Genomic DNA, 144,179 nt, shown 5'->3' with positions numbered 1-144,179 from the left:
GTGCTCTGTACAAAATTCTACTAGGCGGCTTCCTCTTTCATTTCTTAGCCCCAATCCATATTCACCTACTATGTTTCCTTCTCTCCCTTTTCCTACACTCGAATTCAGTCACCCATTACTATTAAATTTTCGTCTCCCTTCACTATCTGAATAATTTCTTTTATTTCATCGTACATTTCTTCAATTTCTTCGTCATCTGCAGAGCTAGTTGGCATATAAACTTGTACTACTGTAGTAGGTGTGGGCTTCGTATCTATCTTGGCCACAATAATGCGTTCACTATGCTGTTTGTAGTAGCTTACCCGCATTCCTATTTTCCTGTTCATTATTAAACATACTCCTGCACTACCCCTATTTGATTTTGTGTTTATAACCCTGTAGTCACCTGACCAGAAGTCTTGTTCCTCCTGCCACCGAACTTCACTAATTCCAACTATATCTAACTTTAACCTATCCATTTCCCTTTTTAAATTTTCTAACCTACCTACCCGATTAAGGGATCTGACATTCCACGCTCCGATCCGTAGAACGCCAGTTTTCTTTCTCCTGATAACGACATTCTCCTGAGTAGTCCCCGCCCGGAGATCCGAATGGGGGACTATTTTACCTCCGGAATATTTTACCCAAGAGGATGCCATCATCATTTAATCATACAGTAAAGCTGCATGTCCTCGGGAAAAATTACGGCTGTAGTTTCCCCTTGCTTTCAGCCGTTCGCAGTACCAGCACAGCAAGGCCGTTTTGGTTAATGTTGCAAGGCCAGATCAGTCAATCATCCAGACTGTTGCCCCTGCAACTACTGAAAAGGCTGCTGCCCCTCTTCAGGAACCACACTTTTGTCTGGCCTCTCAACAGATACTCCTCCGTTGTGGTTGCACCTACGGTACGGCCATCTGTATCGCTGAGGCACGCAAGCCTCCCCACCAACGGCAAGGTCCATGGTTCATGGGGGGATCCTAATGGTACTGTTCCTAAAAAGGAAAAAGGTTATCGGTTTCATGAAGAGGTGAATGGTTTACCGATTGTAGAGTTTGTGGGACTGAGGTCTAAAATGTATGCATATCGTACAATAGATGGGGTACCCACAGGCAGGCAAAGGGTGTCGACGTGCGGCATGTCGCGCCCTCACAGTGGAAGACCATTTGCAGTGCCTATACAGTCGCAACGTTCAAGGCACTCCTCCGCACATCGTTTGGCGAACTAGTATTCGATAGTGAGGACACAAGGTGCACGCTGTACTGCAGTCTAAAGTCAGATTGTTTCCTCATGACGATAGAAGAGTCATTTGTGAGGATGGGGTGGAAACCCTCCCATACTCACACTATTTAATACAATCGAAAGTAGGGGTGAGAGATTCTGATTGAGAGTTAGAGAGGGAATGAGTGTGTGAATGGGATGGGGGTTGGGGGGGGGGGGGGTATGTATCAAATAGTATGGTTATCTTATCATAGTGTAATTATTGCTTGTGTGTGTGATGTGTGGTTTGAGCGTATGTGAATATGTATGAATGTGTGTGCATATGTGAGAAGTGTAAAATATGTATGAATGTGTAAATACACTCCTGGAAATGGAAAAAAGAACACATTGACACCAGTGTGTCAGACCCACCATACTTGCTCCGGACACTGCGAGAGGGCTGTACAAGCAATGATCACACGCACGGCACAGCGGACACACCAGGAACCGCGGTGTTGGCCGTCGAATGGCGCTAGCTGCGTAGCATTTGTGCACCGCCGCCGTCAGTGTCAGCCAGTTTGCCGTGGCATACGGAGCTCCATCGCAGTCTTTAACACTGGTAGCATGCCGCGACAGTGTGGACGTGAACCGTATGTGCAGTTGACGGACTTTGAGCGAGGGCGTATAGTGGGCATGCGGGAGGCCGGGTGGACGTACCGCCGAATTGCTCAACACGTGGGGCGTGAGGTCTCCACAGTACATCGATGTTGTCGCCAGTGGTCGGCGGAAGGTGCAAGTGCCCATCGACCTGGGACCGGACCGCAGCGACGCACGGATGCACGCCAAGACCGTAGGATCCTACGCAGTGCCGTAGGGGACCGCACCGCCACTTCCCAGCAAATTAGGGACACTGTTGCTCCTGGGGTATCGGCGAGGACCATTCGCAACCGTCTCCATGAAGCTGGGCTACGGTCCCGCACACTGTTAGGCCGTCTTCCGCTCACGCCCCAACATCGTGCAGCCCGCCTCCAGTGGTGTCGCGACAGGCGTGAATGGAGGGACGAATGGAGACGTGTCGTCTTCAGCGATGAGAGTTGCTTCTGCCTTGGTGCCAATGATGGTCGTATGCGTGTTTGGCGCCGTGCAGGTGAGCGCCACAATCAGGACTGCATACAACCGAGGCACACAGGGCCAACACCCGGCATCATGGTGTGGGGAGCGATCTCCTACACTGGCCGTACACCTCTGGTGATCGTCGAGGGGACACTGAATAGTGCACGGTACATCCAAACCGTCATCGAACCCATCGTTCTACCATTCCTAGACCGGCAAGGGAACTTGCTGTTCCAACAGGACAATGCACGTCCGCATGTATCCCGTGCCACCCAACGTGCTCTAGAAGGTGTAAGTCAACTACCCTGGCCAGCAAGATCTCCGGATCTGTCCCCCATTGAGCATGTTTGGGACTGGATGAAGCGTCGTCTCACGCGGTCTGCACGTCCAGCACGAACGCTGGTCCAACTGAGGCGCCAGGTGGAAATGGCATGGCAAGCCGTTCCACAGGACTAGATCCAGCATCTCTACGATCGTCTCCATGGGAGAATAGCAGCCTGCATTGCTGCGAAAGGTGGATATACACTGTACTAGTGCCGACATTGTGCATGCTCTGTTGCCTGTGTCTATGTGCCTGTGGTTCTGTCAGTGTGATCATGTGATGTATCTGACCACAGGAATGTGTCAATGAAGTTTCCCCTTCCTGCGACTATGAATTCACGGTGTTCTTATTTCAGTTTCCAGGAGTGTACATCTAGTTTTTTTAAATATACAGGGTGGTCCATCTGAAGTTTCAGATGAGATTATTTCGAAAACTATACATTGGGTAAAATAGTGGGTAAGACAAGTTCGTAAGCTCAAAGGGAGACACCACATGATACTACACGTGATCCCCAGCCCCCCGGCCCCTTGGGTGGGGCGGGGGGACAAAAATGTGCACCAATTCTTTCGTTAAACCAAATTAAACTATTTTTGTACAAACTGTACTGTATCCTACTTTTAGCGTTACCAAGGAACAACGACATGGACTTAGTAGAATGATGTTCCCATCGGGTACTTCATTGGTGTGACTCCCCTTGCCTCTCACATGTTGGGGTGCTTCATTAGAGTGAGTCTCCTTGCCTCTCACATGTTAAGGTGCTTCATTAGTGTGAGTCCCCCTTGCCTCTCACAATTTGTGGTATGGTGTGGTATTAAAATCTAGTTAGGGAACTCTTCACAACTGCATTACTCACCCGCCTGTGGCGCTACCGTGGCCAAACTGCAAACTATGGCTCAGTATATAGGTCGGTGCAAAGCGATCAGTCGTCACTTCACTTTCAGACTGTGAACCGTAAACATCAAGTAAATTATTCTTTAGTGAAACATGGCTCATTATCCTAGAGAGATTAAAAACTGAGCGAGGTGGCGCAGTGCTAACACACTGGACTCGCATTCGGGAGGACCACGGTTCAATCCCGCGTCCAGCCATCCTGATTTAGGTTTTCCGTGATTTCCCTAAATCTCTCCAGGCAAATGCTGGGATGGTCCCTTCGAAAGGGCACGGCCGACGTCCTTCCCCAATCGTCCCTAATACGATGAGACCGATGACCTCGCTGTTTGGTCTCTTCTCCCAAAACAATCCAATCCTAGAGAGATTGTTGATATGATGTTAATTTTATGTGAATGCCATAACATTTACGCTGCAAATGTGCAGTTGTATGCAGATCATTTCCCAAACAGACGACATCCAAGCGAAAACATCATTCGAAATTGCACTCAACGAGCTCGAAATGGATACATGCACCGTCCACCTCATCATCGCGAATACAATGAAAATGATGCTCGTACCCTTACTGTTCTCACATGTGTTCAAATGGATCATGAAATGAGTAGTCGTGAGATTCAGAGACAAACTGGAATACTGAAATCAACTGTTCTGAGGATTTTGAAGGTACATAAATGTAATACGTATCATATCACACTGACACAGTCATTAACGCCGAAAGATATGCAAATACACATGCATTTCTGCCAATGGGCCTTCGAATGATAAGAGGTGACAAAGATTTTTTTAGATACATTATGTTCACCAGTGAAGCAACATTCAAAAACAATGCCGAATTAAATCGCCATGATTGTCATTATTGGTCCCCTGTCAAGTCACACAGGCACAGACCCATTGATAAGCAACACAAATGCTCGTTAATAGTCTGGTGTGGAATTTTAAATGGTTACTTCATGGGACCATATTTTTTGACCAAAATGTTACTGGGGAATCTTATTTACAACTTCTCTGCCATGATCTGTTGGAGTAATGGACGATGTTGATTTAGAAAGTATAAAACGAAAGTATAAAACGTATAAAACGAATGTGGTTCCAACAGGATGGAGCATTATGCTAAAAACGTGCTGCACGTTTTAAATTTACTGTACCCTGGTCGGTGGATAGGACGCGGCGGGTCAGTTCAGTGGCCTCCACATTCACAAAACCTAACATCACCTGATTTTTTTATTGTGGGTTATTTAAAAAATATTGTTTATGAAAGACAGCCCACAACCCGAAACGATATGGAGCAACGCATTCGAAGAGTGTGTGCAGCCATACCATGGGATGTGCTCTCAAAACTGTGGGCAACTTTTGCAGACGATTGACTTTGTGCATTGAAGCAAATGGGAATAATTTTGAACAATTTCTTTGTGGCTAATTTCATTAATTAAGCACCTCAAATTCTGAGAGGCAAGGGGACTCACGCTAATAAGCACCCCAACATGTAAGAGGCAAGGGGACTCACACTAATGAAGCTCACCATTCTACTACGTCCATGTCGTTGTTCCTGGGTAACACTAAAAGTAGGATACAGTACAGTTTGTACAAAAATAGCTTAGCTTGGCGTAACGAAAGAATTGGTGCACATTTTTTTATCGATTTGATGCGTCTTTATTGGATGATTCTAAATAAATCAGAGTTCTTCCCCAATTTTACTTTTTACTCGATTTCAATGCCATCTGCCAATGGTTTAAAAAATGTTTCAGACAAAACTTTATTACTTTTTTATGGGACATCAGAATCTACAATATGAAAGAAGGTTTCCATTTAAGATTAAAAAGTTGCCCTCACCCCACTCAATGGGGCGGGAGCTGAAGGTCACGTGTAGTATCATTTGATGTTCCCCTTTGAGCTTACGAACTTGTCTTAGCCACTATTCTTATCCGATGTATAATTTTCGAGATAACCTCATCCAAAACTTCAGATGGACCACCCAGTATACAGCACATCTGTGGTACCCCAATATTGTTCAAATGCATGTGAATTCCTAAGGAACCAAAGTGCTGAGGTCATCGGTCCCTAGACTTACGCACTACTTCAACTAACTTATGCTAAGAACAACATACACACCCATGTCCGAGGGAGGACTCAAACCTCTACAGGGAGGAGTATCTCAATAATCTTTTGTTTCTAAAGGACAATCATTATGGCATGTGACACTCGATAATTGTAAATCCTTCGTTCTCTTTGAGTTAATTTTTGACGAAGGGCTTCATGAAGTTTTTAACCAACGGAAAAGCCTCATCTCCAACAAAAATAATACGGTAGTGTGTACCCATTCACCTTAAATGGTGAAGGCAGTTTCAAAGTGCCAATCAAAAGTTTCTTGTAGAAGTCTGTATTCTTCAGTACACCAACGCAGATACGCTCCCATTTGTGACATGATTTTATTAAATTAGTTCATAATTTGCATCGGCAATGGCAAAAAGTACCTGACTACTTATAGTTGAAGAACTAAGATCCTCCAGCAGGTGCCAGAATACACTACTGGCCATTAAAATTGCTACACCAAGAAGAAATGCAGATGATAAACGGGTATTCATTGGACAAATATATTATACTAGAACTGACATGTGATTACATTTCCACGCAATTTGGATGCATAGATCCAGAGAAATCAGTACCCAGAGCAACCACATCTGGCTGTAATAACGGCCTTGGACATTGAGCTTGGATGGCGTGCACAGGTACAGCTGCCCATGCAGCTTCAACACGATACCACAGTTCATCAAGAGTAGTGACTGGCGTATTGTGACAAGCCAGTTGCTCGGCCACCATTGACCAGACGTTTTCAATTGGTGAAACATCTGGAGAATGTGTTGGCCAGGGCAGCAGTCGAACATTTTCTATATCCAGAAAGGCCACTACAGGACCTGCAACATGCGGTCGTGCATTATCCTGCTGAATGTAGGGTTTCGCAAGGATCGAATGAAGGATAGAGCCACGGGTCGTAACACATCTGAAATGCAACGTCCACTGTTCAAATTGTCGTCAATGCGAAGAAGAGGCGATCGAGACGTGTAACCAATGGCACCCCAGCCATGGTCTCCGAGCGATAGTCCATGCTGCTGTAAACGTCATCGAACTGTTCGTGCACATGGTTGTTGTCTTGCAAACGTCCTCATCTGTTGACTCAGTGATCGAGACGTGGCTGCACAATCCGTTACAGCCATGCGGATAAGATGCCTGTCACCTATACTGCTAGTGATACGAGGCCGTTGGGATCCAGCACGGCGTTCCGTATAACCCTCCTGAACCCACCGATTCCATATTCTGCTAACAGCCATTGGATCTCGACCAACGCGAGCAACAGTGTCGCGATACGATAAACCGCAATCGCGATAGGCTACAATCTGACCTTTATCGTAGTCGGAAACGTGATGGTACGCATTTCTCCTCCTTACACGAGGCATCACAACGTTTCACCAGGCAATGCTGGTCAACTGCTGTTTGTCTATGAGAAATCGGTTGGAAACTTTCCTCATGTCAGCACGTTGTAGGTGTCGCCACCGGCGCCAACCTTGTGTGAATGCTCTGAAAAGCTAATCATTTGCACATGACAGCACCTTCTTCCTGTCGATTAAATTTTGCGTCTGTAGCAAGTCATCTTCGTGATGTAGCAATTTTATTGGCCAGTGGTGTAACTGAGATATGTTTACCGTCAACTGCTCCCTGACAGTTAGGAAAATTCCATTTTATTTCAAATTTGTTCCTGATTTCTTACCAGTCTTGATCTGTCGATGGAAACTGAATTAGGTAGAATACATCTCCGTTAATGTATGATTCAGGAAACAGCTCGCGTCAGGAGGAGGAGTAGGAAGAGGCTGCGGTGGAGACGATAGGGAGGGTAGAACAAGAGCAAGAAGAAAACAATGCTCAGGCTACTTGAAGTCAGGGAAGCAACCGTCGCTTGAACAGAAAGAGAGAAGAGCCCTTGAGGCTATAACACAGACATTCAAGAAGATATTCAAAGAAGATGCAGCGGATATTTTTGCAAAAAAGTGACATGTTAACTAAGGTTCGTGTCAAGCACGCAAAGGTTGTTTGCTGTAATAATTATAAACGATATTTTATTTGCAGGGGAAATAGGAAACTTGAGTTGCTATTTCACACTTTTGACACAAAATACTGCAGCAATATGTAATAGCACAGCTACCGATATTGCTCTAAATTCGAAGATTTTAGGTACAATTTTGAGTCTACAACGTAATGTTTAATTTTTTGAATTGTGCATTTTAAAAATAAATAGTGAGCAAACCGAAAATTTCTTATACATGTTAACTTGAAGTATTCCTTTGAGTTTTGTGCATGGTTACACATGTTTCTGGAATAATCTTCCCGAAAGACTGTGGCAATATCATTGCCGAAAATTTAATATCATCATAAGATCTCCCAATTTCAAGGAACCTTAACGTTGCTGTGAGGCGCTAGTGAGCTGATACTGTTTGCCTCATATTTGTGTCTCTTTTGTATTTCTGGTGTAACAATCTTAATAACTCCAGATAAGTGCTTTCCGTCGTACGCATGTAATTCTGCCAGTCTTTCGGTTAAATCGTGATTCTTTAAGTAACGGAGTTGAATGAGATAACTTTTCTCTCTTTATAAGCCTTTTTTTTTTTGTCCAGGTCTTTCTTCTCCGAGTATTAACTGTCGCACGCAGCACAACTACGGTAGCCGCTAGACAAAGCAGTTCATCTTCTATTTTATAACTTAACCACATTTCGGCGCTAGTAACAAAATCGTTCAAATGGCTCTGAGCACTGTGGGACTTAACATCTGACGTCATCAGTCCCCTAGAACTTAGAACTACTTAAACCTAACTAACCTAAGGTCATCACACACATCCATACCCGAGGAAGGATTCGAATCTGCGACCGTAGCGGTCGCAGGGTTCCAGATTGAAGCGCCTAGGAACGCTCGGCCGCTACGGCCGGCTGCTAGTAACATTTTTGGCTCACATATTAGTTTTTTCCACAGATTCGGAAAAGTCAACATTTGTAAAACTTTAATTCCTCTCTCTCAGACCCCACCCTATGAAGAGAGAGGAGGAGTTATAGTTTTAGCGAATCAAAATTTATGAAGTAAATAAGTGTTTTTTATCAGGTTACCCTCCATGAGGTGGGTGCACGCAACGACTGTGGTTATATTGGGTAAGATATAGCAGCAATCAGTCGTGGAATTAAGTTGCTTTAATATGACATTTAGAGTCAGGTCGAAATCTGATCTGCGTTGTGAGTATAAATGTCATATTAAAGCAACTTAATTCCACGACTGATTGCTGCTCTATCTAACCCATGTATTTTTTATTTATCCGTAACCATTTTCCGCACAAAAATTAGAACATGGATTTTCTTGAATTACAGAGCCAACTACCAAGAATCAAAACAAATGTTTAAGACAAAATGTACGTGGGTTTTTATGTAGAATCTGATTCTGCAATAAAAAATGGGGATTCCGATTTGAAATTTTCAAGTTGCCTCCCGCTCCATCCCCAGGGGGCTGGGGTGGCGGGCTAATCTTAGCACCAGCAGATGTCCCCCCCCGAAAATATTCAACTTTGGATTCTAGAAGTTTTTTCGTGTGAAGCTTATTTTTCGAGTTATTCTGGTTTGTTAACTTAAAATTTACACCCTGTATAACAGACCGCGCCTGTCCCTGTCTCTGCTGTGTTAACGCTTGAAACCAACATCTAAGCTGAGTGATTCGGGGCAGAAAGCCAAATTCCTGTCTGTGTGAAGTGGAGCTCACAGTTACAGCTTCTCCCATTTATAGCTGAAATCAAGCATTGATTCTGACAGTTCTACGAACTGTAGTACAGTTCTAACATATGTAGTAGTGCAGCTAACCTAGTTTCTCCGAAATTCCTTATAACAAAACAGGGGATACCGATTTTACATATAGTAAAGTTGAAACGTATTGACAGTTCTTTTAACAAGCGATAGAATGATTGCTCTTTAGTGAATACATGTTTTTTTCTTTTCTGTTTCTTCCGTGGGAGTGGAAGAAAAAGTACCAATTTCGAAAGCAGCCTAAGTTTTCTAACGATTCCACAAGAATATGTGCGAAGTGCTTTAGTAAGCTTTTATAAGAAAGGAAATTCGTTAATGTGCAAAAGTCAGGTATTTACACAAAATAAGCACGTACGTTTTCTGACTTTTGCTTAACCCAGTACAGATACCGAAACGATATCGAGATAGGAAACGTAATATGTTACAAGACGTTAATTATGCTAGTGTAGTGAGCTAGATATTAACGATGTGTCGTCTCAAAATCTTAGTCATTTATCAAGTTTTACACCCAAAGACCAACATCCACCCTAATATTCAACTTATGGAAATACCTCTGCAAGTAATTTAAACTTACACAACTGAGATTTTCGTCATTTTATCTGATCTGCAGGATACAAAATAAGACTAATCTGACCTTATGTGAAGGTCTTTACTACTGTATTTGGTAAAAAGCACAACATTTGATCTGTAACAAAAAGTCATAATTTGTGCACCTTAATTGCGTTATGACATGCTCGGCTTCGTACCCCGAGACACGCGACTTATATTTTGGTTGCAGTTAAATGACGTCATGCGCAGTCTATGTTATCTATGGTCTCTGGTAACTCGAGCTCTCTGATCGGCTTCTAACAGCTGAATGAGAATCTTATTCTCGTCTTCTACTAGCTCGCTTGTTTGAGCTTTAATGTTGCGAATTCTGTCGGCAAGCTGCTCTGTAGATTGGTCCTGTCGTATCCGCAGACTACGAAGTTGCTCTCTGTAGGATCTGATAGCATTTTTGCGTTTGAATCTCTGAACAGCTGTCACTTTGAATTCGTTCTAATATCTGATTACACGCAAGTGGACTCCTCGCTAATGAAATCTTGTGCGGCTCCCTGAATTCTTAATTTATGCGTGGCAACCGCTAATCTATGTGAATCACTCCATGAGATTACAGAAGAATACTTTTACGGCTTCCTCAGGTTTCCCGCTAAACGCAGACACTGATGACAAATGTGAGAAATTCTTTATGGGACCAGTGCTGCAAGACCTATCGTTTGACAAGTCATTTTGGAAGTGACTCTCACTTTTATCTGTTTTTAACCACTGAATTTCGTTCCGCATATCGTTTATAAACCGTAGTTTACACGACGACATTGGGTTGCGGAATTCGTTGTGTGGAATGAGTTGCACGCAAGTGGTTTCTTACATGACTGTAGACACAGCGACACCAGTATACACTTCAGTTTCGTCGTTTTGTGGGTCGCTGAGGCGTGTCTCAAATGAAAGGTTTGGCAGCTGCACATCGCACGAGTTGTGATGGAGTTAAAGCTTGTTCCATGGAATCGCTGCATAAGAAAAAAATAAGAAACGTGTTTCGATTCGTGACTGGGTGAAGAAAAGACGTCAGCTCGGTTGCTCAGAATCCTTGCTGAAATAATTTATAACGGAAGATCCAAGAAGTTCTTTTAATTATCTTAGAATGTCACCAGAACTGTTCACGTTTCTTCTAAATAAAGGTAATTACGCGATAAGGAATAAAGGTACTGTAATGCATGAAGCACTGTCGCCAGAACTTAAATTACATATCATATTGCGTGCATTAGAATCGAGACCACTCAGCGTGGTATAAGATAGGGTTTTAGTTGATGATGACGCTTTTTCATTAACAGCAGTAACGTTAACAGTAATAATTACTAACATTAGCAACAGTAATTATTTGGAGCAGGTCGCATTAAGAAGAGAATGGTTTGCAAACTACTCCCTTGAAGATAGCTCTGTACAGTGGCAATATTTCAAAATTCTAACTTATGTGGATGGGGAGCACTGCAACGACGTTTTAAATAGATTAATATAGATTAAAGAATGCAGCTTCTTGAATTTGTATAGCCTTCCCTCCTGTCAACAATATTCCTTAACAAAGAGTTGGCCAACTCGAACGATGTGATTTTAGTCTTGCAGACGAGAGCATTGCCATAGCTAGAATTGCACTGGCTTGTATTTTTCTTAATTCAGTTGTATATGTGTTCCTAAATCAATAAATTTTGCCTGCAGCTTAGATATTGTCAAACCATCTATGTTATGATCGCACATAATGGTCTCAGCGGCAGCAATATGTTGCTTATTTTTGTAACAGCGTCACTAAAATCCCACAAACGCCTCTGCAAAGCATGTTGTTGTTGTTGTGGTGTTCAGTCCTTAGACTGGTTTGATGAAAAGCATAGATATCCAAAAAGCGAACATTATTTTCCATTCCCCACTTCACATTTTAGTTTGTCTACACTCTATGAACACACATAACCTCAAAACTCATGCAACTAGTGTCGCCAAAGTAGGAACGCGCCGAAAGTGTTAAGTTTCACCAACGAGTTGCGCTAACGCGCGGCGCGCTAGCGCAGTGGCCGGTACCGCAGTTGCCTGCAACCTAGTGTCGTGTAAACTAGGCTTAAAGGTTTGGATATCGGCCATGTTACTTGGATTTTATTCTGCCATACAGATTTATGCACACCAACAGTAACACTTTAGTACAGAAAAAGTCAACAATAACACTGTAATACAAATACTGCCTTTTGTATTATAGCCAAAATTTGAGTAGACTAACTTGAATTCCGGCATTAAATGACCCTGTGTTCTCGGATGACGTCCACACTGCTGCCGTTTCTGATGGCGATTCGCCATAGAGATTTGGCAGAAACTTAGAAATTCTCGGAAATTCACACATCGCTGCACCTTCTCAGGACTGTAGGATTCCCCAAGCTGACACCTTTTTTTTTTTAATATTGCGGTTACCGATTTTGTGTCCTTGGCTGAGCGCTTCCCTTGCTATTTGCCAGGATTATGCAGGCATTGGGTCCATGAATACGGGAACATCGAGTTATTAACCATCACCACTTTATGCTGTAGTAACGTGCTCGTTTCGCCGGCATCTCATTCAAGATGTGGAGGCGGCCTTGCCTGCGGCTATCGAGCGTGCAGGGCGCAGTCATCTGCAAGGTGTGGCTGACGTGGACTCCGACGACGCCTGCCGCATGGCTCCCGAGGGTGATCTCAGTTCAAACAGGCAGCTGGAGGAGGTGATCAAGATTGCTAGCCTCGCACAGGGGGTGCAACCAGAGCTCGCAATTTGCAGCATTGTTCCCAGAGTTGATAGCACTCCTCAGCCAAAGGCTTCATTGACTCTGATGGCCTTATCTGAAGGTTTCTAGACCTGCATTATCGAGTGGGGATTCTTAGCAATCTCCTTGATAGGTCAGGGGTGCACTACACAAAGGAAGCGGCTGTTTGAACAGCAGAGTACTTGCTGAATGTACATGAGGTTTTTTAAGGCTAGATAGTAGTTTGAGGCGCTCTGACGAACACTCGCCAGTCGATACAGAGCAAGGGTGGTGAGACCACGTTCAGTGTAAAGACACTTCGACTGTCAAAATTTTGTCAGTAAACTCTAGAAGATTCGCAATAAAATTCCCGAATTTACTGCCCTCTAGGAACGTTCTCGCGCTCAAATTATTCTTGGGACCGAGAGCTAGCTGAAACCTGAGGTGGAGAGCTCTGAGATAGTTAGCGAGTCATGGAAAGTGTGTCGGAACGACAGATTAGAGGCCAAAGGAGGAGGAGTGTTCACTGTAGTTGACAAAAATATTGCCTCTGTTGTGGTCGAAGTTGAGAGTGACAGTGAAGTTATCTGGTCGCGTATAACGGGTGTAGGCGAACCCAAGTTAATTGTCGGATGTTTCTGCTGTGATAGAATCATTCGAAAAAGGCCTACGGCCAGTAGCGCGTAAATACTCAGATCGTGCAATGCTAGTTGAAGTAAATACCGTATATAGATTAGAAATTGTAGCTACAAGTAGGCCGGACCCTATCGACAATGTCAGTATATAAACAAGGATCGGCGATCATGATGTCATCACAGCAATTGTGATTATGAAAGTTAAGAAAATTAGTAAAGAAGACTGGGGAGATTGTTTCTGCCAGATAATGCAAAATGCTTGTTAGCATCTGACTTAGTAAACTGACATCACTTAGTTCCTGGAGGATGGATGTAGAATTAAGGGCAAAAGTTAAGCAGACTGTAAATCGTGGTCTGGAGAGTTTTGTGCCTAGTAAGTGGATAAAGGATGGGACAGACCTTCCACGGTTTAATAACGAAATTCGAAACATGCTGAGGAAGAAGCGGCTGTTGCACTCTCTGTTAAAAAGAGAATGCATAAATGACGACAAGCGAAGGTTAGTAGAGATTCGTGCGTCTGTGGAAAGATCTACACGCGAAGCATATAACAATTACCACTGTCACACCTTAGCAAAATATCTGGCAGAGAACCCGAGAAAGTTCTGATCCTATGTAAAATCGCTAAGCGGGTTTAAAGCTTTCATTCGGTCCCTTGTTGACCAGTCTGGTGTGGCTGTTGAAGATAGCAAAACGAAACCCGAATTTTTAAATTTCACATTCAAGAAACCGTTCATACCGGAGAATCGTGCAAACACACAGTCATTTTTCAATCGGATGGACTCCCGTAGAACGACCTAGTAATAAGCATCCATGGCATAGAGCAACAGCTGAAAGGTTTGAAAGCAAATAAATCACCAGGTCCTGGTGGAATCCCAATTCAGTTTTGTAAGAGTACTCTACAGCATTGGCCTCTTACCTAACCTGCATTTATCGTGAATCTCTCGCCCAGTACACATTCCCAAGTGACTGGAAAAAAGCGCACGTAACTCCAGTACATGAGAAGGGTAAAAGAACAGACCAGCAGAATTACAGACAATATCCCTAATTTCGGTTTTCTGCACAATCCTTGAACATATTCTCAGTTCGGATATATTAAATTTTCTTGAGACTGAGAAGTTTATGCCCATGAATCGGCATCACTCGTGCGAAACTCAGCTTGCCCTTTTCTCACATGGTATACTGCAAATTTTATTTGTAGGGCAATAGCCAGATTCCATGTTTCTGGATTTCCGCAGGCTGTTAATGAAGGTATGCGCATATGAAATAAGTTCACAGATAAATGAGTAGCTCAAAGACTTTTGAAGTATAGAACCTAGTATGTTGTCCTCGACAGCGAGTGTTCATCAGAGACAAGGGTATCAACAGGAGTACCCCAGGCAAGTGTGACAGGACCGCTGTTGTTGTGGTCTTCAGTCCTGAGACTGGTTTGATGCGGCTCTCCATGCTACCCTATTCTGTGCAAGCTTCATCATCTCCCAGTACTTACTGCAACCTACATCCTTCAGAATCTGTTTAGTGTATTCATCTCTTTGTCTCCCTTTACGATTTTTACCCTCCACGCTGCCCTCCAATACAAAATTGGTGACCCCGCCATGTCTCAGAACATGTCCTACCAACCGATCCCTTCTTCTAGTCAAGTTGTGCCACAAACTCCTCTTCTCCCCAATTCTATTCAATACCTCCTCATTAGTTATGTGATCTACCCATCTAATCTTCAGCATTCTTCTGTAGCGCCACATTTCGAAAGCTTCTATTCTCTTCTTGTCCAAACTGTTTATCGTCCATGTTTCACTTCCATACATGGCTACACTCCATACAAATACTTTCGGAAACGACTTCCTGACACTTAAATCTGTACTCGATGTTAACGAATTTCTCTTCTTCAGAAACGCTTTCCTTGCCATTGCCAGCCTACATTTTATATCTTGTCTACTTCGACCATCATCAGTTATTTTGCTCCCCAAATAGCAAAACTCATTTACTACTTTAAGTGTCTCATTTCCTAATTTAATTCCCTCAGTATCGCCAGGTTTGATTAGACTACATTCGTTTTGCTTTTGTTGATGTTCATCTTATATCTCCCTTTCAAGACTGTGCCCTTCCCATTCAACTGCTCCTTTAAGTCCTTTTCTGTCTCTGATAAAATTACAACGTCATCGGCAAACCTCAAGGTTTTAATTTCCTCTCCATGGATTTTAATACCTACTCCGAAATTTTCTTTGGTTTCATTTACTGCTTGCTCAGTATACAGATTGAATAACATCAGGCAGAGGCTACAACCCTGTCTCACTCCCTTCCCAACGACTGCTTCCCTTTCATGCACCTCGACTCTTATAACTGCCATCTGGTTTATGTACAATTTGTATATAACCTTTCGCTCCCTGTATTTTACCCCTGCCACTGTTAGAATTTGAAAGAGAGTATTCCAGTCAACATTGTCAAAAGCTTTCTCCAAGTCTACAAATGCTGAAACGTAGGGCTGCCTTTCCTTAATCTTTCTTCTAAGATAATTCGTAAGGTCAGTATTTCCTCACGTGTTCCCGTATTTCTACGGAATCCAAACTGATCTTCCCCGAGGTCGGCTTCTACCAGTTTTTCTATTCCTCTGTAAAGAATTCGTGTTAGCATTTTGCAGCTGTGACTTGAATTTAATTGATGAAAGCAGAAAATATAAAAATGTATTAAATGAAGTAGGCAGAAAGGAAAACAAACGTCTCAAAAATGAGATCGTCAGGAAGTGCAAAATGGCTAAGCAGGGATGGCTAGAGGACAAACGTAAGGATGTAGAGGCTTATCTCACTAGGGGTAAGATAGGTACTGCCTACAGGAAAATTGAAGAGACCTTTGAAGAAAGGAGAACCACTTGCATGAATATCAAGAGCTTCCATTGGAACTTCTGACGGTCTTGGGAGAGCCAATTCTGACAAAACTCTACCATCTGATGAGCAAGATGTATGAGGCAGGCGAAATACCCTCAGACTTCAAGAAGAATATAATAGTTCCAATTCCAAAGAAAGCAAGTGTTTGCAGATGCGAAAACTACCGAACTATCAGTTTAATAAGCCACGGCTGCAAAATACTAACGCGAATTCTTTACAGACGAATGGAAAAACTGGTAGATGCAGACCTCGGGGAGGATCAGTTTGGATTCCGTCGAAATGTTGGAACACGTGAGGCAATACTGACCTTACGACTTATCTTAGAAGAAAGATTAAGAAAAGGCAAACCTACGTTTCTAGCATTTGTAGACTTAGAGAAAGCTTTTGACAATGTTGACTGGAATACTCTTTTTCAAATTCTAAAGGTGGCAGGGGTAAAATACAGGGAGCGAAAGGCTATTTATAATTTGTACAGAAACCAGATGGCAGTCATAAGAGTCGAGGGGCATGAAAGGGAAGCAGTGGTTGGGAAAGGAGTGAGACAGGGTTGTAGCCTCTCCCCGATGTTATTCAATCTGTATATTGAGCAAGCAGTAAAGGAAACGAAAGAAAAATTTGGAGTAGGTATTAAAATTCATGGAGACGAAGTAAAAACTTTGAGGTTCGCCGATGACATTGTAATTCTGTCAGAGACGGCAAAGGACTTGGAAGAGCAGTTGAATGGATTGGACAGTGTCTTGAAAGGAGGATATAAGATGAACATTAACAAAAGCAAAAAGAGAATAATGGAATGTAGTCAAATTAAATCGGGTGATGCTGAGGGAATTAGATTAGGAAATGAGACACTTAAGTAGTAAAGGAGTTTTGCTATTTAGGAAGTAAAATAACTGATGATGGTCGAAGTAGAGAGGATATAAAATGTAGACTGGCAATGGCAAGGAAAGCGTTTCTGAAGAAGAGAAATTTGTTAACATCGAATATCGATTTATGTATCAGGAAGTCGTTTCTGAAAGTATTTGTGGCACAACTTGACTAGAAGAAGGGATCGGTTGGTAGGACATGTTTTGAGGCATCAAGGGATCACAAATTTAGCGTTGGAGGGCAGTGTGGAGGGTAAAAATCGTAGAGGGAGACCGAGAGATGAGTACACTAAGCAGATTCAGAAGGATGTAGGTTGCAGTAGGTACTGGGAGATGAAGCAGTTTGCACAGGATAGAGTAGCATGGAGAGCTGCATCAAACCAGTCTCAGGACTGAAGACAACAACAACATTAGTAGTGTCCCGCTTGACACAGCCAAGTACCCCGTATCAGGACTAATAAGCGTTATGCCATATGTTACATTTCGATAAACGATACTGGTGTAGCGACCAAGGTCGTCAGTTCTCATCGGTTGTTGTGTTTGCGCGTGCTGTCGAACAGCTCGGGCTTCAGCCGCCAGTGGAAAAGCGACATCCCATGAATCGAACATAGAACGGGTAACACTGGTAACGCTCGTTTCACCCTGCATCCCTCAAACATGATGTCATTTTGACGTCATACTCACTATCGACAACTGCATGATCGGCTATCGACATCGTTAGCATTCGATACCGGAGTACTGGAGAATTACAAATATAAGTCATTCTTAGGATGATTTATTATAATTATAGCTATAATAAAATGTTATATAATGATTTATCGACGGTTAATGCCTTCATAAGAGAGTGCTCTCTCAGGAGTGAATTATTATCGTCAATAATTTGCAAATTAAGCATGTAACACTCTTGTTTTATTATTTGCTGTAAGCCGTTTCAACCGAACGGAGCACTGAAAATTTATCGCAGACACGTCACAATTATCATTAAACGTCACTTAATAAAGCAACAAAGATATGGACCTTCAAGAATATGATAATCAAGAAGGAGACAACTATCAAACCGAAATGAAATGGCTCGTGTGTGTGATGTGCTCGATGTTTCTCCAAACGCAACTGCAACCGTTGAAAGTGAAAAAATGCCATGTACTAAATGTGTAGCTGATACTGAATATTTAAAAGAGTGCATCGTAAATACGCAAACAGCGATTCGTACTTTAAAGAGTGATCTAACGAAACATCTAAATGAAAATAGTGAACTGTTAGGTAATCTGTTAAATGAGTGCACCATTACAAATGAAACCTTCAAAAACTCTAAACAGAGTGAAAGAAAAACAATGAATTGATCAGAAGCAAAAATACTACAGTGACGGGCTCAGGTGTTGGTGTTATGAAGTGCCCTGATAAAGCATCAGTATATATAAAAACGAAAACTGTAAAAAAAGCGATCGACCAGTAACCCGAAAAATGATACAGAGTGAAATCACGAGTCAGAACGTATTAATTCTTTCTGACAGTCATGGTCGTCACTGAGCTAAAATTATGGACATTTTTCAATACCCAGAACACTATGTCTCTTCTGTCTTAAACCTAACTCTTAGTTAAGGGCGTTATTTGTAACACAGAAGGAAAGACGAAACAAAATACATAAAAAGACAGTGCGTCATTGTAGGTGGCGCAAACGACGTCACAAAGAAATTTACGGCTTTCAAATGCGTCCTACTGATTCGCTACAGAAGACAGTCCACAAGAAAGTTCCATACATATACGAAGTGCATAAATCCATGCTGCAAACAAATTCTCAATGAGCACTACGAAAAATTACGCATGTAATGGTAATGGATTTCAATATATTTCTCAGTAGAAGGGATTATAAAAAGCAGAGACTTCATTTACGAATGGAAGGCAAACAGAAATTATGTAATATTTACAGCTAGCAGTAGAGACCAATATACAACGTGAAGACATTTCAGCAAATATGGAAATGAAAACACAAGAAAAATCCACAGCAAAACGAACTTATCGAAATCGACAGTAATGACAGAAAAACGAGCAGCCACAAGAAGGAACCATGCAACACCATCATCGCTCTGAGAAGACACAGCAAAACAAAACTATCACAGACCAAACCAGGAAGTGATACCAGCAACAGAATCTAGCCCTAAAATAGCAACTCAACGAAGTTACACACCTGAAGATGTTCTAGATACAACAGCAAGATATGTGTAACTGCACTCTGGATCAGCATCATTGCAAGCAATGACAAGATCTTTCAGATGACAATGCAGGGTTCTAACCTACAACCAGGATTTGCCATGGGCAGGAACAACAACAGTTCCCAGGTAGCAGCCCATCAAAATACAGTGGGTGCAGAAAGTAAACTCCATAAACCTACATTAGAGGAAAACTTGGTGAGTGGTACCCCAAAACTTTGTCTGCACTCTAAAGCACACAAAAATCCATCTGTCCCAATGGAAAACAGACAATAGTACCTCTTCAAATATTACACCATAATGTGCAGTTAATGTTTAGTAAATTATTAGAAACAAAACTATTCCTGAAAGCTAATTTACTATTAGATGTTTTTCTGTAACACTATGCGTTGGCTAACAAAAGATAAAACTGGAAATAAAACGCCTGTTGTAAAATATAATCTAGCTAGAATGAGATTTTCACTCTGCAGCGGAGTGTGTGCTGATATGAAACTTCCTGGCAGAGACTCAAACTCAGGACCTTTGCCTTTCACAGGCAAGTGCTCTACCACTGAGCTACCGAAGCACGACTCACACCCTTCCTCACAGCTTTACTTCTGCCAGTATCTCGTCTCCTACCTTCCAAACTTTACAGACGCTCTCCTACGAACCTTGCAGAACTAGCACTCCTGAAAGAAAGGATATAGCGGAGACATGGCTTAGCCACAGCCTGGGGGATGTTTCCAGAATGAGATTTTCACTCTGCAGCGGAGTGTCTGCTGATACGAAACTTCGGTAGCTCAGATGGTAGAGCACTTGCTGGCGAAAAGCAAAGGTCCCGAGTTCGAGTCTCGGTCGGGAACACAGTTTTAATCTGCCAGGAAGTTTCATAATCTAGCTAGTTACTATAGTCAAAATGAAAGTAAGGGAGGTGGCACAGCTACCTGTGTTAAAAAGAATGTGAAATACAAACGACTCCACAATGCATAATAATATACTATTAGAAAAAGACTTTGAATTTTCTTTAATTATCTTGACAGACTCTGATATACTGCTACAGAGTGGGTATAGATCTCCCACTGGAAATATCGAGACTTTCAACAACTCCCACGAAGCACTACTAAATAAATTTTATGCAATCAATAAAATTTTACTAATATATGGAGATTTTAATATCAACTTCCTAAAATCTGGAAAAAGCAAGGATGAATTGCTAAATATAACTAATTCATTCCATTTACCCCCAAGTGTGGAAACCCCAACCAGGATCACTGACAACTCGAAATCAGCTCTTGGCCAGATCTTTATTAACACAGATAAACAATACTGTTCAACTGAAACCATTAACATAGGTTACAGTAACCATGACGTCCAGAAAGTGAATTTAAACTGCAAAAAGCAGTGTCCTACAAAAACTACAGTGCAAAGGCACTTTAATGAAGGAAACATAAGGTTTTTTAATTATCTTGTAAAGACTGAGAATGGGTCAGATGTATATAAAAAATGATGATACAGCTTGTTTAATTCCTTACATAAAATATTTCTTCATTATTTTAATATGGAATTTCCATTAAAGTCAAGGAGCATTCTAAACAAATGCACAAATTCAAGGATAACAAAAGGGATAAAAAATTTTAGCCAAAAAAACGATACCTTTAGGACTTCATGAAACACCATGAGGTTGACGATAAATTTAGAACATACTGTAAGTCTTACAGTACTGTCGACAAAAAGTACTTCAGCAGGCAAAAAGTTTTATAACGATAAATTAATAAGAGAACCGAAAAATAAAATGAAAGGTATTTGGTAAGTTATGAAAAATGAAACTAACAACAAGCGCAGTGCTATAAACAAAGCTTTGAAACTGAATCTAAATGATGACTTAATATCAGAACCAGAAAAAATCGTAAATACTATCAATGACTATTTCAGTATAAGGACTGAAAACCTGATAAAGAAGAACTGCCATAGAGCCAGTGCTCAACACCCAACACATGTGAAAACCATAAAAGATAGATGTTTCTCCACATAGCCTCAAACACTGATGTGCTAATGGTTGTAAAAAGACTAAAAAACAAATACTCTAGTGGCTATTACAACATACCAGATTTTATTGTAATTAATTGTGAGGTATACATTGTAGAACCATTAAGTTTTATCATTAATGCATCCTTTTGCTTTTCCCTGACCTCCTAAAATCTGCTTAAATTACCACTCAGCATAAAGGTACAAGAAAATTATGTAGCTAATTACAGGCCAGTAGCATGTCAAAAATATTTGAGACATTGCTTTACACCAGATTAGAAACTTTTATTAACAGATTCTCTGTGATATGAAAGCACTAGGATGGATATAGAAAAGGTAAAACAAGAACCATGGCAGTGTATAAGTGTCGCAGCACAGCCGTACAATCATTAGATAATAAAGAAATTACTACTGGTATTTTTTTAGATTTTCCCCAAGCTTTTGACATTATTGATCACATCATACCCATTAGAAAGTTACTAATAATGGTGTGAGAGGTACCACAAACCAATGGTTAGGATCATATCGATCAAACAGAGTGCAAAAATCTCAAATAAAATCTGAAAAAAGGAATACTAATGTTCATCAAGGTATGTGTACTCCTCTGAGAAACTGCCTGTAACATATGGTTGTGGCGATATACCACATAATGTGATTAAAATGATACTGAATAACTTTGCAAATATAGCAAACCTGATGTCATGACAAATCATAAACACTATCTCAGAAAAGTAACAAAAACTCTGCAATCAAATAATATCATCTGCAGATGTAATTGCAATCTATGTTTTTTTTGGAAAAAGATCATTCGTCCTTCCCTTTTGTTTCTTTGTAGTGTAAGAAGCGATTTTGTGATGAGGCATGATGTGTAAGTTTCATGTAATATTTAGCCAGAATATAATCAAATATTACTTAAAAGTGTTGCTAATGTTTATCTGTACCAGTTCCTATATTCATGATATGGTAGATTTAAATTCTTGATGCAAATTTTATAGGGGAACATTGGTGCAGAGGTCAGCGCCATTAATCTAAATGAAAACGGCCAGAGTCATAATAAATATCTTAGTATTTGCCAATTTTGACAAGTAAAACTACATGTAAACGTAGGATATTTCGTTTGATTAGCGGTTGTTCCTTTGAAAAAGTAAAAGTAATAAATATTTCCAATATTGAATCATATTTGAGTAAACTGAGTTCAGAAATTTTTTTTCGATCCCCACTTAACGAAATCTCAAAAACCTCCTTAGCCTTGCACTTTCATAAAAGCAAAAATAGCAAACCAAAATCAATTTAAATAATAAATACAGTTGAATATCTGGAATTTTGTTTGTTGGCGGTGTCTTTTAATGTAAAAACATTCTGTCAGGCAAACTAACAGTGAGAAGTACCACAACTGAGGGACTGACATAAATAATTTTCCAGTTGTGAAGCAGGCACTGTAACATTAAGTTCAACTTTTCATAATATATAAATACCAGTACATAAAGAACCACCACATGGTGTTCAGCAAGGCTCAATTCTGGGACCCATACTGCTTTTGCTGTATACTGATGACACGAACGTGAAGCTTACCTCAGGGCATACTACCTATTTGCAGATAACACAAGTGTTCTGGAAACAGACACAGACAAAGCTGACCCTTATCAAAAATTAAACCACTTATGTTATTACTGAGTGAATGATTCAATGAGAAGAATCTCATCATAAACATGCAAAAAAACAACCTACATAAGTTTCAGCCTCTCATCTAAAAAACCTTAAATCTCTGACTTTCTCCTAAACAACCAAGCACTCTCCAGTGCTAGCTCTGTTACTTTTCTTGGTATATGGCTTGAAGAAAATATTAAATGGAACACACAAGTCAGTTATATCTCAAATAACCTGTCAACTGTGTGTTATGTTCTAAGGGTACTCAGCAAATCAGTCACCAAATTAGTTCTTCTGTAAGTACATTATTCTTGCTTTCATTCCATACTACAGTATAGGATCATATTCTGGGAGAACTCACTATGCAGCAGAGATATCTTAAAAATGCAAAAAAATACAATTCACATAATATGCAATGTGAGATGTAATGACTCAAGCACGCAACATTTCAGAAATGTGGCATTACACCACTACCATCTGTTTACATTTATAGTATTATATCTTTTGTTAAAATCTACCTTATTAAGCAAAGACAGCCTATTAATATTAAATGAACGCACTTGTAGCTACGAAACAATGCAGCAGTCTGACGTGTCCAGTCAAGAACAGCTTATTACCAAAAAAGTGTCCTACATGCTGGGCTACAGATGCATAATAACCTATCAGCTGGAAAAATAGTTTTCACATATAAAATAAAAAAATTCTTTTGGAGACAAACTTTTACACAGTAAATGATTTTTTTTGAAAAAGATAGTAAATGTTAACAAATTTCTTAATAACTGATCACTTAGGCCTGATTATAGTGCATCTTTCCTTCAAGTATGGACAAATGAAGGATAATGTAATAGCTGTTACCTTCATGAAACATTTAAAATAGTAAAAACATAAATGTTAAAATTACTTGTAAATGTATACTGACTTGTCCAATATTAAATGTGCAAATTGTACAATATTATGGGCCAATGAAATACATGCAATTTTATGTGCTAGTGTAATGGATAACGTTGTGGCTTTTGAAGTCGAAAGTTCTGAATTTGCATCTCATCACATGCAATTTGTTTCATGTTAGTGCTGTTAACACATTCTGGGACTTTCTTATAATGTTATATAAGTATGTTCTGCAATATTCTATGTTATTTACATTCTATCTCATTTGAGAATAAAAGTTGAAATAAATATTTAGCGATTTCCAAGTCTATGGTTGGGCAGGAACCTAAGAGGACACCTTAAACTGCTGAGATTGGAACGAGAAACACTAAAACTCGTGTTCTTCCTTCTCACAAATATTTGGCTCTTAATTTCCAATTGTGAGGTTAGGCAGTGGCAGGAACCTAAGAGTACTGCTGCAAGTGTAACAAGGAGCATTGACATTCATATTCTTCCTTGTGACAAATATTTCGCTGTTTATTTATGAATGTATGACGATTTCCGAATGTGTGGTTCGACAGGAACTTAAAGGGCGGTTGTACAATCTCAGGATCAATCGAAGGATAGCTAACTGAGGAATAGGCTAACCACAGGTTAACTTGGAGTGCATCTTGTGTGACAGCATTTTATTCCCCAGTTAGTTAATACCAGAATAGCGTTAATGTCCAGTTAAGCTGGCAACAACTCAAGAGCATTTTGGATATTTTCGCCTACGTCATTTCAAATTTACTTAATCGTCATCTGCAGGAATAGCATGTCTAACATGACACAAAAACATTCGCTGGAGGATACTTTGAGGTCGGGTTACACTGTGAGTTCAAGACTGCAGGAGAAAACACGAAAACTGCTGCAGTATCATTCAATGAAAATATAAGTGAAAAAATTATATAACTTGGTATGGTATTTATATGTAAAACAATATAATGATCTACCTTGAAATTTGAGAAAGGATCACATATTTGTTGTTTGGCCAGTGAGAGATCTTTCTAGATTCCGGAATAAAGTATGGGAAAAAATATGCAAAAATTCACATAGATTGACAGAGCAGCTACAACAGACGTTCGATTTTTTTGTTTTAGAAAGAAACACGTAAATATTATGCCCAGAAAAGGTAGCAGAGGCTACAGATTGGTGGCGCCCCATGTGTGGAATGTGAGTTCCAAACTGTGTACAGTGAAATACATGATTTGATAAAATTGTCAGCAGAAGGACAGCACAGTCACTTCGACACAGATGCAACATTTCGATAAATGATAGTATCCATCAAGTTTTGTGTATGGTAGATGTTGAATTATAAGTAGGCACATACATTGAAGAGCCAAAGAAACAGGTACACCTGCCTAATACCATATAATGCTCCTGTGAGCTCACAGAAGTACCACAGCACACCGTGGAATCGACTCGACTAATGTCTGAAGTAATGGTGGAGGGAGCTGACACCATGAATCCTGCAGGGATGTCCATAAATCAGTAAGAATACGAGGGGATGGGGATCTCTTCTGAACAGTATGTTGCAAGACATCACAGATATGTTCAATAATGTTCATGTCTGGCGAGTTTGGTACCAGCACAAGTGTTTCAACTCAGAAGGCACTCTGTAGCAATTCTGGACGTGTGGGGTGTCGCATTGTCCTGATGGGTTTGCCCCATGTCCGTTGTAATGCACAATGGACATGAATGGATGCAGGTGATCAGACAGGATGCTTATGAACATGTCATCTGTCAGAATCGTATCTAGACGTATCAGGAGTCCCATAGAGCTCCAGCTGAACAAGTCCCAGGGCCTCCACTAGCTTGAACAGTCTCCTGCTGACATGCTGTGTCCATGGATTCATGACATGGTCTCCATACCCGTACAATTTGATACGAGAATCGTTCGATCAGGCAACATGTTTCCAGTCATCAACAGTCCAATGTCAGTGTTGACAGCCCAGATGAGGCATAAAGCTTTGTTTTGTGCTGTCATCAAGGGTACACGATTGGGCCTTCATCTCCAAAAGTCCATATCGATGATGTTTCGTTGAATGGTTCACATGCTGACATTTATTGATGGCCCATTATTGATATATGTAGCAGTTTGCGGAAGTGTTGCACTTCTGTTACCATGAACGATTATTTTCAGTCGTCGTTGGTCCTTTTTTTTGCATGATCTTTTTCTGGCCGCAGAGATGTCGGAGATTTGATGTTTTACAGGGTTCCTGATATTCATGCTACACTCGTGAAATGGTCGTACGGAAAATTCCACTCTTCATCGCTACCTCAGAGATATTGTGTCCCATCGATCGTGTGCCGACTATAAGACTACGTTAGAACTCGCTTAAATCTTGATAATCTGCCATTGTAACAGCAGTAACCGATCTAGGAACTGCAGTAGGCACTTTTGTCTTATGTAGGTGTTGCCGACGGCAGTGCCATATTCTGACTGTTCACATATTTGAATACACATGCCAGTTTCTTTGGCTCTTCAGTGTAGTATAGAAGCAGCTGCGAAAAGCGGTCTACTTTGTGAAACAGTTATTCCTTTCAGTCTCTCCTAGAAACTGTGACAATACAGACATCATAGAGATTGATTTGATGAAAAATTCTGAGAGGTATTACTGACTAGCTTGCTGTTGTATATACATCTTAGAATGATTAATTCATTACAGCAGCTATGTGTGTTCTGCAGAAAATAACCTTACTGAATGACTGAGCACTATTTCATCCTCCACTTTTTCAGTTCTTAGGCATATATCAATTCTGTTTCTATGATGTGGTGATTATTAATTACTATGTGCCTTAGGTTCATTTTTACCCCAGGATTATAAAGAAGAAATGTTGAAATCTTATTCATCATATGTACCCTCAGTACATGTTGTTGTTGTCTCAGGACTGAAGACAACAACAACATGTACTGAGGGTACATATCATGAATAAGATTTCAACATTTCTTCTTTACAATCCTGGGGTAAAAATGAACCTGAGGCACATATCAAACTGAAGGTTGGTGTTGCATCATACCCTAAATGTTTCAGGAACAGGAACTAATTCATACATAGTTTTGACTTGTGCAATCATCTCTAGGAGCTATATGTAATCTGGGAGGGAAGGAGAAGTAACCAAAGGCTACACCTTCACTATGTTCTTCCTTTTTTTACAGCCATCTCAGCCTAGAACTGTCAGTTTTGTTTTCAGAATAAAAATATCTGTTCTCACATGTGAAGAATTAGCATGGTTGCAGATGGTGCTACTTCAAAAATAGCCTGACAAGAATCAGAGAAGAGAAGAAGAGCTGTAGTAATTAAAAAAGATTATAAAGCTCAAAATTAGGATGCAAAAATATCAATTAGAGCAAATGATTTCAGAATACAAATATATTCATCCACGCACATTTGTTTATTTTATTTTCATTTAACTACACCAAAGAACTAAAGTACTTAAAAAACACTGTCTCTAGTGCATTACTTCCCGAGTCATACACATCCTTTTAATATACCCCCTGGAAATCCCCTTGCCAATACCAATGAAGCCTCCAATAATCAGAAGGAATACACCAGAGGCAAAGTATTTGAGTGTTCTTAGTAACTGACTCATCGGTGGAACAGTCATTTCCGAAAGAAAGAAAAAAATGGCATGAGACATTTCAAGAGAAATTTAAAAAACATAACTTGCTAGCTACTCCATCCACTGTTATGATTAAGTAGATTTAAGAGCAATATAATCTTGTTAGCTGAATAGCAAGTACCTGTGTTCTTCTAGCACAAAGATAACAGATACTTTGTGATAAATATGGCTGTCGTTATGTGGATAATACTAATAACTGAGAAATACAAATATTTGCTATAGTTTTCTTTTAAAAAACTGACTTTTCTCTTTTTTCTACTGTGTTATACTTACATGGAAGAGGCTCAAAAATGTACCAAGTTTACGAGAATAATGCTAGGTGATGGATAATTCCGTTTCTGTGAAGCATTCACAAAAAATAGGAAGTTGTTTTCCCAAATGGAGAAAAGAGTGAACAACATTTCTTGCTATGGATGTGGCCGAGTGAACTTGAGACATTAGTGTACTTGCAAACTTTTTGTTAGATTAAACATTCATAATAACCCATCAGTTACAAATAAATTACATATTACAAAGTTCAGTTTAAGTTACCTTGAACTAGTTACAACTTGACAAAAAGCTGGATGCTGAAAATAACTTGATGTTCAAGGAAAGTTAAACAATAGCATTCCAGGCACTTCTTCCACATGCTACAATTATGCAGATTCAGTAACTAGATTTCTGTTCTGCTCTTTCAACACACACACACACACACACACACACACACACACACACACACACACATATATATATATATATATATATATATATATATATATATATTATTTTACGCTAAATATAGATGGGCTTATGTCTGTACTACTAATAATTAAGAAATATAACAGCTAATTTCTATAGCTGTGGAAGCAGCACCCTTTTTTTAAAAAAAAGAAAAAGAGAGAATGCTAACTTCCATCTTACTGTGTTAAACTTAGCCTGTCAAGTACAAATAGATCACAGGCTTCAGGGAATAACGATAGGTGAGAGGCAACTTTGTTGCTCTGAAGCATTAATGGGCCTGTGATCCTAATATTTTCAGCAAAAGGCGGAAAGTTGTTCTGACCCCGCTGTCGTATTTAGAAAACTGGGCATTCCCAATAAAAAACGGAGTAGAAGAATATTTTCTGCTGTTAATGTAACATGGTTGAGTGAAATGGACACAACTGTTTCATCAAAACGTTTAAACAAAAATAATTGATGCTTTGTCTAAAACAGAAAAAGCGGTTTATACAAACAGTACACATAAGTGATGTAGTTTATCGATTTGGTTAAGTCTCTTATGGCACTGTCTGCTAAATAAAACGAAGCAATCCAATCCACTTCTGTAGTAGTTGTAACACATGCCAGATAAACGAGACTATTTTGCATGAATCGTCATTTACATAAATAACATGACGGAATTCACGAAGTACTGAAATCAAATTCATATTACTAAAACTGAACAATATTATTTAAGAAAACAGAGAAATAGTCTCATCTATCCGTCATATGCTCGAGTCTCTCAAGTACAAGATTGAAAAGAAGATGTATGACTTCCTTTGATAAGCGAAATCCAGATATAAATTCAGAATCCTGCGTTGTCTCACTTTCTTCTCCTTCCTTACTCTCGTGAGCAGCCAAAATCTCGTCATCGCTGTCTGCATCTGTCATTATTCCTGCCATCTCGAAAACTTATTCCCCGAGTTAAGCAAGCGGACCGGGCGGAAATCACTGATAAAGTTATCCCTAGTTTATTTTCCAGTTGCTAGGTGTTATTTCGGGTTCATCCAACTTATTATTTGCGCTTTTCCGAGAACAGAACTAAACCAGCTACTAACTGGAAGTTGTACAACCAGCCCTAACACTACAGCTCTAATACGTGCACCTGCAGTAGCAGTAACATTTACATTCTTCCTTGTCACAGGGTCGACAGCCAATCATGCGGTCATTGATACTGTGCATGACGACCAAATGATGCCGCATCCAGTATCAACGACTGCATGATTGGCTATTGACTTCCGTTAGCGTCACAAGTCTTTATGCGTGTGTACCAAGGATCTACAAAAACATCATTCATGCAATGATTTATAAATATTGCCATCATTGAATATCACATAATGATTTATTTCCAATTAATGCATTCATATAAGAGTGTTCTCTCATGAATAAATTATTACCGTCAATAATTCACAAATTAAGCATTATGGCGAATTCACACTGCCCATCAAGTCACGTAACGACCCGTCCCGTCAAAATATTCTGCAATGCATTTCAATGGCAACATCCACATTGGCCGTCCCGTCATGTCAGAGTATGACAGAAGTGCAAAATAGCATAAAGAAAGTGCGTAGGTGCGAAAAAAAAGTCATTATGTGGTACAGAAGGGGCATTTCCACATTATACAAGGAGCTGGAGAGAGAGAAATCTGCACTTTATATTTTCGAAAGCGGAAGCATCCGTCTTTTCGTTTGCTACGTCAAACTGCACCCAGAATTAGTAAAAGGAACAGTGTTACGAGTTGCCATCATGTTAGTTACTAGCCCAGTGCAAATTTCTGTGTATTAGTCACATCTCCTTTAATACTTTACCCTTCAAGATAGGTGGATTTTCTTTAAATGTTGTGTTTGACTTTTAGTAGTTCATGTGCCTTACTTGTACTCGGGTTATCTAGTGAAACCACTGATACCTGCGCCGGCCGTTGTGGTCGAGCGGCTCTAGGCGCTTCAGTCTGGAACTGCGTGACCGCTACGGTCGCAGGTGCGAATCCTGTCTCGGGCATGGATTTGTGTGATGTCCTTAGGTATGTTAGATTTAAGTAGTTCCACGTTCTAGGGGACTGATGGCCTCAGCTGTGTCCGCCCCCGGTAGCCGAGTGGTCAGCGCGACAGGCTGTTAATGCTAAGGGCCCGGGTTTATAAGTATTGCCATAATTGAATATCACATAATGATTTATTTACAATTAATGCATTCATATAAGTGTGTTCTCTCATGAGTAAATTATTATCGTCAATAATTCACAATTAAGCATTATGGCCAATTCGCACTGCCCGTTAAGTCATGTAACGTACCGTCCCGTCAAAACATTCTGCATATATTTCAATGGCAGCATCCACATTGGCCGTCCGGTCATGTCAGAATATGTCAGAAGTGCAAAATAGTTCAAAGAAAGTGCGTGGGTGCGAAAAAAATGTCATTATGTGCTACAGAAGGGGCATTTCCACATTATACAAGGAGCTGGAGAGAGAGAAATCTGCTCTTTATATTTTCGAAAGCGGAAACATCCGTTTTTTCGTTTGCTACGTCAAACTGCACCCAGAATTACTAAAAGAAGGAGTGTAACAATCTGCCATCATGTTAGTTACTAGCCCAGTGCAAATTTCTGTGTATTAGTCACATCACCTTTAATACTTTACCCTCCAAGATAGGTGGATTTTCTTTAAATGTTGTGTTTGACTTTTAGTAGTTCATGTGCCTTATTTGTACTGGGGTTATCTAGTGAAACCACTGGTACCTGCGCCGGCCGTTGTGGTCGAGCGGCTCTAGGCGCTTCAGTCTGGAACTGCGTGACCGCTACGGTCGCAGGTGCGAATCCAGTCTCGGGCATGGATTTGTGTGATGTCCTTAGGTATGTTAGATTTAAGTAGATCTACATTCTAGGGGACTGATGGCCTCAGCTGTGTCCGCCCCCGGTAGCTGAGTGGCCAGCGCGACAGGCTGTTAATCCTAAGAGCCTGGGTTTTTAAGTAGTGCCATAATTGAATATCACATAATGATTTATTTACAATTAATGCATTCATATAAGTGTGTTCTCTCATGAGTAAATTATTATCGTCAATAATTCACTAATTAAGCATTATGGCCGCTTCACACTGCCCATCAAGTCACGTAACGTCCCGTCAAAACATTCTGCAGTGCATTTCAATGGCAGCATCCACATAGGCCGTTCCGTCATGTAAGAGTATGGGGACAGAGGTGCAAAATAGCACAAAGAAAGTGCGTGGGTGCGAAAAAAATGTCATTATGTGCTACAGAAGGGGCAATTCCACATTATACAAGGAGCTGGAGAAAGAGAAATCTGCACTTTATATTTTCGAAAGCGGAAACATCCGTTTTTACGTTTGCTACGTACAACTGCACCCAGAAAAAGGAACAGTGTAACGATTTGCCATCATGTTCCTTGAAAATTTGGTTTACGATTAAGTTTAGTTACTAGCCCAGTGCAAATTTCTGTGTATTAGTCACATCACCTTTAATACTTTACCCTTCAAGTTAGGTAGATTTTCTTTAAATGTTGTGTTTGACTTTTAGTAGTTCAAGTGCCTTATTTGTACTAGTGAAACCACTGGTACCTGCGCCGGCCGTTGTGGTCGAGCGGTTCTAGGCGCTTCAGTCTGGAACTCCGTGACCGCTACGGTCGCAGGTGCGAATCCTGTCTCGGGCATGGATTTGTGTGATGTCCTTAGGTATGTTAGATTTAAGTAGTTCTCCGTTCTAGGGGACTGATGGCCTCAGCTGTGTCCGCCCCCGGTAACTGAGTGGACAGCGGGACAGGCTGTTAATCCTAAGGGCCCGGGTGCGATTCCCGGCTGGTTGGAGATTTTCTCCCCTCAGGGACTGGGTGTTGTGTTGTCCTTATCGTCATCATTTCATCCCCATCGACGCGCAAGTCGCCGACGTGGTGTCAAATCGTAAGACTTGCACCAAGCGAGAGCGGTCTACCTGACGGGAGGCCCTCGTCACACGACAATTCCATTCTACCTCAGACGTAAAGTCCCATAGTGCTCATAGCCATTTGAACCATTTTTGAACTGGTGCCTGCAAAACAAAATTCAGAGAGCTGCTTAACAATAAACAGGCATTTCATAAATAATGTTTAAACAAACAACATGCAGTGTCTGGAGGTTTCAGTGAATGTCTTTGTGTAACAATAAAAATGCCTGGCAACACAAATAAAAAATGTCTTGTGGCTAGGGCCTCCCGTCAGGTAGACCGTTCGCTTGGTGCAAGTCTTTCGAGTTGACGCCACTTCGGCGACTAGCGCGCGACGGGGATGAAATGACGATGATTAGGACAACACAACACCCAGTCCCTGAGTGGAGAAACTCTCAGACCCAGCCGGGGATCGAACCCGGGCCCTTTTTTTTTCATTTTGTTCGTTGTTGATCGTTGTGTTTGGTAGTTGCGGACGCCACGAGACATCCGTTGAAGGTCGATTGTTGATCATTCCACTCAGTTTTTTTATTACAGAGGCTAACCAGCTCTCTGACCGAACACGCTAAGCTACCGTGCCGGCTAGGCCCTTAGGACTGACATTCTGTTGCGCTGACCACTCAGATACCGGGGACAGACAACACACAAATAAATTCCACCTACTAATCAATCTGATTCTACTCACAGTACTTTTTTTCACTTCAAGTTGCAGCCAAGCTGCTATCCATTTCATTGTAAAATATTAAATATGGTACACGTATCTATTAAAATCAAGTTTGTAAATGTTGTAGAGGGCAGGGGGCAAATTTGTCCCCAAAAATCTCACACTCATGTCGTACATTTCAGTCTTCTGTCTCACTGCTTCAATTAATCTGTCGACATTTATTATAACTTTAACAAAAGAAATAACAAAACGAAACAATTTATAGCAAATAACGAACAACAAACAACTGATATCAACCACGAAAACCATGACGAAACGAAATATGGTGACCTGCCCATGGCCGTGTTTGGAGAGAAAATGAGCTCGTGGATCACGTGATCAGCAATAACTGGACGACATCAGCCTTCAAAACTTTGCTCCAGAGAAACCTTGACAGTCAAGAGCTCACGTTTTGCGTTGGCATAAAATGTTTATTGAAGGCAGAACGAATGTTGAAGATGAAGTCCGCAGTGGACGACCATCAACCTCACGGATGTCAACTTGGCCAGGGTGCGTGAACTCGTGCTATCTGATCGAAGATTATCCGTGAAAATGATTGCAGAAGTTGTTGAGTTGTTGTTGAGTTGTTTTTGGGGAAGGAGACCAGACAGCGCGGTCATCGGTCTAATCGGATTAGGGAAGGAAGTCGGCCGTGCCTTTTCAGAGGAACCATTCCGGCATTTGCCTGGAGTGATTTAGGGAAATCACGGAAAACCTGAATCAGGATGGCCGGACGCGGGATTGAACCGCCGTCCTCCCGAATGCGAGTCCAGTGTCTAACCACTGCGCCACCTCGCTCGGTGATTTGCAGAAGAACTGAACATCAATCGAGAAACGGCTCGTCTAATAATAACTGAAGATCTTGGTATGAGAAAGATTTGGGCAAATTTGTCCCCAAAAATCTCACACCACAACAGCGAAAAACACGCAAAAATGTGGGAGCCGATCTGTTAGAGCAAACGGAAATCAATCCAGAATTGTTGAACCGTGTTATCACTAGTGATGAAAGTTGGTTTTTTCAGTACGGTCCAGAGTCAAAACTCCAAAGATCGCAATGGTGCTCAAAGGGATCACCCAGACCAAAAAAAGCTCGCAATTCAAAGTCAAAAGTGAAATGCTTGCTTGTGTGCTCCTTTTATTCCAAGGGAATTGTTCATAAAGAGTGGGTGCCTCCTGGACAAACAGTTAATCAATATTACTACAAAGAAATTTTAGAAAGACTTGGTAAGAGTTCTTCGTGTCTGTGCCAACATTGCTGATAATTGGATTCTGCATCACGATAATGCGCCATCCCATATTGCTCTGTCAGCACAGCAATTTTTAACCTCAAAACAAATTTCGCTACTATCACAGCCACCTTATTCACCAAATATCGCTCCTTGCGATTTTTTTTCTTTTTCCAAGAGTCAAAACGGCGGTCAAGGGACACCATTTTCAAAAAACACAAGATGTCCAAAAAGCTGTGACGAGGGTCTTGGAGGATATTACAGATGAGTTCCAGAAATGTTACCATCAATGGCAGAAGCGCTGGAAAAAGTGTGTGCAATCAGAAGGGAACTACTTTGAAGGAGACAACACTATACTTGACTAAAACGGTAAACAACATTTTTTTTCCACGTCAGTCTCATTACTTTATTGTCGCACCTCGTACAAATGCGGACTCCGGCATCCACACATAGAAGCTACCGCGTTTGTTTATATGTGCGCTTCACGAGTAAAAACAGTTGAAAATCATCTTGCGAACATCGAATTCCCGCGAAAAGAACAGTCGAGGACAGCAATGCGAGTTGAGATCACGTGATTTGAATTGATTTGTGCCATGACGTGACGGACGTGTGAATACACCTCGACGTGATGGTGCCGTAATGTGACAGTGCTGTGTCAGACAGTGTGAACTGGCCTTGGAACAAGCTTGTTTTCGAATTTACAGTACGACGTTTCAAGATAATGGAGCACTGAAAGTTTATCGCAAACATGCCACTGCATTATCATTAAATACCAGTTAATAACACATCAATGATATAAGCCTTCAAGAGACAATATGATAACCAAGATGGGAGACAACTACCAAAAATTTAAGTGCTGGTGTAATATGTGGTGTCATCGCCAGACACCACACTTGCTAGGTGGTAGCCTTTACATCGGCCGCGGTCCGTTAGTATACGTCGGACCCGCGTGTCGCCACTATCAGTGATTGAAGACCGAGCGCCGCCACACGGCAGGTCTAGAGAGACTTCCTAGCACTCGCCCCAGTTGCACAGCCGACTTTGCTAGCGATGGTTCACTGCCTACTTACGTTCTCAATTGCCGAGAAGGTAGTTTAGCATAGCCTTCAGCTACGTCATTTGCTACGACCTAGCAAGGCGCCATTATCAGTTACTATTGATATTGTGAACTATGTACCGTCAAGAGCGACATTCATCATTAATGGATTAAAGTTAATTATTCCCCCAGCTACGTCCGTTGTTTCTAAATTCTAATTTCCTTGTCCTGTTCCAGACCTCACGCCAGCCAGCGTGAGCTAAATCGCGTGCCTTTCGGCCTCCTCTAGTAACACCGTGTTGGCTCTCCTGCCAACCACAAAATAATATGTAATGGTTTCTGGAGTTGAAATTTATAGCTTCGCATCCTGACACATGCATATATTCGTTTTTCATGGTAGCGTTGTTAACACGTTCTGAAACTTTCGTAAGAATGTAATACAAGTATGTTATGCGATATTCGATGTTATTTACAATCTGTCTTATTTGAGAACAAAGGATGAAATAAATGTTTACCGATTTCCGAGCGTGTAGTTAGGCAGAAATCTAAGACGAGAGTTTAAACTGCTGCGAGTGAAACGAGCAGCAATAACATTCACATTCTTACTTGTCATAAATACTTCGCTGTTTATTTACGAATATCTGGCGATTTCTGAGTGTGGGGTTTGGCAGGAACCTAAGTGTGCAGCTCTAAATGCTGCCATTACAACGAGCTGCAATAAAATATGTATCCTTTCTTCTCGCAAATATTTGGCTCTTTAGTTCCGAACATGTGGCGACTTCCAAGTGTGCGGTTAGTTAGGAACCTAAGGGCACAGCTTAAATAGCTGTGAGTGAAGCAAGGAGCAATAACACTCATATTGTTCCTTGTCGCAAAGTCGATAGCTGATCGTGCGGTCGTTGACATTGTGTGTGACGTCAAAATAACGTCACGTTCGCGGAAAGATGTGTGAAACGAGCGTTATCCACATAGGATGGCGATTTCTTGGCAATTATAGACAGTCTTGTCATGCGTTAACTAGTCTCAAGTATTATCAACTATCTTTTCTATTTTTATTTGTTAATAAATGTTATTTATCCTGTTGCCATTTCGTACAAGTGGCTGAGTATCTCAAACGCCCTGTTTTACTCGATTGGATGGCTAACACCTACATACGCCGACATTGGTGACCCGATGTGATTTCAGCCTACGTGATCAGTCTACTGAACCAAAAGAAACAGGACTAACTTTCAAGATTGAGAACGAAGATTGTTCACAAAATGTAAGAACAGCCCCAGAAAGATATCCAGTGACCCTGTCAAGAGTTATAACTATGCTCTGTGTGGTGCGACAACATTTAGTACACTAGACTGCACAAAGACCTTCGTGCAGATTCCTGTGGCACATAAGCACATCCCAAAAACACACCATAATCATGTCATTCAGCTTTCTCAAGTGTCTCTTTATGACATTTGGCCTATGAAATGCCGCACAATCTTGGAAAAGGTTTATTGACTCTGTAGTGAAAGCATCGTCATTCTGTTTTGCCTACGAAGATGATGACATCCTTGTCTTTTCGGGCACTGCACTTCAGCACCATCAACTCTCGGTGGAGGTCTTTAAACGACAAGATCAACATTGTATGGTGTCAAATGCTACCAGTGTGTTTCTGGCCAATGATATATCTTCATGGGCCATCTGATTTCATCAGCAGGGTCATAACCGCTTCCTGAGATAGTAGGAGCCATAAAGAAAGTTCCACAGTCTGAAACAATATAAAAGAACTACACGATTTTTAGGAGTGCTTAGTTTTTCTGGCATCATCTGCCATACTCAGCTGAGTTGCAAGAACTAATGACTGCAGCCCTTTCCGGACTTAAAACTAAGGGAAGTTCTCCAATCCAATGGAAAGAGGCAAAGAGTCATGTGTTAGCAAAGCAAAGCATAGCTAATGTTGGACTCCTGGCACACATAGCATTGGATGCACCTCTTGCATTGGTATAGACGCTAGTCAGACGGCTAGTCAGTCGTGCTTGGCAACCATTCGCCTCCTTTTTACACTATCTCTCCACTTCACAGCAAAAATGGGATGCTTACGATTTGGAATCGGTCGAATACTTTTGCCCCCAACTGGAACCCAGAGAGCTTGCAGTTTTTACCGATCACAAGTGGCTTGTCTTCACTTTTACACAGATAACAACAACAAATACTCACCACATCAGAACAATCATTTAGATTTCGTTGCTCAACTAAACAGTAACATCTGACATATTTTAGCAATTGACAACATGGAGGTTAACTGTCTGCCTTGAGTCAGCAATGTAACAAATGCTACTGAAATTGCACAATTTGCAAAGACTCTTGAATCTGACTAGGAACTCCAGAAACTATTGAAAGACTCATCGTTCACTTTACAACTGTTGGACATTCCTGGCGCATACGTGAAGCTATACTGCGATATTTCTCGTGGAAGGCCTCCCCCTTTTCTGCCACCCGCGTTCCACAGGTGCTTTTGACAGCACTAAGCATGTCACCCTGGCGTTAGATCAGCAACTTGTCTGGTTTCAAAACGTTTTTATGGCCTGGTATGTTAAAAGATTGTTGCGAGTGGACTCGTCGCATTCAGTGACAGCGCAGAAATATGCCCCATCAAAGTCATTTACCAGTAGGAGATTTTCCAGATACTACAACATATTTTGCACATGTGCACATCAACGCAATACATCTGCTACTTCCGTCAAACAGTTAGCGCTATTTGTTAATTGCAGACGATCCTTTCACTCATTGGCCACAACCATTACCAGTTAACAACACTTTGGCAAAAACAGTGGTCTTCGTCTTTGTGTCGAAACGGATTTCGGTCTTCAGTTGTCTGCTGCACATCGTCACAGACATTAGCTGATGGTTTGAATCAGAGCTATTTAATCAGTTTAGTAGCTGCAGCGCTACTCGTCATAGAGCAACAAGGTATCACCCAGCGAGCAACTGCATGATTGAGTGTTGGCATCATTCTTTTAATCCTGCACTGTTGTGTCATGGCTCTTACTGGACAACACCCTTACCTGTAGTCCTGCTTTGTCTTTGTAACAGATATAAATCAAAATTGGATTCTTCATCAGCAGAACTCGCGTGCAATGAACCCTGCGACTCCCTGGCGAATTGATCGACCCAAGTTCCGTGGAGTTTCCTGACGACGACCAAACAGACTTCATTTAGTGCCTGATAGAACATATTGCTCGAATTCGTCTTCATCAAACGTCGAGACGTGACAGGAGACCAGCCTATGTGCATCGTGATTGACGAACATGCTCACATGTGATGCTACACACAAATGGTGTCAGACCACGCGCTACATCCGCGTTACATGGGCCTGCACCAGGTCTGAACATTCTAGTGAATGGTAAAATTACCGCATCTTCGATTGACAGGGTGAAATCAGGTTATGTGTTCTCATAAGTACCACCAACAGACGTACCACAGAACCAGCCTGAACATCTTCCTCAAGCACAACCGTATCCACCCAAAGCAAGTCCGCTACCTGAACGGCGAACACCCTCCAGACGTCGAGTGCACTTACTGGCATGATTCTTGGACGACGCTCTGCTTCTCTCAGGGGGCTGATGCAGTGACCAAGATCGCCAGTTACAGTCGGCTGCTGTGTTTATGAGAACTATCAAAGAGATCGCACTCCAGCCGCCAGAGACACTGGGTTTTGGTTTGTTCTCTGTGCACAGAGCGAAATCCCTTGAATGTTACATATAACGATGATTTCTTGTCAGTTATAGACAATATCGTCGAACGCTTCTCTAGTGCAAAGTAGTCTCAAGTATTATCAAATATCTTTTCTGTGTACATTAGTTAATAAGTATTATTCGTTTCTGGTACACTGGAGTTCGGTTTCTTACAACTAGTTGAGTGTCTCGAAAGTGCAGTTACAGTTGTTTGGACAGCTAAAACCTAGTTGTGCTGAAATAGAGGCGTGGGAAGGGCAGTGACAGCATGGGTGGGAAACTACTGACTTCCAGCTGCAAAGGGCATTGTGGAAATGCGATGGTGAAAGTCCAAAATTTGTGCCAGACTGGAACTCGAACCTGGATTTAACACTTCTCATGAGTGATTGCATTAACTGCTTCAGCCAACCGGAAACAGTCTGCAGCCGACCCAAATTTCCAACTTATTGCACACTGCAATGCAGGATTCCACTTCCATTAACCCCATAGTCACAAATTATTGACTCCTGTAGGAGTTCAGACGATATTAGTGCATCTGCACTGAAGGAGATGTCATGGAGCCATTCGACGGAACATACACTACTTGTGTATATGTATATGATGATGAAGCCCCATGCTCCTTGACACAGCATAAGGGAATGACGTGAGAGAACTGCACTGTCGTACTGGGCAAGGTCCTAATGGAAGTGGTTTGCCGTTGCCTTCCTCCGACCGTAATGATGAAGACAATGCAACAACACCCAGTCATCTCGGGGCAGGCGAAAATCCCTCACCCCACCGGGAATCGAACCTGGACCTCGTGCTCGGGAAGCGAGAACGCTACTGTGAGACCACGAGCGGCGGAATATATAGTGTACACCTGTCCTTTTTTCCCCCTAAGGGAAGTCTTTCCGCTCCCGGGGTTGGAATGACTCCTTACCCTCTCCCTTAAAACCCACATCGTTCCGTCTTTCCCTCTCCTTCCCTCTTTCCTGAAGAAGCAACCGTCGGTTGCGAAAGCTACAAATTCTGTGTGTGTATTTTTGTGTTTTATTTATTGTGCCTATCTACAGGCGCTTTCCCTCTTGGTAAGTCTTGGAATCTTTGTCTTTCTTTACATTGAAACTCAAGACAGGAAATGTGATCAATAAAGGTCGGTGACTAGTCCATTAAAAAGTCAAAAATGATTTGAATATAGCAAAGGTAAACAGACACTATTCCCTGCAAGATCCCAAAGAAAATTTAAATATAGATGTTGGGCCCTAGTCCCTACAAACATTAAAGAAATTTCGATATGTGAGAGATAAAGTCAAGGCAGCACCGGACGCCGTCGCGCACGCATATCCACGCCGCTCCGCTCCGCTCTATAGCTATGGCCCGGGCAAAGCAAAAGGGCCCGCAAGTCCACCGGCGGAAAGGCGCCGCGCAAACAGCTCGCCACCAAGGCGGCGAGGAAGAGCGCGCCCGCCACCGGCGGCGTCAAGAAGCCCCGCCGCTACAGGCCGGGCACCGTCGCCCTGCTAGAAATCAGGCGCTACCAGAAGAGCACAGAGCTGCTCATCCGCAAGCTGCCATTCCAGCGCCTAGTGCTCGAGATCGCCATGGACTTCAAGACCGACCTGCGCTTCCAGAGCTCCGCAGTCATGGCCCTGCAGGAGGCCAGCGAGGCCTCCCTCGTCGGCCTCTTCGAAGACACCAACCTGTGCGCAATCCACGCCAAGCGCGTCACCATCATGCCCAAGCACATCCAGCTCGCGCGCCGCATCCGCGGCGAGCGCGCCTAAACCGCGCGCAGAAATTGAAACACACACACTATATATTAATGCTCAAAGTCTATTGCAGTTCACTTACTTAAATGACACAGCGATAACAATGAGATTACCTAAGCCAATTTATGGCCATTAGTCTTTCTTTAGATTGAAACTCAAGACAGTAAAATGTGATCAATAAAGGTCGGTGACTAGTCCATTAAAAAGTCAAAAATGATTTGAATATAGCAAAGGTAAACAGACACTATTCCCTGCAAGATCCCAAAGAAAATTTAAATATAGATGTTGGGCCCTAGTCCCTACAAACATTAAAGAAATTTCGATATGTGAGAGATAAAGTGAGTATTAGCCTTTTCAATGATTAAAAAAAACTAATGCAGAAAAAAAAGCATTAAACTGTTGTCAAGCGCTAGTTCGTTCAAATACTAAATAAATTTCAGTATAAAAAAGACAAAGTGGGCCTAGCCCTTTGCAATGTTTAGTGACTAAATACAATTAACACAGAAAAATTAGCAAATACATGCTGTGCACTAACTTGTTCAAATATTATAGAAATTTCGGTATAGGAAATATAAGACGGATGATAGCCCTTATTTGATCTGATATAATTTTAAAACAATTAACTGGTCTATAGACTATCACTTGTAATAAAATGGCTAGAAGACCAGCAGACATTTGCATCATTTTCGCCTTAACAACACAGCGCCTGGAGGATTTTACTCAACAAAACCATTAAGCAAATCGTAACTACCACAAGTGCAATTCCACAATTATCGAGCTGATTAACTGTCGTCCAAAACACTGGCATTAGAATGATCGCTACTGCCTGCAGCGAAATATCACACAAATACAACTTGCTGCGTATTTGGTGGACAACAACGCAATACATTGCAACAGCATAAGATTACACATTTCAAAAGAATGAGGGAGCACAAAGCCTTCTTAATGTAAATTTTTTTTAAAAAAAAAGGTAAACTGGCTAATCACTTGGTGCTGCTCAGCGCAGGCAGAAGTGTTAAATAAGAACAGCGCCCAGCTCAACCAGAATGGGAGTGCTGGAACACTTGGAAGTCCAAGAATAATAGCACTCATCAAAGAGTTTTTGCCTTTGAGAATGTAGCTTCAGGAAACGAATTGTCAGTTATTGTGCACTCTCACTTAATAGTGATCGAAAATACTACTTTGTCACAGGAATAAGTTCACTGTGTAATACAATGGTCCTCACCACAATTTCGTCCAGTGCAGTCATTGACATGTTTCATGAGCCACAACTAATTGCTGGGTGCAGCATTGTGGTGTGTGCTCTCACAGACCAGCAGACACCTTGGCTCCATTTCCCCCCCCCCTTCCCCCCTCCCCCCCCCCCTCAACTTGAACTCTGTCCTGACTGCACAGCTGGCCACTGTGGCCGAGCAGTTCAAGGCGCTTCAGTCGGGAACTACGTGCCTGCTATGGTCGCAGGTTCGAATCCTGCCTCGGCTATGGATGTGTGTGATGTCCTTAGGTTAGTTAGGTCTAAGTAGCTCTAAGTCTAGAGGACTGATGACCTCAGATGTTAAGTCCCGTAGTGCTTAGAGCCATTTGAACCTGGCTGCACTGTCGACCTGGACCTGTCTCACTCCACCCGTGGCTCCCTCTAATAAGTGCCGTGCTCACCCACTGGTGAGCCACCTGCGTTTGCCCTTACACTGCTTAGAAAAGGCCTTTAATGCATCTGTGCCTCCAACTTGACAACACACCATGCAAGCTTTGGCCACAACCATGGAAAAAATCCCTACCTCATGCCAGATGTATTGGAAATAATACAATCTACTGCGAAAAGTAATCTGTTTCACTCCTTAAAAAAATATTATTAGTATTAACATTTTCAGTATTAGACAACGACATTTTGATTTTTCATGTAGCAGAACGTTTGACGAAGTGTGATGAGGTAACAGATTCTTTCGCAGAAAGAAAAGAACGCCTTGTAAAACAGTAGCATGATTAGAGAGAAAAAATGCTGGAACTTAAGGAATGAAGAAATGTGTACTGCCTTGCTTGTGTCTTGTCCATACTGGTTTATGTTCTTTTATTTAATTTTATAGTGCAAATTTTCTGAAGAGATCTTGTTCTCTCTGCCACAGATAAACCCGCCTAGTATTACTTGTGAATTTTTTTGAGGACGGTAGGATGTCAAACCGGCCCGCTTGGAGTAGGAGAGGCAGCAAAGGGGAGTTTCATTTGCACTGTCCTGAATATAGGTTTGATGGCTTCCATTACAAAATATACACGTTTGAATTCCACAGAGCGAAATACAGTGATGTGTGATAGAAGAATGCCGTGTGAAGAGGCATGGCACACTTGAGACAAAGTAACAAGTCTTACTTTTCCTCGAACGTATATGTTTTATATATCAAACCCTTCAGAAAGGTGTGCGCTACAAAATCGACGTATTTTTGAAAAATCAATTTTTTTTTAATTTTTGACTTCCCATGTCAGATTATCGGGTGGCCGGCTGGGGGGGGGGGGGGGGGGCGGCGGCGGCGTCGCCACTATTATGTTTTTTTTGGCCCAGGTTCGGAAATATCGTAAATCCGGGGCTGCTGTATGATCACATATAGTTTTTATAAGATACTTAAATGGCTGTTGTATTCGTTATATGACAATATACTGAAACGCTTATGTGTACTATTTTAATTACTGTTGTATTCGTTGTACGACAGTATCCCAAAATATTTTATGCTATGACCATATTTCAGTCCATTCACCTTCAAACGGTTCTTCCGCGAAACTAGGGAATCAGACGAAGCTGTCTCTTTTTTTTCATTTTGAAAATTAAAAAAAAAACAGGAAAACTATATTTGTGCTCATTCAGGGATCATCTTGATTCCTGGAAAATTTGGTAATCTTAGCAGTACTTGTATTGTGCGCTTTGAACACTGTTTACATCATAGGTATCATGTTTTCTAATAGGTGGTGCTGTGAGTAAACGTCATACCGAGTGAGGTGTAACATGGTGCTCAAGGAGGCTGGACGATAAAAAGTTAATAAGATATTCGTAGTAAGTTCCATAAAATTAGTAGCAGCAGTTCTGTTACTGTGAATCGTCTTTATACGTATCTCTTCCAGGATTTGAAGTAATCGTTGAGCAAATAAAAGCAGTCACTTGTTTCAGTCATACGTTTTTCGGGTTCAGCGAAATCAGCGAGTGATTAAAAGAGAACTAAATTACAACTTGGCCGATAATGCAGACTAAACGTTCCAATAATGAAAATGGATTATCAAAATGTTTACGCGGCGCCCTTTAATTCTTGCAGTTCATAAAATCTGTGGACCAAAACAGCTGTTCAGAAGGAGGTTATGACAGCTCTACGGCGTAAAGACATACTGACAGCAGCACAGTTTACTCTTTCGTCGTCATTAATTTGGAGATGGCACTTCAGACAGCCCCCATGTGTAAGGTAAGAGAGAATGTAGAATTATGCTTTCGATCTTTCCTACTTGATTATATAATTCCTTACTGTTTTGAAAGTTTTTAATTTCGTACGTAGGTGCCAACGACCTTGAAGCAGTATTAAAAAACCCATAGTGTGGATATCATAAAGTTAACAACACGCCAATACCAAACAGACGTGAACGTACATAATTTTGTATGTATGTGTGATCCTGTACACATTGTCATTGTGGTTAAGCTATTCCGAATCAGTTTGAACTTATTGGTGTTGTGCACAGTGTTTCTTGCGATATTTTACATGGACTATCTTACAACATTTGTTGGTATTGAACAGCCAGTATCGACATATCTCTTATGAAGTTGTGGCACAATATGCTACTTCTTGTTCTATATATATTTGTAGGTTTACTCACTATGGACGGTACCTATCATAGTAAGAAATCTTGTGAATATCCTAACTATACTGAAAAGTAAAGTCTTTCGTTGATTTTTGTCACTTATGATGTGTCTGCTTTGCTATTGGTGTCACATTTTGTTTTTTGGGGGAGACAGCTGCCAAAGGCATAAACAGATTGGCTAGAAACCCATTACTTTTTGATGTAGTGCCAAATCCTTCCCATGTTGCATACATCACAGCAATTGATATTGTGTGCGCTGTCTCTGCAGAAATAGCTAGAAACTTTTGTTATCTGTGGCTAAGTTAGGGTGGTGTGCGCGGGGAGAGTCCCCGATGGAGTAGGTGGCATCATGGTGGATGACTTGTGTATTAATCTTTCTCTGGCTAGTGGTCATATAGCCCCAGCTGACTCTTCACAAGGAAAGAAATCATTCAACACAAAGGGAGATGACCACAAAATGTTTCTTTCCTTGGGTACACTGTATGAGGAATGGAGGACTAAGTGACCAGCAGAGAAGCAGAGAAATACTCCCCAGTACATGGTTTACACAAAGGCAAGTGGAGAATCTTTTCTGTCCACAAAGCCCTTATTCTTTGTAGAGAATGTAGAGGACAAGTTTGGGGAAGTTGTAGCCATCTCTAGAACGAAGAGGGGGTCAGTTTTGATTAAAGCAGTATCCCCTGCCCAATCATGAGCATTGTAAGCTTGCGACAGTCTGGGTGACATTCTGGTGACTATCACTCCCCATAATAGACTAAATATGGTTCAAGGCATCGTTTTTCATCTAGACCTTCTCTTGCAGCCTAATGATGAGCTACATGCCAACTTGGAGCAATGAGGTGTACACTTCGTCCATCGTATCCATAGGGCACCAGAGGACAGTAGGATTGCTACTGGGGCCTTTGTCATGGCCTTTGAGGGCAATTTGATGTCTGAAAAGGTCAAGTTGGCGGTATACCGATGTGTGACGGAAAACCGTGTATTCCCTCCGTCTGCTTCAAATGCATGAAATTGGAGCACATGTATTTGTGTTGAAAAGCCAGCCCAATCTGTAGGCGTTGCGTATGACCATTTCATGCAAAGTTCCTTGTGCGCCTCCCCCCTTCTCCTCTGTGTCGACTGTGGACAGCAGAATTCTCCCTGCTCACCAGATTGCCCAGTCTGAGATGAGAGAGGCTGTGTGATCTTCCTCAGTCCCTGAAAGAAATTCAGAAAAGCCCACACATTCATCGAAACCATCTAAGGAAAAGAAAGTTAAAAAGAAGTCGTCCGAGACAAAGAAGGTTCCGGTGGCTCTCATTGCACTGAATATCACATGTTCTGCTTCAGTGGCTGAGATGGAGATCCCAGTAGCCCCTGAGGCTCCAGATTGCAGCACACAACATGTCTTGGAACCTAGTTGTTGTGATACTGTAACCTCTCAAACCAGTGGCAGCAGGCGATCTTGGGGGCGTAACTGCCCTCCTTGCACCCTTCACACCCACACAGTATACCAACGGCATGATTCTCCAGTGGAATTGTAACAGCTTTTTCCACCAACTGGCTGAGCTGAGACACATCTTAATAAACCCCCTTGCTGCTTTCTGCATTGCCCTTCAAAAAACTTGGTTTCCAGCATCACGGACTCCTGCTCTTCATGGCTACCGGATGTATTTTAAGAATCATGCTGATGTGCTCAGTGGTCTGAACTGGCGCCTATCCTTCCCATCTTTTTATTCTCCTTATTGTCTTGCACTTGCTGTTTTTATTGTTTAATGTTTTGTAAAATGTTATAGTCTTGTATGTACTTCTCACTGGCCTGTGGTTACAGAGTGCTGGTCAGATGCAGAGGGTGCATCTCCCTGCTCAGGGAACCTCAAACTGTATTCTGGACAGAGTGCATCACCCACCTTACTCCCTCTCACTCCTCTCCTACTTCTCCTTGCTTTCATCTCTGTATTTTTGTCTCTTGGTTACCTTCAGCCTTCCCAGGATTTGCCTTTTGTATGCTTTTTCTGAAGATTATTCCTGGTTCAATACATGTAGTATGAAGAGACTGATGACCTTGCAATTTGGTCCCTTTAACTTAAAAACCCAATAAGTTCGGACCTGCTGTCCAATGATTTTTTCCTACCCCTTCCATCTGACCATATCCTCCTACCCTCTCTCTTTTTATCTTCATGTCCCCCTCTTCCTTTTCCACCTGCGCAATACCCCGCTACATCTTCAACCTGCCTCATGCATCTCCTCCTCCACCCTCTCTCTCTGTCCAATTTCTCCCCCTTCTTCATCCATCTCAACTTATCCCCAGCCAGGCTCATTGGCACATGTAGGCCTGACAATACAGTTCAATAACGCAGGCTGATTCTACTACACAGCAACATGCCTGTCATGAAGGGTAGCTTACATACAGCAGCCCGGAAAACTGTTGCTTGCCCCCAACATGTAGACTACCCTGCAAAACAGGCTGATTTGGCAGATACTGTTCCCACACAATATGCCTATCATGCCATATGCTGGAGAATAACACATCTTGCCAGTATCTCCGCTCTTATATGGTTAGAAACCCCACTGTGCTGATACTTGTGAGGGCTGCTGTTTATGTGCCCAGTTCAGTTGAAATTGATCCAGAGGTTTGGAAATAGGTTAACAAAAGCTCAAAACCTAATAAATATCAAACATTACAAGATCTGTTCAAAAAATTCCAGAACTTTATCGTCAAAACTTTTCTATGCTTACCTTTTACTTATTGTGCATGGTCTCCTTTGAAATACTCACCTCCAAAATTGATACACTGCTCCAAATGCCATGTCAGCTTCTGGAAACAGTCTTGGTACACCTCTTGCTGGATTGTGTGAAGTGCTATCTGCAAATTTGCTTTTATCTCGCCTGTCATTGCAAATATTCGTCCTTTCCATGGGGGTTTTCAACTTTGGAAATTAAAAAAAAAGTTCAAAGAAGCCAGGACTTGAGAGTACAGAGGATGAAGCAGCACAGTGATTTTGTTTCTTGTACAATAGTCATGCAACAATAGGGATGAATGTTTGGGTGTGTTATTGTGATGCAAGAGCTGTGAATTGTCTCGCCACATTTCAGCCGGTTTCCTTCTCACATTTTTTTGCACGTGTCACACCATATCCCACTAGTACCATCAATTAACAGTTTGTTCCTGTTGTATGAATTAATGATGAACTAATCCTTCAAAGTCAAAGAAAACTATCAGCATGGCCTTGACATTTGACCCAACGTAATGAGCTCATTTTGGCCGTATAGAACCTTCCCCGACCCATTGTGAATATTGAACCTTGGTCTCAACGTCATAACCATAGACCCATGTCTCATCACCACTTATGATTTTCTTAAGGAACGCCTTGTTCGCATTTGAGCAATCCAAAATCTCTTCACAGATTGCGAGGTGCAGGTCTGTCCAGTCTTGACTCGTGAGCCGTGGGGCGAACTTGCCAGCAACATAATGCATTCGAAGTTGGGTTTCGTGGCATGATCCAGCTGAAGTGTTACATACTTCTGAAATCTCTTAGACAATCAGTCTTTGATTGGCATGCACAATTTTGATGACATTCTTGACATGATCGTCGTCAGTAGATGTTGAAGAGCATCCTGGACAAGAGTCTTCATAAGTCCCATCCGGCCAGTACAAACCATGTAAATAAAATAATTCATAACACCAAGTATGGCTTAAGCACTTATCATCGTAGGCTTTCTGCATCATTTGGTGTGTCTCTTTAAAGGTTTTCCGAGTTTCACACAAAATTTAACGCAGACACATTGCTCCTTTAACTCTGTCATCCCAAAATTTGCAAACTGTGTGACACAACATTCTAGTCAATACAGTGACAAACAGACATATAGTAATTAAACTTCCAACAGTTACACATTAAACACAGGTGTGTGCAGGAATACTTGCATTTCACTCCAACACACCACTGGCATGAAATGACGAATAATCTAGAATTTTTTAACAGACCTCATACTTAAGGTACCTATCTATATCCGAATCCCGCTCCAGCTACTGCCGGGTCTGGGTGCTGACGACTCCTCTCCATTTGGCTCGGTCCTCCCACCACTTTTCTTCCTCCACTTGCTGCCAGATCACACCTCTCCATTCAACAGATATTCTCACTCCCATTTTCCACCGTGTTCTAGGGCGCCCTCTAGGTCTTTTCCCATCCATCTTTAGTTCTTCCATAATTTTGGGGAGTCTCTGCCCATGCATCCTCTTAACATGCCCATACCATCTTAATCTCTTTCTTTCAATTTCTTCTCTCATACTTTCTTGTTTGACGTCCTTTCTAATCTCTACATTCCTTACTCTGTCCATTCTTGTTTTTCCCTTAACTGCTTTGAGAAATTCATTTCCCCTGCTTGCAGTCTGCTCCAGTCCCTTTCTGTCATTATCTATGTTTCTCCACCATAGGTGACAATAGGGATGTAATAATTCTTATACATAAGGAGTTTTGCTCTTTCTGAAAATACATTTTTTACAAACTTGTGCCTTTCCATTAAAGCCCAAAAGACACGTTTATGAAAGAAAATGTGTCTTTTGAGATTTAATGGAAAGGTGCAAGTTTGTAAAAAATGTATTTGAACGCTACAATTTTCATTGCTTATATATGGATATGATTTTACCAAGTATTTCTTATTTATAATACAGGCTTACATTGAAAATATTATTAGAATTTTTTAAATTAATAGGAGTATGGTAAGAGAAGTTCTAGTAGAATGTAAATAATTTAGGAGTAATGCAGATAACTCACACTGTAGTTAAAGTGTTGTCATTGACAGGCACACACAAAAGAATTGAAATTTGCTAGCATTCAGGCAACCAGCAGAACACACAGTGCCATGATTGTAGTTCGGCAGGAGGATTGAGTCAGGTGAAAGCATGGATTGGGAGTGTGTGGCAGGGCAGAGGAGAGAAGACTGTTGGGTAGAGGGTGTGGGTGCAGTGGGTTAGCAGAGATTGAGGTCAAGAGAATTACAGAAGCAAAGAATGTTGGAGGGATATGTCCCATCTGCATATTCCAGAAAAGCAGATGGTGGCTGAAAGGTCCAGGTGGCACAGGTTGTCAGTCAGCCTTTTAACTTGAAAATGAGCTCAGTGGCGTATTATGCTCGAACCCATAAACCAGCAACAGTACCTGCATCTTGACAACTGTCACCTCTTCCACACCAAAACCTTGCTCTCATTTAGCCACACCCTCCGTGGAAGATAAACGTACAGAGACAAGGAGTCACTTAAACTTTTTGGCAGGTTAAAACTGTGCGCCGGACCGAGACTTGAACTTGGGACCTTTGCCTTTTGTGGGCAAGTGCTCTACTAGGAGATGAGGTACTGGCAGAAGTAAAGCTGTAAGGATGGGGTGTGAGTCGTGCTTGGGTGGCTCAGTTGGTAGAGCACTTGCCCGCGAAAGGCAAAGGTCCCGAGTCTCGGTCCGGCACACAGTTTTAATCTGCCAGGAAGTTTCATATCAGCGCACACTCCGCTGCAGAGTGAAAATCTCATTCTGGAAGGAGTCACTTACCCAGTACGCTGAAGGTATCTCGAAGGCCTTTATAGATATATACTACTCCCAAACCTAGGTCTCATAGGGATTATTCTGTGCAATGTCCTCATACTCCTAATCATCCCACCATCCCCAAGAATGAACAGCAAATATCACTCCAGACCGTTGCAACTGTACCATGTTTTTTTTCCATCTACCATAATGCTCGGAAATGATGGATATTCTACACACATTTATTCCCACCCCTCCTTAAAGTGGTACTCTGCTGCCCACCCCTCTGCTGCTGCATCTTGGTGTAACCCTATGCCACTGTCACACCCGACCCCTTGCCACAGGGACATATCCCTATGGAAGAGTAAGATGAAAGACCTGCCTGATTCATCTACCGAGCATGTCCTCTTCCAATCTTGTCTCAGGCTTATCATGTACCATCACAAGCAGGAACACCTGTGAAAGGAGTCATGTCATATTCTATCTGTGATGCAATTTTTGCACAGCATTTTAAGTGAATATGACCACCAACTAGCTGTCTACAAGAATGAATGGCCACTGCCAATCTGTGCCCAAGAATGGAGTGAAACACCCAGTTGCAGAACACATTGTTGCACAACATGCTAGAAGTCAGTGGCTGCTTCACAACACATGCCAACTGGATCCTTGCCCTCCAGCACCAGCTTTCCTGAAACACACAGATGGGAGTTATCCTTACTCCTGTAGTCCTTACGGCCTCATTCTCTACTAACCTAAAGCAATCACACTCTGAACCCATCAGATTTCCCCTCTTCCACACCGTCATGTGCCTCCACCTCCCACATTCTTATATCACATACCAGCAACCTCCTCCTAAGCCATTAGCTGCCACTCCCCAACCACTCCTCTGCCCATCTGATCCAACACAACCCCTTATCCCAATCCACCTGCTAACCTAGTGTTGTATATACAGCCAGAACACTATATCTGTGTGTGTGTGTGTGTGTGTGTGTGTGTGTGTGTGTGTGTGTGTGTGTAATAATGTAAACTACTTATATTGCTTTGAAGGAATGGGACAGCAAAACTTGCATTTTTTACTTTATTGAAAGATGTGTGTGTGTTACAGTGAAATAGTTACTTTGACTACGAAGTCTTTCACGACGGAGTCCTAGCATAAATAGTTCTCGGTTTACTTCCCTCCCACATTCTTATATCACATACCAGCACCTCCTCCTAAGCCATTAGCTATCACTCTCCAACCCTTCCTCTGCCCATCCAATCTGACACAACCCCTTATCCCAGTCCACCTGCTAACGTGGTGTTGTATATATGTATGTAAAATACTGTCAGTTTTACCTCTGACGAAGATGATGGAGGTAGTCATCAAAAGCTCGGGATTTTATCCAAATTTGACCCGGCAAGTAAACCGAGAACTATTTACGCAAACAGTTACTTTTTTCATATTAGTAATAGAAGTACTAAAGAATTTATAAAAGCACAAACACAGAAAATTTATCACAGCATACATCAGTCTTGCCATCTGAATTAGTTCTTCAAGAACTTACTTTCTTGTTAGTAAATATTTAGCTTTGCATCCACAATTATGAAGAAATTACAGTGTTACTATGTGTATTTTACATCGTGTAGAGCACTTTGAGCTGCAGTGCAATAATGGAAGTGCAATAATGAAAGATCAAACATTTTTTTAATGTGATTTTGGTTTCATTTTTGGTGGAATGACCCAGGCAGTAGTATCATCACTAAGCGCTATCAAAACTTTGTCTCATTTTAGTTTGCTAATGTTTTCATGTTGTTAGTGACATAAGCCATTTCCTGATCATTTTTTAAGGCTCGTGTGTCTACCATGTTAATTGTTTTAGTAGTTATTGGTATATTATCACATTGTTAACTAATACTACTTCCCTGCTATGTTTTCCGATGTCTTTTACCCCCCTGTACCATTAGGATATCTCTGACTTTTCTTACCTCTTGGAATCTATAAAAGAACTTGCTTGATACATTTACCATTCATTTACAATTCATTATTGTGGGTATATTTCTTGCAGTGCAGCTTAAAGTGTCCTACACCATATAAAATACACATAGTAACGCTGTAATTTTTTCATAATTGTGGATGGAAATCTAAGTATTTACTAATAAGAAAGTAAGTTCTTGAAGAACTAATTCAGATGGCAGGACTGATGTATGTTGTGATAAATTTTCTGTATTTGTGATTTTATAAATTCTTTAGTACATCTATCATTGATACATAAAATTTAACTATTGTGTTGTAGTGCAAACATACCTTTTAATACAATAAAAAATGCAAGTTTTATTATCCTGTTCCATCAAAGTAAAGCAAATATGTTTATATTATCATTTTCACACACATACACACACACACACATCGTGCCAGCTGTACACACAACACTGGGTTAGCAGGTGGCAGGTGGACTGGGGAGTGGTAGCTGATGGCTCAGAGGGAGGTAGCTGTTGTGTGGTATAAGAACATGGGAGATGGAGACACAGGATGTGAAAGAGTGGAAGACTGATGGGTTAAGAGTGTGAGTGTTTTGGGTTAGTAGGGAATTTTTGGTTTAGTAGAGATGAGGTGGTAAGGATTACAGGAGTGAAGGATAACTCCCACCTGTGTGTGTCTCAGGAAAACTGGTGCTGAGGCAAAGATCCAGATGGCTTGGGTTGTGAAGCAGCCTTTGACCATTAGCATGTTCTGTTCTGCAATTGGGTGTTCCATTCTGTTCTTGGGCACAGTTTGGCAGGGGCCATTCATTCATGCAGACAGCTGGGTGGTGGTCATGCTTACATAAAATGCTGCTCAGAAATTGCATCACAGATCGTATATGACATGGGCTTCTTTCACAGGTGTCCCTGCTTCTGATGGTACACAATAAGCCTGTGACAAGACTGGAGGTGGATGTGCTGGGTAGGTGATTCAGGCAGGTCTTTCATCTTACTCTTCCTCAGGAATATGTCCCTGTGGCAAGGGATCGGGAGTGGGAGTGGCGTAGGGATATGCTAGGATGCTGTGTTTGGTGGGCAGCAGAATATGACTTTAAGGAGGGGTTGGAAGGAACATGTGTAGAATATCCCTCATTTCTGGGAATTATGGTAGATTGTCGGAGCCCTGGCCAAAGACATGGTGCAGTTGCTACAGTTTGGAGTGATTTTTGCTGCTCGTTCTTGGAGATGATGGGATGGTTAGGAGTGCGAGGACATGGCACAGAATAATCCCTATGATGTCTATGTTTGGAGGGTGTTACCTATCTATGAAGGCCTTTGAGAGACCTTGAGCATACTGGGTAAGGGACTTCTTGTCACTGTACATATGCCATCCATGGATGGCCTGGCTAAAAGACAGAAAGTTTTTGGTGTGGAAGGGGTGACAACTGACAAAATGCAGGTGTTGTTGGTGGTTGATGGGTTTGAGCAAAATACACCACTGAGAAAAACATGTTCAAGTTAAAGGACTGATTGACAACCTGTGCCATCTGGATCTTTTACACAGCACCAGCTTTCCTGTAATACTCAGAATGGACTTATCCTTCCAACATCCTTTGCTTCTGTAATTCTCCTGGCCTCAATCTCTGCTAACCCACTGCACCCACACCCTCTATCCAACAGTCTCCCTCTCCTCTGGATGGGGTGATACTGTTCTCCTCCCAGAATCGTTATTGCTACAATATTACCTATACTATGCAGGAGCTTCGATCATTCTCTCACTTCATCCCAATCTTCCACCACAGGGCTGGATGATATTCACATTCAGATGTTGCAGCACCTTTTTCTTACAGGACAAGTGCTTTCTCCTTCATACATACAAATGAATTTGAGTATATTGTATGTTTCCCAGATGCAGCCATGAAGCCATTGCCATACCCATACCTAAGCCCAGTGAAGAAAAACTTTCCTTCTAGCTACCCTGCCTCATTTTTCTCACCAGCTGTGTTTGCAAGGTGGTGGAATGTGAGATTCATGCCCAGCTGATATGGAGGCTTGAGTCTTACAAAAGTGGGTTTCGGGCATGCTGTACTGCACTTGACCATCTTGTCACTTTGTAAACCTATGTCATGAACAGTTTTCTGCCAAAATACCAGACTGTAACCCTGTTTTTTGATTTGGAGAAAGCCTGAGACACCTGCTGGAAGACTGGTATCCTCCATGCTCTCTACATTTGTGGCCTCTGAGGCCACCTGCCCAGTTTCCTTCAGGAGTTTTTAAAGGACAGAGTTTTCAAGTTATGTGTGGGTTCTACCGTGTCAGACACCTTTATCCTAGAAAATGGTGTGCCTCAGGCTCGTCCTGAGCGTTGTCCTCTTTGCTATCAGCTTTAACCCTGTCACCCGCCGGGCATCTCTGGCTACCTTCTGGTTGTGATTTTGTGATTAATTGCAGTTCTCCACAGACTTGTGTCCTTGAGTGGCATCTTTAGTGATGTCTTGATTGCCTTTACTCGTGGATCATTGACACTGGCTTTTGCTCTTCTGTCAACAAACCTGTTTGTGCGAATTTCTGGTGGTGCAATGGGGTTTTTCCACCATCTGTGCATCTTGGGCTTGTTGCTCTTCTGCACTGAAACTATAAAAGTCCTGGACCTCATACTTGATAGCAAACTTGCTTGGCCCTCCCACTTGTCTTACCCGGCCCCCTACTATACCTGGTCCCTCAGTGTTCTAAGCAGCACTTCCTAGGGAGTAGATTGGACAACCTTTCTCTGTTTGTACTTATCCCTTGTCTGTTCAAAAGTAGACTATGGGTGTTTTGTTTATGCAGCTGCATGCCATCCGTCTTATGCCATCTAAGTACAATCCACCATTGTGGCATTCGTTTGGCTACTGGTGCCTTTTACATGAGCCCGGTTGAGAGTCTGTGCAAAAGCTGCTGAACTACCACTGACATAAGGATGTGATGTTGTCCTCAGCGGATACACATGCTGTTTTTCTGCTATGCTTGGCCATCCATGTTATGCCTCGTTCTTCATGACGGCCCATATGGGGCGTCTCTCTCTTCTCTGTTACCTCTTGGAGTTCGCTTTCAGCTATTGCTCCAGCAGCTTAACTTCACACTACCTGCCATGTTCCTGATAGATGTGAACCCTTCACCACATTGGCTTTGTGTGGCAGCCCATGTTCACTTGGACTTCATTTACTTCCTAAGGAGACTGCTCCAGATTCAATCTTTACGTGAAACATAGTAATAGTACATCTGTGTACACTGATGACTCTTGGACTGACTGTTTGTCGGGTATGCCTTCACCATTGGCCCCATCCATTTGTAGTATTGGCTTCCGGAACACAGCTCAGTATTTACAGCAGACCTCTTTGCCCTGTATCAGGCCACACAGTACATCTGTCAACACAGGCTTTTGAGTTGTGTTATCTGTTCCAATTCTCTCAGTGCACTTCAGTCTCTGTATGCTGTAAACAGTCCATTCCTTAGTGCAGCGAGTACAAGAATGCTTCCACTTGCTCACTCTTGAGGGAGTCACTGTAACGTTTATAAAGGTCCCGGGTCACATTCATCTGATGTGAAACAAGGTTGCTGATGCTGCTGCCAAGGCTGCAGTCCTCTTACCTTGGCCTGCTAGTTCTTCCATGCCTTCCAATGATCTCTCTGTTGTCATTAGTCAGCAGGTGGTGTCACTTTGGCATCACCACTGGTGTCATCTTCATGGGAACAAGCTCCGTGGAATTAAACCTCTCCCAGCTGCTGGGCCGACTTACTCGTGAGCCTCTCACTGTGAGGAGATTATTTTAACTAGGTTGTGTATTGAGTACGGTCGTTTTAGCCATTGCCGTGTGTTAAGTGATGTTCCCCCATCACTTCGTGCTCATTGTCACCATTGTTTGATGGTTTGCCATTTCCGGACCAAATGCTCTTTTTTATCCACTTATGTTCTAACGTATGTTTGCTGTCTGAGTTATTGGCTGTTTTAGTGAAAGATGTGCAGGCTGTCAACTGCATTTTACTTTTTATCTGTCACGGCAACATGGCAAAGGACACTTACTCTTTAGTTCGGGACCTCCGCTGCCTCTATGGCGTATTTTGTAGACCTTTCTCCAATTTGTTATTCTTAGCTCTTTTCTTCCAGTGATCAGGCTTAATGTGTAGTATTTTTTATCCTTTTTTGTCCTAGTGTTCTGAGGTTCTCATATGAGTGCATATGACGTTAGTCGTTTTTGCACCCTAAAAAGCAAGTTCCATGCTAACCAGCATGGATTTTGAAAACATTGATCATGTGAAACCTAATGAGCACTTGACATACTCAAAGCTTTAGAAAAAGGCAGTCACATAGATGCAATATTTCTTGATTTCCAAAAAGTGGTGCTATGGGTATCAAGTGAAATTTTTGACTGGCTTGAGGACTATTTGGTAGGGAGGACATAGCATGTTATAATAGGTGGAGAGTTATCATGAGATGTAGAAGTAACTTCGGGTGTGCCCCTTGCAGTCTTTGTTGTTATCAATGATCTGGCAAACAATATTAATAGTAACCTCAGACTTTTTGTAGGTGAACATTTATCTGTAATGAAGTACTGTCTGAAAGAAGCTGCACAAATATTCAGTCAAATCTTGATAAGATTTCAAAGTTTTGCAAAGATTGACAACTTGCTTTAGGTGTTCAGAAATGGAAAATTTTGCACTTCAGAAAATAAAAGAAAAAAACATAGTAGCCTGTGACGATAATATCAGTGAGCCACAGTTGGAATCCACCAAGTCATATAAATACTTAGATTAACACTTTGTAGGCATATGAAATGGAATGATCAGATGAAATCAGTTGTGGGTAAAGCAGGTATATTGGTAGAACACTGGGGAAGTGCAATTAGTCTGCACAGGAGATTGCTTGAAAATCACTCATGCGACCTGTTAGATTAGATTCAGTTTTCGTTCCATACTCAAAACTGAGAAGATTCTTGTGGGTGTGGAACAAGTCAAAAGTATAACATAAGAAACCTAAAGCATTTGAATATAATACTCACTACCCTTATCATTTGTAGGGAGATTGTCAAAATAGCTGAATGCATACAGTAAACTGGAACTGTCAATATTTACAGAATTATTACAGCATCAGAATCAAATGTACGCTTTAATAAATTTATGATACACAAAATACCTAATTTTGCGTGTTGTGACCAAGTCTGCTAAAACTGAAATCTATCAGACAATTTTACTTAAGCTGGTCTAACATCCCATTAAGATATTCATCTATGGAGTAGGATGATTTGGCCTACCAAAAAATCTTTTAGACTATGTTTAAACTGTGATTTATCTTAAACTAAGGTTTTAATGGTTGCTGGCAATTTATTGAAAATGTATATTCCTGAACATTGGACCTCTTTTTGAACCACTAGAATATTGCACTCGTACCAGATAGAACTAACAGATGATATTGAATGTATACAGAGAAGGGCAGCATGAATGGCCACATGTTTGATTGACCTATAGGAGAGAGTCATAGTGATGATGAAGAAAATGATCTGGCATACTCTTGAAGATAGACGTACCTATTCTGAGAATATCTACTAACAAAGTTTCAAGAATTGCCATTAAAACGATGAGTCTAGGAATACTCCACAACCTCTTATGTATCACTCACATAGGGATCTCGTGAACAAGATTAGAATAATTACTGCAAGAACAGAGGCATTTCAGCAAGCATTCTTCCCACACTTCATACATGAATGGAACGGGAGGGAATCCTTATAACAGGTACAGTGGGTCATACCCTGTGCCACATACTTTGTGTTGGTTTGCAGGGTATGGAGATAGAGGTAGAGGTAGAGGCGTGAGTGGGAACATTGTCGTGATGCAGTTTCCACGAGTAGTTTTGGCACAATTCTGGTCCTTTTTTTTTCCAGGTTGATTCACATAAACAGCACGTAACTTCTTAGTAGTATTCCTTATTGACTGTACGACCATGAGGGAGGAGTTCATGATACACTAACCCATTGTAATCAAAGGAAACAGTGAGAAGAACCTTCACATGTGGTTGAACTTATCGAATTTTCTTTCTTTGTGTTGTGACCCATCAGTCAGTTTACATTGGGACAGTTGTGCCTTTGTTTCTACATCATACTCATACACCTATGTTTTGTTACCTGTTATAACCTTCATTTAATGTTCTGGATCATCGTTGACTTTATTCAGCAATTCTTGAGCAATGTCTATGTGAAGTCAATTTTTGATCAAAATTCAACAGTCTTGGAATAAACTTTGCTGCTATGAGTTTCACGCCCAAAACATCCAAAAAACTTGCTTGGCATGAGCCAGAGACTATGTCAACATCATAAGCAAATTCTCTGATGGTGATGCGGTGATTTTCCAGAACCACTTCTTCCACATAGTCATCAGCAATTGATGTGTTAGGGTGTCAAGGGTGGTTGTCGTCTTCAAAGTCTTCTCAATCCTCTTTCAATGTTTATGCCTTTCGTAAACTCTTGTATTACTCACAGCAGATTTGCAAAAACCACAGTCAACATTTCAAATGCAGTGCTGCACTGTTTCCCATTTTTGAAGCAAAATTGAATGCAAATTCTTTGATCCATCTTTTTTGATAGAATTCACTGAGCACTCAAACACACTCATAACCTTGTTGACTCTCAACAGTAAACTAAATATTCAGAACAGCTGAAAATGCAAACATAAAGATGTATAAAGCCTGCAAAATTAAAATTCTCCTTGTCGTAACTCCATGAGGCTTATGCTTGTCTAGCTGTAGCCACTTCTCTTTGGATGCGTTTAGATTCACTGTGTTTACATCACATTCTGTTGCTTTCTTGAAATCTAAGAAGATAGATGTATTCATATTACTGACGATAAATGGCTTTATTTTCTGTATGTTGTCCTTTACGTCTTCTGTAGCTATACATTTGGTATCTTAAGAATAAACATTCTGTCCAATTATGGTGTAGGTTTGTGATCAGTAATGATACTTACGCCTTGTGCTGGAAGAGCTTTCACAGGAATACATTTATTGCTTGAACTTATGTATTCATTCCTTCCACTTTGCAGCTTTTTCCTCATTGCTTCCACAGTACCTTCTCTTGTAAATAGTCATTCCTTTGCACTCAAACTGTTACAAACATCTGCTGCCTCCACCATTTTATCTAAGACTGAGGAGTAAGCATGCGGATCATAAGGCTTTCATATGTTAACAGTAGTGGCTGTTAATCCATATGCCATTTGTTGATTGCATGTGTTACTACATTTTCATTCTTGGCAGTTTGAGCCTTTTATATGGTATTGGGCTTGGCATGTAGATCCCATTTCACACAAAACTTCAAAATTCCTTATTATGGCTGATTATATTATATTCAGTTTTTGTTTCTTAGACTGAAAATGAGATGTTTCTTGTTGGTGTGGACCCAGTCAGAATATATGACATAAAAAACATAGAACATTTGAATATAATACTCACTTCCCTGATTACTTGTCAGGATGTATCAAGATATGTGAATACATTACAGTAAACTGTAACTGTTTATATTTACAGAATTAATACACTGTCTGAATAAATTTATCATATACACAAAATGTGTAATCTTGACTGTTGTGACAAAATACTGTCAACACTGAAATCTAACAGACATTTTTACTTAAGTTGGTCTAGCATTTCCTGTTAAGATATTCAACTATAGAGTAGGAGTAGTCACCTACCAAAAAATTTTTCAAACTCTGTTTAAACTGTGCTTTATCTGAAACCAAGCTTTTAATGGTTGCATGGCAGTTTATTGAAAATGTGTGTTCCTGAATATTGCAGCTCTTTTTGACTAAGGTAAGTGATTTTAGGTCTTTATGTAGAGTGTTCTTATTTCTAATATTGATACTTAGTAGTGACCCATTGGTTGGAAAGAGAGAGATTATTTTCAACAATTTTAATTAAGGAATGAATATAATAGAGGGAAACATTCCACATGGGAAAAATATATCTAGAACAAAGATGATGTGACTTACCAAACGAAAGCACTGGCATGTTGATAGACACACAAACAAACATACACACAAAATTCAAGCTTTTGCAACCAACTGTTGCTTCATTAGGAAAGAGGGAAGGAGAGGGAAAGATGAAAGGATGTGGGCTTTAAGGGGGAGGGTAAGGAGTCATTCCAATCCCGGGAGTGGAAAGACTCCTTACCCTCCCCCTTAAAGCCCACATCCTTTCGTCTTTCCCTCTACTTTCCTCTTTCCTGATGAAGCAATTGTTGGTTCCAAAAGCTTGAATTTTGTGTGTGTGTGTGTGTGTGTGTGTGTGTGTGTGTGTGTGTGTGTGTGTCAACATGCCAGCACTTTCGTTTGGTAAGTCACATCATCTTTGTTTTTAGATATATTAATTAAGGAATGAATATACTGAGAAGCAGTGGTTGGAATACCCAGTTCATTGGACAGGTTTCTACATATGTTCTTGAATTTACCCCACAAGTTAGTCTTATTACATGTATTTGTTCTCTAAAAACCATTACATGTATTTGTTCTCTAAAAACCTTTGCTTTTAGAGCCTCTTTCATTTCAAGTCTTCAGTTGTTGCACCTCTGGCACCCCCTCTCAGCTTGGTGCCCCAAGTGGCAACTTGTGCTGCTAGAGCCTTAAACCAGCCTTGATTCCGCATGCTTTGCAATTCAGGATCGTAAGTCCTCTATCATCAATAGAAGCCATCTTCTTCATTTCTTTGGTAATGTGTCACCATTGTATAGCTGCTTAAAGCCCATACAGATGAGGCAATGTTCTGAATCAAATAAACGTAGCTTCTTCTCACAATATGAATGCAGATCCAGCCTTTCTCCAACAAAGCAGTTCCAGCCTTTCTCCACCAGAGCAGTTGAGAGCATGGTAGCAAAGATATGTAGTTGGTTTGAAGATAGAGATATCTGTGCACCTAAGGAAAGAATATGGAATGATCTCCCATGATATCATTACAAAAAAAACCTCCTCTAGAGAGGGAAAGACAATGTTCTGTCCTAATGCAGTCTGCTTTACAATAAAAAAGAATTAGTGAAATAAATAATCAGAAGAAGTCAAAATGTCTTCCATTTGTAATAGGTGCACCTCAGAGATTTGTTTTTGGACATTTCCTTCCCCTTATTTAGACGAATGTTTTATCCAAAGTTGTGACATATGATGCAGTCTGATAAGCAGATAACACAACACTCATCACTTGTGAAACTAACTTTGAAAATGTGCAACACAGCATTGTGGTAACAGTGGAGAGATGTACTGATTGATTTGAGGCAAATGTACTGCAGAAAAATGATGGTAAAACTGAAGACATTGCGTACAGTCTGAATGCTTCGTCATAATAAAAAGCAAAATATTAGGATTTTGCATAGACCAAAAGCTCAGCTGGGGAATCCACACAGGGAAGTGCTGAAGTGTAGTGTCTACTCCCATATGAGTTGTGGAATACTAATATGTGGTTATTGGATAATTCTGTGGGCTCTAATTAGTGTTTAAATAGCAAAAGAAAGCTATCAGTTGCACTTCAGTACTTAGCCGATGTATACACGAGAATGCCAGCACAGTGTCCAAATAAATTTAAAGGTAGTATTGTGAAATGGATAAAAAGTAAATGATTTCACTCTCAAAAAGAATTCCTGGAGTGTGTGACAAATGACCTACATGTATTATGAGAATGAACTATTAATAAACTACAGATCTTATGTTATGATCATACATGTATGTCATGCTGTTTACTATTTTATTAATGTGTTGTTGTCATTTGCTTCTTTAATTACTTATTATTTTTGCACTCACCTAACTATGTAAAGCATTTATCTTGGAATTGTTGTATTATGTTAGCTAGTTTCATGTTCCATGGATAATTTGCACGATAAATCATGATCTAGAACAAGTTATTTTACATACACATCACAACTTAATTTTCAAATATGGCTACATGCAGAATATTTATAGATATATATATTTTTTATCTACGGACATAGTAATTCCTACCCACTGTTTTTTACACATTACAGTTATAGAAATTCTTCTACAGAATAGGAGTTGTCAAGGAGAAACTTTTTTAATTTGTTTCCAAAGTTTACTTTGCTGTCTGTCACACATTTCATGGTTTAAGTTATCAAATTTTTGTTGCAGCATTGTGCGCCCCTTTTGGGCATAAGGTTGTCTTTATGTGGAGTAATGAATGTCATTTTTCCTTCTGGTATTGTAATTATGTACCCCCACTGTTCCGTTTGAATTGCAGAGTATTAATTACAACAAACTTCGTGAGGGAATATACTGTGAAGCCGTAGTCAAAATGTCCAGTTCCTTAAACACGTGTTTACAGGATGATCATGGGTTTGCAACACATATTACTCCAACAACACATTTTTCTGCAATGAAGACTTTTGTTTTTAAAGACAGAGTTGCCCAGACATTATTTCATATGACATTATTGAATGGAAATATGTTATCTTAACTGATTCTCTCCCCAAGATTTGCAGTGAATCTAAGCACAAATGTGGCTGAACTAAGTTGTTTTAACAGTTCCAAAATGTGCTTCTTCAAGTTTCCACTTTATTTATTATTTTGTCACAATGTGTTACAATTCACCCCTAGATGTGCAGAACTGAATTTGTTGTGTATTTTTCAAATTGAGGGCGAGACCATTCACAGAAAACCAGTCAATGATACTTTTAAGAACATTGTTGACTATTCGTTTTGTTTTTGTATGTGTTCTCATATTGATTACAATACTAGTTTCATCTGCAAAGATATTAATTCTGCTTGTCATATATTATAAGAAAAATAATAACATATGTGAGGAACAATATTGGATCTGAGATTTGAACCTTGGGGAACCCCATACGTGATCTCTCCCTAGTTGGAATAATGTCCTTGAATAAATTGGTTGAATTACTAAGTACAACTTTCTACATTTTTTCGGTTAGATATGACATTGTCTATTGGTTTGCTACACCATCACTCCTATAAAACTTCAGTTTATTTTGGAGAATACTGTGATTTGCAGAGTCAAATGCCTTAAATAGGTTGCAGAAAATACCAGTCGGCACTATTTTATTATTTAATACTTGTAAAATTTCGTGAGTGAATGTGTAAATGGCATTCTCAGCAAAACAATGCTTCTGAAATCCATACTGTGATTTGCTGAGGATATTATTGTTGCTCAGGTGAGGTACTATTTTAGAATACATTGCCTTCTTAACAATTTTGGAAAATGACATCAGCAGTTAAACAGGTGGCTAGTTATTGACATATCTCTTTATCACCTTTCAGTCTCTCTAGAAAAATGTCTGATGTTAGTGATGCTTTTATGTATTTTAGATAACACAGGGCTTATGAAATGAGAACAAATCTTTAGTACTCTATTGGAAACACCATCAGATTCAGATGAGCTTTTATTTTTGAGAGAATGTATAATTTTCGTAATTTCATAAGGAGAAGTGGGTGATAAATTCATTTGATGGAATTCTATGAGAGTTGTTTTATCAACATAATGCTGTGATTTTTCTGTTAACTGCATGTCCCTCTACTTTTGACTATATTTAAGAAATGCATATTAAATATGTTTGCTACCTGTGACTCATCATTTGTTGCCATTTTATTCAGTTCAACAGTGATGTTATCTTGTTCTGTGGGTGATTGCCCCCTCTCTCATTTCACTACATCCCATATAGCTTTAAGTCTGTTGTCAGAATTACTGGTTTCTGATATAATGTGCATGTTCCTTGAGTTTTTAATAACTTTTCTTAGTAATATTGAGTAGCTTTTGGTGTATGCAAGTACTGCAGGTTCTCTACTTTGTCTTACCACCAAATATATTTCTCTTTTTCATTCACAAGAGACATTAATCCCTCTAGTGATCCATGTTTTTTTACATTGTTGTTTAATGTCCTTTCTGAGTAACTTTTGTGGAAAACCTTGTAAGAGATAGCTCAGGTAAGGATCAGTTTGGGAAATATGTCCCAAATTTATAATTATGCTGATTTGTATGAGGCAAAACTATTTTCTGCATTGTATCCATCAGTCTGTGGATTAAACAAATAATAGTTGACTCTGTTCTAACTGATAATTTATGGGCTGTGAAATTTTGTATTTTGCATGTATTTTTCACAATAATTAAAATTGTTGGATTTCATTGCACAGTGTAATCACAGTGTAAAATATAGCCAGTGTAAGTTCATTGTTCTCCACCAGCTTCTAATCTGCCAACAGTAAAAAAGTTTCTTCAGCGATTTTGATATGCAGATATGTACATCATTTCTAAATCTTATTAGATCTTGTAGCAACAGGCATCTCTCAGTTGAAACTTCCTGGCAGATTAAAACTGTGTGCTGGACCGAGACTCAACCTCTTGCCTTTCACGGACAAGTGCTCTACCAATTGAGGTACCCAAGCATGACTCATGACCTGTCCTCACAGCTTTAATTCCACCAGTACCTCGTCTCCTACCTTCCAAACTTCATAGAAGCTCTTCTGCAGTACTAGCACTCCTGGAGGAAAGGATATTGTAGAGACATGGCTTAGCCACACTCTGGGGGATGTTTCCAGAAAGAGTTCAATCTCGGCCCAGCACACAGTTTTAATCTGCCAGGATGTTTCATATCAGTGCACAATCTGCTACAGAGTAAAAATCTCATTCTGGAAGCTGTGGCTAAGCCATGTCTGCACAATATCCTTTCTTCCAGGAGTGCTAGTTGTATAAGTTCCGCAGAAGAGCTTCTGTGAAGTTTGGAAGGTGGGAGAGGAGGTACTGGTGGGAGATGAGGTACTGGTGGGATTAAAGCTGTGAGGATGGATCGTGAGTTGTGCTCAGTTGGTAGAGCACTTGCCAACGAAAGGCAAAGGTCCCGAGTTCGAGTCTTGGTCGGGACACAGTTTTAATCTGGCAGGAAGTTTCTTATCAGCACACACTCGGCTGCAGAGTGAAAATCTCATTCTGGAATCTCCCAGTTATCTGTATTGCTCTACTAAGTCTCTGCACTTAATATAATTATGTCATATTTATTTTTTTCAGGAATGTGGATGGAGCTGTAAAAGCTGTGCTGATCAGTCTAATCTACATCTTCATGTTGAAATTGAAAATTTAAAGCAACGCCTTCTAGAACGAGAGCATCATATAGTTACCATGGAAACAAACTTTTTAGCTGAGGCAGAAAAGTTTCCAAATGGAGAGTATGCCGCTCTTACCGAGGAACTTCTAATGTGGCAAGATAAATATTCAAGGTAATTCAGAACTGGAAGCTAATTTTTCCTCACAGTTGTACATAGACAGAAGTCCAAAACCATCATCATTTCAGTGTTCTCTCTCTCTCTCTCTCTCTATCTATCTATCTATCTATCTATCTATCTATCTCTCTTCATGGGTGCAGGGGGATAGAGTGTACAGCACAAATGACTGCAGGCTTAGAAACTTTAGGGTAGGATTAATGTTATATCGTTTGGCAAGAATGGTTCAGAGGGTGACAGAAGGCAACATTGAATGATTAATTTTGGAGAGGTCATTGGTGTAAGTTTTGAGGGACTTAATGTTGGAGCAGATCCATTTACCATAGATGATAAAGCCGTCGTCACATGGGACGTGTTTCTCATCACAGAGCATGCCAAATGTGGTGTCTGCCTTGGTTGCTAGACACTCTGAAATGACTTGCTACATCTCACAAAATGTGCTCTTCATTGTAATTTGTAACTGCAGCACATTTCACTGGCAGATGTCAGCTGCATCCACAAAACTGATCACACAGTTTCCTTATGAAAATGGGCATGCTTTAAATAGTTGCATTAACTCTGTTAGCAATAGTCAAATAACAGTGGAGAAAATCCAAAAGGAGGTTCTGGACTCATCGATGGCTTGAACAGCAAATTGTTCAAGAGGTTACGCTACATACCATGTCCAACGATCTGAGATACCTACTAGTAGAAGTTACTCTTTAACTCAGTTGGTTTTCCATCACATTTTTGGTTTTAAATTGAATATAATTAAAGTATAATGTCTAATATCAGCTTGCACATGCATAATAGCCATATTCTTAATGTTGTGTTCACTAGTGTAATTCTGAAGCAAAGTGTTTCATCACATAGGTTTAAGGATTGAGATTCCTCTTGTAATTTCATTCAATTCATTAAAATGAAAGAGGTTTTTTTGATTGCATTTCACCAGCAGATGCACAACTGTCCTGGCTGCATGCAGACAAACGCAGAGATTTCTATACACTCTGTCTGATCTACTGCCTTATAAATGTGCACTGTCCCTCATATCTCTTCTCGTCCTTAACGCTTGTGTCTGACATGTCTGAACAACATGACAGAAACACACATTCCCATCACAATAAAATCTTCTCTGTTCCACTACATCGCTCAGCCACCTTTTCGAAATACTTTACAGTAGCAGGAACCTGACTCTGGAATAACCCCCCTCATTATGTTAGAGAACTTAAAAGAATGTCTGGCTTCAAAAAACAGTTGATGACATACCTATCAAAGTAACTGTAATGCCCTCCTCTGTACATGAATGCACTTCATCCCATTACTTCCTTCTTTCCTACTACATCTTGCTCGGATCCCAGTTTTTTCTTAACTGATGCGGCCTCCTTAAATCTCCCTTCGCCAAAATTTGCTATACCAGTAAACATCTACTTTATACACCAATATATAAATGTACATCTACACAAATCTTCATAACGAATGCCAATTTTTCTCATGTTTACCATTACTATTTCATTTTTCTTTTACTGTTGTTGTTATTGCTTTTATCATAATTTTTATGTATAACAGCTGTTGTAAAAATACTGCCAGTAGTTACTTTATTAGGTCTTAGTCATTACTCTTTATTCATATTGTCACTAGATTAACCTATTTTTCTTATTCAAACTACTGTCGTGGTGTAACTATGATGTGTAAAATGCTGCATGTGTGGAACACTGGTCCGATGTAACAGAGGGCCTGATTGCCCTAATCTGATCAGGTTCAATGAATAAATAGCCTATTCCACATGATCCATGAAAAGATTTGTAGAAGACTGTCAGCCTGGTCCCCATAGCCATATACTTCCTGTGGCTATGAAGTTTATGATGATGGAGTCTTTGCATAAAATGTTTTTATTTCACTTGCCGTGTCTCAACAGACACTTGCTGATCATTCCATCAAGCGTCAGTATCGCTTTAATACAGATATTTGGATAAATTAGTGGTGGCAGAGCACAACCTGTTAAAGTATAAGATTTTGTTTGAACAGATGAGAAGATTTGTCACACATCAAACTGTTGGGACTCTTTGAACAGAGAAACAATTGAAATTAAACTTTGCTAAAAAAGATTCAGTAGAGACACTGGCTATGTGCTTAGCAATGCAGGTAAGCACGCACTTGACAAGAAAAAACCACAGAGGAATACTTCTCACAGTTCACTGCCTGATGTGATGGATGGTGCTGCAAGCAACACTAGATAGTGCAAACAAAATTTATGGACATGGAGGGAGCCACCTCCGTACACACTTTCATGACGTATTCCAGCCAATCAGATGCCATCCTTTGGGTGTAAAAAAAGGCAGCTCATTCTAGTCGGTTTTAAACCCTGACAATAGTGATGTGTAAATAGAGTTCTATTTATGTTCTGACTACAGCTGAGCATAAATTGCATTGTCACTGTCTTTCTTTTCTCTTTAATTACAAGTAGTTTATTTGCGGTAAGGTAACGTGACAGAAAATTACAATTGATGTCACCACTGTTCATAGTAATTTGCAGTTTTGGGGTTCAGTTAAATTATTAACATACACAAGAAACAGAAAAGGCTCCAATACACTTCCTTGGGGCACACCTCATTGAAGTACCTTGTGGAGTGATTCGGTTGTTACCAATTGTTCATTACTTTTATAAATTGCTTGACAAGCTGTTTTCTCTCTTTCATGTAGGAGGTCAGTAGTTATAAGGCTACCCCTCTCATGCCATATGCTTCCAATTTGTGCAGTAGAATTGTATGATTAACAGTATCAAAGCTTTACTCGTATTCAGGAAGGTGCTTGTTACTTTGTCTCCTTCAGCTAGCTTGTTTAATATTCCACTGTTAAGAAAAGGGAAGTTGCCAGTCACCATATAGCAGAGACGCAAATGCAACTGACACACAGTGACGTCTTTTTGCTGATGTGTATCTGCAACTCACCATCTGCGCTATATGGTGTGAGTGGCAACTTTCCTTTTCTTAATATTGTTACATTCCATTCTGGATTATCTTTTGTTTAATATTTCATGTATAAAAATTGCTATTGCTGTTACATTAGATCTTCCTTTTCTAAAACCATGTTGTAGATTGTTAAATAGATTAAGTTTGATGGAAGATGCATGAAATTGATTTAATATTACTTTCTCTTAATAATTTCCCAAGCTCTGAAGTTAATGATATTAGCCTATAGTCTTTATGGCAGTTTTTATTCCCTTCTTATATATGAGTGAGATTTCAGTAATTTTTGAAAGATCGGAGAATTCTCCATGGCAGAGGGTGATATTATTTAGATATGTCAGAGGCTTCACTAATTTTCTGTGCATTCCTTTAGCAGCTTGGTGAAATGCCATCCCTGCCACAAGACATTTTAGCTTGAAATTTTGAAATGATTGCTAGGAGGTCCCTCTCAGTAATACCTTGAATGAAAAATATTTGCTAGTTTCTGTAACATTTAAATTGGATCCCCAGTCAAGTGTCACATTGGTGCCAAGAGTATGTAATAGTCTTTCATGTTCTTTCACAGTTCAATAATTTCTGGTGGGAAATTCTCAGATTTGTGATTAATTGCTTTGGTTACTTGTTTTACTAAAGGGCATTTTTCATTTAAAGTTTTATTGAATAGTTTATAGAAATTTTTCAGAGTATCATTGACATTTGTGCATTGTAAACTGGTTCCCACGTTTCATTGCCCAAGCCCTCTTAAGTTCATTACGATTAAATTTTCTTTTCTACATAAACAGATCACTTCTAGTTACATCTACATTCCCAATACCAATTGCCACAGTAAGATCAGATATGTCATTTCCTATGTTTGTGAGAATGTAGTCAGTGCATTTCTGTGTTTCAACAGTAATTCTTGTAGGTTCTGAGTTTATGTGATAATAGTTATTATAACACTAAAGTAAGTCAATATAATGCCAATAATTATTGCTATTATTTAAAGGGTCTATGTTGATGTGTCCAATAAACAGCATATTTTTTTATACGCTGATGTCTTCTGCAGCAGGTCCTCCAAACAATTGAAAAATTCTTCAATACTGCTTCCAGGTGACCTAGACAGAGTTGCTATCACCAGGCTGCTGTTCCCTCATTTAAAATTTATTGCTGCAACATCAAGTACCATTTCTTTACTCAGATCATCAGTACATTTGACTTTTTCACATTCTATATTATTTCTGTTGTAAATGCCTACCTCTCCACCTTTGTGTCCTTCATCAGTACAAATTTACGAGTTTGTAATTTCTTAGCCTGTATCCATATGCTCCTTCTTCCTTGCAACCTAATTCACTCATTATTAAGAAAAGTGGTTTTGATTCATTTAGGTACATGTCCTAGTGCTCTGTTTATTCATTGTATTCTGAACATTCCAGTATATACTGATTAAATTGCTATGTTTTACTCTAAAAAAGCATCCCTATCACCTTTATGATTCATGATTTTGTGTGAGTCCTCCCTCTCTGCAATAATTTTGTTTATTTTCTCATGTGAAAGTTTCTGGCATCCTGCGTTTGGTATGTAGACATTTGTCCGTTTTACCTATATGCTTTGTTCTATGTTCTCCAAACAAAGCACCCATCTGTTTGATTTTGATATTTGTTTTTCGTATCTCCATGTCAACATGCAAATTATATATTAAGTCATGCTTGTGATGTAGCATTGTAACCATTGTGTTTTGAGTTTTGTTAGCTTCTAAGAACTTTTCCAAGCTTGCTAAGCAATTTTGTGCCTAATTTCTTGCGATGTCATTGGCACCAGCTGTGCACACGACATGCTCATTTTCATGTTTTATTTTTTCACACAGGTTAACATTGGTAAAATTTGTCATACTTGCACCTGGTTTTACTACTCCTTTTGCTTGTAAGTCTTTGTTATTGTCTTCTAAAATACTCACCAGGTTTCTGCCATAGTTGTCTGTTAAGAAAAGAATGTTGTAATTTTTGTTCTGCTGTTACTGTGTCTCGTTTGCTCCACCACTGCATTGTTAACGAACATCATTGCCATTACACTTCATGCTTTCATATTTATTACTAATGGCCATTTCAGTAGTAATTGCGTTCCACTAATTTGGAAGAGTTTGACTATCATCTATAAATGTACACAATTTTCATAGTGATAATTGTTCACAACACTTCTTAGATGTTAGTTTTTTGTATTCATATTAGGAACAGCTTGGCTATCAAGTGAAAGTATACACGACTTTCATGATGGCTCACACTTTTCAGATGTAAGTTTTTTCGTATCACTCATTAGTATATTAATTGTTAGTTGAAGACTACTCTTATGATCATTTAACTTTCTGATTTGACCCCTGCAATTAGTGCACACACTGCTTTTACCCACATAATTTTCACTCCCCCCCCCCCCCCCCCCACTATACTTGTGTCTATACATGCTGTCATCCGGAGAGGGGGAAAGTGGACACTCACATTGGTTTTCCATTGTGGACTATCTTATGTAAATTAAAAAGGAGAGAAATATGTATTGAGATTTAAAGGTTAAGGTGCTGAGGCATTTGTAGTGGTTTTTCTGTGATTCATGTGGCTTTTTCTCCATATACAGTAATCGTAAATATTTGTTTCCCCAATGTGAACCACTTCCTGTTCCTGAATGTGTGTATACAACATGTGTAGTAGGTACAGACAGTTGTATACTATGTGCTGAAGCCGTTTTCCTTATGCCGCTGTAGGTAATGGTCTCTTTATCAGCAGACTGCTAAATTCTAATTTTTCTTATTTGCTTATCTGCCCATCTTGGCAGTACATCTCTGGATGTAGTGTTCAAACTAACCTTTTGGTTTGTGATTGCTTTACATATTTTTTGAGTTAATAGTGGTGAAATGTTTATCAGTGTCATTTCCTATTACCCCTTTGCTTACAAGTTAAGCAGAAGCTTTTGTGCTCTCACATGTGTATCTTACAAAATAACTGTAGCTTCAGTGTTGATTCCCTTAAGGTGTGTTCAGTACCTTCTCATTAGTTGTTACATAATGTGCCCACTTAATCCTAAGCATTCTACTGTAACACCAAATTTCAAAATCTTTTATTCTCTTCTTGCCTATACCTAAACTGTTGACCGTCCATATTTCACTACTGTACATCGCTACACTCCATACAAATATTTTAAGAAAAGATTTTCTTAGAAACAATATTCAGGGTTACAAATTTCTCTTGGCAGAAACACTTTCTTTGTCATTGCCAGTCTACATTTTATATCCTATCTACTTTGGTTATCATCAGTTATTTTGCTGCTCAAATAGCAAAACTCATATACTAATTTCAGAGTCTCATTTCCTAATTTAATTCCCTCAGTATCACCAGGTTTGATTAGACTACATTCAATTATCCTTATTTTCCTTTTGTTGATGCTCATCTTATACCCTCCTTTCAAGACTGTGTCCTTTCCATTCATCTGCTCCTTTAAGTCTTTTGCTGTCTCTGAGAGAATTACAATGTCACCAGCAAACCCCAAAGTTTTAATTTTTTCTCCCTGTACTTTAATTCCTTTTCTGAATTTTTCTTTGGTTTCCTTTACTGTTTGCTCAGTGTACAGATCGAATAAGATTAGAGATAGGCTACAACCCTGTCTTACTCCCTTTTAACCTCTGCTTCCTTTTCATGCCCCTTGACTCTTATAACTACTGTCTTGTTTCTATACAAGTTGTAAGTAGCCTTTCACTCCTTGTATTTTACCCATGCTACCTTCAGAATTTCAAAGAAAATATTCCAGTTGACATTGTCAAAACCACCTATAAGTTTACAAATGCTGTAAATGTAGGTTTACATTTCCTTGACCTATCTTCTAAAATAAGTCGTAGGATCATTATTGTCTCATATGATCCTCGTTTCTCTGTAATCCAAACTGATATTCTCCAAGGTTGACTTTTGTCAGTATTTCCATTCTTCTGTAAAGTATTCATATTAGTATTTTGGAACCACAGCTTATTAAACTTATAGTTCAGTAATATTCTCACCTCTCAGCACCTGCTTTCTTTGGAATTGTAGTTTTGTAGTCTGAGGATATTTCACCTGTCTTTTACGTCTTACTTACTAGATGGTAGAGTTTTGTCATGGCTGGTTTTCCCAAGGCTACCAGTAGCTCTTGCAGACTCACATTGTTTCGACTTAGGTCTTTCAGTGCTCTGTCAAATTCTTCTCGCAGTATTGTATCTCCCATATCATATTTATTTACATCCTCTTTCATTTCTATAATGTTCCTTTCAAGTTCACCCCGCCTGGTATAGATCCTCTTCATACTGCTTCCACATTCCAGTTTTCCCTTCTTTGCTCAGAACAGTTTTTCCATCAGAGCTGTTGATATCTATACAGTTGCTTCTCGTTTCTCCAAAGGCCTCTTTAATTTTCCTGTTGGCACTTTCTTTCTCCTGTTGATAAATGCTGTTAAATTCTTACATTTGTCTTCTAGCCATTCCTGTGAGCCTTTTGTACTTTCTGTCAGTATCACTTTTTAAATGTTAAATTCAATATCCCCTATGTTATGCAAGGATTTATACTAGGCCTTGTCTTTTCACCTGTTTGATCCTCTGTTGCCTTCACTATTTCACCTCTCAAATATACCCATTTGGCTTCGACTGTTTTCCTTTTCCTGTTGTAGTCAATTATTGCCCAATACTTTCTCTGAATCTCTCCGCACCCTCTTGTTCTTTCAACTTACTCAAGTTCCATCTCCTCAATTTCCTACCTGTTTGCAATTTCTTCAGATTTAATCTACATCTCATAACCAGTAAATTGTCTTCAGAGTACACATATGCCACTGGAAATGTCTTAAAATTTAAAATCTGGTTCCGAGCTCTCTGTCTTACCATTATATTATCAATCTAAAACCTTTCAGTGTCTCCAAGTTCTTTCACATAGACAGCCTTCTTTTATGATTCTTGAACCAAGTGGTAGTGATGATTAAATTATGCTGTGTGCAAAATTCTACCAGGCAGCTTCCTCTTTCTTTCTTTTCCCCAGTCCATATTCAACTGCTATTTTTCCTTCTCTTCCTGCTGTCAAATTCCAGTCCCTCATCACAATTAAATTTTCATCTGTCTTAACTATCTGAATAATTTCTTTTATCTCATCATACATTTCTTCAATCTCTTCATCTGCAGAGCTAGTTGGCATATAAACTTTTACTACTGTAGTGGTTGTGGGCTTCATGTCCATCTTGGCCACGATAATGCATTAGCTATGCTGTTCAAGGTAACTTACCTGCACTCTTACTTTCTTATTCATTATGAAACCTAGTCATCTATTACCCCTATCTGATTACGTATTTATAATGCCGCATTCACATGAATGGAAGTCATGTTCCTCCTCCCACCAAACTTCACCAATGCCCACTATATATAACGTCAAACTATCCATTTCCATTTTAAATTTTTCTAACTTACCCACTCAACTAAGGGATCCAACTTTCTCTGCTCGGATCCATAGAATGCCAGTTTTGTTTCTCCTCATGATGACATAGACCATGCCCAGGGATCTGAACGAGGAACTATTTTACTTCCAGAAATGCCATCATCAGTTACCCATGCAGTAGAGCTGCATGCCCTCAGGAAAAATTATGGCTGTAGTTTCTCCTCGCTTTCAACTGTTTGTAGTTCCAGCTCATCAAGGCCGCTTTGTTTGATGTTACAAGGTCAGATTAGTCAGTCATCCAGACCACTGAAAAGGCTGGTTCCCCTCTTCAGGAACCATGTTTGATCACTCAACAGATATATCTTCTTTGTTGTTGCACCAATAGTACAGCTCAGCTACCTGTATTGCAGAGCACACAAGCCACTCTACCAATGCTAATGTCCATGGTTCATGGGCGTGGAACAATTTGTCATTTTTCCAAATTAAAATGCATTCTTGTCCACCAGTACTGAAGGTTAAAAACTAATTTTAAATCCACAGTTGCATGAATTTTTGTGTTATTGACATTTTGAATGCACTATCACTTATTAAAACAATTCCTCCTTCCTGATACAAAATTTAGAGCAATAGGATTACTTTTATGAACAATTTAAACATTACTTACTTAAGACAAAAATCTCAACCATTAAAAGTTGAAATTAAGTTATCACTACGATGAAAGACTCTCTAAACTGCATCTGGGGTTTGCCAGGACTTGGCGCTTTGTGGTCTAATAATTAACATCACTGCCTCTAGATTGCGAGGTCCTGTGTTTGATTCCCAGCTGTGTTGGAGCTTTTCTTCTCATCATCTTTTGATACTTTCTTGATAAAGAAGGTATCATTGTGTAGCAATATTATGAACTTTTTTTATGTGCCAAAACCCAGTGTCTCTTCTGGAATTTTTCAATCTCAAAACCCTGTTTAACCGCTAAGGCGCTTGTCACATTGAAAAACTGTTCCATCGTATAATGGAAAGCTTACTCATAGTCAGCTGTAAAATATTTTCCCAATAGATTTTGACATTCAACTGCATTCCATAAACATTGTAGGAGACTTGATATTAAAAGTTTGTTGATGTTAGTTGCTCGCAACCACTGAGTTCTTGCCTGGTTCACTCATTCCATAGCACTTACAACAAGGAGACACCCACATCCGATAGTGTTAGCACTCTAAGGAAGATGTTGCAGGTTAAGAGTTTTTGTCCATGGCATTCTCATCTTTGACTACTTGCGTAGATTATTTGTGGTGTTAGCAGGGGGAGGGGCAAGTGCAGAGACAGTTGAATGGGGCTGCATCAGTGGTGTAACTGCTGAGGCCATCCTCCTAGAAGTATTTTTTATGTTGCAGTTGTTATGCTGTAAAGAAAGTAAAGCTGTGCTCAGTGAAAAGGTAGGTTTGATTACTGCAGTGTTGGGGGACCTAAGTTTCAGTATGCACTCTGAAACACAGTGCAACTTAACTTGGCATTGTTGTTTGTAATCGTTAAAGGTGAAAGAAGTGATAAGAAACAGAAAAATCATAGTACCAATGGGGCTTGAACCCCTGACCTTTAGTTTTATAGTCTGGAACTTAACCCATTGAGCTACTGATGCACACTTTTATACAAACCATTAAGTTATTTATCAAATAGAAACTGCACAGAGCCAAGGGAACAAGTGCCATATAATTCTGTAGAAGTAGTAAACAGAGAAAATGTAGTGGTTGGCATTCTGTGTTGTTCGTTATTTAAGTTACACATAATATCTTTGCAAATTTGTTTGAATGATCTGCTAATTTGAATAATTATGTAGGTAGAAATTTATTTAAATTATGCCCATCTCTGCTTGTCACTGTACTTTGTGCTTCCTTCTTCTTTGCTGTCATTGTAGCTAGTATTACCAACTGTAATAAGTCCTAGTATTTCATTTGCTCAGTTTATTCAAGAGAGCCTACAATATAGCTGGATTGAAATTTCTTTTGTTAATTACAAATAATTTTTCATTGATTCTCTCTATAAAGCATGTCAGTGTCAGTGTAATTGTGCACGATGGTGAGGATGAATGTAAGTTTTAAATGCAGTGAAATTACAGAAACAAAGAGCTGTGATGGATTTACAGTTACAGTGAAAAATTCATTTATAGATGGTGTTGGAAGTGACCCCCTCCAATACCAATACACAGCTGTCCACGTCTAAGCATATTCATATACACCAAACGTAAAGTTTGGTTATCAATGGCAGCAACTCCATGGCTGATGCTGTCTTCCAGTTCCTGTATTGTGTGTGAATTTGTTTCATAGTGTGTGTATCTCAAGTGTCGCCAGAGGAAAAAGAAATTGCCTGTTGTTAGATCCAGTGAACATGGTGGCCAACAAACTTTTGCTGACAGTTCCATCCTCTGAGAAGAAATCATGGACTTGTTCCAGGGATACCTTAAGTATGTGACATGTTGCCCCATCTCGCTGGAAGAAACAGCATTATCTTTCATATTCAGTGAGTTGAGCACAAAAGGCATCAAAAATTTCCATATATACAACTTTGTAGAGGGTACTAAGATCAAAGATGATCAGTTCATTGTGCGTGTTCCTGTTGCACTGCACCAAACACCAATTTTTACATGATGGAGTGGTTGCTGACACACAGTGTCAGGGTTCTCTGTTGCCCAGTACCTCATGTTCTGTGAAATCACATAATTGGAAACATGAGACCATGCTTCATCACTCATGATGAAAGGGTCTAACAAACCATCATTGAAGTTATTTAAAAGTCTCGTGCAGTAATCTATGCACTTCTGATGGTCCTCCTCCCGTAATTGCTGCACAACTATCACATGATATGGCTTCAAATTAAGACTTTCAATTTCCACTAGCAACTCCTCCTACTTACATGCGTCTGTTGGCCTAATTTATATTGGAGTTCCTTGGGGTCTGAATAATTCTTCGGCAGATGTCTGCTGTAACTTCTGGTGTGCGAACTGAAGGACTTCTTTGTCGTTTTACATTTTGCACAGATCCGTAGAAATGCCAATTTTTATACAGACTTCGAATTGCTCTCTTTGTTGGTAGTCCTCTATCTTGATGCTTGACTCCAAAAATTTCATGAGGTTCCTTACTCGAACATTTTTCACGTATTTTCCCACAATTTCAATTCTTTCTTCCATCAAGAAAGTCAGTTCGCAGACTGCAAAGAGAGATGCGTAACTTTTCCGATGAAATATACTAAAATACTGACAGAAGAAGGCTAACAATCGATTATTGCATAAAACTGTCCATTGTTGTAGCTATTCTCTCTATTTCAGCAGTCGAACTATTGCTTTCGTATTCAATGCAGGTGTGGGCTATTTTTAACTGTGCCACCGTGTAGCTGCAGACTGAATGTGAGCATTATTTCATCGTCTTTCATCCATGCAAATTCACAGTTCCACAGCTAAATCAGTGACCTTCAATAACATTCAGTACTCAATTATCACTTTACATGTTGTTATACATAATTGTTCTCAGTCACTGTGGTAATACTTGATGAACCTCGGGTATACAGCATTCACTTTGTTCATAGAAAACATGGAAAATCGACAGCTTCTAATAAATTCTAATTCTAAATGCATTTCAGTGCTTGCAGGGCCCATTAATGCCACTATGTTATGATGAAGCTCTATAAAGACTGTGTTCCCACAGTCACATGGCAGGGCCACATGCTTGTTGTACTTGACTCTGTGAGTGTGCCCCACTCGATACCAAGCGAGGAAATTGCTGGGTGCTTACTTGCACAATGTGTGCAAAGCGACTGATGGGCAGTGAGCACTACTCACATGGTTTTGCCTGTTGTATACAGTCCTCTAATGATTAGGGGTACTTATGACTAATAGTGGACAGAAGTTCCATAACTCTGAGTTTTTACAAGAAAGTGTCAAAAACAATTTCAACAATGCAGTTCCCATTTTGTGTGTTGTTTGCAAAGCTCCAGCTAAAATCAGCTGCCAATAAATTAATTGATATCTTCATATATCTACCCTCTTATTCATGTAACACTAAATTTGGTGTTGACTGATGTCTGACTTATAAAACTGTTCACTGCAGGATGTTAAAATTAGCAATTCATGATCTGATAGAGCTCCACCAGCAAGTCTGACATCTATATTTACATTTACATACGTACTCTGCAAGCCAGTTAATGGTGCACAGTTCAGGTTACCTTGTACTGCTACTAGTTATTTCCTTTCACCTTCCCCTAACAATGAAAGCATGGGCAAAATGACTGTCTACACATCTCTGTATGAGCCCTAATTTGTCTTACCTTCATTGTCCATATGCAAAATGTACATTGGTGGAAGAAGAATCATTCTACAGCCTACAGTGAATGCCGGTTCTCTAAATTATCTCCGTAGTGTTTCACAAAAAGAATGTCATCTTCCTTCCAGAAATTCTCATTTGAGTTCACGAAGCAGCTCCATAATACTCTCATGTTGATTGAACCTGCAGGTAACAAATCTAGCAACAAGCTTCTGAATTACTTTAGTTTCTCCTTTGATCCAAGTTAGTGGGATCCAAACACTTGAGCACTACTCAAGAATGAGTCACACGAGTGTTCTATACCCAGTTTCCTTTACAGACAAACTATACTTTCTTAAAATTCTCCCATTAAACTGAAGTCAACCATTTGGCTTCCCTGCTACTGTCCCTATGTGCTCTTTCTATTTCATATTGTGTTACACCCCCCAGGGGGTCCACAACTCTTTTGTGGATACTTGCATAGCGAGCACGGGAACCCGAGTTGGTGTGGCCCTCTTTCCTTTCTGGGCTGCATACTTTCCTTTTCCACATTCTTCCCCATCCCCTATCTTCCCCCCCCCCTCCCCCCCCCCCTCCTCACCTCCGCCTCTTCCCTTCCCTTCCCTTCCCTTCCCTTCCCTTCCCTTCCCTTCCCTTCCCTTCCCTTCCCTTCCCTTCCCTTCCCTTCCCTTCCCTTCCCTTCCCTTCCCTTTCTCCGCCTCTGGGAGCATGTTTAGTGCCTACATCCGGAGACGGATGCTTGAAACTGTAAAACAGTCTCTCTCCTTCGCTTTCTCTGCTGGCAAGTCCCTGTCCTTCTTTTGTCCTTCTCTTTTCCTTACCTCTTCTTTTTACCCTCTTCTCCGCTGCGGCATTTGAGACCTCTCTTCTTTCCTTTCCTTTTCTTTATTCCTCCCTTTCTCTTTTTTCCTCCCTGTGCATGTCTGAAGGCTGACCCATGCATTCCCACGCATAGCCGGTGACAGGGTAACGTGTAATTCCCCGCCCTGGGTAGACAGGTAGGACACAAGGACACATGCGTACCCCTGGTAACGGCCAGGCCCAGGTAGGAGTGATTACCCAAGCTGGTACCTTCTGAAAGTGCCAATTGGTCCCTCTGTCCGTTTCTCCCGAGGTGTGACCTGAGGTGTGAACAATCACCTAAGGCAGGAGTGCCCTCAGAGAGAGCCCCCACAAGGAAGGAGCGTGCCATTGGAGACGATGGTAATCATGGGGGATACTTCCACAATGGTTTCCTCATCACCGAGCGAGGTGGCGCAGTGGTTAGCACACTGGACTCGCATTCAGGAGGACGACGGTTCAATCCAGTCTCCAGCCATCCTGATTTAGGTTTTCCGTGATTTCCCTAAATCGTTTCAGGCAAATGCCAGGATGGCTCCTTTGAAAGGGCACGGCCGATTTCCTTCCCCAGCCTTCCCTAACCCGAGCTTGTGCTCAGTCTCTAATGACCTCGTTGTCGACGGGATGTTAAACAACACTAACCTAACCTAACCGTTTCCTCATCATCTACTATGTCGGCTCACAAGCGAAAGTTAAAAGAGTCTCAGCCACGAACAGTACTTCCATCAGTGCCACAGTTTCTTGTTGTTTCTTGGTTGGACGAAGGTCAAGACTTCTCCACAGTCAACCCTTTCATTATTCAGAAAGGTGTTAACACAGTTGCAGGTCCTGTAAAGTCTTGTTCCTGATTACGTAATGGCACCTTGTTGTTAGAAACAGTCAGTGCCCTCCAGGCACAAAAATTGCTGTGTACTTCACTGTTACACACCTTCCCTGACTGGGTGGAAGTGCACCGCACTTTAAATTCATCACGTGGGGTGCTTTATACGTGCTCCCTCGACGGACTATCAGACGAGGAAATTCAAAACTACCTGAAACTTCCTGGCAGATTAAAACTGTGTGCCCGACCGAGACTCGAACTCGGGACCTTTGCCTTTCGCGGGCAAGTGCTCTACCAACTGAGCTACCAAAGCACGACTAACGATCGGTACTCACAGCTTTACTTCTGCCAGTATCCGTCTCCTACCTTCCAAACTTTACAGAAGCTCTTCTGCGAAACATGCAGAACTAGCACTCCTGAAAGAAAGGATACTGTGGAGACATGGCTGGCTTAGCCACAGCCTGGGGGATGTTTCCAGAATGAGATTTTCACTCTGCAGCGGAAGGCAAAGGTCCCGAGTTCGAGTCTCGGTCGGGCACACAGTTTTAATCTGCCAGGAAGTTTCATATCAGCGCACACTCCGCTGCAGAGTGAAAATCTCATTCTCAAAACTACCTGTCTGACCAGGATGTAACAGCTGTTCATCGAGTCATGAAAAGGTTGACAAGGACTTGGTTCCAGCCTGTACTGTCTTCTTGACATTTGACAGAGTTCAACTTCCATCGAGCATAAAAGTGGGCTATGAGATAATTTCCGTTCACTCATACGTCCCAAACCCTACGCGTTGCTATTGGTGTCAGCGGTTCCAACCCGGCCAAATGTGTTACGTGTGGCAAGGATGCCCATGAGGGTGCTTGTCCACCTCCATCCCCTCGTTACATCAACTGTATGGGTGACCACACTGCTTCCTGTAGAGATTGCCCCATTTTCAAAGACAAATGGCTCATTGAGAAAATCAGAGTCAAGGAAAAGGTGTGGACCTTTGCTGGTCGAAAGTTATTCACAAGTCGAAAGCTCACTGTGCCTCACGCAGGTAAATACAGCACTGTCATTGCCACTCCTCGGCCTACAAAGGAGGCAGCCACGCAGACTTGTGATCTCACATTTAGTGCCACGGTCGTCAGATTGGCCAGCGCAAAGATCGCCCGTTCAACCTCCCCACTATCACCTGCTCACTCTATGACTCACCCTTCATCGGGTTCTGCTAAATCGTGAGCCCCAAAATCAGATACCCGGACTTCCAAAAAAGATCCTAGTCATGAAGATTTTTTACATACTCCGACTTCATAACCATTGATTCCTCCCTCATCTCAATGTCCTGTTTCTGAGAAGGCTAATAAGAAACCCAGTTCCTCTCCTTCTCCACCACAGTGTGTCTCATCTACAGCACCACCTGGCAGTAACCGCCCTCGGCCGTCTTCTGTGTCGCCAAGGCGCACTGCTGGTGGCCGATCAACCGGCTGATTGCTGGTGGCAGGAGCTGCTCCCAAACAATCTATGGATCAGGATCTTCTGCCTTCAGCAGAATGGCGTTCCACGCTGTTGGCCGCTGGCTCTGAGCAGTCGTTGAGTTGAGGGCAACCTTGGTCACATTCTTCCCTTTTCTGTCCACCTTATGTCCAATATCCATTGGAATATCCACGGCATTCAAGCCAATCAGGATGAATTGTCGATCCTCTTAAATCCTACTCGCCGGCCATCTTCTGTCTTCAGGAAACAAAGCTGCATCCCCACGATCGCTTTGTTTTCTCTTATTTTCAGTCAGTCCAATTTGATCTCCCCTCTGTTGATGGCACTCCAGCACACGGACTCATGATTCTTCTCCATGATACTGCCCATTATCACCCAGTTCCCTTAAACAGTTCCTTCCAACATCATACGGAGTTTCTTCCGCCTTCCCGACATCTAGGCCCTGTCAACCTTCCGTTCGCAGACATCGCTAAATTCTTGGGTCTTATGGTTGACAGAAAAATGTGCTGGTCCTCCCACGTTTCCTATCTTTCGGCTCGCTGTCTGCAATCCCTCAACCCCCTTCGTGTCCTGAATGGTACCTCCGGGGGAGTGGACAGAGTGGTCCTTCTCCGCCTCTATAGCACCTTAGTGCACTTGAAATTAGTCTATCAAAGCATAGTTCACTCCTCTGCTTGGCTGTCTATTCTTCAGCGTCTCGAAGAGTCCACCGTGGATTACGTTTAGGCATCTGGAGCTTTTTACACCAGCCCTGTGGAAAGCCCTAGTGCTGAGACTACTGAACCTCCGCTGTCCAATCGGAGAGCTGTCCTTCTGAGTCGTTATGCTAGACTTCTGTCTTCCATGCCTGCTAATCTGGCCCATGACATTTTTTTGATGCCTCCTTGGATTTAGGGTATGCAGGCTGCCCTCCCTCTCTACTACCACCGGGCGTCTGCTTCTGTCAATTGCTACATTCTCTTTCCTTCCACTTTCCTAAAACTTTCTTGACAACTTGGAGTACAGCACCACCTGGGCTCTGGCTCCGGCTCTGGCCCCGGACCTGCGTGCTCTGTGACCTTTGTTAGTTTCCCAAGGATGGTACCCCTTCTCTTTTTTATTGTCGGGCATTTGCTGCTCTATGCGCACAAATGAAGGATGCCACATTTATTTACACTGATGGCTCAAAAACATCATTTGGTGTTGGGAGTGCCTGTATCGTTGGCGACACCCCTAATCAATTTCGGCTTCCCGACGAGCATTCAGTTTTTTATTGCGGAGCTTTACGCCGTTCTCTAGGCTGTCCAATACATCCATTGCCATCAGCGGATACAGTATATTATATGCTCATATTTGCTCAGCTCTCTCCTCAGTCTCCAAGCTCTCTACCCTGTCCACCCTCTGGTCCACCGGATTCAGGGCTGCCGCCACTTGCTCCACATGGGGGGCGTCTCTTTGGCGTTCCTCTGGATCGCAGGACATGTTGGTATCTGTGGAAATGAGGTGGCCGATATAGCGACCAAGGCTGCAGTCTCTCTTCTTCAGCCTGCTGTTCGTATGGTTCCCTTCACCGATTTACGCAGTGTTTTATGTCGTCATGTTGCTCTTTTATGGCACACAGGTTGGTTGACACTTCCCAATAATATATTGCGGGACGTGAAAGCTCTTCCCTGTGCCTGGACCTCTTCCTCCCAAACTCGTCATCAGGAGGAGGTAATTTTAACTAGACTCCGGATAGGGCACTGTCTTTTTAGCCATTGACATCTTTTAAGTGGCAATCCTCCCCCGCTTTGTCCCACTGCTCTCAACTGTGGACGGTGAGACACCTTTTACTTGAATGCCCCTATTTTACTCCATTACGCACCTGTCTACAGCTTTCTCCTGATATATCTTCCAATTTAGCAGATTACACATGCTCAGTCGATCACATTCTCGAGTTTATTAGTGTCAGTGAGATGACGTCAGTCATTTGAAGCTCTTTTTGGGGACAAACAACCCCCCCCCCCCCCACTTCTATAGTGGTTTTTTAAGCTTTCCTTCTGCTTTTAGTTTCCCCACTTTTTTTAGTTTTGCTCCCATTGCTGCTGGTTTGCTGTTTGGTTTTTTTACATTTTCCTAAGACACAGACCAGGCACTAATGACCGTAGCAGTTTTGCACCCTAAAACCATAACAAAGAAGAAGAGGCGGAAATGCGTTATGACATTATGCCTAGATATTTAATCGATGTGACAGAGTTAAGAAGCACACTACTAATGGTGTATTCAAGCATTACAGGATTGTTTTGTTTTTCCTGGTCATCTGCATTAACTTACATTTTTCTACATTTAGAGCAAGCTGCCCATTCATCACTTCAACTAGAAATTTTATCCAAGTTCTTTTGCATCCTCTCGTAGCTGCTCAGTAACACCACCCTCACATACGCCCAGCGTTATCAGCAAACAGCCACAGATTGCTGCTCATTCTGTCGGTCAGAGCATTTATGTGTGTAAAGAATAGCAGTGGTCCTATCGTGTTTTCCTGGGTCACTTCTGATGATACCATTGTCTCTGATTAACCCTTGCTGGCAAGAACAGTATACTGAGTTCTATTACTCAAGATGTCTTCAAGCCACTCACATATCTGAGAACCTAATCCACATGCTCAGACCTTCGTTAAGTCTGTGGTGAGGCACTGTGTCAGTTACTATTTGGAAATCTAGGAATATGGACTCTGCTTGTTACCCTTCATCCATGGTTCACAGGATATTGTGTGGCAAAAAGGTCACGCTGCATTTTGCTTGAATGATGGTTTTTAAATCACTGCTGCTTAGTGAATGGAAGCTTTTCCTTCTCAAGGAAAATTATTATACTCCAACTCAGAATATGTTCAACAAATCTGCAACAAACTGAGCAATAAATGCAAATTAAGGCAGTCAGTGGTGTAAAGTATTCTCTGTAAAACTAAATTGGATTCCATCTTTACCAGGGGACTTATTTGTTTTCAACTCTTTCAGTTGCTTCTCTGCGCCATAGACACCTATTCCTGTGTTCTCCATAAAGAGCTATTTGCAATAGTCAAATGTTAGCATATCTGTATGATCCTCCTTCATGAACAATTCCTTCATTGCAGAATACAAATCTTCAGCTTTTCTTTCCTGTCTTCTGTTGCCATGTCAGACGACTCAATAAGTAACTGGATAGAAGCTTTTAGTCTGCTTAGTGATTCTATGTAGAACCAGAAGATCTCTCACTAACGTATGACTGTGGAAGTTGTGTGCTGCACCCATCGATCACACGTACCTGTTAAAAAATCTATGTAAATAAAAACGTAAATGTGTGTATGTTCAAAATTGTAAATCCTCCATGGGTCTCACTGCACTTTTGACGGGTTCGTGCTTGGCAGCATTTGCAGCATCTTTTCCCTTCTGTGCTGCTGGTCTATCCTATTGCTGTTCCATTTCTCCTCCCTTGGGTAACATGTCTGAGGTGTTTTTGGGAATGTGTTCTACATTTTTAGTAGTTGACACAAAAACAGTCTCATCTCTGTTTTTCATTCCTTTTTTCCTTTCTTCATTCACCTTTTCCTATCCTTCCTCCACTTTGGCATCTGAGGCTCCTCTTTTTCTTCTTGATCCCTGTGCAGTCCCAAATGTCGGCCCACATGTCTGATGAGTAACAGGTGACTCGATAACATGTAATTCCCAGCCCTAGGTCAACAGCTAGAGTTCACACGTACCCCTGGTACAGGCCAGGCGCACAGAGGGGCGATAGCCTGAGCTGCTACCTTCTCAAATTGCCAATTAGTCCCTCTGTCAGGTGTTTGGGAGGTGTGACCTGAGGTCTGAACAATCGCTCAAGTGGATAACCCACTTCTGAGGGGGGGCCACTAGTTGGCTGGAGTGCACCATCGGAGATGCCGGCAATCATGAGGGATTTTCTGGCAATGAGCCAATCATCATCTTTGCAGTCCACGTCTACCAAAGTAAAGGGGATGAAGCTCTCGATTCAAAGACACTCCTAGCTGCACCACAGTTCCTTGTGGTTTCAAATACTGAAGATGGTAAGTCCGTTTCTTACTCAGGAAGGTGTTGATGCATTTAGTAGCCCTGTGAAATCCTGCTCTCATTTAAGCAATGGTACTTTGCTTTTGGTTACTACTTCTGATTCTCAAGCACAACAACTGCTTGCCACTTAGCTTCTTCACCTCTATCCTGTTCGTGTAAAGGCCCATAAAACTCTGAATTCTTCCTGTGATATTATTTACACTAGGCTGCTTGAAGGTCTGGACCAAGCAGAAATCCAAATGTACCTCTCTGATCATGGTGTCATCGCCATCCATTGGGTGATGAAAAAGGTAAGTGAATCCATAAGGGCCCACATGCACTCTTTTTCTCACTTCTGATAGAGTGGTGCTTCCATCAAAGATCAAAGCAGTCTATGTAGTTATCACAGTCTGACTGTACATTCCAAACCCAATGCTCTGCTAGCAGTGTCATTGTTTCAACCACACTTGAATGTCTTGTCAACAGCCAGCCTAATATGTAATCTGTGGTAGGGTGGCTGTATCAACAGCTATGCAACAAGCCACTAAACTTTCGCCTTAAGGGCAAAGGCACATGTTGCACAACTGGCAGGCCGGAAAGTACTGAAGGAACACTCCCATGAAGACTTCCTATGTCCCTCCACCCAACAAACATGAGTCTTCCTCTGTCAATCAGAAAGCCTCCAAGAAGTCAAACAAGAACAAATGGTCTTCTCCTTCACCGACTTGGAGATCCAGTTCGACGGTGTCACCACTGATACACTCCCCCAGCCGACCTTAGTGTCGCCAGTGCGCACCACCAACTATTTTTCTGCTCTGGAGTCCACAGGTTAACAGGTGGGGAGGGGGGGTGTGAGGGCGGGGGGGGGGGGGGGGGGGATGCTGACACCTCTGTCGATCTCGTGGAGCAAGATCCTCCAGCCTGTGCCTCCTCTAGCAGTGAGTCTTCGAAGGCTGGCACTCGGCTGCTGCCGATGTCACACCCCTTCATTTATTTCCCTCCTCGCTTTTCTTCATTATTAATCTCCTCTAATGGAATGCCGTGGCCTTCAATCAAACAAAGATGATTTATGGCTGCTCTTAGCATCACAGTGTCCCCTTGTTCTCTGCCTCCAGGAATCACAATTGCGTCCTCATGACCACTTTGAGCCCTTGCATTTCTTCCTGGTCCATTTTGACATTCACCCTTTGGGACGGCATTCCATCATATAATGGAGTTGTGCTGCCCATGTGGGGATGACATTCATAGTCAACCCATCTCTCTGCCTTCAAGCTGTTGTATTTTGCTTTTTCCTTCCTCACTTTACCATTTCCATTTGTACCCTTTGCATCCCTCCGTCATTTGATGTAATGAGGGCAGACTTCCTCCAGCTTGTTGGGCAGCTACCTCTCCCCTATCAGCTGCTCAGTGACTTTAACGCGCACCAGAACCTGTAAGAGAGGTGCCGTCTTGGCTGACCTTCTCAATCAACTTGACTTCCTGTGCCTTAGCACGGCAGCACCCACCCTCTTTTTAGACTCTATGCACACCTTTTCACATTTGGACCTCTCCTCCTGCACTGCCCAGCTTGCCGATCATCTCAAGTGGTCCAATCTCTGACACACACATTTCCCGTGTGCTATCCATTTGCTGATTCCTACCCCACCTACGTGCCACACAAAAGGCTGCTTACTAAGGCCGACTGGAGCCTTTACTCCTCCATGCAGACCTTCAACGAACATTTCCCCAGTTGTGATGACCGTGTAGAATATCTCACAAATATTATCCTTACCACCGCAGATCGTTCCATTCCTCACACTCCCTCTTTGCCATGCCATGTCCCAGTCCTTGGTGGACTGAGGCATGCTGTGACGCAATTTGCACACAGAGATGTGCTCTCTGCATTTTTAACAGTCATCCTATGATGGCAAACTGCATTTATTATAAAGAGTTGCATGCACAATGTCACCGTGTTCTTCAGAATAACAAAAAAAAGCTAGCTGGATTTCATTTACTAGTTCTCTTAACAGTTCCATACCCTCTTCTGTTGTTTGGGCCAACCACCAAGTGCCTTCTGGGACTAAGATCCATACCCCAATTTTCTGGCCTGAGAGTAGTAGATGATGCATAGTGGACCCTATTGCTATCTCCAGCACCTTGGGCCACCATTTTGCAGAGATTTGGAGTGCCTCCCAGTATCACCCTGCCTTCCTTCATCGGAAATGAGTGGAGGCAGCATGGGTGATACCCTTCTCTTCTCAGAATTGTGAGTGTTATAGTGTCACCTTTACCATGAGGGGTTTAGATCATGCTGTCTCTACATCCCAATCCTCCGCCCTAGGGCCAGACAGTTTTCACTTTTAGATGTTGCACCACCATACTCTTGCAGGCAGGCACTTTCTGCTTCATACGTACAACCACACGCGGGCAGAGGGCACAATTTCCAGATGTTGGCATGAAGCCACCAGCATACCCACACCTAAGCCTGGTAAGCACCTACCTTTTAGCTACAGCTACAGTGTAGATTTCAAGTGTGCCATTCTGCAGTTGACCATCTGCATGCCCTGTTTCCTTTAGGAATTTTTAAAAGGTCAAGTTTTCAAGGTATGTGTGGGTTCTGCCTTGTCGGACACCTTTATCCAGGAAAGCAATGTAACTCAGAGTTTTGTCCTGAGCATTGTCTTACTCTGCTATCGCCATTAACCCTATAATGGCCTGTCTCCTGCTGGGCATCTCCGGCTCCCTTTTAGTCGACTATTTCGCCATCTATTGCAGTTCTCCACAGACTTGTCTCATTGAATGGCATCTTCAATGAGATCTCGATTGTCTTTACTCATGGAGCATTGACAGTGACTTTTGTTTTTCCACTGACAAAACTGTTTGTATGAATTTCTGGCGTCGTAGTTGGTTTCTGCTGCTGTCTTTACATCTTCAGCCTGTTGCTCTTCTGTTTGTTGAAATTACAAAATTCCTGGGGCTCTTGCTCAATAGGAAACTTCCTTAGTCGTCCCATGTCTTTTACCTGGCAGTGCGCTGTATGGAGTTCCTCAATGTTCTGTGTGTCCTCAGTGGTACTTTCTGGGGAGCAGATCGAACCACCCTCATCTGTTTGTAGCGGTCCCCGCTCCGTTCGAAACTAGTCTGTTGGTGTTTTGTTTATGCATCTGCATGTTCATCCCTCTTAACAATGTCTCAATACTACCCACCATTGTGGCATCCATTTGGCCACTGGCACCTTTTACACCTAGCCCAGTTGAGAGTCTGTATGCAGAAGCACCTGAATTACTGCTGCCCTACTGCTGTGACTTCCTCCTTAACAGATATGAATGCCCTTTCTCTGCCATGCATGGGCACCCATCGTATGCCTCCTTCAATGGTTCCTGTGATCACCACTATGGGGCGCTTCCCTCTTGTCTGTTACCTCCTGGAGTTCTCTTATGGTTATTGCTCCAGCAGCTTAACTTCACGATACCTGCCACTTTCCTGATGGGTGTAAACCCTTCACCACCTTGGCTTCGTGTGGCGGCCCATGTTCATTCACTTCCTAAGGACACTACTCTAGCCTTGCTCCATCACCTTCAGTTTCACGACCTTCGCATGGAACTTTGCAATAATACCTTTGTTTACACTGATGGATCTCGCATTGACACCGACGTTTTTCAGCACTGACATCTGGAACACCTATCAGTATTTACAGCAGATCTCTTCGCCCTGTATCAGGCCACACAGTACATCTGGCGACACAGGGTTTTCAATTGCGTCATCTGCTCAGACTCTCTCTATGCCCACCGAAACCTCTGTGGATTGTACCATCCTCCCTTAGTGCCAGGAGTCCAGGAAAGCCATCACTTTCTCATTGTTAATGGAGTCACTGTGATGTTTATGTAGGTTTCTGCTTACGTCAGTCTGACAGGAAACAAGGCCGCTAACACTACTGCCAAGGCTGCAGGCCTCGTGCCTCAGCCCATTAGTTCTTACATTCCCTCCGTGGCCTCTGTGTTGCCACCTGTCAGCTGATGGCGTCACTTTGGCATCATCACTGGTCCTCCCTTCATGGGAATGAGGTTCGGGTTATTAAGCATCTACCAGTGGCTTGGGCAACCTCCTCTTGCCTTGAAGATATCATTTTAGCTAGGTTGCATATCAGGCACTATCTTTTTAGCCATTGCCATTTGTTACGTGGTGCTCCCCCACCACTTTGTACTCACTGTGCTCACCCTTTGATGGCTCACCATTTCCTTGTGGAAGGGCCTTTTGTTAACCATTTATGTTCTGGTTTGTGTTTGCCTTCTGAGTTATCAGCCATTTTCTTCAGTTCTGACGTAGGCACATATGACCCTAGTTGTTTTTGCACCCTAAAATAAAACAAACAAACCAAACAAACAAAATTGTAAATCTCCAAAAGTTCTTCACCGATTGCTTCAATGTTTTTTTTTTTTTTAATTTATATGATACATAAATAAATATGCAATATATAAAGGGGAAACATTATTACCAAAAATTGTGATTAGCTCTTCACCAATTTACTTCAGATTTTTATGCAATACTGAAATAAACTTTTGAGTAGACTTGGGTTATATATAATAGTGAAATGTTGTTAGCAAACAGGAAAGTTGTATTTATGGTTAAAAATACTACCACTTATTCTGAATTTGCAGTAACAATAAACCAGGCTTGAGGAGAAGGATAGATGAAGAGAGGAATGGGAGGAAATAGAAAATGGAAAGGTGGAGATAGACAGGGAGGGGAGGCAAGGGAAGATGGGGAGATAGGGGGGAGGTGATAGTTACAGAGGAGGGACTGGAGGAGTTGGAGAGAGAACAGGGGGAGAAGAAGGTGGACAGAGAAAGAGGGGGTGATGGACAAGGTAAAGGGTTGGGGGGAGAGCAGAAGGGAGGAGACTGACAGAGAGAGGAGGCAGGAGAAGATGGAGAGAAAGTGTGAGGAGGTGATGGATAGAGATAGGTGGAAGAGGACATTATGACGTATACTCAATTACCATACATATTGGAAACATGTGCTTTCTCGTTTCTTCGTTTTCCATTTAACCAGACCGAGCCAGAGCGACACATAATCGGGAACAGATAGGTAACTGTGGTATTATCTGAGCAAGCATTATTCCTTGTGATATTAAAGAGACTTTGGAGAAAAGAGAAACAGGAAATATCAAGAGCTTAGATTTCAAACTGGTACTAAACACAGTAGGGAAAGCTGAAAGGTGTGAGAAATATATCGAGGATCTGTACAAAGCTGCATCCACACACACACAGTACACCACCATGCCACAAATAAACACATGGCACAGACCAGGTCAGAACTGCACAGAATGGAGTAGTATGTATGTAGGTGTGCAGCAGTGTTCCATTATGCCCATGTGTGTGTCAATAAATGTGGAAAACAAAAAAGGACATCCAAATGGGGCACTTGCAAATGAACAGTTCCTTTGCTGTACCAGTGCAATGTGTGACTTGTTCATTGTTGCATGGGTGGCAGGTTTGATGTCCACACCGTGGTGCTGTGGTGCACCAAACTTCCTTCCTAGGTTTTGCGCAGTGCAGCTTGGCTGTTGTGGGTATGACTTAGGGGAAACAGATGAGTGTAAGTGGATTAGACGACATTCCCTCATAATTACTGAGATCCTAGGAAGAGAGGTATGACAGAACTGTCTCCTGACAGTATTCATCTCAAGTGTAGGCTTGTGTGGGTGTGAAACACGGGTGATAGGCAGTTCATAAAAGAACAAAATAGTAGCTTTTGACACAAGATGTTATATAACGACGCAGAAATGTAGATGAGCAGATCATACAACAAATTACATGCTACTGAATTAAATCAGGGAAACAAACAGTTATGGCACAACTTGACTAAAAGAAAAGACCAGTTGTCTAAGAATTGAAGGCAATTGGATTTGTCGCCCATCACTATGAAATTTTCATCTGCTTTTATGTGAGAATACATCAGTTAATTCTTCTTCATCTATGGGTCTTGAAGGTATATAAACTTGTGCTACTACGTTGGGTCTTGGCTCTGTGTTTCTATTGGATGTGATAATGTGATCACTATCTTGTAGTAGTTCACCTGTATTCCAGTTTTCTTATTCACTATTAGTCCTACTTTTATATTACCCATATTTGATTTAGTATTGATAATCCTGTATTCACTTGACCAAAAATTATATTCTTATAACCTCAACATATCCATTTCTCTTTTCAAGTTCCATTACCTTTCTACCCGGTTAAGGAATCATTTCACATTCCACATTCTGATTCATAGAATGTCAATTAGGTTTTTCTAATGATGACATCCTCTTGGGAAATTACCAATTGGAGATCCCAATTCAGGGAGAAGGGGGAGGGGGGGGGTAGACTATTTCAGCCAAGATGGCGGCATTATCATTAAACCTTACAGCATAGCTGCATGTTCTTGGCTAATATAATGGCAGTGATTTCCCCTTGCTTTCAGCTATTTGCAGTACCTAAATGTAGCAAGACCAAGTGTCCAGTGTTGCATGGGCAAGATCAGTCAATCGCCTAGATTGTTCCACTTGTGATTACTGTAAAGGCTGCTGCCTGTCTTCAGGAAACAAAGGTCTGGCTTCTTCACAGAATCCCATCCAATTTGGTAGCACATATGGTATGACGGTCTACTATATCATTCACACACACGCAGGCCACACCACCACCACCACCACCACCACCACCACCACCACCACCACCACAGGAGGGTCCATGTTTCATTGGGGGAGGGGGGGGGGGGGGGTTAGTAATAAATGTAGAAAGGAATAGTTCACCAATTGTGTGCATGTGGGGTTTGGGGGGGGGGGGGGGGGTTATAGTGTAGGACAGAATTTGGTACTAGGCAATAATATTACATGAGCTGCCAATGAAACTTCATTTAGAAGCACGCACTGAGTGGTTAGCACACTGGACTCACATTTGGGAGGACAAACCCATGACCGGCCATCTTGATGTAGCTTTTCTGTGATTTTCCTACATTGATTAAAGCAAATGCTGGGATGGTTCCTTTGAAAGGGCATGGCCAATTTCCTTCTCCATCCTTTCCTAATCTGAGTTGGTGCTCCATCTCTAATGTCATTGATGTTAACAGGACATTAAACCCAAATGTTCTTTTCTTCCTTCCTATAGTAGCACATTTCATTATCTTTTTTTTCTTTTGTTTGGTTTCATCTGTTGCTACAACTAATTTTGTTTATTACTACATCATACAATGTCTTGTCTTGGGTCATTTCCATACAAATTATCTTCTTTTTTTACTTTTTTTTAAACAGCTGACTTTAGAAAATTTCATTTGTTAATCATGTCTTTGCTTACTATCTTGAACGAATTTGAAACAGATTGTAGCTATTTCTATTAAATAACCCATCAACAATGATTTTCTGATACTGTTATAAGAAATTCTGCAAGTGTTTAAATTTTTTGAAATATTTATTACAACAATTTCAGATCCAGTAAGTCACACTTCATTCCTAGTTTTAATTACATGTAATGATTATCTTTAGAACTGATTAATCTAAGGTGACCATATTTTTGGAAGCCTAAGCTGGGACTAACATGGGTGCCCATAAAGGAGGGAAAGGGAGGCCACCCCCACCCCCACCACCACCACCACCACCACCACCACCACCACCACCACCACCACCACCGCCGATAAAGTAACTACTCGCTACTCAGAATACAACAGCATTCTATAATTGTTATACATTATTAAAGTTTGTACTGAAATAAGTAACAGGTATCCAATGACAATATAAAAAAATGTAATATAAAACATAAGACACATTCACAGTTACTGTATAATAACGATGCACCAAAATATTAAAAGTTAATAAAGTATTTGATTATATGAACATATACAACTTTAAAAATTCAGTTGCTGATGGCCCCCATATTTCTGTGATGAATGAATTTTATTTAACAAACGTTTACTTTCTTTTAAGTTTAGGAAATCGTAGAATTCTGAACAACTCTGTTTCAGGTTAATTTTAACAGTCAGAATTGATATGTCTCTATTTTCATTAGAGTTTTGTCAGATGTCCATATCGTATTCATCAAAGAAAAGACACGCTAGACTGCTGCATTTGTACCTGGAAGACACAAATTCCACAATCCTTGAAATATTCTCGTAAGGGATTTGTTTCGATGTGAAGAGCTGAAACGTATGTACCCAATGCATATAAGTGTCAGTTTTCTCTACATTCCATTTGTTTATTTTCTGAGGGCTGACAAAATGCTGAATATTAACACACTCTTGAAATAATTCCTACCCATTGATGTTACAGTTTGGCAATAAGTTTGAGTGATTTGTGGCATTTTTATACCTCAGCCCATGTAGGTACATTGTTTAAAAGAACCCATATGAAGTTCGAAAAGGCATTAAAATGATCTGTCCACTGCTCAATGTCTTGTTCTATGCTATCATAAAATTAGCGATGGTTTCAGTGAACTTAATAAAGTTTATGTCCCCCCTCAGATTCAAGTTTGCTTAAAGCACTTCTTACAACATGTGACATGAATCTGGTTTTTCGTTCTTCTGTCATATTCACCTCCAATTCACGAAGTGCTCCTCCAACCTCTGCATATGTAACATGCTGGCCTTCTATCTTCAATACTTCTGCATGAAAAGTTGATGCTTGATTATGTAAAAACGTAAAGATGGCTTCAGAACATGTATCTCCTCTGTACCAAAGACTACATTCTCGCAAGTGTTGGCATCGGTGCGGAACGGCAGGAAAAGAACTAGCGGTGGGTGTGGTAGTTCTTTCAAATGTTCTAGTGCATAGTAAAAAGAATTTTCAGTGGTTCGGGATGGCCAAAAAAAAAAAAACTGGGTCAGGACAAAAAAATTGGGAAGCTCCGCTTTAAGACATATTAATAGTTAAAAAAAGCCTTTTTTCCCATTGTCATTTGTGACACACAGTAAACATTTTTCACCTGCAACTGTAATATTTGTGTAAAATTTTGTATGGACTTTTCTCTTACTGTATTCCAAGTAGGAAAATAAAAATTCTGTTTCACCACGTCCAGATGACTTACTATACCTGTTACTGCCACCCACAATCTGTAAATCACACCTATTTGCTACGTATGTTTTCGTGTCTAGCTTTATGCAGAAACTGATTTCCTACAAGTTAACTCGCAGTTGGCACCAGTGGTCAGTTTGTTCCTACGAGATAACTCATAGTTGGCAGGCAATATGTTAAGCTCTACAATCTGGCACTACATAACTTGATGTAGCTCTTTACTTAAAATGTATCTAGTGAAATTTGAACTGCTGTACAAACTTCCATGGAACTTAGCTAAGAACTTTCCTGATTAAACCTGCTGCCAAATAAAAAACCTGCATTAAAATTAGACCTTTCGTTTGGAAGTCGACAGTTAGTAAGGAAAAAAGTGTAGTAATAGTCTACAGCTCTGGCATCTGTGCATCACATCCGAAAAGAAGGCCCACTTCAGTTTGCGTGGGTGTGTCATATATCACGATTGAAAAAACTAGTTGCACTCTGAGAGATGATCCATGGTAATTGAGGGTTAATTAAAAGCAAAGTTACCATAGTGTTTATGAAACCAAATTATGAATTTGTTACTTACCTCTCTTGAAGTTCGGAACTGAAAATGCAGTGACATTTGGGCATTGCGAAACTGACTGCAATCTGTATGCACTGCAATTCTCACACCAACAATCACGAAAGGGCTACCACTAGGGCAATCTAGCTCAGTAACACCAACTTCAGTGGAAGTATTATTGAAGGTCTTGAACATGAACATGTCAGCAGACAGGTTGTGTAAACGCATTCTAAAATGTGGTACTTTAGGTTTGGGATATGATATGGAAATAAAGTGGAAAACACTTTTACAATGCTAAAAATGTGAGAAGTTACATGTTGAAACACTCCATGATTGAGACTTGGATTTGATTTGTAAAAACCAGAATATCTAGGTGTCCTGGCTGAACCCGGTTGGGACAGGGGAAATGTCCTGGCCAAATTGGGACATCTGGTCACTTTAATCAAACTTCTTTGACACTTGAGTGGGAATGCCTGTGTGTAAAGTGCACCAGCCACAAATAACATTGTCTTGTACCATTCCATTGTTGTTGTACAATTGCATGCCTGTACTTATTTCATTGTCATTCATGTGACCAGCAGTAATATGAAAATAAACATTGAAATGGGTGACAAAAAATTTACAGTCCATGCAAGAAAATGACCCAGATTCTGGGCCTGCAGTGCAATCCGACAATGAGGCAGTTGTCTATGACATCATGAGTAATTGAACAAGTGTGCAACAATGTTGTTCAATGCTCCAAGGAGGACATTGCTGTGAGGTAACACTTGAACACAGCAGCTGGGTGATATAATGAAAGTTTATTTTGTTATTGTTTAATTAAGCAGTGATTTAGCTCATATAATACAAGTTTATTTTATCATTGTTTGATTAAACAAAAATTAAACTGTAATTTCGCTCATACATGTTTGCCTTGATAACATGAAGACAGCTATTCTTTAGACATGTAAAGTCGTGTCCGCTCGTGTTACGAAAAATTGGCACGCCTGCTTGAGTGTTAAAAAGAACATAGTGAAAGCTGTAAAGTAAGGGCAACAACACAATAGTACACCTATGACAACATTCTGTAGCTTCTAGCATTTTACTAGATGCCAAGGAATTTTGTCACAGGTGTACTATTGTGCTGTTGCCTTTATTTTACAGCTTTCACTATGTTTTTTTAAGAAGTTTGACTTTTCACAATTCATGAAGATGACCATTACATGTGATCAAAACTAGTTATCAAGTTGATTATTTGCTACTTAGGATGTTATGATAAATATTATAAAAATTTTGTGTTTTTGTATGCTCATTGCAGTATACATTGGCCTCTGGAGTGCACAAAGTACATTATGCTTAGTTATTTTAAGTGAATTGCAATTCAGATGTTGAAATTTCTAAACTGTCATCTTGGTACATTACCCTGTCATTTTTTTTTTTCTTCCAGGCTGTACGAGTCGTATAAGCGAGTCCAAAAAGTAAACCAAAATTTGGAAGATAAATTATTAAGAATTGTTGATAAATGTGAGACAGAGAAAAACGCTTTAGTTCGTGAAGTTGCTTCATTAAATCAACAACTTACGGACTCAAGAGTCAAAGTGAATTACCTGCAAAATGAAAATGTAAGTATGTTGTGAACTGTCATTTCATTACGTTTATCATTCTTGAACTTGGATGTCATGTAGTAAAACTGACATGATTAGTGGGTAATGTGAGAATGTGTAAGGCCAGATGAAGTGTACTGGGACTTGGATTCAACCCAAGAAAAGATGAATGGAGAAGTTATTTAAGAAAACGAAAGTATGGAGAAGCTTTGTGTCATTTGAATATCCCTCTAGGCTCTTATATTTAAGTTAAAGGAACAATCTGCATTACAAGACTTGTAAATGTTGTTATGTGATTCAAGTGAGTGCAGGGGTGGGGCCACGGGCGCGGGCAAGTCTGCAGACGATTGTCTCTCCATGTTCTCAGGACAAGTCATAGACATTTTCTCTGGTGTTTTGACAGATATTTTCAATTTACTTTTGCGAGGTGTAGAAATAGTCATCTGAAACAAATAGTGCTTATCATGTGTTTCAGGCGATGAGCCGTGACAACAGAAATTTACGGTTTGTTTCATGTTGTAATGAAATGGTTTCTTAAAGTGGGTGGATAAGTGCTGTTCATCACATTTCTTCCAAGAATTGGCAAGTGAAATGTGCATATAGGGGTGGGTGTTGTTATAGAAAATGACTTATTGTAATGGGCACTCACATAATTTTCTATGTTAAGTAAAGCCAACCCCTCTTAAAAGGTTACAATAATATGCTGCTCGTATGCATGTTGGCTAGAAAATGCAGTTGCATGTGTCTATCGAGCTGACCATTGAGTCTTGGCTGTCACTGGAGTTGTCTCAATCCCCTTTTGCAACTCCTTACTAATTTTTTATCACTATCACAAAAAATTCCAAATTACTCGTTGTTGACTTTTATTAACAACAAACTCTTTTTTTAAAGAGCTGTGTAAATAAGTCCCAAACCTGAAAGTGTTGGATATGACATTTGTAATGAAAAGTTGCACACTTCGCAGTGTCAAGTGTCACGCAGCACTCCATAAATACTTATATGCAGAATACTGGAAAACAAAATGATTGCTGTGTGATACTGGTGCCAATGAATAAAGAAGCTAGTGTCTGGTCAAAAGTGCAACTACAGCTGCTCAAGAATAAAGGATTTACTGGACTATTTTAGAGTCTCTGAAAATGCCAGTTACTGTAGTTTCTTCAAACCCAAACAAAAAAGCCATATTGTTAGAATCAACAGGGTTGTTGACAGCATTTGTCTATATACTTTGTGTGATTTTTATTTTGTAATAATGATGCCTTTAGCCCAATTGACATTAAAGTGCTCTTTTTAGAGCAAAAGGTCATGTGGAGAACCATACATCCACCATTGTTATTTCTCAAACCTGCAAACACAGTAAAGAGATGTTTCATCCACAAATATAGTGCTTATTGCATATTCATTACTGTCACCAGATGTGATCGTCAGGTTGAACACTAAATCGCAGCGTGTCAAAGACAAAACTGTTCTCTCTTCTACAAACATCATCATCGCGCATTATGATATTGTTGTGTTTAAGAAATGCACTTTGTGGGCCTGTGTACATAAATACCACCTCACAAAAGTGATATTTTTGAGTGATATTAAATATAGCTTGTTTGTGTGTATGTATTGCCGAATCTGGTTACATTCTGCAGGCTTTTGTAATGAGCTGCAAGCAAGATGTAGTGATATATCTGGTTGAAAATAAATCAGCCATTGGGAAATTATACTTTATGATACTCTAGTGTCACTAAAGGACTTACCATCTTGTGTCCTGCCAGTAGCTCATCCTGTTACAGATTCCACTAAATCACAATTCTGAGCCATTGCGCAACTTTTACAAATACAAGTGTGAACAGAGTGTCTGTGCCTTAATGGCTACTGGTTTTCCAGTACGCAACATATGAGCAAAACCTCATATATTAACCATCTGTTCAATTGATGTGTCTGGGGAGTGGAACAGCCTTGTTTTCTGTAATAATACTGACTAGATCTATCCTAGATCTCCCCAGGATGTATCAGAATATTTTGACTGATTCCTTAATTCCATTGGACACTGTACATGTCATTCATTGTAACGGCTTCACCACCACCACCATATTTATTGTTACTTTTGTTTTACAGTGTTAAAAAGTTTTAATTTTTCCCATTTCAGGAACGTTACAGGAATGATGTGAACCTTGCTATTCAGTTGCTACAGTGTAAACCAAACAATTTTGTGCCACAAAGATATGATTCTGTGAGTACAAGTCTTAATAATTTCTAACCTCTAAATCTAAGTGTATTAGGACAAACCCCTACTTAATGAGTGAAGAAGGCATTGTGCAGCAAACAAGTGCATAGCAAAGGACAATTACCAATTTTTCCGTAATTGCTGCTTGGTGCCTCTTCTGTCTTAATACAGAAATTTATATTTCATATTATTGCCATTTTGACTTTCAGTGGTCAGCCACAATAATTTTGTAAATTAAACTCAATTTGTGTGTGTTGTTGTTTTGGCTTTGCTGTTGTTGTTGTTTACAGCCTTTGTTGTAAAAATATGAAATTTAATATTCTCATTTTCTATTTTGGTAGAATCTTACTAAAAATAGAGCCTGCAGGATGGTGCTCATCCTTCCATACAGTGAATGAGAAAGTGGTATTTGAACATATAAATTTTTTTGCCACTGCTCAGTGTCTATATCCAACCATTCACTTTGTATGTGCCCATTCATTAGTCATAAATCCAACAGGAAAATGTATGTATTGATGGCAGTGTTAATCTCATAGATGATTTTACAACCGTGTATATAAAGTTCACAGACGGACACGGAAAATCATTCTGATGTCTCCTTTTCTGCATTAGTATTGTCTTCTGAGAATACACATCTGTACCGCAGAATATAGCATGATAGGCCACAGTAATGAACATGAGAAAAGTTGTGATTTTGTCATAGACATTAGCATTTATTTAAGTGAAGACAGCAGCACTTAGTTTCAAACAAGACAGGGAATATGTGAATATGTTGTGGCATTTGAAAAATACATGCTAGTCCGATATTTGAAACGAGGTCTGTTTACTGTGAGCAGTTGCCTTAACCATTAGGCTGTCTGAGTATGTTTTCAAGCCTGACTCAGACTTTCATTGTCACTGATCTTACTACCTAAAATTTACAAATAATACTGCCAGAGGTTCTAACCATGGGATATGTGGGAAAAGCATCTCTGAGGGAATGGAGTTGTTGCATAAACTGATATCAGTGCAAACTGTTTAAATGTGGCGAATGTATAGCGTAATGAATGTGTAGCAACAGAAGGGTTCGATTTTGGATTTCCTGCTTACCGTGAACAGTCGCTTTAACCAGTCTGCGATCTTAGCATGCCACCAGGCCCAACTCGGACTACTACCAAAGATTTTCGCTAAGGTAACAGATTAGGTGGAGAATCGTAGCTTACCTTGCCATAGGTGCAGCATCTTGGTTTGTGCTAATATCATTTTGTCACTGCATCTTCATTGATAGGAAACCACATGATAATAGTATCTTCTACCCTTCTGACTAAAAGAATTTTCTTGACTTCTCATCCAAGTGTTACCTTAAAGCAACATTTGATAAGTTTTCTACTGATTATCTTGATTATCTTCAGGAGAAATGCCAGGGATCTTGTGAGAAGTCATGTTTCATAGAACCTGCACTACATCTCTCTTCTCTAGAGGGATCACGAGGTGGCTAAACCATGTATCCTCGGAAGTGTGTGTTTCAGTTTGTGGTGGGGGATGTGGTAGATGCAGGAACAGGCATTGAATCCTGACATTGACAGTCCATACTGTCCACTGTTCTTGCCAAATCTGCGGTAATGCAGCCATCCTTGTGGAATTCAGGTGAAAACTGATTTCCTTATTAACTTGTCCTTATTTCCACCAACTTTTTGATCACAATGCTCCACAACCCATCGCCAAAACACAACTGCTTCATCTGTTTGAAACTGAATGTGGTATATCACTTCATAGAGTTGTGTGCATAGCTGAAGCAAACACTTCTTATCTGCTGTCAAATAAAGAATTGTATTTTAGTGCTGTATTGGTGGCCACACTTCCACCCAAAGCTGTAAATGCCAGGGATTCCTACTCTTAGTGTAACTTGGATTGAACCTCCCATGTACTTAAATAAGAATGTTGATGCAAGTACAGTCATTGTTACATTTGTTTTACTGTGGTGGCAGTCTTAATGATGAATTGTCCTCCTGCCTGAAGAGCATGTTTAGTGTACATCAAGTAACACTTCGTGGAAGAATTCGTGCAGATGCTGTAACTCAGCATGCAGACATTTCTTGTAACAGTTGGGATATGAAGTGTGCACCAGGGTGGTGAATTCAGTATTAGGCTGTGCTTAATAGTGGTATCTGCTAGTTTTCAGTTTCAAGTTCATGTGTGTTAACTCTTCTGTAGACAGACAGCCCCAGGAATCAGAAAGCCCGAGAATGGCACACCTCCATTTGCCACACACTTCCAAAGTGAACTTTGTTTCTGTGTATGCTGTTAAGGTGACCTGGGAATTAATTGTACTTTATTTCACTCTATGATCAAACTACAGTTGTGTTGACCCCATATCTTTTGGTTTCAGGCACATAGGTTTGAGTATTGTTTCCTGTAAGTGCCCCATCGAATGATGTTTAAAAAAAGGCCCCCACCCATATTCTTATAGGAGATAGTATTGTTCAAAACTATAAAAAGTAGTTCTGTAAACATACACCCAGAAACAAATACGTGTTGGGATATGGGTAATTTTACTTTGGTCAAGAATTGTTTTAGTCAGTGCTGTAGGCTGTCTTCCTGTCGACATTCATTGCTCATTTCTTATTGACTCCCCCTTCCTCTTCCTCTTTCCTCCCTCCTGCCCCCCCCCCCCCCCCCTTAGTCCTCTGTTTTCTTCATCAGCCATTTCATACATATCAAGTTAATGTTGCGCTGACATTGGAACAGGACTGATACTGTTGTGGAGTGTGAATAGCATAAACAGTGAAATGAACTCTTGTTATCCCTCTCACGGTATTCTTTTTTGGTTTAATTAGCACCACTAATTGATAGGCATGTGTCATGTGTGCCAGATGACATCCTCAGGGCCACTTCCCATCTAAAAAGAATGTTCGGCGGGTTGTAACTGAAACTTGAAGAAACAGTGTTATCCACCACAAGAACCGGCAATCACAATGGACTGGACACAGACTGCATGCAAGACATGGAGCAGCGAGTGCTGCAATGGAAGGCGAATAACCCTGAAACAAGAGTGTGAATAATTGGACCTGCTGACACCATAAACCGTGCTCTTGTATGGTTATTTCTGCACAATTGGTCACTTTATTGATATCAGTTATAGTTTGTGCAAACTCTTGGGTTACAAGACCATCATGCCAGGTTAATGTTCTGCCAATGGATTCTAAAATCAGCGTTTCACAACTTTCATTTTATTTAAAGGTGAGGCAAGATTAACACAGCGAGATAATAAATTTCCATCTAACTACATATGAGCAGATGCGAATCTTAGAGCAATCATGGAAGCAAGGCATCTTAGTATCAGTATGTGGGTGGGAATTGTGAGTGAGTGATTCTCTGAGCTGTACACTTTACTAGCAAATTAAAAAGTGTTGTTTATCTCTTTTGTTACAACACGTTACCTGCACTATTGAAGAACATTACCCCTGCAGAAATGGAATGGTTGTGGTTCATGCACGATGGGAACAACCACATTTCCGAAGTCTTGTACAACAGTACTTAACACAAACATTTAATTAGCTGGTCCATTAGCATGACCTGTTTGTTCATGTGAACTCAGTCTCTGAGATTTATAGCTATGGGGGCATTTAAAGACATTGGTGTATTCCACAACCATCAATAAGGTGCACATGTTACAGGAGCATGTATCTCGCATATGTGACGAAACATGAGGGCAGCCAGGTGTGTTCACATGAGATGTAATTCTTTGAGGTGGTGGTCTGAAAGATATGTAAGGAGGAGTGGTAACCATATTGAACACCTCCTGCAGTGCCAAACAAACAAATGGCTATCATAGTATAGAGTGGCCGTTATCCCAACAAGTGTTTGCCAGCAAAAGTTTTCTGGTTTGTTGTGTACTATTTGCTGTAGGTATGTAGGACATCTTTCTTTTTCCCAAATACTATATAAGTTGGCGATTACAGACTCTAGAGTCATTCACATACTGAAAGCATCTATTTGTTGATAGTCACCACACTTTAAATAACTTGTGGTGGGCAGTGACAACACAGTTTGACTGTGTTCTTGTGAAGTGGCTCTTCAGTAGTGCCACAAGTACTTGCGAGGGGGGTTTTTAGAATGGGGCTCACCAATTTGTCTACTGTGTGAGTAGAAGCAGATAGAAGCCCCTTTCAAGTTCCCAAAATATTTCACCTGAGTGTTCTATATGAAAGGAGAAAATGCTCTCCAAATATTTTCAAATACAGTGTGAAGGATTTTTGAGCAACAATGGTCGAATAAGTGGTATAGCACAGTGGACAGGTGTGCTGAATACCAGTTTGATAGCTCAGGTTCAGTTTCTGTTACCATCATCTTTCCCCCTGACATTGTCACCGTTCTAATGTTCTCGTCACTTATTCATAAGAGTCTCATGCATCCTGAAATATTTCCCATGTTTCAGAGTTGACAAAATTGCATTCATCACTTCTGGTGCCACTATCTTTTATTTTTTCCCATCACATAATTGTGTTCAGTATTGGATATCATGGAGCCCCTTCATTCTGTAATTTTGGAAGTCCACAAAACCATGTAAACTCTACAACATTGTGACAACCTTCTTGTCTAAACTTGAGATCTTAACAAGTGTTACAGTCTTCAGCATAACAGCTGGTGTAGGTCACCTCTCGAAACCGGAAGACTACAGCTGCCCCCTTGATTGTGGGGGGGGGGGGGGCTTTTCCCTCCCTGTTTCTCCTGCACCACCTACTTCGGGAGCAACACCCCCCCCCCCCCCCTTTCCCCAACCATCGGGGACATCCGTCCCCACTTCTAAGCCAGAGAAGCATAAGTCTTCTTCAGCTACTCTCGTTAGGAGGGGATCCCTTGGGTCACTCCCTTCCCAGGTTTCTTCTAGTGGGAAAGACGACACCCGCCAGTGGCTGAAGAGACCAAAAGCAGTTGGTCGTATGGCTTCACGCTCATCCTCTGTCCCGGAGACTGAGCCAGTGAAGTCCTAGCCAGGGAAACATAAGGAACAGTGAGAGAAATCCAAAAAGAAAACCCCTAAGACCAAGGAAATTGCAGTGGCACTCACATTACCGCTACCTACGACCTCTGCGGCTGAGAATGGTCATGGAGAATTTGGCATCTGCTGACAACCTAGATCTCACCAGACCCTCAAACACAGTGGATAGAGACTGCTCAGGCGATAAATTGGTGGCAGCAGGTGACTCTGTGGCGTAAACTGCCACACTGAATGTTCACTGCCTTCTCAGTCTCACAATGTGATCCTCCAGTGGAATTGCAGCACTTTTTCCACTGCCTGGCTGAGCTACAGCAACTGTTAACCTTTGCACCTGCTATCTGCATTGCCCTCCAGGAAACCTGGTTCCCAGCAATGCAGACCTCTGCCCTTCACGGCTATAAGAGATTTTACAGGAACCGTAGTGACTATAATCAACCCCTGTGTGGTAGTAACCACTTCTCCATATTCCTCTCACTGCCCCAGCGCCAGGCACACGGACGCCTGCCCAGATGGGCTTTGAACAAGGCGGACTGGGGAACTTTCACCTCTGCTGTCACCACTGAATCTCCCCCACATGGTAACATATATGTGATCGTTGAGCAAGTGACTAGGACAATTGTTTCTTCGGCAGAAAATGCGGTCCCTCACTCTTTAGAGTGCCCAAGGTGTAAAACAGTCCCTTGGTGGTCGCTGGAAGTTGCTGAAGCTATTAAGGAGCGTCAGCGAGCTCTACAGCGGCATAAGCGGCACCCTTCCCCGGAGAACCTCATAACCTTTAAATGGCTCCATGCCCACGTTCGCCACCGTATTAAACAACGGAAGAAGGAGTGTTGGGAGAGATAAGTCTCCACCTTTGGGTGCCACCCATCATCTTCCCAAGTCTGGACAAAGATCAAACATCTTTTCGGGTGCCAGGCCCCAACAGCTGTCCCCGGTGTCACCATAAATGGCGTGTTGTCTACCTACACAAACACAATTGCCGAGCCCTTTGCTGAGCACTTTGCTCGAGCCTCTGCGTCAGAGACTTACCCCCAGCCTTTTGCATACTCAAACAGCGGCTGGAAGGGAATGTCCTCTCATTCACTACTACAGTGAATCCTATAATGCCCCACTTACAGAGTGGGAGCTCTTCAGTGCCCTTGCACATTGCCCTGATACAGCTCCTGGACCTGATCGCATCCACAGCCACATGATTAAACATCTCTCATCTGACTACAAGCGACATCTTCTCATCATCTTCAACCGGTTCTGGCGTCTTTTCATCACAATGGTGGGAGAGCACCATCTTTCCGGTGCTCAAACCCAGTAAAAACCTGCTTGATGTGGATAGCTATCAGCCTCACCAACATTCTTTGTAATCTGCTGGAATGTATGGTACGTCAGCAGTTGGGTTGGGTACTGGAGTCCTGTGGCTTTCTGGCTCCATGTCAGGGCAGCTTACACCAGGGTCGCTCTACCACTGATAATCTTGTGTCCATCGAGTCTGCTATCCGAACAGCCTTTTCCAGATGGCAACACCTGATTACTGTCTTTTTTTATTTACGTAAAGCATATGTCGCGACTTGGCGAATGTCGCGACTTGGCGAATGTCGCGACTTGGCGAATGTCGCGACTTGGCGAATGTCGCGACTTGGCGAATGTCGCGACTTGGCGAATGTCGCGACTTGGCGAATGTCGCGACTTGGCGAATGTCGCGACTTGGCGAATGTCGCGACTTGGCGAATGTCGCGACTTGGCGAATGTCGCGACTTGGCGAATGTCGCGACTTGGCGAATGTCGCGACTTGGCGAATGTCGCGACTTGGCGAATGTCGCGACTTGGCGAATGTCGCGACTTGGCGAATGTCGCGACTTGGCGAATGTCGCGACTTGGCGAATGTCGCGACTTGGCGAATTTCGCGACTTGGCGAATTGTATGAGTGGGGTCTCCAGGGACCAGTCCCGATTTTTATCCAAAACTTGCTGTCACTCCATAGTTTCCGTGTCCAAGTTGGTGACTCCCATAGGTCCATCCATATCCAGGAGCATGGCGTCCTGTAGGGCTCTGTATTGAGTGTATCTCTATTTTTAGTGGCCATTAACAGTCTTAGCAGCAGCTGTCGGGCCCTCGTCTTACCTTCTCTGTATGCAGATGCCTTCTGCACTTTGTGCTGCTGCTCCAATACTGTTGTTGCTGAGCGGCACCTCCAGGGAGCCATCCACAAACTCTCGCCCACAGCTTCCAGTTTTCAGCCACAATGTCATGTGTTACGCACTTCTGTCGTCGTCGTACCGTTCATCCGGAACCCACACTTCATCGCAATGATGATCCACTCACTGTATTGGAGACATATCAATTCCTAGCACTGGTTTTTTATGCTCAATTGACTTGGCTCCCTCATCTTCGTCAGCTTAAGCAGAAGTGCTGGCAGCACCTAAATGCCCTCCATTGCCTGATCAACATCAATTCCCCTGAGCACTTGAATTACTGTCTCCTTTTACCACCCGTGGCAGTCCATCTCCTCCGCATTGGTCATACATGGCTAACGCATGGTTACCTACTCAGCCACAAGGACCCACCTCGGTGTCGCTGTGGCTCCCAAATGACAGTCGTTCACCTCTTGCTGGACTGCCCACTTCTACCCGCTCTGTGGCAGACTTTTAACTTTCCCACCACCTTGCCTTCGGTGCTGGGTGACAGTGCCTCCACAGCAGCTTTAGTTTTACATTTTATACATGAGAGTGGGTTTTATACTTCAATGTAGATTTTATGCATGTCCTTTGTCCCTCCGTGACCACCCTAGTGCTTTTAGGGTGGAGATTTTAATGTGTTGCAGGGTGGCTGGCTTTCCCTTTTTATTCTCGTCGTTGGCCAGCCACTGTAATCTGTTTTCATGTTTTACTCCCTTCTGTTTCTAGTGTCTCCCTGTTGTTTTCTTGTCCTCTTTTGATCCTTTTAGTATTTGTTGCCTTCCCTTCATTTTTGTGACTTGTCCTTTCTTTCCGTTTTGTGTTATACGTTTCATTCGTTTTATTCTCGCATTGTTTTATTAGGAACAAGGGACCATTGACCTCATAGTTTGGCCCCTTCTCCCGCCTTTAAACCAACCAACCAACAGCTGGTGTAGATTCATTCGGTCCTTTCTTGTAAGAGGGATCTCTCAGTAGTATTTCATTTTTTCATTTGTGGTCATGTACCTGTACTAATAGTGGACCATTGTCTTTGTCTACCACAGAGATGTTAGCCTTTATTATTTTGCCTGTGCTGAGAAATCTGCTGGTTTCCTTTCTTACTACTTAGGTAGGAGACAAGTGGAATTTATAGATGGAGTTCACAACCCAACTGATACGTTTAGCCGATGTTTTAGTAAATGGTGCAAAGTTAAGGCATTTGTTGAATACAGACATTGTCGTTTCATCCAGTTCCTTCTCCTTAAAGCTGACAGTGTTCTCTCATTTGTATCAACATCTTGGCAAGCACATTTCAAGTGCCCATTGGAACTAGCATTGTTTCATTGTGTTTTTCTGGCTGCAGCCCTCACTAGTCTGAAAGTGTTCGCAGTTATCTGTTTCCATATGCAGACTCACAAGCTAGAGGCAATATGGAGGTGATAGTTAGCAGAGTTTGTAGATATGTGTTAATTTCTTTCCCTTACTAAGACCAATCTCACATGCCTGAGAATATGCTTTTTCTCTGTCGTGTAGGCAGGGTACCAATTTGAAGAAACAGACACTTTCTGCTCTTATCCTAACACCATTGTAACAAAAATCAGTACATAGTTGCAGAATCTCCTTGTTTATTCAGTTTTTACGGTGTATGTCCTGTAAAGATGCATTATATGAGGACTTCAGTAGAGAAAACATGTTCAGCCACCTTTGCCTAAATGGGCTCTGCATTGCACCTGTGTGTTTCAAGACTTGGTGATGATCACCTGTGTGGTGGAAGTGAGTATAAAAGTCTATCCTGGGCAAACAGGACAGCATATTCTACGTACATTCCACACAGCTAGCTGCTTTCCATTCCCTAAATTGCTAAGAAACTATGGCCATAGAGGAACTCAGACATTCCTCCTCACTGTTCCCCCAGCTAAAGTTGATGTATTGAACATAGCTTCCGAAAATTCAGCAAAGAAGATGCAATAAACATTATAGTATTCAAATCAAGAACAGCTGCCAACATGAGTAACTTATAAGCAGATACTGCCCTTGTAGTAAAGAAGCTTAAATTGATTACTAAAGGCAAGTCTTCCAATCCATACGGTATACAAATTAGATATTCTTTCAGAATATGCTGATGTAATTGCTCCATATTTAAAAATCGTACACATCCACTTGCTCAGTGAAAGATCCATACCAAAGTTGTAAAAGTCATGTCAATAAATGAGAAAAGAAATAAAATCAATCTGTTGAATTGTGTACGAATATCACTGACATCAGTTTGCAGGAAGATTTTGGATCATATACTCAGATCGAACATTGACATGTAGTAAGCATGGATTTAGGAAACAAAGTTCTTGCACATACACCATTGGCCCTATAGTCACACAAAGTAATGAGTGCCATCAACATGCAATCTTAAGTTAATATGAAGATAGTAACTGCTCTTGAAAGAACAGATACCATTGATGACCATGCAGCTTCTCTAGAATAAATGATAATTAATTGAAATTCTCAGCTACCGACAGGTGGTGTTGATATAACTCGATGGGAACAGCTGAAAATGTGTGCCCCAACCGGGACTCGAACCTAGGATCTCCTGCTTACATGGCAGAAGCTCTATCCATCTGAGCCACCGAGGACACAGATGAATAGTGCGACTGCAGGGACTTATCCCTTGCACGCTTCCCGTGAGACCCACATTCCAAACTGTCCACAATCTACATATGTAATGTACCTAATAGATATTTTCCCATCCACTCATTACTCATACACACTAAGATGACCATTCCTGTAAGAGTTTGGACAACCTGTGCGCATTTGCACATATGAAAGTAAATGGCCGGGTAGCCTTTAACTGTATATGAAGATAGTAATTGCTCTCAAAAAAACAGATACCATTGATGACTGTGCAGCTTCTCTAGAATAAATGATAATTAATTGAAATCCTCAGCTCCCGAGAGGTATTGTTGATATACCTCGATGGGAACAGCTGAAAATGTGTGCCCCGATTGGGACTCGAACCTAGGACCTCCTGCTTACATGGCAGATGCTGTATGCATCTGAGCCACCAAGGACACAGATAAATACCACGACTGCAGGGACTTACCTCTTGTACACTTCCCGTCAGACCCACATCGTCAACTGTCCACAATCTACATATGTAATGTACCTAATAGATATTTGCCCATCCAGCTGAAGGTTTCAGTTAATTATCATTTATTCTAGAAAAGCTGCACAGTCATCAGTGGTATCTGTTCTTTGGAGAGCAGTTACTATCTTCGTATTTAGTTAAAAGCTACTCGGCCATTGATCTTCGTCTGTGCAAATGCGCACAGGTTGCCCGAACTCTTACAGGAATCATCACCTTAGTGTGCACGAGTAATGAGTGGATGGGCAAAAAACTATTAGGTATATTACATATGTAGTTTGTGGACAGTTGGGAATGTGGGTCTCACAGGAAGTGTGCAATGGATAAGTCCCTGCAGTCGCGCTAATCGTCTGTGTCCTCAGTGGCTCAGAGGCTCAGATAGTGTGTCTGCCATGTAAGCAGGTGATCCCAGGTTCGAATCCCAGTCGGGGCACACATTTTCAGCTGTCCCCATCGAGGTATACCAACACCACCTGTTGGCAGATGAGGGTTTCAATTAATTATCATTCAATCTTAAGGTGACTCCATATTTCTAAATTTCCGGAAAGTCTTTGATATCTAGCAAGTGGCTTCTAATCAGATTACATGCGTCAGGAGTATTATATCAGTTACGTCGCTATATTCATAATTATGTGTCAAAAAGGACACAGTTTGTAATAATCGAAGATAAGTCATTGAGTGAAACAGAAGTGGTGAGTGGTGTTCCCAAGGAAAGGTTACAGGCTCTCTGCTGTTTCTAATCTATATAAACAATCTCAGTGGTAATGTGATCAACCCTCTTAGATTTTTTGCAGATTATGTTCAATAAAGTCATCAGAAGATCAGTCTGAATTGCAAAATGATTGACAGGACATCCGTATGGTATGGAAAGTGGCAATTAGCACTGAACAATAAAAAGTGTGATTTCCTCCACATGAGTACTAAAAATAAGCCATTAAATTTGGGTTACGTGATAAATAATACAAATTTAAAGGTTGTTGATTCAACTAACCACCTAGGGATTACTATTAAAAATTACTTGATTGAAGCAGTCACATGGAAAATTTCGTTTGGAAGGCAAGCTAAATACTGTATTTCTTTGGTAGAACACTTGGAGGACGCTACAAATTTATTACAGAGGACTATGCTTGTCCTTCTTTCACTAAAGTATTGCTGCACAGTATGAAATACTTACCAAATAGATTGACAGAGGACGTTCAAAAAGTTCTAAGGAGGACAGCTTGTTTTCTGTTATCAAGAAATAGGGGAGAGAATGACACTGGTATGACAAGCAGTTTGGGTGGCGATCATGAAAAGAAAGGTGTTTTTCATTGTGGTAAGATCTTTTACAGAATTTCAATTGCTATCTTTCTCCTCTGGGTACGATAATATTTTTTGACTCCCTTCTACATAGGGAGAAATGACTATCATAATAAAATAGGAGAAATGACAGCTTGCATGGAAAGATTTAAGTGTTCATTTTTCCCACGCACTATTAGAGAGTGGAACAGTCAAGAAATAGTCTGAAAGAAGTTTCGTGAACCTCCTGACAAGCATTTGGATGTGAATTTCAGTGTAGTGATGAAAAAAAGGATTCATTTTAAAGATAGCAAAGTCCCCTGACTCATTTAGGTGCCTGTCGATGACTCAGTGCGTCTACTATTCTGTGGGTTGTTACCTTTATTCCAAGATTGTTTATGCTCATATGATTTAAGTTTTCACCAAATATATTGCTGAAACTGGGTTCGAGTTCATCTGGCTCTCAGTTTTAATCTGTCATGAAGTTTATTTCAGTGCATACTCCACTGCAGAGTGAAAAGTGATTTTGGTTAACAAATGATGGTTGATCTGGTACACAAGCCGGCCAGTCTGTGTGTGTAGTTTTAGATCATTGCCTTATCTATCTAGGCAAATGCTAACTCCAACTAAGAAACACAAATATTTCAGATACACAGGACAAAATCTATGATTTTGCCAACAAATGGCGTTCATCACCTTCCTTTAAGCAGTGATGTGAAGATAGTAGTAGTGACCCTTATACAAAATAATGAAATGGCAAGTCCAATGGAAGCAAGTACCCATCATCTGCAGCCCTCACAAATAGAAAGAATATAGAAAGAGAGAGCAATGAGTATTACAGTCTGTCTGGAATCTTACTATGCATACAATACAATACACTACACAGGAGACCTAGTACAACATTGAAGTATGATGCACTGATCTTTATAATCCTCTCTGATATTTCATCATTCCCAAGTGATCACCAGTCACATAACTAATTTAATATCTTTTTTCCCTTGTAGTTGACCAACTATAAGAACATGTACAAGCTGATGGATTAAGATGCTGATGCATATCTGACCTGGTCCACCACCTTGTAAATGTTCTGCTAGTTGATTAAATTTTTACTTGACTTACCAGCTATTGATAGGAAATGATAAATAGATATTTTCGTGAGGAACAGATGGTCTAGCCTTTACCTGTCTGCAAAAGGCACACTTCCCAGTACAGCCAATAGAAACACAACAACATACGTAACAGCACTCACAGCTTCCAAAACTAAAAGTTCCTTCTTCAGGGAGGAGAAAGGAGTTACATTGGGGAGGTTGGACAGTGGGCTATGTCATTCAGAACCCAGCTGACAGAGACCTACCTTGTAGGAGAAAGAGGGAGGAGGAGGAAGGGAGACTTAACCATGTATGTAATGGGTAGCGACTGTAACAATGGCTGTCTCAGAGGTATTTTATAACATCAGTAATTTACTGTTTTATAACAGTGAATGTGTTGTTTTATTTGTGTTTTCTGTTCTCTGCAAATTTTATGCCTGTGCAACACTGCACTTTAACTATTTAATTTATGATGTGTGATGCTTGTGTAAATGTCAAGTAAAAAATCTGAATTTACAGTTTTGTTTGTATTAAGTTGGAATAAAAGCATTTAATTACTGTTAGACCAGAACTGGACTAAATAATGTGACATTAGACATATCCAAAAAGACCAGACACTGAAATTTAATGTTCTTTCTGCAGCTTCCAGCAGATTTGCAGCAGAAAGTCCTTTCATATATATACATGTGTGGAAGAAGAAGAGCCCCTGACAGTAATTCAGCTCCTATTAAAATGGAAATGAAGACCATCAAAGTGCCTATACCCTCTTCCCCACCAACTTCTATGGTTTATTCTGTCAACAAGAATGTTAGTGGTGAGTCTTCTTGCAAATTAAATGCTATTATGGTGATAAAACATTACTGACAGAGAATAAGATAGCAGTCACATTGATTTTAGAGTGTCCTTGTGTTTTTATAAACATGCAGTTGTAACATTTGTTCATTAGTTTATTAAATAAAAAGTTTTTGGAGTGAAAAACTTGTAATGCCTGAATTGCAGATTATGCTATTTCAATTAAAGTTGGCATCTAGTTTTGGTTGCTTTTTGCAGCCATCTTCAAATCGTCCAAAATGCAAAAAAAGTGGTAAATATCCATTGGAAAGTGTCATTAGCAGTAATCATGCAGTGACATGCTTTTGTCAGTAACAAGACAATGACAATATGTAATTCAAAAATTGTAATAGAAATATTTTCAGTCTAGGCATTAAACATTTTTTCTTTCAGAAATTTTTATTTAGTAAACCACATCAAACTGCTGTCTCCTCCCAGACAGTATTAAGCCTCACTAATAGTTTATTGGCATAACTATAACTTGAATCCTGGTAGAGTTTTAATATCTTGAGGTAATAGTAATTTAAATGTGATTGATATCCTGGTAATGATTCTGCTGTTGAAAGGACACAAAAAGAAGAGATATATTGTGCGAAAAGATGTGTAGCTTTGGAGTTTTGGCAACTGCGGTATAAGAACTGAGGAATTCTGAGAGGAGTGCCAGCATGAAGCTCACATATATCAGTATTTATTTCATTAATTATTTTTTGTGGCACAGATAAGAACTTCTTGATGAACTGGTAATCTTTTCTAGCACCACAGTCAAAAGGTGTAGAGCTATATTCTCAGTAAGATCACACATTTTCGTGTGAGAAGTTTCAGCACTCAGAATTACTAGCCAAATTGGGCACAGAGAATTTATATTTATTTTCTGGAACAGCTAAACTTATTTAGGCAGATCAGGATTGAAAATGTGATATCTAACCAGTATAAACTATTACTTTCAGTTATTGAAAACCACAGTTTCATTTTCCAGAACAAGAAAAAAAGAGTGAGTAGTGGATATCAGAACATACCTACATTAGGCGCATAATCATGTAGATGGCAGTGGCAGTGGGAGGGGATTGGGGGGGGGGGGGGGAGGGAGAGTTAGGGGCAGAGGGGCAAGTAAAGGAAGTGATCACCTAGTGTACTAATTTGTGGTTTTCATAGTCTTCCATATTTTAAACCGTATTTTTATTCTACTTTAATCAACAATGAGTGCTGAACTTCAATACTTAAAAGCTTGACATACAAACATTGTGTTAATATTTTTCATTATTATGTTAAAGGGAGCAGTAGCTGTTTTATTATATTGAAATTACCATTTTTGTGACAGTCATAGAAGCTGAAGCAGAGCTCATTTTATTTGTTCCAAGAAAGAGAAGGCAGAAAATCTCATTGTCGCAAATCCCTCCTATTGCATTGCACTTAATACAGAAACAAAATTTGACTGGTTTATGAGCAGTAACTCAATATAAAATATTTGTAAACAGTATTTTGTATTTGGGAGCCAGTAAAAAAAAAAAAGAAACATGTTGAAAGGTGACAGAGGTGAAATGAGAAGGAAAACTGTTGTCACATTAAAAATTCACTTTTCCTTTAGCATGAAAAAGTTTGTCAGCTTTGTAGTAACTGTAATATGTGTTTCAAAAAGACAGTTACACTGGACATTACTGACATTCAGGAGATGCAATGCCTGGTACTTGAGAAAAAAACATAACTTCTAAACAACAGGTGGATTCTTTGAGAAAGAAAATAGGGGAAAATTGGAGGAGATATAAAATGGGGTGGCATATCAAATTCCTAATAAGGAGATGTGCATCAGATATAAGGATGAAGCTTAACAATGAGAAAAGAAAATGTTTCACATGTGTTGGGATATCAAGACAGAAATCAGTAAGCAATTTGCCAGCTACAGTTCAAAGATGATACAGTAGAGGGATAAAATAAGGAATAAGTACTGATCTAGACAAAAGAAAACTGCTGCTGGAAAGAAATACATAAGTAATTACTTTGTAACAAACCCATAATGGTTTCCAGTGACATAACAGACACAGTGGACGGTTGTTGTTGTTGTTGTTGGTGGTGGTGGTGGTGGTTTTCAGTCCTGAGACTGGTTTGATGCAGCTCTCCATGCTACTCTATCCTGTGCAAGCTTCTTCATCTCCCAGTATCTACTGCAACCTACATCCTTTTGAATCTACTTAGTGTTTTCATCTCTTGGTCTCCCTCTGCGATTTTTTACCCTCCATGCTGCCCTCCACTACTAAATTGGTAATCCCTTGATGCCTCAGAACATGTCCTACCAACCAGTCCATTCTTCTAGTCAAGTTGTGCCACAAACTCCTCTTCTCCCCAACTCTATTCAATACCTCCTCATTAGTTATGTGATCTACCCATCTAATCTTCAGCATTCTTCTGTAGCACCACATTTCGAAAGCTTCTATTCTCTTCTTGTCCAAACTATTTATCATCCATGTTTCACTTCCATACTAGGCTACACTCCATACAAATACTTTCAGAAATGACTTCCTGACAATTAAATATATACTCGATGTTAACAAATTCCTCTTCTTCAGAAACACTTTCCTTGTCATTGCCAGTCTACATTTTATATCCTCTCTACTTCGACCATCATCAGTTATTTTGCTCCTTAAATAGCAAAACTTCTTTACTACTTTTAAGTGTCGCATTTCCTAATCTAATTCCCTCACAATCACCCGACTTAATTCGACTACATTCCATTATCCTCATTTTGCTTTGGTTGATGTTCATCTTATATCCTCCTTTCAAGACACTGTGTATGGTATATATGAATAAAAATCCACAAGCTGCCTTTTGTCTTTTAGGTTTTTATTTGCGGTATGTGTTTCAGAATGAAACCCCATCATCCTGGTTTCCAAAATTTATTTGAGCCTTTTTCATCATGAGAATGTAATGTATTCTGGAATAGTACCTCACCTGAGGTACAATAATTTGGATTTTAGAAGAGTTGCTCAAATGAAAAGGCTACTCATCAAGTTATGCAACTACTGTAATAAAATGTGCTGTTTGGTATTGTCTGCATTCTATCTAAGGCATTCGACTGTGTAAATCACAGTATTGTCCTGGATAAATTGAAGTTTTATGGGACTGATGGTATAGCCAATAATGGATAATGCCATATCAACCAAAAGAATGTTGAAAGTTGTACTTAGTAATTCAGTCAATGTAGTCCAGGGAGATTGTTGTTTGTGACTAGGGAGAAATTACACAATGGGATTCCTCAAGGCTCAACCTTAAATCCACTGTTGTTCCTCATATACCAGGTGATCAAAAAATCAGTATAAATTTGAAAACTTAATAAACCATGGAATAATGTAGATGGAGAGATAAAAATTGACACACATACTTGGAATTACATTGGGCTTTATTAGAACACAAAGTTCACAAAATTTCCGGCAGATGGCGTTGTTTGGTGATGATTGTGTGCTCAGCCACCACTTTTGTCATGCTAAGCCTCCCAGGTCCCCAGACCTCAGTCCGTGTGATTATTGGCTTTGGGGTTACCTGAAGTCGCAAGTGTATCGTGATCGACCAACATCTCTAGGGATACTGAAAGACAACATCCGACGCCAATGCCTCACCATAACTCCGGACATGCTTTACAGTGCTGTTGACAACATAATTCCTCGACTACAGCTATTGTCGACTACATATTGGTGGACATATTGGGCATTTACTGTAAAGAACATCATCTTTTCTTTGTCTTACTTCGTTATGCTAATTATTGCTGTTCTGATCAGATGAAGTGCCATCTGTCGGACATTTTTTGAACTTTTGTATTTTTTTGGTTCTAATAAAACCCCATGTCGTTCCAAGCTTGTGTGTCAATTTGTACCTCTCTATCTACATTATTCCATGATTTATTTAGTTTTCAAATTTATACTGACTTTTTGATCACCCGGTATATAAATGATCTTTTGTCTTTATACAACATGCAGGATTAGTTATTTTTGCAGATGACAGTTAGTATTATCAGTACAAGCATGCATACAGAAAAAGAACTGGTAAACAAAGTTCTTAAAAGTACCATTGACTGGATTTCTGCAAATGGTCTCACCCTCAATTTGAAGAAGACGCAACAAATTCAGTTCTGCACATCTAGGTGTACAACTGTTACATATAAGTGTAATGCATTGTGATGAAATAATAAGTAGGGTGGAAATTTAAACACTGGAAAAAGCACATTTTGGAACTCCTAGAACAACTTAGTTCAAGCACATTTGCACTTGAAATCTCTGCAAATCTTGGGGAGAGGCAGATCAGTAAGTTGACATATTTATCATATTTTCATTCGATAATATCATATGCAATAATGATGCGAGGTAACTCATCTTTAAGAAAGTAAGTCCTCATTGCTCAAAAAGTTGCTGTAAGAATATTATGTGGTGGTAACTCACGATCATCTTGTGGACACTTGTTTCACAGTATACTTATTCCCTCAAGAAGTTTGTTGTAAATAATCCATTGCACTACAAAAGGAACAGTGAGGAACACAATTACAATACCAGAAGGAAAAATGATCATATACACTATGTGATCAAAAGTATCCAGACACCCCCAGAAACATACATTTTTCATATTACATGCAGCGTGCTGCCAGGTACTCCATATCAGTGACCTCAGTAGTCGTTAGATATCGTGAGAAAGCACAATGTAGTGCTCCGTGGAACTCACAGACTTTGAATGGGTCATGTGATTGGCTGTCACTTGGGTCATACGTCTGTGCGTGAGAGTTCCACACTTCTAAACATCCCTAGATCCACAGTTTCCAATGTGATAGTGAAGAAACATGAAGGGACACATACAGCACAAAAGCGTACAGACCGACGTCACCCGTTGACTGACAGAGACTGCCCGACAGTTCAAGAGGGGCGTAATGTGTAATAGGCAGACATTTAACCAGACCATCACACAGGAATTCCAAACTGCATCCGGATCCACTGCAAGTACTATGATAGTTAGGCAGGAGGTGAGAAAACTTGGATTTCATGGTCGAGCAGATGCTCGTAAGCCACACATCATGACGCTAAATGTCAAGTGACGACTCGCTTGGTTTAAGGAGCGTAAACATTGCATGACTGAATAGTGGAAAAATATTGTGTGGAGTGACGAATCATGGTACACAATGTGGTGATCCGATGGCAGGATGTGCGTATGGGGAATGCCCAGTGAACGTAGCCTGCCCGCAAGTATAGTGCGACCAGTAAAATTCAGAGGTGCTGGTGTTATAGTGTGGTCGTGTTTTTCATGCAGGGGGGCTTGCACCCCTTGTTGTTTAGTGTGGCACTATAACAGCACAGGCCTACATGGATGATGTAAGCACCTTGCTTCCCACTGTTGAAGAGCAATTCGAGGATGGCGATTGCATCTTCCAATACGATTCAGCACCTGTTCTTAATGCATGGCCTGTGACAGAGTGTTTGCATGACAAAAACATCTCTGTAATGGACTGGCCTGAACAGAGTCCTGGCCTGTATCCTATATCACACCTTTATGATGATCTGGAATGCCAACTTCATGCTAGGCCTCACTGGCCAACGTCAGTACCTCTCCTCAGTGCAGCACTCCATGAAGAATAGGCTGCCATTTGCCAAGAAACTTTCCAGACCTGATTGAATGTATGTCTGAAAGAGTGGAAGCTGTCATCAACATTAAAGGTGGGCCAACACCATATCGAATTCCAGCATTATTGATGGTGGGCACCATGAACTTGTAAGTCATTTTCAGCCAAGTGTAGGGATTTCTTTGACCATAGAAAAGACAGACATAAAATACACCAGAAGTTTCAACAGTGTAAAGAAATTTTGGCTTAAAGTATCCAATACATTATAAGCTCCTATTTCATTTCAGTTCCCTCAGAAATTCTCGTCCCCTCTCTCCGCCCGTCCCCTCTCTCCGCCTCCTGTTTGTCCTACTCTCCCCCTCTCTCTTGGTGCCCCCTCTTTCTCTCTTGGGTAAACAACCTAGCTGCCTCAGATGTGACTGCTTCATCATGACATGGACAAAACGCCTCCTGTGAACTATAACGGTAGAGCTTCCACTCCAAAGTATGTAGATCCAAAAAACACAATAGTCTATCATAAAGTTTTAAACTAAATAAAACAATAAATTAATAATGAGGCTGGACAAGTTTTAAATCATAGAACAGAAGAAACGAATGGTTTAGGAGGTTAAAATAGGTTGAGCCTGGCAGGGTGAAAACATACATTGGATTAGAGGTTGTCATGTCTTGGAAGGGAAATTATTGCTCTCTCTTAATCCTCCTCCTCCTCCTCCTCCTCCTCCTCCTCCTCCTCCTCCTCCTCCATCGCCCCCCTTCCTCCTCCTCTCTCGCCCCCCTTCCTCCTCCTCTCTCGCCCCCCTTCCTCCTCCTCTCTCGCCCCCCTTCCTCCTCCACCTTCTCCTCCTCCTCTCTCGCCCCCCCTTCCTCCTCCACCTTCTCCTCCTCCTCTCTCGCCCCCCTTCCTCCGCCACCTTCTCCTCCTCCTCTCTCGCCCCCCTTCTTCCTCCACCTCCTCCTCCTCCTCCTCCTCCTCCTCCTCCTCCTCCTCCTCCTCTCTCGCCCCCCTTCCTCCTCCACCTCCTCCTGGATATCCTCAAGGTGGACAGTTCATTTGTCACCATCTGTTTTTCAGTTTGATGTTGGTCATTCAACTAATAAATGATATGCTTTCATGTATGGCTTGCCTTTGATGATGTAATTTGTGTTTGTTAGCAGTACTTGTGTGAAAGTTAACCTACTTGTTTATTTCAGGCTGTAAATGGATATTTTATTATTAGTTCATTATTTTAGATTTGTGTGTGTGTAATGACTACTATCTCTGCCAACAGAGAGTGATGACAGCACCGATGAAGGGACAGAAACAGCACAGCCACCAGTGGACAGCGTTTCTGCAGCAATAATGGCAAAGGTTCTGGAAGAACGGCAGCGGGAGCGTCAACAGATAAGACATTGTGAAAGTTGTCAGTGCCCTTCACAAAGTGGACGGATTGTGGAAAATTATATGAAAGGCAGTGATGCTACTATTCAGGTTGATTTTCCATGCTTGTGGTGTGGTCAGTGTGCGGACTTGGGAAAAACTGTCATTGATGCCACCAACAGGGCTAGCCAGGGCCTTGTAAGGTATGTTGATGTAATTGCTACAAGAACTGGTGAAACTGTTAGTCGCAGTAGCCAAGTGAGGCAGAATGAAATTGACAGTAGCTGTGCTTCTAATAATAGCTCAGGAAGTAATCCTACTAGGTTGGGTGTCAAAATTGATAGTTCCAGACTGAGTACATCAACACGCAAGACTGTTAGTAGTGATGTTACTTGTGTTCCACTTAGTGGAAATTACAAGAAAAGTAAATCAACTGAAAGCTTTTACCCTCAAATCCCAAAAGCTGTCATTACTGTTGGCAGTTCAGTTCCTGCAGTGAATGGTTTCACAAGTGAGAAAAAAGAAGAAAGTCGTAAATCATATAGTGAATTGGATGAAATGTTGAGAAATGGTTTTGGTAATAAACAGACATCTTCTGTCAACAACAGAATGAACAACAGTTCTCCTGAACTAAAATCAGTAGATTTTTCGAATATAGATGCTAGTGAAAATTTGAAACAGAATTGTTACCATAATTATGTAAAACACAGTGTAAATAATATTAAAGGTGTTCAGAATTGTACTATAGATCTTGAAGTAGTTAGTGATGGCAAGAGTGATACATCTGCTACAGTTAGGACTAAAAGTAATGGAGATCTTGTAAATAGAGTGCAAGTTTGTCAGGTAAGAAACACCTCTGAGAATTCTGGAATAAAAGTGAATAATTGGGATGGTAAAAGTTACATAAGTAATGATGAGCATATGAGCAGTTGTTCAGAGGGAACAAGAGATTTAAATGAATGTGAGAAATTAATACCATATTCCACCTCTGAAAAGTGTCTTAGCCAAGTGCCATTCCCTGGAATGGTGAAGCCTACAGAAACCAGCATAAGTAAGCTCACTTTTCTAAATTCTTCTAAGCCTAAAGACAGACATTTAGATAATTCTGTGCTTCCAGGACCTCGTTTGTGTTCAATGCGTATGCAGCTAGGTTCAAGTAATATCTTATTAGATAATGCTACAGCATATGAACCTGTATTGTATACAGGCAGATCATCTCATCAGGAAACCAGTAAATTGTGGAATAGCAATTGCAGCAGGCCTGGAACGGCAGTGCTTGTGCATTCACCAAGATCTCACTCAGTATCAAGCACAGAAGAGATAATACATACAAATGAGGGAACCACCAATAAATCATCTCAGTGGTTACAAGACAATCCACCAGAAACAGAGATATAGTGTATATTACAATGAAGTAAATAATATTAAATGTAAAACATTTTAAGAATGTTTGAATTATATATGTCAAGTTCCTTGTATTTTTGAAACTTGAATTGTGTGTGTGTTAATATGAGATATACAGTTTTATTCATTCAGTGTCAGTTGATCAAATCCTGTATTGCTGCTGATTTGTAATTAAAACTTTAGCTCTCGTACTGTATTTATTCATAATGGAGCAAGACAGGGCAGTGTACAAAGCCAGTTGGTTGCTGGTGTACCTTATAGTTGCCAAATACAAATTTTAGAATTGTGCTACATGTCTTTTTGTCACTTGAAAATTTTAGTTGTTTCTTTCTGCATTTCTGTATCTTTAAATGTATTACATATCACCTTAGAACTACTTAAGGCCAGCAGTGTGTTGTAACACCCAGCCCAAAGTGAAATGAACTCTGATAATGTAGTTGTAACATTGTTATAACTTTGTGTTTGTAGATTTTAAGCTGGAGTTCCTTGGGGGAGGGGGGGGGGGGGGGGGGAGCAATTAGTGAAAAGTAAATTGTAATTGGTTCCTCCAATTGTGCTACATTCTGGAATGGGGCAGTACTGAAAAAGGTACCTTTTTTGGTAAGTGGTGATCATTGAACAGGATAGAGTTGTATGTAGAGCAGGAAAACAGATATTAATACTTTGTCACATGAAGAAAGCATTTTTATATCCACCCCGACTTTTGATATTTTGTGCATACATGTCTGTTTCATCCTCTACCAACAAAACATTTTAGTAGACATAATATATTTGGATGTGTAATTCCTTAAATACCAGCTCATTCCTTTCCCCAATTCACCCTTCTCTTTCTCCTAAATCTCACTTTGTATATGGTTACTGGGCGTAATAGATGAACAGTGACTTTGATTATTGCATTAGTGTTTTGTATTTGAAAATATTTCTATTTTAATTCTATTATAATGTGTTGCATGCATCACAGCGTAAGATATAAATAACCATTTTTGGCATTTGGCTACATCCAATGTCATCTATACTGTGTGCTGTTAACTACGTATAGCATTATAATTTAAAGTCTGGTGCTAATAACAGAGTGTCTTCCATTCATTGGGAGTAACTGATATGGTTGTATTCTTTGTTTTCTGCAGTTGGGAGGTGTTTCAGTTGTGATTAAGGCCAGACACACTTATACATTATAAATTTCAATTTGTTTTCAAAACCATATCAAGTAATTATTGTAAGCTACATTTCAATATATAATTTATCTCATTTCTGTATGCACATTTACGTGCTTCACACATCTGGACTACATGTAATGGAACGTTAGTCTTTAAGTCTTTAAAAGAAGTTATAATCTGGACTTGTGAAGTAAACCATGTTTTATGTCTTCTGGTATTGTTAATAACCTCTCATAAAATGTGTCCAACACTGTACACTCTTCACTGATCAATTTTTTTCCAGTTCACTATTAAGGTAATTGCACTGTTAACCTAAAAATCTACATCCATACTGCAAACATGGATGGATAAAAAAACCTAGTCATGAAGTGGCAGCAGGAGAATACACATTGAAATTTGCAAGCTTTTATAGTGGCTCCTTCTTTTGGCAGAAGGAATGAAGTGGAAGGAAGAGGGATGAAGAAAAAGGCTGGTGAGGTTTAGGAACAGGGGAGAGGTTGAAAAAGTTGCCCAGAACCAGTCAAGGAAGATTTACCAGGTGGGATGGGAAGGAAAGACTAATTGTTGGGAGTGCACCAGATGATATTTGAAAACCTGAGACCTTAGTGGTGGAAGATAGAGTTAATAAGAGTACAAAGCTAAGTGCATTGTATGTGACGCTGGTATGTGTGGGTAAAATAAACAAATCAGAAAATGAAAAGTATAGACAACTAAAAGGGAGTGAAGAAAGGAATGGTTACATAGAGCAATGTTGAGACGAAGAAATTATGGTGAGAACCAAGGACATGTTGTAATGTCAGTTCCCACCTGTGGAGTTCTGAGAAGCAAATATGTGGGAAAAGAATCCAGATGGCACGTATGGTGAAACAGGCACTGAAATCAAGACTGTGATGTTATAGAACATGCTCTGAAACAGGATCCAGTGTTGCTAGTGTGTGAGTATGTCCATTAATCATGACTGATGACTTGGTTGTAGTCCTACCAGTGTAAAAGGCTAAATAGTGTTTATAGTGTTTGCATAATGTCTGTCTTGCTAATTGCCTTATCTTCCACTAGTAAGCTCTCAGGTTTTCAAGTCAAGTCCAATGCAGTCCCCAACAATCAGTCCCCTTTCTCTTCCTGTCCAGTAAGTCTCCCCTAATTCAGGATTTTGTGCAACTTGTCCAAACACTCTCAATTTCCTAAACCTTGCCAATCCTTTTTCTTCACCCCTCTTCCTGCCAATTTAAGCCTTCTGCCAGAAGGAGCCACTGTCTCCTAAAGCTTGCAAATTTCCATAACCTTTATAATGTGTGTGTTCTCTTGTTGTTGCTTGGTGAGTAAATCTTTTCTCTATCCAGTTGCATTACATTTTCAAAAATTATTTTCGTTGATCTACATTCATACTGCAATATATTAATGTTGCTTTATGCAACATTACAAAGCAAATTATTCTCATAGTTGACAGAGGTACAGAGACAAATGATTGTGGAGTATTGACTTGACTCAATTTTCCATGAAACAAGTAGGTACCAGTTATAAAGAGGAACAAAAGTGTAATGTTGATTAACACTGTTGGTGATGACACAATAGCAAATGTTTAAATTGGTTAAAGATATTTTTAAGATAATACTTTCCCGGGGGTCTTGAACATAAAAATAAAAGGAAAAAGTGCAGAAAGTTAGCAGATGAGATACTGGAAATAATTTGCATCATGAAGTTCAGAAGAGTGTTAATAGAAAAGATAAATTGCCTTTCTTGTTTGGAGAGAATAAAAATATTTCTGATGTACAAAACTTCAGATAGTAAAAATATGGGGGAAGAGTGAAAAAAATTGTGTAATGGGTTTTGTGTCAGTACAGCAGTCACTGTCATGACACGTGGTATAACAGACGTTAGTGAAAGTAGCATTTTATTTTAATATAGAGTCAGCCACATGTGAACTTATTTTTCTGCTATTGGTTTGACTGAAACTGGTTGTGTTATGCACTTTTTAAACAGGAATAAGGGAGCATATTTAATGTGTTGTTAGCAGACTCGATTAAAAGTAATAGTAAACGATGTATTTGTAACATTGCTTGTAAAAGATCCACCTTTTGTAATTTGTTTGCAACATTGACACTTATTAGGTCTGTCCTGTTTCTGCCAGTGAGAGTATGACAACACTTTACCATGAGACCATGTGCAGCAAGGCCAATAATGCTTTTTTTGGATCTCTATCTGCAAAACCAAACCTAATTTTGTAAATATATTAAATAAAGAAATAGGCTGAAATTTACAGAGGTATTGTTGGAGCTGAGAATGATTAGTATACAGTCACTACTACCTAATGTGTTCCCAGGATCTGAGCAATGTAGGTGCCATTTGTCAAATCATTGGAAAGCAAGGATCAGTCTAAGACATGTATGTGAATTCTTAGAATTTCAGTTATTTCTCCCAACAGTCTTCTGACTGATTTGTTGCAGCCCACTGTGAATTAATCTCCTGCACCAACCTCTTCATTTCAGAGTAGCACTGCACCCTATGCCCTCAAGCATATAATGGGTAAATTCCAATATCTAAGTTTCCCCACAGTTGTTACCCTCTAAATCTCCCCTTAAAAACCATGGAAGTTATTCCTTGATGTCTTAATACTTGTCCTATCATCCTGTCTCCTCTTGTCAATGTTTTACCATGTTCCCTACCTTGCCAGTTCTCTGGAGAACTCCTTATTTCTTATTTTATCACTCCATCTAATTTTCAACATCCTTGTGTAGCAACATGTATCACATGTTTCAATCTCTTCTGTTCCATTTTCCCCTTAGTCGAAGATACACTTCGTAAAATTCTGTGCTTCATACATTTTCAGAAATTTCTTCCTCAGATTGAGACTGATGTTTGATACTGTTAGACTTCTTACAGCCAGAAATGCCTAGTTTGCCTGGATTAGCCTATTCTTTCTGTCCTTTCTTTGTACAGCATTTGTTACTTTTGCTTCCAAGGTGGTAGAATTTCTTCACTTCATTTCTCTTTTTTCCTCAATTTGTATGTCAAGTTTATCACTGATCTCATTTTTGCTACCCCTCATTACTTTGGTCTTTCTTCGGCATACTCTCAATTTATAGTGCATGCTCATTAAGCTGTTCATTACATTCAGCAGACCCTGCACTTCCACTGACCCTTTTATTTACTTCCATCATTGCTTCTTCAGTGTGTAGATTGAACAGTAGGGGCAAAAGATTACACTGTGCCTATTTAACTGGTGCACTTCATTCGTGGTCTGTCATTTTTATCTCTCCCCTCGTGGTTCATGGACTTATTGTTTATTGCGCTCGTGGTTCATGGACTTATTGATTGTTGCGCGCCTTTCTCTATAGCTTACATCTATTTTACTGAGAATTTTTGACCGTCTTTCACCATTTTTCCAGGTTGACAAATTCTGTTTTTGTGTTATTATTTATCTTAAGTCTTGCATTTATTATCAAGCACAGTGTCAGAACTGCCTCGTAGTGCCTTTACCTTTGTGAATGCCACATTGACTTTCATCTAACAGGGAGAAAGGGGTGGGAGGAGGAGTTGAGGATGAGTAGCTAATGGTTGGGAGGGAGGCAGCATTTTTGCAGGTTAGGAATGCGAGAGGGACGGATGGCAGGTGCACAGGCTAGGCATGTGGTTACTAGATCCATTGAGGTGTGTCGCACAAATAAGATGATGTAAAGGCATGGATGAGGAGGAGATGGCAGTACAGAGAAAGAGGAATCTGTTGGGTAGAGGATGTGGAGGCACTTGGTGAATTCAGATGGAGGCCGAGAGGATCATGGGAGTGAAGCATGTGTTGCAATGATAACTCCCATGTACTTAGTTCAGTCAAGATGGTTCTGGGGGGAAGCATTGAGATGGTATGGGTTGCAAAGCAGCCATTAAACTTGACTGTGTTGTGTTCAGCAGCAAGTTAACTTTGTTCTTGGTCAGTCGGGTGGCGGCCATTCATTCCGGTGAATGGCAGATTGGTGGTCTTGCGCCCGCATGGCACCCTGCAATAGTAGCCTTTTTATGTACCAACTAGAGCAAATTTTCCTAGCCTCAAAAAACCCCAGATCACTCATTGATGATACCTTCATGATCTGGATCAAAGCTCAGGACACCTCATCCTCAACCCTCCACTACCTCAACACCACTTCTCCCATCACTTCACCTGGTCCTCCTCAACCCAACATGCCACCTTCTTGGATGTTGCCCTTCATCTTTCTAATGACTATCTACACCACACTCACATTAAATCCTCTAACCACCAACAATGCCTGCATTTTAACAGCTGTCATCCCTTCCAAACCAAATCCTTACAACTAACATACCTGTGGATGACATATATGATGTGACAATAACTTGCTTGCCCAGTGTGCTGAAGGTCTCACAGAGACCACTACAGATGTAGTCAGCAAACAGATTTCTCAAGCCATATTCTCACCCCCAATCTCAGCACCAGCTTCTCTGAACCATGTTGTTGTTGAAACACATCCTTTACTCCCATAATTCTGCCAGTATTTCAGTCTCCACTAACTTGCTGTCCCCACATCCTTTGCCAACAGATTCCTCTTCCTTTGTCCTATAATTCCCTCCCAACCCATGACTCCACATTGTCTTAGCCGGCACCCACACCTCACCATTTCTGGCACCCATATGCATCGTGCCTAACCCATGACCCTGCTTCTGAGTCAGTAGCTACCTGTCCCCAACTCCTGTTTATTGCCTCATTCTCCCTCTACCCATCCCACCTGATGCAACCCCCCACCCCAGTCCACCTGGTGAACTGCAGTTGTGGCATTGTTTGTACAGCTGGCACAACATAGATGCATTGTGTGTGTTCTGCAGCTCGCCACTGTCAACAACTCAATGCTTCTGCTATTCGGTGAGTGATCTGCTTTACTCCTCGATTATTTACATTCTTCCAGAACTTACCTTATTATTTTGATCCTTAGTGTTCTTTTCTGTTCTTCTATATTTCTCTGTTCAGCATCTTGGTTGCTTGAGTTGTTACACTGATTATGTGATAGTTTTAATGCTTACCGACCGTTACTATCTTCAGATTCATGGATGGTATTTTTCCAAAGGTCTGACGGTATGTTTCCAGCCTCACAGATTCTGCAAAGCAACTTGTTTAGTCGTGTGGATGTCACATTCCCTAATTATTTAGGAAATTCCAAAGAAATGTTAACTGCATTATTTGATCGAAAGTCTTCCAATGCCCTGTAAACTGTGATTATGATATTAGATCTCCAATGTCTTCCACACCAATTCTCATTTCTTGTCCTATCACATAATCAGACAGTACTTCCCCCTCATAGAAGCCTCCAATGTATTCTTTCCACCTGTCTGCTCTCTCCTCTGCAATTAACAGTGGAATTCCTCATGCACTCTTAATGTTGATGAATTTGCTTTTAATTTCACTGCAGATTGTTTTGTATTTTCTCTACGCTTAATCAGTCCATCCAATAAACATTTCTGTTTTCGATTTATTCACATTCTTTCTGCAGCCATTTCAGCTTGGCTTCCCTGCACTTCCTATTTATTTCATTGCTAAGCAACGTACACTGCTGTTCAACTTCTCATGGTTTGGGTTCGCAAACATAATCTTGTAGATTTTTTAAGAATACTTAATATTCACCATTGACTGTATAGATTATTTATTTCACAGTTGGAATTTTGGCCTCAAGACCATTACCAAGTGGTACAGTAAAAAAGTCTTCTGCAAATCATGTCAAGCGAAGGGTCACTTCTGATGGAGACATGTGTTCAAGTTAGAAGATTTTGAAGCTTGACATTTGTTGAAGCAAAATTTTTTGCCTTACCAGTTCATAATGGCATTAAGGCCAAAATCTTTCTTTTATCAACCAATTGAAGTATTTCTCCTGTTACACAAGGTTTCTTCACAGTTACTTTCCTTGTACCTGTATTTGTCTGTCCAGCATCTGTGACTGCTGTTTTTGGAGATGTCTGTTCCTCTGCAACTTAACTACCAATTGTGCTGTGCATTATTGCAGTATCTACAGCTATAGAAAATTAACCTGTCAGCTATTTTAGGTACATAAGCTATGACTTATGTAGCATAATGTCTTGCTACAGCATCCCCAGTACCCTGGTAACAAGCAACTATTACTTTGTTCTGTCTTTTTTATGAAATGCAAACAGCACTTCAGTAACAGTTGAGTTGAAATGTCAAATGCTGTAAGTACCAAATCTCACATTTGTCAGAAGAATCAAAAAACTATATCTCTCTTTTGTACATAATTTATTTGTATCAAAAAAATTTAGAATTACACTGATCATCTCATCGCCTCAAAAATAATGAGGCAAATTAGAAACAAAGCAATTAAGAACATTCAAAGTGCCATAAAAGGTAACTGACTGGTTATAAGGGCAAAAAGAAAATTTTTGTTTCATGTTCATTAATACTGGGCACCATGTGTTGTGTGTGGTAATATAAGTACAGAAATACAGAGTGATATTTTAACTGGTAAACTATAGTCAACAAAAACCTTTAATCATATCTCATAAATTTTTTACAAGAAAATAACAAATTCATTCAAGTAAAAAATCTTAGTATTGACTTCTGTCTCATACACACCTTCATTCTTGGGATCAGATGTTGCTAAGTTTACTGGCAACATCATCAACAAATTATTCTAATTTCCAACTGATAAATATGGCTGGTCTTTCAGATGAAACACAGCATGACATATGTGGTGGATGAGTATGAGACACTTCGATCATACTGCGTTTGGAGATCTTAAACATGTGCATTGACAAAAATGTTTCAGGGTCATCTTTAAAATCAAAGAAGTCATGTTTGTATGCATTGGAATTACATGGAATGGGTTCATAGCTTTAGCTGATTTAAGTCTTGTAGAACAAAGATACTGATGCATGTCACTCCAGAGGGAAGCACTGTTTGGCACTGAAATCATGCACCATCTAGTAATGAATGTTTAAAATAATTTCTCCACGATTTTCCACTTGGAACAAGTCTAATGACATGCAACAGAGTATTGAGAACATAATATCACTGAAGAAGCGTTTCATGAGAAAATGGCACTTAAAACATTTTACATTTCCTGTCTTCAATTATCCAGGTGATTCTTCAGATTTGTCTCACCAGTCCATTCATAATTTCAAGCCAAAGAAATATCCTCTCTACACTTTTCCCATGTAAGTTATATTTCGTACCTACTGCAGAATATTATAAAGAAAACAGTATGTGACTACATGCATTTTGGTGGAAACTGCACTTTTGCACATTTTCAGGAAAAACTGTTGCAGCAACTGTTTTGGCTTTATTATAAAATATGGTGATGATTGCAACAATCTTTGTGCTTAATTTTGAACATTATCTATCTGTAATAGCCTTGTCATTGATAGGACATTAAAAACTAATCCTCCTCCTCTCCAGACTTCGTGAATGACTTAAAGGGACAATTCTCTAATTGTCCTACTAAATAATGAACCGAGATGCTTACAGAGAGAACTCTTTATTCATTTGGCGTGCACTAATCATGGTGTGTTGTGAGCTAACACACATTATTACATTTTTTCACAAATGGTTTGCATCATATACAGAAGCCCATAGTTGTGATAGCCATTATTCTCCTTAATTTGTCAGTTGAGTGCAAAGACAACTCACCAGCTGAGTTGCTGTGGAACAAATTCAGCACACATTTTCATAGTTACTGAAAAAATTGACTATGTCCAAAATCAGCTTATTCTGTTACTGTTATAATAACTTTCGCTGCTACTGTCACAACTTTGTTTTCTTTTTTAGGTACGAGGGCTATCCACAAAGCACATTACGTTTTGGGATTAAAAATAAATAAAGTATTGGAAAAATTTATTATATACAGATGAAAGCCACACTTAAATACTACTTTTCTACATAGTTGCCATTTAAATTAAGGCACTTATCATAGCGATGGATGAGCTTGGAAATTCCTTCGTCATAAAATTTGGCCACCTGCGCCTTCAACCAGGTGGTTACCTCTTCTTGGAGCTGTGCATCGTCATCAAATCGCTGCATAGCCAACCACTTCATTGCTGGGAATAAGTGGAAGTCGCTCGGTGCTAGGTCGGGACTGTACGGCGGATGAGGAAACAACTCCGACTTAAAAGATTCGAGAACTTCACGAGTGGCATTTGCCGTGTGGGCTTGGGCGTTGTCGTGAATCAGCAAGATCTGCACTTGTTCTGTATTGCTCTTCTGAGGTTGTGCAGAGTTTGGCAATACCTTTGAGAGTTTATTGTAGTGTCTCTTTCCAGGAAATCCACAAAAATCGCACCATTACTGTCCCAAAAGACAGTCGCCATCACCTTCCTTGCCGACATTGTCTGCATGCATTTCTTGGGGTTTTGGGGGGGAATTTGGGCGCCCCCACTGCATTGACTGCAATTTTGTCTCGCAGTTCACATGCTTAACCCATGTTTCGTCACCAGTAATGATACGATCGAGTAATGAGTCGCCATCTTTCTCGTAAGCGTCCAAAAATGTTAACACTGCATCCATTCGCTGATTTTTGTGAATCTCTGTCAAGATTTTTGGTATCCATCTTGCACAAAACTTGCGGTAACCAAGCTTATCGGTAATGATTTCATGCAACAAACTTTGTGAAATTTGTGGAAAACTCGTAGAGAGTTCCGTTATTGTGAAATTACGGTTTTCACGGACTGTGGCATTGACTTTTTTGACAAGTTCAGCAGTGACTATGCTGGGTCTTCCACTTCGCTCTTTGTCGTGAACGTTAGTTCGGCCATTTTTAAATTTTATGACCCATTGACGCACTCCACCTTCAGTGATTGTTGTCCCTATACACTTAACAAAGCTGCCGATAGATTTCTATCGGTGTACAGTTTTTTGCAGTCAGAAACAGCACGCACTTCACACTTCGCGGCATTTTCAAGTAACGCTCACATTTCAAACTGTCACAGTAAGTCAACAGAGTACAGAATGAACCTCTCACTAGCACGGCAGGATGCCAACTGAGCGGCGGAATGCCATGACACCAAGATGGCCGAACTAGCCTTGCCCCTAACGGACACAAACGAAAACATAATGTACTTTGTGGATAGCCCTCGTAATAATTGAGGTCCTGTTTTAGTAATTTTAAATTATGTCAGACTATAAAAGAAACATTGTGCAATTTTCACCATGTAAAAACCACAGTTTTATTATTACACTGATATGAAGTAGAGGGGGCTTGCATTAATGCGAAAGGATGTATGTATTTTTTGCCCATTCACTGTATGTTCATTACAGATGTATAGTTACAAATAAGTATAAAATAAGTTCAGTTGAACACATATTTACCATTCTAGATCTATAGCTGCACCCAAGACAATGAAACAGGGGAGAGCCTTGTAAGATTGAATAGGTTAGTAGTAAACTCTGCCTTTGTAGTGAGAAATGTACAAATCGAGACACACTTTTTAAAGTTCCATTAACATTTATTTATGTTTAATATATCTTATTTTTAATTAAAGAGACATTGCTTCATGTTGTGGGTCATATTTGTCATCCTTTTTGCCAAGCAACAGCTACTCCTTTCTTTTGTCTTGCCATGTCCACTCCATGAAGCCCTTTAATAGCAGTTTTGCAGATACTTCTTTAGTGGGCAGCTACTGTCAGTCACTACGCGTTAAACTAAAAATCCTTCATAAAAGATTTCTCATCAGTATTAGAGAATTTAGAACAGTGAAAAAGTACAGTCTGCTAAAGCTGATAATTTCATAAATTCAACTAGTCAGGCCAGTCAGTGCATCTGATGAAAAGGCAAATTGATAAATGATTTAACTGTTTTGTGGGCCATTGGAAATATGCTTAGCAGTAATTTGTTTACCGCATATATGGGAATACATTGTAACACTTCAGTTTGCTCGCGGCCTCTAGTGATAGTCTGCTGCATTTCATTTCATTTATTTATTCATCATCCAGAAATCTTGTTGTGTTATTACGCATAGATGTAGGATATGTTACACTTAACATGCTTTGATGCATAACTATGCTTATTTTGTAGGTATTCAGTTACATGCATAAGTATAGACATTCGTAAGATATACATTTATACAAATTATATGCTGTACATAATGGATCATATCTTTTTTTGGTATGTTACATACTACAGTCATCAGATAATGATTACAGAGTAACACTTTTTACATTGTATTATCATAAGTGCAGATGAGCCATAACAATGAACAGTCATATCTGTGAATAGTCAAATAAGTCAGTTGAAAGTAATATTTTAACACATGCAGAAAAATACATTACAAAAATTGTTTTAGATTACTGTTCATAAATTTTTCCACTGAATAGAAGCAGTGCTTCTGTAGGATTGACTTCATTTTGGATCTGAATTCTTTCTGGCAAGACCTGACATTTTCAGGTAGCTTCTTGTACAGAAGTACTCCCCTGTGCCTTACACTACTGTGACCTTTATACAGGGTGATTCAGAAATGCATGTAAATATTTTAAGGGTGTATTTGTGAGGTAAATATAAGACAAAAACGTTCTATAAATGTTTTTTCCATAAACGTTTAATTCCAGAGTTATCATTAAAATACGAAAGTCATGTCCGTATCAAAACGACGTCAGTGCAAGCAGCAGGATGCCATATTCTGGTACGTAATGCACATACGTATCTCCCAACAGTTGATTCGAAACTGCATGAATAGTGTTTGTTTGTGTTTGCAATTGCTGTTTACAACTACTGTACAGAAGATGGCGCTGATGTTGTTGGTAACGGAAACGTACTTCCTGTCTTTCATTCATCGTCGGAAGGCTACAGGTTTCGTGCACATGATGTACTCAAACAGTGAGTATGCTGATAAGCACCTTGTTTATGGTGCAGCAGATGGAAACGCACTTGCAGCAAGACGAAGATACAGTGAGCTGTTTCCAAGACGACGGTTACCAAGTCATCAGACGTTTGTATCTGTGGACAGACGTATGCGGGAGTATGGCATTCGTCCTGGGCCACATTCAGGTCGACCACTTGATCATGCAGTGAACGTCGAGGAACATGTTTTGGACCTGGTAGACCAAGATCCAGCCATCAGTACGAGACAAATTAGTGCAGCTGTACGACTTCCACAATCTACTGTATGGCGGCTGCTTCGGACCAGTTTGCGTTTTTAGTCCAAATGCACTGTAATTAAACTGTGAACTCTGGGAAGTAAATACTTTACGTTGTATTGAATGTATTATCATGTTTTGTTCATAACTCTGTAATAAGCCAAGTATAGCAAAAATTGTATAGAACATTTTTGTCTTATATTTACCTCACAAATACACCCTTAAAATATTTACATGCATTTTTGAATCACCCTGTATAGCCGTTGATCAGCTATAAATATGTCATTGGAAAGACGAGTATTATGATAGTGAACATCTCTCTTTTTTTGTAAATATATTGAAATTTTCATGAATAAAACACACTGTTTCATGAATACGGATACAAGGCACTGGCAAAATACTGAGCTCCTTAAAGAGATGTTTAGTGGTGGAAGACAGGGTACTTGTTTCATTGTCTAAATTACTCGCTTCTGCATAATAAATACATTCTTATGGGAGAAACCGCAAAAAGGAATGCAGTATATAATTATTGAGTGTACTAATGCAAAGTAGGCACATTTTAGTGTTTCGATATCACATTTTCTGGGCCATAGAAAGTATACGTACCACAAAATAGCATTCTTTTAAAGGTCTTTGACAAGTATGCATATCAGCAATATAGTTTCTCTGTGAGACATGGGAAGTATACTTACCAGAAAATGAATTGGATTAGATTAGATTTACTTTCATTCCAATTGACCTGTAGTGACAAGGTCCTCCAGGATGTAGAATATGTCAGAATAACAGTTTTTGAATGGTTTTAGGACTAAAGATACATTCCTCACTACTGTAAATCACACTCACTGTAAGCGTTCCCTTTCAGGCACACCAGAATCCTCCGTTTGGAAACACAGTTTTTATCACAAATACTGCAGGTCATTTTTACTTTGTTTGATTTATCTTCTTGCTTATCCAATTGTCTTCAACTGTCCCTTAAATGCAGCTTTGGAGAACTGTCTCCTTCCAGATAAATGAAGTGTCACAATATGTTACAAGACTAAAAACCAAAGTTAATGAACTTCATGTCTTTTTACATGATCCATAATGTCAAAAACAAGTTCATGTATACTGCTGGCTATGCCTCCCTATAAATGACAGTAAATAACAAAATTTTAATTATTGCAGTTACAGTATAGTAGGAAGAATACATTACATTTGTAGGTGACATTATTACACAGAGCTGCCACCTCTGGTTGTGATGATGCCCCTCAACTCAGCTAGAGTAAAAAAAAAAGGTAGCTCCAAGATTTAATATGCCAGGAATTTAACAGCTATTGTCCAAATTACAAGCTACACACACCAGATGCAATCATGTTGTATACTCAATGACATTCTATTTCGTCACACCAGATACTGGGCCCATATAATGGTGAAAAATTTTATCTGACGTTAATTGTTCTCCCTGGAGCCCCCACACACTATGTCCAGTCTGCTGCTATATTCAGAACCAGGACTCATCTGAAAAGATGACTTGGTGCCACTACTGTGTCCAGAATTGTTGCTGGGTGCACCACTGTAAGTATCCTAAAACATAACAATCTTCTTGTTTCACAAACTTTTCATTACCATTTACTAAATTTCCATCAGTGTGATGGTCATAGCCTCTAGCTGCACAGCATCCAGATATTGTTCCTGTAACACCTCCATTTGGTGAAGAGTTTGCATTGGCTTGAAAACTAGGTGATGGTACGGAAATCAAATTTTTTAAAGAAGTGAGTGGTTGAATATTATACCCACATAAGTTGCCCATGTAAATTACAGTTGCAGTTCACTACCCACAGTGGATATTGTGAATAACGCAGGGAACATCACCAATATCCAACAGGGTAGCCAGTCTGTGTGCCACATGGTGGTAGCCTCCAACTACCCAGGGAACACACTGTTGGTGTCTTTTAACTGTTTCCTCCCCATGAACATCAAGGGACTTCAGACAAAGACTGCCCACCAGGTGACCATTGTTTAGCAGGTGGTGACTATGGAGAGAGCCACCAGCCTTAGAGTGGGTGGCACCATGGCAGATTTTTGATCGTTTAACTTATCAGGAAGCAATGAACAAATATGATCACTTTTACCCAGTTCGGATGAAGGAAAGTACTTCAAAAAGTGGTCCTTCATTATCTATGTATGGGATTAATATTTTCTCTGCCCCTTCATCGCTGGGCTTCAGCATCCACATTAGTTGATCCATAATTTATTTGTGTGTGTGTGTGTGGGGGGGGGGGGGGGGGGGAGACTTCTCCCACCCTACCCTCCAACTACCCATTACCTCTACATCTGCACTAGTGATCTTGATCCCCTCCACCAATATAATAAAACCATCTATGTCACTGACATCCCCTAGCAAAGTGTTGTTCCCTCCTCTTTCAATGATCCTAACTTCAAACACAGCCTAATGACAGTCAGTGGATGCAAAAGGCATGTATCTCAGGCTGCAGAACAACCGACTCCTCAGCTGTACCAGACTTATCTGGATACTACTACTACTACTACTACTACTACTACCACTACCAAATCCCATATGGAGGGGAAGGGAAATGGAAATGGGAGCCTGGAAGTGGCGACAGCCCTAGATCCCCCCTCCACCCCTATCAAAATCATAAAAGCCAATAACAATCAAAAGGTGGTACTAATCCAAACTGAATCATGGTTAACAAATCCATCCCTTTCACTATGCTATTGGACACTCACAAACAAAATCCAATGAAATTGTTATGGTTACTGTGCCACCTTGCTGAACTAAGACATTTGTTTCCACTCTTTTCAGTGGATTGTAAAGCTCTTCAGGAAACTTCCATACAGCAATTCAGAAGCCTATTACAAGTACCGAACTCTCCCTGCAAGAGCCTCTAGCAGAGTGTATGCTCGTCCTTAAGACTACGTGTAGTAACCAAATACAATAGGGGGAGGGCTTGAGGGAGAGGTGACATACTGTGAGCTCATTGACTTGATGTCAGTGCCAATAACCTTTTATGGGGCAACTCTAAGATTACTGAGCATTGTAACTTACTAGAGCAGGTATTTTTAATCTTGATCTTTGTATACTGAATAATGGCTGTTCCATTCATTTTAGTGGTGCACATAGGTCTTTTTCAACCGATGACCTTATGATCTGTAGTGCTGGATATTACTCTTCTATTCAATGGATGGTATACAATGATAGTGATCACTACCCGATCATTTCATCCCCCTCACAATGGTACTCAGCTGGGTGTCCACTGTTCTGATCCTTAAGAAAGATGGCTGATAAACTTTTATTAATTCCATAAAACTTGATACACCTCTCCATGGGACTGTTAAAAAGAGATCCTCATGCACATGACCAACAATATCTGACACTCATCACAACTAGCAATGCAACTGTCCTCAAGACCCCTTCAATTAGAGGCCAATCCCATGGTGCACACAGGAGATCAGGGTGATTTCATCTCAAATCATACAGGTCATGTCAACTCATGGTCATACATTTATCTGGAAAAAAATGTATATTAGACCTCTATACCATAAGTGTTAAGAAATAAAGTAGTATTGTTTTATCTTGATTTTTGTAAATGGTGTGGCCCTTTGAAAAAAGTATATTTTATAAATAACTCTTAAAACAGTAGAGAACAAAAAATATAATAAACCAAAAGTAATGGGTACCTTGCAGATGTTTTGTGTTAAAACTCCGTCTTAGTGTGTTGAAATTTAGTTGACAGCTGGACACTTATTGGCTCCTTTAAATTTACAATTTAAAACAAAATACAAAATTTAAGTTAATTTTTCCACTTTTTTTCCCTAATGTGGAAAGTCTCAGAATACTATGTTTTCTGTCATGATACCACATACTACTGATGTAATTATAAACAGTATCTTCTCTGCTCCAGCTATCTGATCATGTAAATATTTATTATTAAAAATGTAAAAAAAAAAATTGTTTTTATGAGCTTTTATGAATTGCTTACTAAAAGAAAAACCTGAAAACTTTTCAGAATTACACAAAATATTGTTTGGTTAATACGTTAGAAGTCATTGCAAATACAGTGGGCAATATTTGTGTATATAAAGTGTTGAAAAGTTTTTCAAAATGTGAATGTTGGCAACACTGTTCCCAGTGCTCTTCTGTTCAAAAAAAAAAAAAAAGAGAGAGAGAGAGAGAGAGAGAGAGAAAAAAAAACTTGCACATAAACTATTCTGCACTGAGTTTTGTGTTTTGAACTTTTTGTTAGATTCAATGTCAGAGAGGAAATACAGTGGTGAAAGAGTGAGGTTTTTGGACTATGAAAAAAGACACAAGAAGGTTGTGTTTCTGGAAATCTGTCAGACGTATTGCAGAAATATCTTGTTCCTTAAGTAACAGTATCAGAATCACATCCATAATGCATGGATTACTACACCCACTAAAAGAAGAAATTTAGTGAGAACCCACCAGAATGAACACAATCACCCGAATGTGAAACTGAAGAAGACCGTGCAGATGTTTATAATCTTGGATGTGAAGTTGTTGATGTGTTGAATGTTAGCATTTCTGCTGTAGCCCCTACTACACCCCCCCCCCCCCTTAAATGTCCAGGAAAGCTAAGAAGTTCAAGAAGAAAACAGTATGTAAAAAGAAAAGTGGATAAAGTTGAAACAAGTTTTACACAAGCAACATCTTCAAAACTTTGTAAAGTAAATAAAATAGAAAGAAACCTCCACATGGGAAAAAATACATCAAAAACAAAGATTCCAAGACTCACCAAGCGGGAAAGCGCCGGCAGACAGGCACAATGAACAAAACACACAAACACAAACACATAATCACTAGCCCTTGCAACCGATGGCTGCCTCCTCAGGAAGGAGAGGGAAAGACGAAAGGAAGTGGGTCTCAAGGGAGAGGGTAAGGAGTCAAGGAGTCATTCCAATCCCGGGAGCGGAAAGACTTCCCTTTGGAAGAAAAAAAGGACAGGTGTACATGCACGAAATATGATATGTGGTTTCAAAACCTAAAAAAAAATACGACATCTCGGCAGTCACATATCTGAGAAGGTACAGTTGCTGACACTGATACTAGGTAGCTACTCTAGGCAGCAGATACAGAAATACATACTCACTTCTTCGCATTATTTGATTTCAAAAGCTCATAAAATAAAGAATGAGAAAGGTATTTAGGCATGCCAAGATTCTTACTATGGGCATCTGTTGCAAGATGATATGCTTACTGTTGCTCTGGAATATTACCTAAGTGATGACAAAAATTACGGCAGGTAAACTCCTAATCAGGCAGATATCTGTGTCAGTGAAAATGGCAAAAAAGTAAATAGATATATGTCAAGATCAATAAGAGAAGCATATCTGCTAATGAAAAAGGAGAAACTGAATTTAAAAATTGGTCCCGCCAGATTCTACTCCATATGACTGAAATGGGTAAAAAAAATGACAGCCAGTGAAGGAAGTATGCACATGGATTTACTGCACTAATCTGAAACTTGTTTGTTTTGCTATTGGCAGTAGCACAGGAAAGTAGTACACAGAGATGGACCTGATGCTTTCGGGTATATGTCAAGAGCTGCAAATAAATGTTGGTTGCAGGAGTGCACAATGTGTCCTGGTGCTTAAGCGATGGCTATTTAAGCGATGGCTATTGAAGCATAACACATGAAGTCTACTGACAATGACATAACCTATGCATTGTGGTAGAGAGAAAATTTGGTGAAGAAAAAAATAGAGCCAGAGAAGTGTTTTACAGAAGGTTAGGCATTGGGTCACGAAGGGAATAGCTCGTCGTCATATCTGGAGGATTCAGAATCAGCCAATTCCAGAATACTGGCATGAGAGTTCTTGATTTTGACTTGCTTTGCAGAACGGAATTCAAAGTTACCCTGGCATACATAATAGGTGTCAATACTCACTTGTGTTGCTCAGTTCCTTGGAACATCACACTGTTTCAATATTGTCAGTGATCATCTCTATCATGACAGTGCAAATGCATGCTACACTGTCAGCATGATAATTGATGACGTAGCATCTCATTTTAATAACCACTTTCAGCTTTATGAGCTTGGTCAACACTGTTGGATAGAAATTAAGACAAAAAAATCATATTTTCAGCAACAGATCATGGAAAAAGTGAATGTGATGTGGGTAGGAGGTCTCTGTAAGCACCTTGCAACAAGATTTAACCTCCAGCATGAAGCTGCTGATGCTATAAGAGATGCTACTGGATTTGTACATGACATATCAGCATTAGAAACAAACATTAAACTCTTAATTCTAAATGAAAGTACATTAAGGGAATTCCATGTAAAAAGAAGAGAAGAGTGCTCTGCTGTGAAACCTGCAGTAGGAATTCAATCAAGTCACTACTGAGTTGCATCCTGGAGTGGCCCATACATTGCAAGAACAGTTCTCCATAAAATACAGCCTGTTACTGTGTATGAAATGCAGAGACCACAGTGTACATTAGAAGACTTTGTAGTGAGCCACTTCATTTCTTGTGTGTGACAATCAGTGGTGAGTGGGACAGATAATAAGTGTAACCGTCTTCTTTATGACACCTCATGGTCCTCCTAATGCTTTCAAATAGCCATCATCAAAATATCAGTGTGCAGTTCCCATTTCTCAAGTACTGCTCTTGTTGGATCATTCTTGTCCATGTGCAAATTCAGCTTGGCTATACAAGCTAAGTGAGAAGCAGATGAAAAAACAAATTAACTCTTTTTGAACAGTGCAGTTTTGATTGTTACATTTGAAAGACTAAGAAAATTGTGACAGAAGACAATAATAATTTGTGAATAATATCATAAAAAGAAAATGGGGATAAATATTATATATATCTCATTTTTGTTATAAAATACTTTCGAACAAAATTATTAATTGTTTTCCCACTCACATATAATGTTGAAAAGTAATTATTTTGATTCAGAAATACCAGTTTTGCAAGACATTTACTTAAAATCAGCGATCAATTTCAGTTTTTAAGTGTCCATAATTTTTTACCTTGAGAATAGAGCTAGGTCTAACATATATTTTTTTCAGTAAACTTTGAAATAGTAATGTGACACATTCACTCTTGAACTGTATGATTTGAGATGAAATCGCCCACCACTGCAGCCATTGAATGCCGTGGTCATTGGTGGTCATGGGGTGATGGACTTTGCTAAATGATCGGGAGCTGACAACTACCCCTCCACCAAAAGACAAGCAGTGTGTGTCACGCTGTCTCTAAACACACATTGTTTGTGGAAACCTACGACATCTCTTTGCCTGAGTAGGGGAATTGTTCAGCACACTGACAATGTTCTAAAATATGATTCCAGACTGTGACTGAATACGTAGTCAAAAGTTACTCCAGCTATCTATAAAGTGCAATTGCCTGATCTTCATTATTTTTAAACTGATCTGGTTTGAAGCGAGTTCCAACTTCACCCCATTGGAGGGAAAGTGTGACTATTAAAGTTTTGAAAACAGGCACAACCCCATACGAAGCACATATGCACAGACCAGTCTATGTTACCAAAGTTCTTTGCAAGTGATATGAGCACATGGTAAACAAATGACTGTGGTGTATCCTTGAAGTGAAAGCCCTTGTCTAACTCAAGTATGGATTGATCATATGCTACACTTGAAGTCTGCTATCGGAATGGCTTTTACCTGTCATTGCCATCTTCTTTAGCCTGCATAAAACTTATGACACCACCTTGCATCACCATATCCTCACTCATTTGCTGCTCCCCTGTCCTTTTTTCTCGTAGGGAGATCTACCTCCCATAACAGAGGCCAAGTTCTGTAGACATGATCACAGTTCGCTGTGAACTCCACCTATCCCCACCGTTGCCTCGTGTGCACCTCACAATGTGCACCCCATCCTAGCTCTGCCTCGATGTCTCCTTTGGACCAAAAGACTCAATAGACCCTATGGTTTTTAGCCACCTGTTCCTAGACATATTTTACACACTTCCAGGCTCTGATGTGGTATACACTGATGTCTCTGTGGTTGACAGATGAACTGCCTGCTGAATGGATGCAGTGTACTCACTGCAGAACTGGTGCCTGTTGCCCAAGCCATCAGCCACCTTTGCTCTTGCACTGGTAAGTTGTTCTTAATTGGCAGTGACTCTTTAAGTAGACTTCAGGCTGTCGACCAGTCCTACCCTCAACACCCTTTGGTTGTGACTATCCAAGATCTACAAAACAATTGTCACCTTTGTGTGGACTCCTAGTCACATTGGGATACCAGAGAACAAACATGCTGACAGGTTTGCCAAGTTGGCTACTAGGATGCTGACTTTGGAGAGATGGGGGTACCGCAAACAGATCTTCTTTCAACTCTGTACCAACAATTGATAAAGGCTTGGAATAAAGATTGGTGTGCCCTCGTTTCTCCGAATAAACTGTGAACCATAAAGGAGACCATGACCATGTGGCAGTCTTCCCCTTGTGCTTCTCTCAGGGAATCTATTGCTGATTTGTCACTCTTGGCTGACCCACAGCCACATCCTCCGGCACGAGGATCTACCCCACTGTTGGTGTGATGCCCATCTCATGAGGGGCCACACACTCTACCGAATGCTCTAATTTGGCCATGGTACAGCAAAATGTTAAAATTGCTGACACACTACCTCTGGTGCAAGCAGACGTTACCCAAAGTGGCTGATTTGATTTTGTTTTGCCTGTGAAAGTGGTTTGTACCCTTCTCTATGACTTTAGGCACATTAGTCTTGTCAGCCGATTGAGGGATTGGAGAGTTGCCTCACTGCCTGCTCCTATTCAAGGGGGCCATGGGCCTTGCTTCGCAGTCCAGTCTGGCTCCTGCCCTTCCCACATTCTTCTTATTCTTTTATATCTGTTGTTGGTGGAAGAGTTGTCACCATTGTTCTCTTTCCTGAGATTTTATCTTGTCCATGGAGCTAGTTTTCTTGTGGTAATGGAGGATGTGGAAGTGCAGGTTGGATGTAGAGGGTGTGTGTCTGTAAAGTGGGGTTGACCTGAGACACTGGGGTGACATGAGACAAAATGACATACATTTATAGTTCTTCACTTTACCAGTTTTTAGTTTACATAACCAAAATTTTTATCCTTTGTTTGGTTTGCACATAATTATTTTGGTTATTCTTAAAATAATAACGTTGGCAGCCATATAAGATTTGTAAACAGGAAGTAAAATATCATCTTTGACAATTGTTCTGGAATTTTCTTTGTTTTACTACATGAAAAACAATTATCTAGGAGTGAAACTTTGTTGTATCTTCAAGGCTTTGAATTGAATATAAAATAATAAAAGTGACATTTTTGTTAATGTGTAAATTATAAGAATTATTTATACTGATCAGGAACTTAACTGGGGTGACATGAGACTTGTTGTGCAGGCATAACCTCATTCCTTCTAAAGATTTTTAATTTTATTCTTGCAGGAAATGTCACAGGTTTTGGTAAAAGAACTGGTACATGCAAATATGCAAGCAGCAACTTAGAAAATTTGGATAAGGCTCTTGAAGATGTAAAAATGTTTCGCCTTAGCCTAGATAAAACATTTGAGAAATATTCTATAGAAAAGCCCAAGCTTTCTCTTGCACTTAACGGAAAACGTACTAATAAAATTGATGGAAAACTACTCTGTATTCAACAGAAGAATTTATTTTAGCAAAAAATGTGCTTACAGTATGTGAATGGAGTTTCCCACTTACTGCTTATGACATAAGACTTTTAGTTAAATAATCTCTTGATCGGCAAGGGAAAACCGTGCCAATATTCATGAAAAACATGCATGGTGATGAGAGGGGTGATCATTACTGAATCATCGTAGTAATTTGCTGTCTCTGAGGTTACCAGACAATTTAAAAGTTGTCGAACACAAGTTTCACCAGAAATTATTAATGTCTTTTTCAATAATTTGCAAGTTAAACTGCAGAATATTAAGCCGGCATCAGTAATCAGCTTTGATGAAACAAATTTATCAGATGATCCAGGCACAAAGCATGTTGTGGTTAAAAGAGGTTGCAAGCAACCTAATTTTATTCTCAATTCTTCAAATGCCTGTACATCCCTCATGATTGCATGTGCAGGAGATGGCACACTTCTTCCTCCTTTTGTCATTTATTGATCACTTCATAATTGGGACACTTGGACATCAGGTGGCCGGTTATGGGAATACAATATGTGGGTGGATAGACTAAAAGACATTTGAAGAATGATTTTTGGCAATACCCTACCCATATTTAAAGAAGCAAGATTCACCACTGGCACACATATATGACAATCTATCATCTCACATGCAGGGAGGAAGATATAAAATTTATTTTCCTGCAAAGGAATTCTGCTCATCCTTGTCAGCCTCTTGATGTATCCTTCTTCAGACCATTCAAGCAACACTGGCATGAGATTTGGATGGAGTGGAAGACGAAAGGAAATAGAGGAGCAGTGCCTAAGGTCAGTTTCCCATCGATGTCAAAGAAGCTGTTTTCAGGTATTGAAAGGTCAGCAGGAGATATTATAAGGTCAGGATTTGAAAAATATGGTATCAATCCAGTGAATTGCCAGAGAGTACTGGCTCAAATCCGTTCTACTGGTGCCAACAATGATAACACCAATGAAGACAGAAGTTCAGTTGATGAACAATTGGAGGGGAGAATGACTGACCTTGTAAAGAGGTTGCACTATGGTGACAAAGAAAATGGTAATATGCCAAAACAGAATAAGAGAAGAATAGAAACTGAACCAGGCAAGAGTGTGTCAAATATTGAGGCTAATGTGACAGGGTGACATGAGACAGACAGTTTTTTTAGTGTTATCTGATAATGAATTGTTTTATTCATAGTTTGAACATCAACTGGTAATGTAAAAGAAGTGACTAAACTTTTAGGGTACAAACAAGAATATTAAATTGAAGTCACATATGAGTACCACACCCGAGAAGTTCAAAAGTGTCTCAAGTCAGCCCATTTTACAGTATTTGAAAAGGTTAGCAACAGAAGTTCTGATATATGTATGGATACCTTACAGAAACATTAACGCTACTTTTTAAGTAAAGGTAAAATCCAAAAGCAGATATGGTCTCCTTCAAAAAACATTATTTATTCTGAACCCATGTGAACATTTTATGTGATCATGAGAGACTAATGACTTACTACATGGGTTGCAATGAGAAATGCAGTCACTGTTCACATGTTAGAATGCTGGGTAGAAACTTTACTAGCTTTGAATCAGGTTTAGAACATGACAGGAATAGGTGAAAGAAGGAAAATTAATTCAGAATGAAATATCTAATAAACAAAATCAATCATATTAAATTCACTGTAATTGTTGTAAGGATAAATCATGGCGGCAAGACCCATCATGGAGATAGTACCAACAGATATCTGTAGTGTCCGATTCCACCCGTCGGCTTTGAGCAATGACGTCAAACCTGAGGCAAAAACTCTGCACAGAGGCAATTTTTGTAAGCATGTGCGTCTTGTGCGCCTCAAGGAATCGCTTCATGACGTCATTAGAAAGGCCAAAAGTGTGGAGCTGCCTGGAGGCTGTAATCCGTTCATCATAAGAATAAACCTGATGTAAACAAACACAAACGTGTTGATTGGTCAGAAGCCTTAGCACATGTACACTGGTGGTGTTACGCTCTTGCAAGTAGGTCCTACTTACAGATATATACTATTAAGTTTCGTTAATTGAAACTTTAAGATATTCAAATGTATTAACAGCCATCAACGTTTTTCTTAATCGCGCTTTAGCTACGTAGTTTTAATTTCAAAACTTGTGTACAGTCACAGCCCGTGCAGCATTGAGCTGTGATTGTCAGTATGAAAATGGCTGAGGCTGATTTCTGTTCCGTAGTGAAACACGCGTGTGGAATACGGTTAAAGGCGCCAAGCAATGGGCCGTTCTTAAGTTTTTCATAAATTTACGATATAATCAGCTTTGAAATTTTCCCAGCCTCTACGTGTAAGACAGTTGATGCCTGAACTCATGTTATACTTGTAACGCAGTCGGTAGGGTAATGAAATGGTAAT

The 144,179-nt window shown here is 40.5% G+C and overlaps 1 protein-coding gene across 4 annotated transcripts; it reads left to right on the top strand.

Moving 5' to 3' along the window:
• Positions 1–43,367: 43,367 nt before the first annotated feature.
• On the top strand, positions 43,368–121,312 carry LOC126272413 (uncharacterized). Of its 4 annotated transcripts, none has more exons than XM_049975251.1 (7): positions 43,368–43,513; positions 43,615–43,913; positions 64,774–64,982; positions 95,763–95,937; positions 98,054–98,137; positions 111,407–111,578; positions 118,454–121,312. In XM_049975251.1, the coding sequence occupies exons 2-7, from the start codon at positions 43,884–43,886 to the stop codon at positions 119,938–119,940; spliced, it is 2,157 nt and encodes a 718-aa protein (XP_049831208.1). In that variant the 5' UTR covers positions 43,368–43,513; positions 43,615–43,883; the 3' UTR covers positions 119,941–121,312. The 4 variants fall into 4 exon arrangements, with proteins under 4 accessions (XP_049831208.1, XP_049831206.1, XP_049831205.1 ...); XM_049975249.1 differs by having other exon boundaries at positions 43,369–43,513; positions 43,628–43,913; XM_049975248.1 differs by having other exon boundaries at positions 43,384–43,495; positions 43,582–43,913.
• The last annotated feature ends 22,867 nt before the right edge of the window (positions 121,313–144,179 follow it).

Source organism: Schistocerca gregaria, chromosome 5 (assembly GCF_023897955.1).
Source record: "Schistocerca gregaria isolate iqSchGreg1 chromosome 5, iqSchGreg1.2, whole genome shotgun sequence".
NCBI lineage: Eukaryota > Metazoa > Arthropoda > Insecta > Orthoptera > Acrididae > Schistocerca > Schistocerca gregaria.
The sequence above is the reverse complement of the archived record's forward strand: the minus strand, read 5'-3'. Positions and strand labels throughout refer to the sequence as shown.

What these genes read in the sequence shown, in the direction of transcription:
- LOC126272413 (XM_049975251.1), top strand. Translation starts at nt 43,884, where the DNA reads ATGGCACTTCAGACAGCCCCCATGTGTAAG. An exon ending in AGACAGCCCCCATGTGTAAG is followed by an intron (nt 43,914 to 64,773) that starts GTAAGAGAGAAT and finishes TATTTTTTTCAG; the next exon opens with GAATGTGGATGGAGCTGTAA. An exon ending in TGCCACAAAGATATGATTCT is followed by an intron (nt 98,138 to 111,406) that starts GTGAGTACAAGT and finishes TTCTTTCTGCAG; the next exon opens with CTTCCAGCAGATTTGCAGCA.